The sequence below is a fragment of the Atractosteus spatula genome, chromosome 2 (assembly GCF_055471065.1).
Source record: "Atractosteus spatula isolate fAtrSpa1 chromosome 2, fAtrSpa1.hap1, whole genome shotgun sequence".
NCBI lineage: Eukaryota > Metazoa > Chordata > Actinopteri > Semionotiformes > Lepisosteidae > Atractosteus > Atractosteus spatula.
This window is the reverse complement of record NC_142707.1, coordinates 12679517-12819266: the sequence shown is the minus strand read 5'-3', so window position 1 is coordinate 12819266 and position 139750 is coordinate 12679517. Positions and strand designations below refer to the sequence as shown.

Genomic DNA, 139750 nt, shown 5'->3' with positions numbered 1-139750 from the left:
TTGTCTCCAGTCCCAGCAGCACGTAGTTATCTCCCCCAGAGCCTGCACCAAGAGGGACATGAAACAGACCCCCGCACGGCCACATCACAGCTTCCCGGAATACCCTGAATACTGCCGCAGGTCGACAGGGCAGGGGGACGTGACCTTGGACAGCTGAGAAGAAGAGCCCCTAGGGGTGGGAGACGGATTGGACTGGGGGAGACTGGGGTTTAAGAGCTCTTTGCGATCTTTCCAGGCAGTATGGGGTGCGGAATGGGGTGGGAATGGGTCGGTTTGTACCACCGGGGAAGGCCAGGAGGTTGTTCTTCTAGTCTCACCGCAGGCGGTAGCAGATTAGGGAGAAACATGTGCTCTTGCCGTCTAGGGGAAAGGTCCGTACACTTTGTGTTCAGCAAAGAAAGACTGTTGTCCCAAACCTGCCACTTCCGTCTGTACAGTAAGGCCCTACCATAGGTATCTTCTGTCTGTTTAGTCTCTCAGACAGTTTATGCCTCATTTAAAGTATTTCTGTGCAATAGCCACTGCCAGTGCAGCCCCACTGGTGGAGGAGATAGGAGGTCAGACTGTAAAGAGTGGAACTTGTCACCACCTACTGGTCCACTAACATCACTGATAGCAGCGACCTGGGTTCCCTGGAGGTGTCCTGTCCCAGTACTGACCAGGCCCAGCCTTGCCTAGCTCCCAAGAGCTGACTTGGTAACATCTTATCTGGATGTTGGCACGTCCTGTAGCACACTGTCCCCAACACGTCCAGCAGCAAACTGGTGTTTCCTGGAGGTCTCCTGTCCCGGTGCTTGCTGTGCAAGGGGTAATTCTTCAAATATCGTTGAAACTTTTTCTCTATCCTTCAAGCCCTGTTACTGTGCAGTGGCTTCTGTTAAGACTTAATCAGCGCTGACTTTGCTGTCTGTCTGCCTCCTGTCTTATTAGTTGCACCACGCTTCAGTCTGTGAGAACCGACATCTCTGTGTTTTTGAGCTACAGGCTGTGTGTTCAACTGCTGTCTGCTGGGGGTGTGTCCTGCTGGGTGGACACTCCCCAAGATGGGATGTGCCTTGGGGCACATGTCCGGGAAAAGCTCAAGCATCTTATGTGCTCAATGTTTCACAAGCTTTCGAGAGCAGCATCATTGTTTCAGCCATGTCGACGAAGCTCATTCTCTGTCTCCTTTCAGTCTGACTTTTCATGTCTGAATTTACCATATCACGCTCTCACACACTGTGTGATTGGTGTGAGAGCATGATATGGTAAATTCAGACACGAATCCTTTTTCTTTTTCTTTTCTTTTGTGTCAGGACCTGCGGGATGCACAAGGCCAAGGCATACAGGGTACTGAGGTGTTTGTGTCTGCTCCATTTCGTGCCTGGTGTTGTGTACGTGACTTCTGTGTCAAAGAAATGCAGGATCTCTGGAGATATGTAACTGAAACTACACTCACTACTACTTGCAGATTGGGATGACTGTTTGCTTCCGGAAACGGTGTTGTATTAATTTAGCAGGGATCTGTAATAGCTTTCCTGGCCTGTGTTGCTATTCCCAGGATGTCTGTTTCTCTGAGCCACTGTGCTGATGTGCCAAGGGAACACATCGTTCACTGACAGCCCTGGTCCTGAGTGAGGGACCCTTGCGGCCTGGCCTGTGGGTTTTGCTACTACAGTATCATCTGTGTTCTAGGAGAAGAGTTTGTAATTGCTATCAACCCTAAGCATTTAGAAAGAGACACTGTAGGTGTGTGGGATTCAGGGTCATTCCTAATATTATTTAACCTAATTTAACTTTCCTAATAGCTATCTTTTAAGAGCCAATTAGACAGAAATAAAGTAGCAAATTCCTAATTTGTTGGACAAGGTATTTAAGGTATTTTTGAAACCAAGGCCTGAGTGCAGAAAAAAGTATAAAAGAGCAAGCCTATCCCAGTTGGCACTGGTGGTTAAGAGTCCAGCTGGCATGAAAAACAGCAAACACAGGGGTCTCCCAGGAGCGCAGGACGAAACTGATGGGTTTGCACAGCCTTGTGATATCCTTTCACCCCCCTGATGAGTGAGCGTGTTATCTGTGCATCCTTCCCCTTGCTTCAGGCTGATGACGATTAATGGGCTTTCGCAGTAAATGGATCAGGTGCTGCTGTTATTGGATAAGGAAGCCCCACTCCGGAGAAGGAGAGCCACAGAGTATCAGGTGACGTGAGCCGCCAATAACTCTCCCATTTCTAAACCCTTGGAACAATTTCGCTTCGACCGCTGAAGCAGGAGACGTGGTCAGCAGAGCACTTTGGTGGTGAACACGCCCACACCCTATTGCTCTCAGGGGCCTCAGATGGACATTCAGCTCATTTAGTATGCTGGTGAAGATCACATGTCTCCCCTCTGCTCACGTGGCCTGCTGTTCCTGTGCAACACTGTCAACCGCTGGGCTATTCTGTAGAAAGCTGATGCAAAGGGCGCTATATCCCTTATAGACATCAATAAACGATTGATTGATTGATTGGTTGATTGATTTGTTATGTTATGTGTCCTCTGTGGCCCGATACTGACGATTGGGCAAGACTGGGAGGAACCTGCTCGGATTCTATCCCTGGGAGGCGAACTCTCTGGAGGGAAGAAGGGCTGGCAGATGCACAAGATCCTGTGTTGTAAGAAGCAGGGGTGCACGTAAAGGTGGTTAGTTTATTCAAACACACGTGTCACAACAATGATATCATGCAAAATCCTCAAAGACATCAAAAAGGTTTACCTTGCGGACTTCTTCTGAGCATACAGTGAAACACCAAGCAGAGGAAACACCAATGGATACTACAGGGAAGAGTGCGTAAAACCAAGAACAGGAGGCACGTCTTTACACCAAGAATGTAGGAGTATGGAACAACCTACTGTCAGGGGACAGTTTACACTGAGGCCCACGGACTCATTCTACCCTGTAGGTCAAGACCAGGGGGTTCGTCCTGGGAAGCCTTTGTTGCAGCTCAACTAGCAAAGCACAGGAGTTACCTGGAGCAGGACACTTGCCTGGCACTACTGAGTCTCCTGCCCCTGTGGGGCACAAACCCTAAAACCCCTGGGCAGAGCTGGCGTAGTCCTCCCAGTGCTCCTGCAAGGCTAATTCCTCTGGAGAGGCTCCAAAGGCGACCCTAACTGGCCAGATAAGGTCATATCTGAGAGGCAAGCTTTTGAAGCAACAAACTCTTTATTTAGAGCCTTATAGGGATCACAGATTTAAAGCAGAAGAGGATTTATATGGCGCTACTAAGGAGGGCTAAGCGAGCATTCGAAAAGAGAAAACAAGGAGCTTACCGATTACAGAGGTCTTCTCAAGCAGAAAAGGAAAAAAATAACAAAGCAAATTACAGTACTGTATAAAATTAAAAAGGTATTCCCTTTGCCACTCGTCTCTGATCTAACTCTACTTAAAAAAACAAGAAGTTAAAATAAAGCTGCTGCTACACTTTTCATACACTTCGGCTAGGGCACGGAAGGGGAGAGGGGAGGAACAGGGACATCCGACAGGGTTCTGTGGAAACATGGGCGCGCCAGCGAGTCTGGGGGTGTCCCAGGCAGCACAGGTTAGCGCCTGTTTGGAGCAGGAGAGATGTCAAGTTTACAGATTCCAGAGGGTTTGATCAGAGCAGTTCGGGGAGTGGGCAGAATGTGTGTGTGTGTGTGTGTGTGTGTGTGTGTGTGTGGGGGGTAACATCCTGTTCCCAAGCACATATTTCTCTGGCCTTGGGAATGCAGCAGAAAATGAAGAAGAAGAAGAAGATGTGATAAATTTTGGTAGAGTTTATATGTACAGTATATAGCAATATATATTATTATTAATCATTCATTACTCTGTAGCTACGCCAGTTCAGATTTCTAGACAGAGGACAGAGGTGGAAAGGCACATAGGAAGACAAAGACAGGCACAGATAGGAAGCTAAACAGATTTTAAAAGTTGATTTATACGTCCATTTATTTTCCAAGTATTCTAGGCGCCAGAGCCTGTCCCAGCATGCAATGGCCACAAGGAAAGGACATATCCCAGACAGGGCACCAGTCATTTACAGGATATGTAGATTTGAACAGCCTAATTGATTTAACACTGGGAGTGTTTTCAAAAGAGCAGGTGATAACGGTTTTTTTTTCTTTATTGACTTTAGGGCTGGAGCCCAGAGCCGAAACCACGCACTGCTAGACACGGGACTCTCCTACTCTACTCCACGCCATCGAACACATACTGTAGGTAAAATCGTCTCTTTAATTATTCTGAGCTTGCTGTTTATCGCATGTCAAGCAATAAATAAGCTAAATAATTACGTTAAACGCTGACTGAAGTAAGATTCCGCGGTGTTGCTCTCAGGAAAGGTCTCCCAGTGAGTTGTGCCGGTTTCCGGTGAAGTCCTGCTGTCTTCGTTGGACCCTCGAAGCTGTGCTAAACCCCCTACCGACAGTCCGAAATCCTTTTTCGGACTGTCATTTCCCTGTGCACGTCTCGGTACGCCACAGACAGCGTGCCTCCATCTCACCGGGCGTTTTCCAGGGGTCTGAGTTTGTTTCGGTAAGGACAGGACAAACTCGGGCAGAATTTTCCAGAACCAAGCGACGGACCGGACGGACTCCGCCATCGCGGGGCTTTCCTCAGCACCTGTTGTGCTATCTATCTGAAACAAAGGCCGCTACTTAGAACTGTAGAATGGTTCTGGGAAACGACCTTTGATTGAAGGAGGCGAGAGTGGAGGGTGAAAAGGCGTTTATTGTTTATGTGCGCCTGTGCGTCCGATCACCTGCACAACTGTCTGTCTGACCGACAGCCCGGAAATCCGAGCAGCCCTGGAGGTTTTTTTTTTTAATCTGGCGGTTTATTTATTGAAAATGTGTTTATTGTTTCATTTAGGCTACAGGACAGTGTTATTTACAGAGGTGAAATGTGCAGTAAGAAAAGAGCCAATGACTGCTATTGGTATTTTAAACATTTGGCCGATATCTGCAGGAGCTCTGTGAAATACAATACAGTATCTTATCCATCACATAAACCAGGAAAAATGGCACTGTATACTGTATAGAATATATTGAGATGTGTATAGTTTGTAGACAGCATGTGTCAGTATATCACACGCACCCCAGGTGGACAGTAGGTATACACCAGCTTAAATGTGAAGGAGCTTTACAATATATATTAGACATAGACCAGGAGCAGGGTGTATATATAGATTATATGTCGACAGGAGTGTAGTTTATAGATGTCAGTATACTATATAGTAGTTCAGGTGGGGAGCTGCGTCAGCATGCGTAGGCTGCAAAGGAACAAGTAAAAGGTTTATTCCATGCTGAAAAGAGAAGAAAGAAAACACAACGTTTCAGCTGTGGAGCCTTCTTCTTCACACCCGAAACGTTGCGTTTCCTTTCTTCTCCTTTCAGCATGGAATAAACCTTTAACTTGTTCCTTTGCAGTATACTATATATACACCAGGCTGCAGCACATTGTACTGTATTTGCTGGAGCTTGCAATCTGGACTGCAGTGCCAAGAAAACGTTTCTGAGCCCCAGTTTCCTTATGGGAATGACAATTTCCTGCCATGACACCAATAATGTTTATATTTAGCAGTCCAGTGTTTTCAGAGATGCAATGGTGCATGAAGTACGCAAAGATGATTAAGGTCCGCAGGCCCCTCTCGCTCTGGACGATGTCATCGTCCATCGTCCAGATGCCATCCGGAATGGGAGTGATTTTCATGGGAGAACAGCCAGGAAGACACTGCTCCCTCGAGAGCACCTGGACCCTCAGGAAGACTCCTGGGAGAATGTCCTCTGGCCAGATGAGTTAAGGGCTGAAGTTTTTGGCCACAGTGAAAACCAGACACTGCCTTCTAACAGTGGAAGCTCATCCCGACAGACAAGCACGGAGTTGGGACTATCATGACCTAGCAGGGTGGCCGAAGAAGAAGACATGTCATTGTTTGTATTGGCCAAGCCAAAGTCTGGACCTTAACCTCTTTGAAATTGTGTGGTATGACCTGGAGCAATGGCCTGAAATATCACAATATGGACCAACCACAGTGGCTTACAGCCTTTTCTCAGCACTGTATATATAGACATGAGGTGTGTAGTTTACAAACAGGGAGAGTACAGTACATTAAATATACCAGGTGGACAGATTGTACAGTTGATATATATGGTAGGTATCCAGTATATTGTTTGGCAGCTGGTGCATAGTATGTCTAATATGCTGTAGAGCTTGCATATCACATTTATGTCCCAGTCCTAATACGTGAATGGAAGCCATTGAGTAATGTCACTTAGATGTGACATTTTCAGTCCTGACTCTAGAGCCAGAGTGTTACCCGTTACAGAGGACTGGAGACGGGGATTGCGGGGAGTCATGCAGGAACCAGGAACACCTCTGCGAAAGGTAACGAGTCTGTGGGCTGGGAATCCTGGGTATTCCTCCCTCCACTGCAGCCACAGACTATCTGGAATTCCCATTCCACAGTGCTGACATCTGCCCAATGCCCCGGCATGGATAATTCCCTGTGTAAAGAGTGGAATTACACTGTTTTTTTGGGATCAGTCTTAGGAAATGTCCATGAACTTTCCACTTCCTGAATTTAGTTTGAAAAGCCACAGCCAATTTTCTTTAATTCCTTTAAAATGTGAAATATCAAAAGCAAATCCGCTCTGCGTCTGGGGAGCGGGACGTTCGAGGCTGGGGTTTCCAATCCCTGGCTGTCGGGGAGTGGAGACGGGGCTGGGAATTCTGTCGCTCATCCCGGTGCACGTTTGCGCCTGCAGAGATGTCTCGGAGTGCTATCCGGAGAAGCTGAGACTGGGGAGGAAGCGGGCGAGGCGGCCAGCGTTACGAGATTCCGGCTCACTTCCTCGGCGTCGCGCGCGCTCCTTCTCCTTGCGCCTCCGGGCGAGATCCTCCTCCAGGACCTGGGGCACACCGAGCGGAGCAGAGCCTGCGTCAGAGAGCCACTCCCTCTGCTCGCCGGCGGCTCAGAGGCTGACTGGGGCTTCTCTCTCCTTCTATTCCCTTCTTTCCTCCTCTCTCTCCTCTATTACCCCCCACACTCCCCCCTCTCTCCCTCCCCTCTACCCCATCTCTTTCTAACATCTCTCTTCTCCTGCTCCCTCCCACCCCTCTCCTCCCTCTCTCCACCCTTCACCTCCTCATTATCTTGCCCTTAGCCCTCTCCCCTCTCCCTCCATCCCCCTCTACTCCATCTCTCTCCACCCTCTGTCTCTTCTCCCTCTTCCTCCCACCCATCTCCACTCTCTCTCACCTCCTCTCCCTCCCCTCTCATCCCTCCCTTTCTTCCTCTCCTCCCTCTCTCCACCCTTCACCTCCTCATTATCTTGCCCTTAGCCCTCTCCCCTCTCCCTCCCTCCCCCTCTACTCCATCTCTCTCCACCCTCTGTCTCTTCTCCCTCTTCCTCCCACCCATCTCCACTCTGTCTAACCTCCTCTCCCTCCCTTTCTTCCTGTCCTCCGTCTCTCCACCCTTCACCTCCTCATTATCTTCCCCTTAGCTCCCTCCCTGACCCTCTACCCCATCTCGCTCCCCCTCTCCACCCTCTCTCCTTTCTCACCTCCTCTCCACCCTCAGTGAGCCCTCTCTCTCCCTCTCCCGCTCCTTCTCTCCAGCCCTTTCTCCCTCCCTCTCCTCCCTGCCGGTAGCCCTCTCCATCACCTCCTTCCTGCAGGCCAGCTTCTCTCGCCACTCGTGCAGCTCCATGGTGTGCTCCTCCTCCAGAGTCCGGATCTTCTTCTTCTCCCACTCCACCAGCACGTGCAGCTTCTCGTTCTGTCACACACAGACACACACAGGGTCGTTACCCAGCGGTCCTCTGAGCCGCATGGCTTGGGTTCTTCCAGGTTCTTCCAATACTGATCTTGTGTCAGGGTGTGGGAGAGCCACAGTCCTGCAGGAACCCTGAGCTCATCAGTTGTGTAACACCTTTGACCGCTGAATCAGATGACCTTTGCAGTTAAAACGGTTGTTAATCATTTCAAATAGAAATGGTGCTGCAGTCCAACTCAGACTCTGTGTCCTGTTCCTAATTTTTTTATGCGCCTAAGCCCATAAGTGGAGCATAAATGCGTAAATCAACTACATAATGCATGGACTTTCACATTATCCCATCCTGATGTGGTGTCCCAGACCAATCGTTCCCCAGAAATCACAGGGTGCTTGCAGGCTACAAGAAAGGTTGTGCTGGGCAGCCACTAGTTTCCCTGATGCAAGTATTTGAAATCCTTAGACGTGTCGACTAGAGGGCTCAAGGGCAAGTGCCTGGAAGTGCACTCTCAGCTGTGTTGTTACAGCCGAGACCCGGTCAGTCCAGAAGTCAACTTGCAGTGGCAGTGTGGAACAAGCTACCCAGCCATGGTGATGACCAGTACCCTGGTCTCTTTCAAGAATGCCTGGCTGAGACCCTTGGCTCAATTAACTACTAACTACCAAAGGAGCTAGGCTGAATGGCCTCCTCTCGTTTGTAACTGTTCTTACGCTCTTAGCGAGAGGTGCAGCGCCTGTCTGACGGGGTGATCGAGGGAGCCTGATTCATTCACCGGTGTAAGGAGCACCCCAGCCCTCAGAGCGTCATGATCTGGGGGTAGTGGCACCCTTTAAATCTCATTGCCCGCTCCTGCGTCTGCCTGGTCTGGGACGTCCCGTGCACGTTAATGTCTTATCGCAGTTCTTCCCAGGGATCTCTTTTCCCTGCAAGCGGGCGACCAGCGCCCTCCTCTGGGAACACCTCTCTTGCGTTCTCGCCGTGCGCGGAAACTCTTCTGGGAAGCCCGCGAGGAGGGCGGGGACGTACGGTACCTGAATGTGCTGCAGCTCGGCGATGTTGGAGTCGCACTGCTCCTGCAGCTCCTTCAGCTGTCTCTCCTGACTCTGCTGCAGGCTCAGCCGCTCCTCCTTCTGGCGGCTCTCTTCCTCCGCGAGGAACTGGGAGAGAGAGAGAGCGAGGGAGGGAGGGGGAGAGGGTTGAGGCCCGCTGCACACACCTCCACATCCACATCCAGCTTTATTGACCATCAAGATTTGTTTATGCTGCTCAGTTTGCTTTTTTTTTTGGTGACATGCAAGGTTGAAGTTACTTTACCTTTAGTTTTAACCTCTAATTTTTACCTTTACCTTTACAGGACTGCTGAGCTGCAGTGTTGCCAAGGAAAGAGTAATTCAGTTAGGAAACCTTTACAGACATTCAGGTCAAGGACTCAGTGTTATTGTTTGAGAGGCTCCCTCTCCGTTCCTCGGGCTGTGACAGGGGGTCACAGCTCTACTGAGTTTCCTCCTCCCGTAGGATTGGAAGCTGTTCTGATTCTCGCTGGTGTGGGAATTCTAGGATTGGATTTGTTATTTTAGGAAGGAATGTTTGTATAATCCCGGAGTATTTCATGCAGTGCAACGGAAAGAGCATCTCTATCTCTGTTTTTCCTTCCTGGAAGTGGGAGCACAGCCTGTCCTCTCTGGGCAGCCAGGTCTGCCTGTGTCCAGTTTCTATGGCCAGGCTGTGGTCACTGAGCCTGTCCTCTCTGGGTATCCAGGTCTGCCTGTGTCCAGTTTCTATGGCCAGGCTGTGGTCACTGAGCCTGTCCTCTCTGGGTATCCAGGTCTGCCTGTGTCCAGTTTCTATGGCCAGGCTGTGGTTACTGAGCTTGTCCTCTCTGGGTAGCCAGGTCTGTCTATGTACCCTTTAAAAAGTGCCCAATTTTTAAAAAACTGACCTGACCCATGTAGGATTCTCCCTGCTTTCCGTGCAAGCTGCAGTTTCTGCTGTACTTGTCTATTGGTTCAGAGCTCAGCATGGATTCTGACTGATTATAACTGAGTTTATAATCTGCAGATTTGCAGATTATATCAGTCAAATCAGTGTCAGGTTCACAGGAGTTCCTGGCAGAGGGAAACGACCATTCCAAATCTCTGATGTTTTTCTGTACTGTTCTTAACTTGAAATGCATGTCTTATTACTGCATTAGTTGACTCAGTCAAAAAACGTTTCATTAAGTTATATTTCAACATCTGTAACTGGCTCTCATGTCTTCAAACTAGCATGGGAATAAAGAAATTGTCCTCTGCTTGTGACAGCCCTCAGGAGATAGGAACTAGTAATAGCAGGTTCTGAACAGCTGCTTAATTAACTTCTTAAGCTGTCCAGTTGAGGTGGGGTGCACCTCCCGTGCTGACCTGCGTGAGGCGCTGTCTCATCTCCTGGCTGTTGAGCCCCTGGCTCTTGAGGCGAAGTTTGAACTGGGCCAGTCGGTTCTTGGCCTCGGGGCGCTGGGTGCGCGGTAGCCTGGCACGCTCCTGGGCAAACAGGGAACGCTGCTCCTCCAGCAGAGACTGGTGAAAACGCATGGCACGTTCCTTATCCTGGGAGCAGGGGTGGGGGAGGAAGGAGAAGAGATTGGAGGTTGACAGATGAGTACGGAGACAGAAGGGCAGTTTAAGGCCAGCAGGCACAGAATTAGAGATGGACAAACACGGGGAGATACCCAGACTTACTGATGCACACCTGGACAGGCAGGAAGACCTAGAGTATTGGCTATCAGGAAGATCCTCAGGTCCAACCCTACCTTGCTGTGCCTCTTGATGAGCTGCTGTCTCTGCAGGGAGAACTGCTCCTTCACCTGCTGCTTGAACAGGTGGTATTTCTCCTGCAGGTGGCGCTGTTCAAGCTCCCAGATCACTGCCTCCCGAGCTGGGGGGGTGTGTGAAGAGAATGATGGAAAGTGAATGGATGTAAGAAGTGTTGTGCGTTTTTTGTTAGTGTGTAGAAACACAATGAATTCTGGTTTCTAAATCTCCAATAAATGTCTGTAGAGTCATAAGGGTCAGTATTTACTCCCTAATTAACTCCTACATTGGTTTACTTGAAATCTCAGTTACTTGTTAGGATGAATGGGTGTTCATCAGGTATAGATATCAGTACAGACAGTGTATATACCGTACAGTACAGGTATGTATGCAGTGTATCGAATGTGTGAAGTGCACTGAATGCATTGATGAGTATTACAGTATGTAATATGCAGAGTGAATAGACTGTAATGTTCAGTAATGTAATACACAGTATGTATGCAGTTTTCAGAGTTTACAGTGTACGGTGTGTGTGCAGTGTGCAGAGTGTATACAGTGCACAGTTTGTGTGCAGTGTGCAGAGTGTATACAGTGCACAGTATGTATGCATTGTGCAGTTTACGGTGTACAGTATGTATGTATGCATTGTGCAGAGTTTACAGTGTACAGTGTGTGTGCAGTGTGCAGAATGTATACTGTGTACAGTATGCATTCAGTGCACAGCGTGTATGCAGTGTACAGTATGTATGTGCTGTGCAGAATTTACAGTGTGCAGTGTGCAGAGTGTATCCAGGGTGCAGTATGGATGCAGTTAACAGTACACACTGTACAGAGTGCTCAGGTGTCTCATACCTCTCTTCAGCTGCTGGGTCTTGGCTGTGGTCTCCCACTCCATGGATGCCACCTTCCTCTTGTGCTCCTGCACAGCCTTCTGCAGAGACTCATTCAGCTCCTGCTGCTGCCGCTGCAGAAATCGCTGCTCCTGAGAGACAGACAGAACGAGCCGCGTTACCGGTACTGATGGGCAGAGATGGACAAAGAGGAGGCAGACTGGTCGACACCGATGGGCAGCTACGCCCGGGGGTTGTAGAGACAGGGAGAAGGTTAGGCCAGGAGTCCTTGTGATTCGATAAACGACGTAAAACTCGTTAAAGTGGAGAAGTCCAATTAGCTGTGCGCAGAAATATCATGAGAAAGATCTGGTGGGAAGGTGACTTCACCTTCGTTAAACAGTGTCACCTGCTGTACAGTGACCGAGCACACGGTCAGGATGTGTAGTGCACTGGTGTTGGTGCTGCAGTGTTGAAAAAGGGTGAGCTCGTGCTATTGAGCGTTAGGTGGCAGAGCAGTGTGTTTTGGAGATGAGTGTAGATTACTGGCTGCGCAGAAAGCCGCCACACTGAGCGTAATCTGGTGGGGCCAGACCCTGCCGCGCAGTGAGGCCAGCGTTTCGGCAGAGTGGGCTCCTCTGCTGTATGTGCCGGGCGCTGCAGAGCTGGCAGATCGACTCCGGGGCACTGCGCCCGGCTCGCTCCTGCGAACCCGCCCAAGCGGCGCGTGTGTGTGTGTGTGGGGCGGGGGACGAGCGCGCGAGGCCGCTGGCGGACGGGACCTCGCGGGGGTCGGCCTTGAGCGCGGCGCCGCGGCGGGTCTGCTCCCGCTCCTGCTGGGCCTTGAGCCGGCGGGCCTCCTCGCGCAGCCGCACCGTGTGCTCCTCCTCCAGCCGCGCGCTGGCCTGCCGGTACTGCCGCTCCACGCGCTCCAGCTCCCCGTCGTAGTACTGCTTCTTACTCTGAGAGGGGCGGGGGCAGGGAGCAGGGGGCGGAAGGCCAGGAATGGGGGGAAGAGGGAGAATGGGGAGAGGGTGGAAGGATGATGAAGAGGGAGAGGAAAAGGTAGCAGTTTCCTGTCAATACTCTGTAGAAACCGTTTCTCTATCCACTGACATTGTTGAAAATAAAGGGGCAGCTCTGCCCTGTAGCATAAAACTTATTTAATTCAGTTTTTGTAATTGTTGACAATAACCGATCCTGCTCCCTGTTATGATCAATATCCTGTGTCCTGTGTTTGCTTTGTTACGGAGATTGCTGAATAAGCAAAATGAAAACAGTGGAAAGCCCAAGAGCTCAAGGCTGCATCAGCTTTGTTCCTTAGTGACTTACCTGTCAGGACTGTGCACACAAACAGCTCACAACTTGCCCCCATCAGAAACAGAACTGTCATCTATACCCACATTTCAACCCTGCTGATCAACCAGTAGGATGCAGACTTTACCCCCTGCTGATTTCATAAATAAATCCCACTGCTCCCACCAATTGTCAGCAGCCGTGTTAATATACAAAATATAAGGCTCTTTTCATCTTTGGTCACCCTGAGGGTATCACAGCTAGCTATCCAAACATACCCAAAAGGGGCCTGAAGACCCCAGAAAGGAGCTCATTTTCAAATATTCGGCACCCGGCATGTCCTTTTCACTGATGCTTGTTCTTCATGCACTGTCACTTTGTGTGTCTACTTCCCTGGTCCATAAAAAGAATAATCCTATGCAATTATTCCTTTTGAGACTGGAATTTATTTGGTGAAAGAGACAAGGTGTTCCTTGGCATGGGTATGTGGTGTAGGAGATTACAAAATGAAGAGGATAAGCCAAGATAAATGAGGCGGGTTAAGACAGAGCTTCAGAATAATACAAAGCAGACAAGGGCACAGGATATTAATAGTATCAAGGTAATGAAGTGTTTAATGGATTTGAAATAAATTTGGTGCTCTTTAATTGCATTGTTGGTGGTATTGTCTATACACTATGTGCAAGAGACAAAATGTTGATCAATTTTAGTGATACTTAGAGTGCACTATATGTCTTATCAAGCAGACAGCAAATGGATTGAAGCATTTACACAATATTAAAAGTCTGAATGTGCTTTTAAATTAAGCCTTTCAATACACAGCAAACTTAGCATGCTGTCAGTATACTGTTGATACACTCTAGAGCAGTGATACTCCTGGTACCAGAGAGCTGCAGCTTGCGTGGTTTGAAAAGAGTACAAAGTCCCCATTTTCTTCACTTGTAATAAGAGTTAATTGAGCATACAGTAACTGAGTCAGTAAACCAGAAGACCTGCAGCTCTTTGAGAACAGGGATGCGTATCCCCGCTGCTGGGTGAGATATAAATTCAATTGGTCTCACTGTCATCTCCTGCTCGATGTGTCGGAACATCTGCTCCCTCTGCTGCTGCAGTCGCTGCTCCAGCTGCGCCTGCTCCTTCTGCTCCTCCTTCTGCAGGACTTTGAGCGCGTGCAGCTCCTGACGCCTGCGCAGATGCAGTCACACAGTCAGTCCTGTCGTCTGCGCAGATGCAGTCACACGGTCAGGCCTCCGGGGCTCAGGCCCTACGAATCAGGTCTGTCCACTTTGCTTTAGATGGGTCGTCGTATCGTCCCGGCTCGGCCCAGCTTAGAGTGCACATGGAAGGCACCACCTTTGTATGGAATATGTTTCCATACCTATGTGAGGTGTACAAACTACACAGTGATAAGTCAGAGCTGAGTGGAGAAATGGCATGTCTCTCACTGGCATCACTGCCAGCTCTGCAGGTCCTTGGCATTTCACAAGGGTTGCTGCTTTCCTGAAAGCCCACTAAGGCCGTGCCCACCCTGCTCTAGAGCCAACCCTGCACCGTCGGCTGCTGACACAGTCCAGGTTCGACCTGAGCGACTCCTGAGCCACAGGGCTCATCCTTAACTGCTTGAGCCTCTCGGGGGCTCCCACACACCTAGCTCTCCTTCCTGTTTGTCCAGCCTCTCCGTGCCGAGCCCCTGTTTCCGGTGGGAAGGGTTTACCTGACGGACCGCATCTGCTGCTCCTTCCTGTCACTGTCGCTCACGATCTTGGAGGTGGTGACGCTCATCTCCCGGCCGTCCACGGTGAACTTCCGGGTCTTCTTCACCGTTTTCCTGGTTGTTGGCAGGTCCTGGGAGAGGGGAAAGGAAGGCGGAGGGAGGGGGAAGGAGGGGATGGTGGTTACAAGACTTTTTTTTCCCTGATGGATTCTCTCTTGGGGTGCAGTGTTTAAAGCCCCTCTCTTTCTTCTGGGCTCTCAACCGGCTTGCTCAAGGAGCAGATTTGATTCCTCACGGCAAACACAAGGGTGCGAATCCAAAGGAAAAGATGAGAAACTCAGGAAAACCCCGATGACAACTCACCCCCTCATTTGTGACAGCTGACATCACCTGGGGACAGATGGGGAAAAGGCACGATGAGACAGAAGACAAAAGAAACGTTAGCATAGTTGACAGCGTAGAAGGGTGGTTCACCTCTGCTGTGGGTGTCCCACTGTCATCATTATTGACCCATAAGCCAGAAAGCAAAAAGTAGCCATAGGAATTCTAATTCCTAACCCAACATCAACCCCTTTCAAGAGCACCTGCCTTGTAGACTAATATCTGATTCTTCCAAGGGCGTCTAAATTCTAATATCACCCCCTGCCAAGGCCATCTAACTTCTAGTGTAACATCTGCCCCTTCACAGCCCAACCGTGCCCTACATACTGAACATTTCTGGGCCAGTGTCCATGATTATACCACCTCTTTTCAGAGGAGAAACCTGTTACAAGCTGTTTCATTTTCAGAATATGTGCCATGTATATAATATCAATATCCATTTCAGGTCAGTGGTATGTACATCAGGAAGGATATACAGGATGAATTCATTAGAAACGATATGTATTACAGATGAAACCGAGAGAAACTGACCGCGTTTCAGAGGGACACTCAACACTGCAGGATGCTGTTGTCTGGACAGCCTGGGATGCCTACAGGAGTCAGGGGGCCTCACCTGGCTGGGGGGTCCGGTCTCTATCCCCTCTGGGACAGGTGCGTGGTCATCCAGTGTGGAGTGGCGCGAGCCCCCGTTTGCTTCCGAGTGGATCCCGTCCGGAGCGCCCTGATCCCTGTGGAGTCCTGGCCCCTCTGCTGACCCCACGCTCCCGTTGATGGCAGGTGGGCCGGCCTCTTTGTCTGCGCCTCCGCCGCCCCCCTCCCGCGACTCCAGCTGGTCCGCGAAGTTCACCCTCTTCGTGCGGATCCTGGGCTTGACTTCCGCGCCGGCAGGCTCCGGCAGCCCCCCCTGCACGACGCTCTCCTCTTCCTCCGTTCCCCCCTCGTGGGGTCCGGTGTCCTCTTGTCCCTCTGCAAGCTCCTTCTCCTGCCCCTCCCTCCCTCCGGCATCCCCCTCTCTTTCCAGGTCCTGCACTCCTTCCTCCCTTCCTTCTCCAGGCCTGTTCCCAGATCTGCCTTGCTCTGCTTCTGCCTGGATGTCCATCTTCGCTGCCTCTGGAAGCTCGGAGTCGCTGCTGTCCTCTGGCTCCGGGACACCTGCTCTCTGCTCCTCCGGGATGGACTCTCTTCCCTCCTCTGCTGAATCACCCCTGTCCTCCTGCTCCCCCTCTCCAAGCTCAGCCCCAGCCGTCTGCTGGCCTTCACCCACACTCTCCTCCTGCACTGGGCCGGCATCCAGCTCACACACCTCTTCGTCTCCTAGACCCTGCGGGCCCACGCCCAGCCCTGGTTTCTCTGTGACCCCGGATCTCATCCGAGCCGGGACTGGTTTCCCTACCAAGTCAAGGTAGTCCATTACTGAGGGCTGGGGCTTCTCCCTGCCCCGCGCAGAAGCCCGAGTCCTTTCTAAGGCCAGATAGGAGAGCTCAGCGAGGTTGGGTGTGCCTGGGAGCTGGGCGCGCTCAGAAGGTGCCAAGCTGTTAGGTGCAGCGTTAGCTTGAACCTCAAGGGATTCCTGGATGACTAGATCATCCACATGCCCTTGACACTGCTCTCCCCTAGGACTGTCCTGGTGCTCGGAGGCAGTCGCGGTGATGTCGTCACCAGAGTCGGGCGGCGTGGAACTGCCAGAATGCTCCTCGCAATCTGCGGGTACGTCTCCGACCTCTGTCTCCGCGGGCTTGGTGGAATCCTGTGTTTCAGTTTCACCCATCACAATGCTGAGCTCTGTTTCCCGAGGGCTGAGAATCTGAGATGCTGTCTCTAGCACCTCCTCAGAGCCCCCGGGGTCTCCAGGACCCCTGGAATCCTGGACATCCGGATCCCGCAAGTTGTCCCTGTTGCTGGACACTTCCTCTTGCAGTCCAGTGGGTCCATCTGCCCCTGGTCCTTCATCCTCTGTAGCTGAAGCACTAGAGCCCTGGTCTCCGACGTCATGATTCCCATCTGCTTTCCCATCTTCACCTGCCTCTGGGACGCTGTCAGATTCTGCGCGTTTTCCTTCTTCGGCTTCTCGGGTTGATGTTTCTGGTGGCGCGGTCGGGCCCTGGCGTCCAGGCTCGGCCTCGCATGGCTCCCCCTGCTGGAGGAGGGGAGCAGCAGCAGCTGGCGGTGCTGGAGGAGGCTGTGCCGCCGCCGGCTGGGTGTCGCTCACTGGCGGGATGTGGGGGGCCTCCGCTGCCTCTTCGCCCCAGTAGACGGACTTGCAGCGTCTCTGGCCGCTGGAAAAGAAGGAGAGAAAGGCAGCCGGGACGGACCTGCGTCTGGCCCGTTTCAGGTCTTTCATAGTCGCCTCCGGTCCTGGTTGCCCCCCTGTAGGGGGCGCTCTCCTGCGAACGGGCTGCGCTGCACTGGGATCCTCTTTAGACGCGGAGACGTCTGCGGCTTCGGGAGCCTTTTCCGTTTCCATGTTCAATCCCTCCGCTTCCTCCCCCTTCCGGGCAGAAGTGTTCCCCTTTCCCGAGCCCTCTGCCTCGGCTTCTGTTGCCGTGGAGACGCGCCGGATCTTTGCCGGACGTTCCTCCTCAGCACCCGGGGGGCCGGGCACCGACAGGGCGCGCCAGAACTCCGGGACGGCCTGCGGTGGGGGGGGTGGGGGGTGGAGATAGAGACATTAGGAGAGTGCCTAAAATATTGTATCAAAAATAGTTTCTGATAATTATCTGTCAGAGATTCCAGCTTCTTCTGGTACATCTTGCCTGAGCTCTAATAGCTAAGCTGAATCCGTTGTAGTTGGTCTGAGCCTCTTCAAACCCATTTTAAACTGCAGCTGCCTGTAAATGCCACAGGGGGGCGACTGTACCAGAGGTGAGGAGCACAGATCTCCGTAATACATACAGCACATAATTGCAGGTGATCACCAGGAGGTCAGGGGCCTCTAATCTATAATACTATATATAGATACCCGACTCAAGGGTGCAACAGCTGGGGATTCGAACCTGCAACGCTCTGGTCTAGCACTACAGTGCTCTGTGAAGCACTACAGCCACTGTGGCACTGGGTGGTGGTCTGGCTACTCTGGTATGAACTGTCTGGAGCCTGTTGCCTCCTCGTGTGAAAGTGATTGTTTTCTCTAATAACGGATCGATTCAAATGCAGGTCTCTCGGCCCACCCCACCCTGACATGTGTCCCTGCCTCCCAGGAGCCCTCCGCCCCGCCCTCTCCCTGCTCCGTACATGCTCCGCGGGGCTCTGCCTGGCGCCGCCCCCGTCCTCGATCTCCTCGTGGACCTCGGCCTTGGCCTCGGCGATCAGCTCCCGCAGCGCGCTGTGGCCCCGCCCCTCCGCCGCGAAGGGGTGCCCCAGCAGCTGCCCGGCGCTCCAGCGGGCCTCGGGGTCCTTCTGCAGGGCCTTGCCCAGGAAGTCCTTGAAACCGCCCGACCTGCAACACGAGAAGACGGGGGGGAGGGCATCACAGACTGTCGTAGCGGTCAGGGCCCTGAGTCTTGGGCCAGAGGGTTGCAGGTTCATCTTAGCGTGGCGCGAATTGAGTCCCTCTGTGAGAGGCACGTGACGGCTGGCAACTCGAAAATGCTCTCCTCCCAGTCTGGACTCTCCAGTTCCACATGGCTTTGTCCTTACAGCTCCCAGGTGGGCACTGAAGGCAAGAAGACCGCTTGTGCCTTTTCCCATCTAATCAACCTGTGGATAGCGCCACCTGGAGGACCGAGAGCACAGCTGCTCTCGTGGCACTGCAGTCTTGCAGCTGCCCCGCAGGACAGCGATTACAGCCGTGCAGCAGACTGAGGGCACCCCGGCCATCTCCAGCCCCCGGATTGTCAGGGGTCACCCAGACAGGGCTCAGAATCCCTCCAGGACTCTCACACTAACAGACGCTTTCAGCTTTCCTGTGGCTCAGTGCCTTCTAGCATTCCAGTTCAATTTTCGTGCATTACTGTCCGCCTTCGCAAGGCAATGCATTAATAGCAGAGCACTCGGGAACGCAGTGAGTGAGAGCTCTCGTGGACTGCATGGACTGTAAGTACAGCAGCAGATGGTTGATATTTACATCCCCCAAACACCGCAATAGGCCTGCTTCTCCTGGAGATCTCCCCACCGGAACATATAAATATCTGCCTTCAGCGTGAGCTTATGTGTCAGGCCCTGCATGATGCACCAGCCACAGCTATAGCGGATACAGTGTATGCAGGGCTGTGTGTTGGTTATTAACCAGCGCCAGGTGGACAAACACTTATGCTGGCTGCTGCACAATGCTCACTCAGTCAATAGCTGCTGTGGAGGTTGTGGCTGGGTTGTGTGTGTGTGAGAGTGTGTGCGCTGACGGGTTACTGTTCCACTGCTCACCAGCGGCGGGGGTGAGACAGCGAGGGCGGCTCGGACTTGGTGATCTTCAGCAGGACCCTCATGGGGTTCAGGTCGTGGTAGGGGGGCTCCATCTCGGCCGCCTCGATCAGCGTGATCCCCAGCGACCAGATGTCTGCCTTGTAGCTGTAGGGGGCGTCCTTGGAGGTCTCGCACTGGATCACTTCCGGGGCCATCCTGTTGCCACGGAGATGAAAAAGGAAAAGTGAGCCACGGATAAGGTAGGACTTTAACCTTCCCACTCCTTGAGCTTCGCATCAATTGAAAATCAACCAAATATAAAAACATACATTTATAATGCCTGGAATGAATAGTTCAAAATGAGAGGAGGCCATTGGGCTCCATCTAGCTCATTTGGTAGTTAACAGCTAACTGATCCGAGAATCTCATCCTGCTGTTTCTTAAGGAAGCCAGGGTATCAGCTTCAGTAACATGGCTGGGTGGCTTGTTCCACACTCCCACAACACTTTGTGTAAAGATGTTCCTCCCTGTTCTCGGGTATTAAAAGCATTTCCACATAGTTTCCACTTGTGATTAATTAAACTAGCCTCTCGGGTGGTGATGTGTCTCAGGAGTCCTAGCTCTCTCAAGACTCTCATCATCGCTGTCTTCTCTGTTTCATTAGGACACTTTGAATTTTTAGCTTTTTTAACGTGTTGTGTCTTCATGAGAAAAGTTGAGATTCCTTCATTGAATGATTTTTAAATTAACGTTTAGGAACAAAACAAGAAGAAAGATGTCTAGCTTCTCACAATCAGATAAGCGTCCAGTCAGCATGTATATAGCTTTTTTCAACATGGTAATGTAATTATTATATTGTGCTTTTACTGTAGTTCATATAGTATGAGTGTAATAGTACTTTTACTGTATCTTCCTTCTACTGCTGAATATTTTTTACTCTAATACTTTTCCTGTTGTCCCCATAGTAAGAAACATTACTGCGCTTGTACTATAGGCTGTTATAACTTGGCCATTGTGCTGTACTTGACTCACCAGTAGGGGGTGCCGATGAAGGTAGCTCGTTTCTGCAGAGTGCTGTTGTTTTTCGCAGACACACCAAAGTCAGCTGGAGAGGAGGGAGAGAAGAGGGCAGTATTCTGAGTCAGACAAGAGGTGTGGGAGACGTACAGAAAAAAATGTAGGGACAAAGAGGGAACAGGTAGATAGAGAGGCTCTGTATATAAATATACAGTACAGACAGAGAGAGACAGGTTCTGTATATAAATATACAGTCCAGCCAGTGAGAGATGGGCTCTGTTTATAAATGTACAGTCCAGCCAGTGAGAGATGGGCTCTGTATATAAATATACAGTCCAGAAAGACAGAGACAGGCTCTGTATATAAATATACAGGCCAGACAGAGAGAGACAGGCTCTCTATATAAATATACAGGCCAGACAGAGAGAGACAGGTTCTGTATATAAATATACAGTCCAGCCAGTGAGATACAGGCTCTGTACAGTATATAAATATACAGTCCAGACAGAGAGAGACAGGTTCTGTATATAAAAATACAACCCAGAAAGAGAGAGACAGGCTCTGTATATTAAATATACAGGCCAGACAGAGAGAGACAGGCTCTCTATAAATATACAGTCCAGACAGAGAGACAGGTTCTGTATATAAAAATACATCCCAGAAACAGAGACACAGGCTCTGTATATAATAAATTTACAGCCCAGCCAGAGAGAGACAGGCTCTGTATATAATAAATATACAGTCCAGCCAGTGAGAGATGGGCTCTGTATTTAAATGTACAGCCCAGCCAGAGAGAGTCACAGAGATGAAGTGTTGCCGAACAGTGTCCGGTCCTCCTCACCCAGCTTGACTTCACCCTCCAGTGTCAGCAGGATGTTTCCAGCCTTGAGGTCCCTGTGGATGACCTTGTTCTGGTGCAGATAGTCCAGCGCCTGCAGGGTCTGCCAGCACACCTCTCTAATCTGCGGCTCCGTCAGGCCTCTCTCCAGCTCTGCCACACACAGACAGCGGCACGCTGTTAGTCCCTGTGTGAGTCTGTCAGCGTGTCGGTCAGTTAGTGTCTCATTTACTCTGTCACTCCGTGTGTGAGTCTGTCAGTGTGTGGTTCACTCTGTCGGTCCCTGTGTGAGTCTCTCATTATGTCAGTGCGTCAGTCAGTGTGTCAGTCAGTTAGTGTGTGGTTCACTCTGTCTGTCCCTGTGTGAGTCTGTCAGTGTGTTGGTCAGTTAGTGTGTCATTTACTCTGTCACTCCATGTGTGAGTCTGTCAGTGTGTCTATCTGTGTGTCGTTTACTCTGCTAATCCCTGTGTGAGTCTCTCATTATGTCAGTGTGTCAGCCAGTGTGTCAGTCAGTTAGTGTGTGGTTCACTCTGTCGGTCCCTGTGTGATTCTGGCATTGTGTCTGTCAGTGTGTTAGCTGGTGTGTCAGTCAGTTAGTGTGTGGTTCACTCTGTCTGTCCCTGTGTGAGTCTGTCAGCGTGTCGGTCAGTTAGTGTGTCATTTACTCTGTCACTCCATGTGTGAGTCTGTCAGTGTGTGTCTCGTTCACTCTGTTAGTCCCTGTGTGAGTCTGTCAGTGTGTCAGTTAGTGTGTGGTTCACTCTGTCGGTCCCTGTGTGAGTCTGTCAGTGTGTCGGTCAGTGTGTCAGTCAGTTAGTGTGTGGTTCACTCTGTCAGTCCCTGTGTGAGTCTGTCAGTGTGTCCCTTAGTGTGTCAGCTGGTGTGTTGGTCAGTTAGGGTGTCATTCATTTGTGTATCTCTCCCTGGATCAGTCAATACAGCCAGTCAACTGGCTGGTCAGTCGGTGTGTCAGTCAGCAAGTTAGACAGTCACTGTGCCAGTGGGCCCATCGGAAGGTCTTGCAGTTATTTGCCTCAGTCATAATGTGCGTTGGTCAGGCAGTTGGCCCATCATGAAAGTCAGTAAGATGGTCAATGTATATGTCTGTCAGTCAGTGTGTTGGCCAGTCAGCTGGTGATCTGTTTGGCATCACACTCCAGCTCAATCCAGAGAATAATTACATTTACAATTCAGGTCACAGCTGGGCGGCTCTGTCAGATACACTTTGTTCAATAGGCGGTTTATTGATCCTGGACTGGGAGCAAAGCCCTCATTAGCAACACTCCAGGGAAAAACCTGTGTTTGAATGTGATGGCAGAGCTCTTCAATCAATGCCTGGCCCCACACCCTGCAGCCAGAGAGCAGTGGCTTACTCACAGTCAGCCACAGGGAGGGAGGAGAGGGTCTCTCGTCTCATCAGTGATGTCACTCACCCAACATGATGGCGTCCAGAGCCCCCCCAGGACAGAATTCAATCAGGATCTGACAGAGAGAGAGAGATGTTGGAGGCGCTTTCCCACTCTTACAGCAGATATAAGGGACACCAATGCCCGGCAGTTCAATCTAATCCAGGTTCCAGTCATTTAAAACTTGTACAGGGGAGTTGTACGAGACAGTATTAAAAAAATCCATTAAGTGGAGCCTTCCTGCTTGCTTGTTAGGAATTGCACAAGGGCCTGCTGCTGGTAAAACCTGGAATGGATTGAGGTGCCATGCACTGGGAAGGACAAGAACAGAACTGGTGAGTTTCAGACTGCTGCTGAGAAGATCACCTATTTATTGTAGGAAGAGCTGGGAAGCTAGAGAAGTTTAATGGAGTCTAAGCCCATGTTCCCAGCTTCTGTTTTTATCTATGAGTTACATTTTCCTGGCTCCAGGTTCAGAAGGAGCAGGGATGGCCCCCTGGATATCTGAAGCCCCTCCTCTGGTGCTGATGTCCTGTAGGTCATGTGTGAAGGGATTTGGGTCAGTCCCCATAAAGCCCGGGGAGTATGGTCAGGGTTTCACATTAAGGATAACGCTTTGTGAGAAATATCTGCGTCTGTTTACTTTGTGTTATATCTGGAAAATAATACAGTGGAAATATTGCATTGGAAATCCAAGAATTAGATGTAATTGTTGCTCTAACACCGAGTCACTTCTAGTTATTGTACATGTCTGTGAGCTCTAGTTCAGGCAGTGTTTAATAATTATTAAAGTACTAAAGACTCTGCTGAGAATATTTTCTCGGAAAACTGAGAGCAGCCAGACATATTGCCTTATACTAGGAAACCATTACAGCTTGGGAGGGTGTGTGTGAAGACTGATAACTCATATTAGGGTTCATGTTTGAACTGCTTCTTCTGCATACTGTACAATTTGGGCAAAATTGCATCTTAAAAGTTCAGCTTCCTGGAAGTGCACTACACTAGCTTTCCTAGTGAAGGGAGGATGTGGTGCTGACAGCACACACAGACATCAGTGTAGAGATGTTGTACAACAACAGCCGTTCCCACACAGGGGGACCCCAGGAAGAGACAGGGGCCCCCCAGGATACCCCTGGGTACCCCTGCATTAGAGGATTGTAGGATTTACTCTGTGTGAAGGATTTTCTTGTGTGGAGGCCATGCTGTAGAGACACCTGCTATTGTCACAAAGAATCTGCCAGCCTGAATAGGCATACTGTTGATTTGCATATATGGAAACTTGCAGAGAGGATCAAAAGGTGAAATCTAAATATATCAATCCTAGAATACCAGCTTCTCCAGTGCCATTCAGGCCCCTTAGAGGAGATGTTGTAAAAAAAGTATAAAAGGTGCTTGTGAACAACAGTATGTAGATTGGATAGGGAAAGAATTAGTGTGTCAGTCTGGTCTCCAGGAGGCCTCCTTGTTGTGAAATAAACTTCTTTCACATCTTCACTGAGCTAGGCTGTGACTCCTGGCATCTCTAGAGGATCTCGAAGTTGCAATGGGGAAGGATGAGCAATATCTTTCCTTTCCCACAGGCTTTGTGTGCACGGTGATTCCAGATTTAGTGCCAATCTGTACATGTGATCCAGAATTTTGGGGATCTGCAATTTCCAGTGTATGCACGGTGCGTCCGGCGGCCCGCCCCCTCCTCTTCCTCACCCAGAGCTGTCCCTCGAAGAAGAGCGCTTCGAGCAGCCCGATGATGTTGCCGTGGCGGCAGGCGGCCAGGATGTCGATCTCCACGATGTAGTCCTCCAGCTCGTCCTCGTTGCGCACGTCAATCACCTTGGCCGCGGCGGAGACCCCCGACGACCGGTTGCGTGCCTGGCAGAAAGACCAGCGGGGACGTGGCGGTGCTCAGTCCTGTTCTTGCAGAGCAGCAGGGTACCTGAGCTCTTCAGGGCTTTACTGATCTCAGGGGTGCCTAAGTGGTCTGATTGGCAGAGCTGTGCTTTGTCAGGACTGGGAGAGAAGATCACTGACCTAGAACATAGCACCTTGTCTGTTTAAAGGGTCCCCCTTGGACTATAAATGCTACAGGTGTGACAGGGGGTCTCCCTCAGTGTATTAAGCTCAGGAGACTTCAAACCCTGCTGGGCGAGCAGAACAAGCCGTGAGGAACAGCCTGCAGTGCTAACTGCACGAGCAGCGATGAGACACAGGCAGAGAGAGGGGAGGAAGTGGCAGATGGAGACGTTAGCGTGGGTCAGAGGACAGCTCTGGTGTGTGTTTGTTTAGGGCTGGAGACAGAAGGAAGGAGTAAGATGTGTGTTTCAATTTGCAAGAGCCCTGGGTGCTGTTGTTTGGGCATTTGGTTTTGATCTGGAGCGATGCTGTAAAAATTTTAAAAAGCACTTTTCAAACAGAAACCGAGACAGAGACGCACAGTAGGCAGGAAGCTGTTTGCTGCATGCGCTGCTTTGAAAGGAAGTCGCACTAAACCGCAGTCAACTCTAGCATGCCAGGCGACCTACCTGTTACCTAGGGAACACGTTCGTTATTTTTGTTTTTTGTTTTTTTAAAGAAGCTCTCTTGTTTTTCTGTGTCAGCCGCTGCTGTCAGAAGAGAGCAGGAGAACGTCACTCTCGTGGTTCCTGACCCGCTGCCAAGAAACAGATTTCCATAATAACCCGCGAACCTATTGAGTCCCTAGCCCCAGTCCTGGAGGACCCCAGTCACTGCTGAGGTCAGGAAAAGATACTAATCATGAACAGGCTGCTTGATCAGAACCTCTGCAATTCTTTTTCGCTGGAGATCTTAACTTAATTTACGAAAAACCAATGGTTAAAGTTGCCAGCAGCCATATCACCCTGCAACTCCCAGCTGAGAACCCACTGGGGCTCAGCAGGTGTGAGCCTGGTCAGTACCTGGATGGGAGACTCCTGGGAAAGCTAAGGCTGCTGCTGGAGGAGGTGTTAGTGGGGCCTGCTTACCCTGCGGTCTGTTTAGGTCCTAATGCCCCAGTCCCCAGTACAGGGACACTATACTGTAAATAGGCGCCGTCTTTCAGCTGAGATGTAAAACCAAGGTCCTGACTCTCTAAAGTCGTTAAAAGTCCCAGGGCGTTTTTTGAAAACAATAGAGGTGTTACCCTTATCTTGTCTTGTGTCTTGTCCAAATTCCTCTCTGGCCTTTACTAATCAAGGCCTCCTCATAATCCCCATCTCTGAACTGGCTTCACCACTCTGCTCTCCTCCCCACTGAGAGCTGGTGTGTGGTGAGAGTACTGGCGCATCATCCAGGCGGGGCTACACACTGGAGGTAGTGAAAGGGAGTCCCCATTGCCTGTAAATCACTTTGAGTGGAGAGTCCAGAGAGCAAACTTACCAGAAAATTGCTATATAAGGAACGAAAGACCTGCTGGTAGGTTAATTGGCTTCTGGGAAAATTGGCCTTGGAGCGTGTGTGTGCATGTCAGTGGTTGTGTCTGCTCTGCAATGGGCCGCTGTCCTGTCCAGGGTGTATCCTGCCTTGAGCCTTTAGCTTGCTGGGATAGGTTCCAGCTCCCCAGAAACTCTGATTGGATGAAGCAGTTGGATTCTTCAGATTATCAAAAACTAAACTCATAGCAGATTTTATGTCTAAGACTAGGACACTACAGACAGATTTCATAGTTGGAAATGCATTTAAAACCAAGAATACGAGGCGTTTCTTCACATAAAGGGCAGCGGGAGTATGGAACAAGCTACCCAGCCATGCTACTGAAGCAGATACAGTAGCTTCTTTCAAACAACACCCACTGCTGCTGTAACCCTGAGAAAGGTGCTTCACCTGAGCTGTTGCAATCAAACACCCAGCTGTGTAAACGAGGACAAATGCATGTTGTTTTGAATAAACACGTCAGCAAAATAAATTAGAATTCAAGGATTTTGACATGGTCGTGGTTAAATCCGATTTCCAAAGATTTGCCTGTTTGAGGTTTCCCTAAGTGCTCGTATGCTTGTCCCCTTGTTAAGAGGCGAAGCCCACAAGCGTGTCTGTGCAGATAATCTTGTGTCGGCCTGCGAGGGGCCGGCAACCTGTCCAGGGTGGACCCTGTCTTGTGCCCCCTTGTGCTCTGGCTCCGCCCTGAATTGAATAAAATAATAAGAAAATGGATGGATGAATCTCGTGTTTGTACTTCATAGCAACAGTTTGTGTAAAAAATATATATATATATCTGACTGAATTCTATTTATTTCACAGTCTTGCTTCCATTTTTGTCAATGCACCGTTAATATTAACCCCTACCTGCTTCTTCGATATCATAGCCTCAGTACGAGTGGGGGGATTAGATAGTCCAGATCCTCCTGTTTCTGGTGCCACCTGACCGTGAGTCACTGCACTTTAAAATATCAAGGGCGCCAGGTGACACTGGTCCATGTGATGGCAGGTTTATGAGTTCCGGTCATTGCCACTCTGCAGGGGTTTGATGTCTTGCATGTGATGAATATCCACTAGAGGAATGGAAATGTAGCAATGTAATTGCTACAGCTGTGCATCGGGGGCTATAATTCTTTATAGCCTGTGATATCATTACATAGCATAATCCAGTCTAAGGATGGGTGTAGGACATTGATGACTAATTGTGTATCTTAAGAACAATCTGTGCTTTGTTGCATGTGACACCTTCCATGCGTACTTGGTGTTGACAGCGTGCTTGTGATGTGCTTCTCCAGAGTTAAAGGTCAGCGAGAGGCCCTGGGCCCTGGAGGAGCTGTGTGCTGGCCTGACCGCTGTGATCACACACAGGTGCAGAGTGAGGGCTGCGGGGGGGATGGGGGGGCTGCGCCTGGCAGCTCAGAGCGGAAGAGACTGTGGCTTCTCAGACAGGAGGCCCGCGAGACTCCGTCACCGAAAACACACACACACACACGCACACACACACGCACTCCCTCGCTCTCTCGCCTGCCCTCTACGCGGGCTGAAACAGGAAATAGAATGCCATAGTGGGCTCTGGCAATGGCCCATGCGTACGCAGTGCCCTCTGCTTCTAATAACACTGCAGGGGAGAGGGTGGGCGTTTCTAAAAAAGCACCTCGAGCCCTGCCTGTGACAGCACGGAGGCACCCATGTCACGCCTGCACTGCTGGTCACAGTCAAGCCCCTGAGGTAGCTAGCTCTCTGTGTGACCCAGGGGGCCGAGCTGCAGGCTCTCTTCTTCTGACATTTATGTAAAATCCGTGAGGGCTGAAAAAGAAACGATGAAGAAAGCAAAGCCAAAACCACATCGGCCTGGCTCAGGCATCAACAGCTCAGCACATGCGTGTTAACTAGCTCACTGCTTCTGCACCAGGGCTTAACGGAGGTTCACAAGAGCACCGCGCTGTCTTGACTCTCTTAATTATTCTTGATCCCTGGGGGCTCGGGGCATCTTCCCACTCCTCAGGGTCACTGAAGGTACCAAGTTCCTGCTTACGCAACAGAGTCTGCAAGTCTGTGCCTTCTTAACTCCCAGATTTAGACAGATCTCTTTAGTATTTGAAGGCTACGTTAAAGGGTAAATCTCATCCTAACTCCAGCTCCACCTCAAAGCCTGCAGATATCACATAACTTTCAATAATCGTTTATCCAATTCAGGGTCATGGTAGCCTAGAGCCTACCCCAGGTAGCACTTGGCGCAGGACAGGATGCACCCTGGGTGGGATGCCAATCTATCACAGGGCACTCACAGACACAGAGACACACTCTCACTAGGACCCATTCCCCAGAAGACAATTAAGCGAGCAGTATGTCTTTGGACTGTGGGACTCCAAGGAAACATGCAAACTCCAAGCAGATGGCACCCCAGGAACTGAACCCGGGGCGCAGTGAAGCAGCATTGCTGGCCACTGTGCCACCCACTTACAAATATCCATCCACCCATTTTCTAACCACTTCTTCCAATTCAGGGTCCTGGATGAGCCAGAGCCTGTCACGGGAAGCAACAGGCACAAGGTGGGATACACCTTGGACAGGACGCCAGTCCGTCGCAGGGCACACATAGGCACAGACACGCACACACTCACACTTACATACTGTATACAGCGTGCCATTGTCACATTTTGACATACTTTTAGGCATGGATATTCTTATACTACAATGCATGAGGATGCAGGTTAATAGAGGAGTGATCTGGCCAATACGTTGGATCGCTTTTTGAAGACGAATTTGTCACCTTTGAGCACATCTTCTTTGGTACTGAAATTACTGCAAATTAAGCTCGGGTTCAGTATATAGTTGCTGGATAGGGTTAGAAATGCCATAAAAATGTCATCTTAGCCATGGTTATGTTTATTCAAAACTAATTTTGATTTGGTCCCTCAGAGGTAGTTCATAATGCCCATATAGAGTATTTATGTCATATTTTAGTTCTGAGATGATGCTTTGGTGGGAGTTGTGTAAGTCAGGAATAAGGATGTGTTCCTCTGCAGGCATGTTGATGGGGAGGTCTTAGATTCTGAGGTGGTTCATGTTTTTGTCTCTGTTTTCTGATGGAGTCTGTGGCTCTGCAGAGGAGGCTAGGTGTTATATGGTCTGTTAGATAGCACACAGCCTCTTCCTGTGGAACGCTTCATTCTAGTGCTATATATATTGATACCATAGGCAAGTGTTACTGTGTGGCTGTGCTTGTGAAGTTAGGCAAGACCTGTGGACAGACAGTTCAGAAAAGAGCAACAACAGTAATTCCTCATCCCACTGATACCAGACACAGACACCTCTGATGAGGTGAACATCTTTGGTCTTGAACTGAGAAAATGGCAAGCGCATTTCATTCAAGTGGCTGTACCTCAGAGAACAGCACAGCTCATTTGCTGGAGTGCAGAAACCATCTGATCTGGTCCAGTCCAAGCAGTTTCTTGGATTTGTCCCTGTTCTTAATTTGACTTTTTCAGCTAGTCACTGTTTGTTCTGCTATTTCTATGCATAAAAAAAGTTCAAGAGGACACAAATTAAAAGCTTATGCTTTGAAAAAGGAGACGCAGCTAGAGGGCTCTTAGTGTTTGAAACAAACCGGCTGGCCATATCGTCAAATCCCATTCCTGTTGAATCTTAAAGAAACGGCTGGGCGAGATAATGGGCCTCCTCTTCGTCTGTTACCATTCTCATGTTGGCTGAGCTAAAAACAGCCACAGGACATACTGTACATGTACAGTACCTGATATAAGAAAGCTTGCAAACTAGAGAAGACAATTTGGCCCAGATACCTTATTTGGGTAGTTGGTTGTTAATTCATTCTCTAGTCTGGTCCCAAGAAGGATCCTTCAGAGTCAGATTCAGATTCAACGACACATACAGTACAGTCTACCCTCAGCGATGCACAGACACTCCCTGGCACACACAGTGCATGGGTTCCCGCTGGAATTCCAGTCCCAGCAGCCCCTCTTACCTTGTACACCTTCCCGAAGGCACCATCTCCCAGTTCGCCCACCGTCTCCCAGCCCTCCTGTGGGTTGACGTCTCTCTGTACGTTCTCATAATGCCTGATTTTCTTCTTCTCCCCCCCCAGGCGGAACAACTTCATCAGGAGAGATGCCATGACCCTGCCAGTTGTCCCCTGCCTGTCTGCAGCAGTCCCCTATGCCCGGAAATCCCCCGGCTGACACCAATATCCCAGAGTGTGGACCTCCCCCACAAACAGGTAAAAACAGAAGCGGTGATTCTGTTTAGAGAACGGGTCAAGGTGGTGTCGCCTAGGTCCAAAAAGGAGAAAGTGATTTAACGAGGCGTTTGTGAAATAAACCCAAGATGATGTCTATAAGCCCAGCAGGCCAGGTAGGTCTAAAGCACAAATTAAAACACTGCTTCCGTGTGAGGAGGATCCATTCCAGTAGAGGTGCGGTAATGGTACTGGTACTGGTAATGGGAATCAGGTAACGGCTTCACACAAAGTCATCCAGCAGGGCAGTCCCAGTATCCCAGTGTCATGGCACCCACATACGAGAACAGAGTGCCTGTCCCAGCATCAGGCCCTCAGAGCCAGCGTCTGTCCGAGGATTCAGCCCGAAACCCGAAAGCGCCCTTCTCTCTGACACAGGAAGTCACCGTCACAATCTGCCACATTCTCGACCGAGGGGGAAGAAAACAGAAAATAGAGCTGTCAGGTTGAGAAAGAAAGCCACTGGTTGTAAAGCAGCTGATCGGGTCTTCTTTTCGTTTGTGTCCAAAAGCATCCAAGATATTTGCGATGGTTTCCGTGACCTTTTTTGTCGTAACCAAGGAGGAGCAGAGTCACAGCGTGGAAACGTCCCTGGGAGAGAGCTGCGCGGGGCTGGGGTGTCCTCCCGTTTCGGCTGTGTCTTAGGGAGAGCGAAGGCTCCAGGGCAGTGGGGTGAGGAGAGGTGTCGCGCGGAGACGCACGCAGCTGTCAGAGAGCGGGGTCTGTGGTCCTCCGGCTCTGCCACATCCTCCCTCTGACCTGCTGCACGCCGCCTGCGAAGGTTCAAGCGTGCTGCCGCTCAGGCAGAGGATGGGGAGTTTGAAATTGCACTCTTTCTCGTTTACTCCTCCCCCATTCACGCTCTCTCTCTCTTTTTTCTGCCTCTTTGTTCCTGTGGCCCCCGCCTGTCTCCTCCTCTGCCTTCTGCACAGGGGTAGGGGACGGCGGCATGGCTCCTTCTCTGACCCCGGCAGTGTTGAGTGTGGGGGTCTTTGCAGACTTGCTCGCGTTTAGATCTGTGCAAGTTCGTATGGGTGGATATATGCCACTCCACGTGAGTGGAGGTCTCTTGAATTTCGTGTGTCTGTGGGTATGGGCCAGTCCCTGTGTGTGTACGTATGTCTGTCTGTGAGCATGAGGCTGCCTATGTGTGTAGGTATATCTGTTTGTGTGGGTATGTGTGTGTTTCTGTGGGTATGTGTCAGTCTGTGTGTGTTTGTGGGTGCAGTATGTGTGAGTGTGTGTGTGTCTGTAAGTATGTGTCAGTGTGTGTGTGTTTCTGGGTATGTGTCAGTGTGTGTCTGTGGGTATGTGCCGGTTTGTGTGTGTCTGTGGGTACAGTATGTGTCAGTGTGTGTGTGTGTGTGTGGTATGTGCAGGTCTGTGTGTGTCTATCAGTATGAATAAGTGTGTGTGTGACTGTGGGTATGTCAGTGTGTGTGTGTCTGTGAGAGTTTGTGGCTATGTGTCAGTGTGTGTGTGTCTATGAGTATGTGTGTGTCAGTGTGTGTGTTTGAATTGTCATTCCTCAGTCGCTTGCTTGTGTGTTTTACCTCTCTAGAGGGTCACTCTGCTGTTTTATAACTGTGTTCAGCAGACAGTGTGGGGGACTGGGACCTCGTGTGCTCAGCCTGGGCTCCGCAGTGTCAGGAAGTGGCTCCTTCTCATTGCATCTCATTTCTGTCAGCAGGGGGCAGCACCAGCCTCTGAATAAGGGTGAAAATGTGTACAATATCAGCAGAGTTGGGACCCAGCTAAAACAAGGCTTTTGGCATAGAAACAGTTAAAATGGTAATTTACGGGTATACAACAGATTCCAAAAGTAAGAGGCCCAAGCAAACAGAACAATATATGAATGGCCACAGTTTTTTTACCAGGAAGACTTCTTTCCTGCTCTGTTGTTTGTGAGCGGTACAGTCTTGCTGCAAAAACATTCAGAGGGTAAAATATAAATACAAATCTAGAAATAAAAATGTGTTCATTTGATTTGCAGAATGAAATTTGTTTTCAGAAATTAAAATGGCATTTTCACTCAGGAAAATGCAGTTATCTTGGGGTTTCTTAGAGAAACTAAAGGCATACTGATGTAAGATCTCTTGGAGTTTGTATAAAAATGGTTTTAGTGTGAGTGGGCACGCAGTATTGCAATCAATAAGAATATGTTATTTTATTCTTGACGTGGCTTACAGTACATTCCATGCTGCTGTCTGCTTGCCTGCTGTAAAGCTTTAAGAACGAGGCTGGCCCGACTGGAAGGGGTGTTAGGCAGTATGTCGGTGCTGTGTGCCATGTGAACAGGCCAGGTGCCTTTTGTACCATCTGCGGATTGGAAAGGTTTGTGCCAGCAACTCGTCGTTTCAGTGCACTGGTTGCCAGCTCGTTTGGACTGGCATCCTCATCTCCGACTGGCTCCTCAGGGACTTGACAATCGGCAGGATTACACAGGTGTTATTCAGGCACTGCGGTGGATTAGACCGGGCTGAGCTGATTATATCACCCTGCAGCTCACAACTGCCAGCCCACTGAAGCTGCCCAGTACCTGGATGGGAGACCTCCTGGGAAAGCTAAGGTTGCTGCTGGAAGTGGTGTTAGTGGGGCCAGTAGGGGGCGCTCACCCTGTAGTCTGTGTGGGTCCTAATGCCTTAGTACAGTGATGGGGACATTACACTGTAAAAAGGCGCCGTCCTTCAGATGAGATATAAAACTGAGGTCCTGACTCTCTGCTGTCTTTAAAAATCCCAGGGTGTTTCTCAAAAAGAGTAGGGGTGTTACCCCGGCCTTTCCCCCTGGCCTTTACTAATCATGGCCTCCTAACAATCCCCATCTCTGAACTGGCTTCATCACTCTGTTCTCCTCCCCACTGAGAGCTGGTGTGTGGGGAGTGTTCTGGCGCACTATGGCTGCCGTCGCATCATCCAGGTGGGGCTGCACACTGGTGGTAGTGGAGGGGAGTCCCCATTACCTGTAAAGCGCTTTGAGTGGAGTGTCCAGAAAAGCGCTGTGTAAGTGTGAGCAATTATTATTATTATCCTTGCGTGACTGCAGACTCACAATTAAGTTTAATTGTCAGGCCTGACTTAATTAAACAGATTGATTTGATCCATTGATCAGACTGATCATTTAAAGGAGACCCCTGGATTTGAGCAGAATGATGAATTTCATTTATTTCTTGAGGCATACATGCATGACAGTGTTCCTCTCCAACCCTTTGTATTCACCCGAGGAGTGTGTATTTAAAGCATTAAAGCATCTCTCTCTCTTTTTCTGGGCCTGTGGTTTCAGTAGATCTCTGTCCTCAGACTCTAGTGTATTTTAAGACATGGGCAGTGATTTTCACAGTGTGGCTGGAGCACTGAGTGGTCAGGACAACACGATCTGCTGCTGATGGATTAGCTCTGTTGTAAATAGCCCCGCTGTGTAATAAATGAATAGCTGGCAGCTCCCCCACAATTCTCCAGTGTTCCTCCATAATGCTTCTATGCCACAAGGTAGAAATAGCAGTTTTCTGGGTGCTTGTTTGTATCAGGTCCTGAGTTAGAAAGCACAGGGCTAGGCTATAGTGGATACTGTGGTGTTTGGGGATGCTGATCTGACACCCCCACAGCCCAGTGTACTGATCTGACACCCCAACAGCTGAGTACACTTGTCTGACACCCTCATAGCCCAGCACACTGGTCTGACACCCCTACAGCTGGGTACACTGGTCTGACACCCCCACAGCCCAGTGTACTGATCTGACACCCCAACAGCTGAGTACACTGGTCTGACACCCCCATAACCCAGCACACTGATCTGACACCCCAACAGCTGAGTACACTGGTCTGACACCCCCACAGCTGGGTACACTGGTCTGACACCACCACAGCCCAGTGTACTGATCTGACACCCCAACAGCTGAGTACACTGGTCTGACACCCCCACAGCCCAGCGCACTGGTCTGACACCCCCACAGCTGAGTACACTGGTCTGACACCCCCACAGCTGGGTACACTGGTCTGATACCCCCACAGCCTAGTGCACTGGTCTGACACCCCCACAGCCCAGCACACTTGTATGACACCCCCACAGCCCCGCGCACTGATCTGAGGGCTCCTGCAAGCAGGAATTCATGTTGATAACATTTGACTGAGAGAAGATGGCGGAAGCAATCAGAGAAATAGCAAAGGGAGGATACTGGAGAAGGTGTACAGCTTGTGTTCTGTTTATCCAAGCACAAACTGATACAGCACCTGAGCCTTTCACAGGATTCAGCTCAGCCAGGAGGACCCAGTAACCACAGGCTAAAGTGGCGTACAGTGGGTGTTAGAAGGTTTTGAGAGAATCTACTGTAGGAATAACAACAAGTGGTGCTGTCGCCGGAGTCATCTGGAAGTCATATGGAAGGGGCGAGAGTGATTCTTAACAATAACCCAGAGCTCCTGCAGCTGCTGGACCAGTCTCTCGCTTTCTGGAAACATGGCGCCAGCTTGACAGGCTGTAGTGGCAGTGCTTGGCACGGTGGCAGGTTTGGCTCTTGGCAGCATTCTTTTTGCTGCAGCCCTTCTTGAAATACTGGATTTCAGGGTGTGACGGGCAGGTCCCACCTTGCTAAACATGGGTGGCATTGAGTGCGGCGCACAAGCAGCTGGGCTCCTGCCATTTGCGCGCCAACTGGGAACTGAATGGATTTATAGATGTTCAATAATGCACGCAGGAGGGAGGGGGGGGGGGTCTGTCTCTGCTACGTTTGCTGAAGGGGTGGGGGGGGTTACATTGTTATGGGTGGCCAGTGCAGCTCCACTCTCCTCACAGACCTGACCTGCCCCAGTGACTCCCCCCCCTTCAGCCTGTTGAAGAAGAGCCTGCCCAGCAGACAATTTAGTCATCTGAGAAATGCAGCAGGCAGTCACGTCCTGGCTCCCGGAGTCTGTCACAAATTTGTGCTTCGCAGAGCTCAGTGTGGTGGTGTTCTGGTGGGACACCTGTCTGTGCAGGCTTAGACGCCACATGGGAGAGTGCTGTGTACCATGACAATGTTATTGGTTATACTTGTAGCTGTAGTGGCCTCCATCCAATGCTGCACGCAGGGGGCATTTATAGCTTGGCTCCTGCACAGGTTGGGAATGTGGGAGACCTGTCTGAGCAGGTTTGGATACTACATGAAGGAGTAATATGCCGTTGTTACCTTGTTATTGCTAATACCTGTGGACGTGCTTGATTGTAGTATAGCTTGGCCTGTTACGTGTACACATGCCTACTGTATCTCAATATGGATATGCAGCTGGTATATAAATCCAGTTGTGCTAGTGTTCTCACACTGGTGTACTAATGCTTGTCCTTCCGGTCCAATGAAAACCTCCACCTGCCCTGCCGCTGGCGAATTCCAATCTGGAATCTGGACTAATTGCTAGGGTTTAAAAACCCATGAGCTGATGTGCATTACTCCTCCGCAGATGGGGGGATTTGCAGCAGACCGGAGCCATTGAGGGAAACGAAAGTGCCCTCGAGCTAGGCTCTGTGGCTGCAGGTCTCCCTCTCACAGGCACAGAGCCCAGACCATGTTCACAAAGTAACCACACGAACAACCATGCTTTTCTAGAAAATAGACATTTATTCCAGCAGCAATCAACTGTTAAATAAAAAAATATGTCAAAATAGAACAGTATTCATTTCAAAGACCACTTAATCAATTTCAATTTATCATTACAAAGATGATATTTACAAATCATACAGCAAATAGATACATTCTGTGCATTTTCAGACACTGTATTTATGTAGTTCGATTGTCTGTGTGCAGAAGGGCACATAGTGCATATTTTATATCCACTCCTCCTGTACAGAAATCAAAAGAAAATATGTAGTAAACATTGATTGATCCCTGTGACCCACAGGTAGAGGCAGTTTAACACCATGGTCCAGTACCACCCCAGTGGTATTAATTCATCCAGTTTAAATCCCCCAAGGTCACAAAGACCGCTTTTTGTCACTGCTTTTCAAAAAGTCAGAATCAGGTTTTCTATTGCAGAACAAAAACTCTCTTTTTCTCTCCTTCCCCTCTCTCTCTCCTTCTGACTCGGTCTGTCATTCATTCAGCTAGAGGTCAGATCTTCTCTCCATTCTCAGATGAAATTGAATGTCCTTTCAGCAGTGTGATGCTGGTGTTGAGTGACTTCCAGCAGATCAGTTTGTGGCAGCAGAAGTGTGTGAGGAGTGTGTGAATGAGTGTGTGTGTGCGCGCTCCGTGTAGCTGTGCATGCGTGTATCATACAGTCCGAGAGTATGAAAAGGCCTGTTGCTCTCTCCTTCCTGTTCACCCTGAATCTTGACTGTGCTCTGCTCCTCCCTCCCACACAGAGAGTAGGAATATTACATCAAACAACATCTCAAAAATGTATCGTATGTCATTGTGCCCAAATGTTCATCAATGCTGGCTAATTGTCATTTGTTTGGCAACACTGCAATTTATCAGTCAGTAAAGCTCTTTGAATCAGAATGTGTTAACTCCCTCTTTTTATTCCTATATTGCACTTGTAAGCGGGTGAATGTTTTGTCAGGGCTGCTGAACACTGCCTGGATAGATCTGATCAAAACCATTGATTGGCTATAGATGTGTAAGCTCTACCCTGGTCGGGTATAGTGACTTTCTACCAGTAAACGTACTCTAGGCACTGTAGTAAACATGCTATTCATCACTGTTGCACACAGTAGGTCTTGAGGAATTCAAAACAAACCGAGATGAGATAAAACGTGAGTTATAAGGAACTCTATCTACCCAGAGATAAGTGCGGAAATAGTCTCTGTTTTCTTGGTTCTGGGGAATGTGTTGGCAGGATATACAGTATAAACCGCCCAAGAATAAAATAAAGCACGTGTCATGTGTGCTTTGTTTGCGGCTGTAAACAGTTTCATTTTTGTGCACTTTGCCCAGGGGCTTGGCTCTCTTGCTCTTTGCACTGCTGTTTACAAAAAAAAGTCTCTCTCGCTCGCGCCCTCTGAGCTCGGGGGATGCTGGGAGTCTGTGGACACCTACTCTGTGTCAAGGCTCAAGGGTGGGCTTCCGCTGTCGTGAGGTAGAAATCAGAGGAGGGAGCAACCTAACAGTGCCCAGGGGCCGACACATCAACAAATTCTCCCGCTAGGTTCTCCAGAAGGCCTCTTGGGCTGCTTGTGAATATCGGTGAGCTGTCTTTCAGGGAAATGAGACAGCACTCAGAAAGCTCAGGTCTGTGCAGGTGGGTCTCTTCCACTGAAGAAAGGGGGGGTGTAGCTGTGAGCACCCCCCCCCCTCCCCCCAGAAAGCGCTCTTAGAAAGAAAGAGTTCCTACCCGCCTTCAGCTGGGTGGTGGGTTCGAGTGGCATGCTTTTCAAATGGGAGCAGGAGGTAGTTTAGAACTGTCTCTTGTTCTGCTGTCTCGGCAGCGATTGGCGGTCTCCAGCCCGCCCGTGTCAGGAGCTCTCCCTGGCTCGTGTCGCGTGGACCACACGCGTGATGGCCTGCCGGCAGAGCGGGCACTCCCCAAACTCACGCCACACCCTCTCCACGCACGTGACGCAGAGACACTGGTGGCCGCAGGACAGGACAGTCGAGGCCGCCTCGGAGAAGCAGATGATGCAGTCCTCGTCGGACGAGAAGCAGCCGGCCGGGACAGGGTCTGTAGACAACGACACAGAGAGGCGGGCTCAGGCACCTGAGTGTGGACAGCTCCTGGCACCGAGCAGCCAGGAAAACAAGACTGCCATCGCTGCTGATGGCCCAGGAATGGCACCTTTGGCTCTGCCACCCCTTTCATTGCAAGACTTTATTCCACCTAAAAATGACCAGGCCTGATTGACTGGACCGCCTATTCCCCCTCCACATTCCAGTCCAGGTTTTCCTTTCTACCCTCACCTGATTGTCATGTCTAGGGTGCTTATGAAATCAGACGGCCTTTCTGCACCAGTGTGCCATGAAAAGTGCACTGCAGTGGAGAGGGAACATGGAGAGCGACTGTGGACAGCAGAGGACTCTGGCTTCACTGAGATCGAGCAGTGTGTGCTTGTGGCAGAAAGTCTAGTGGACGGCTATGATCCTAATGTCCTCCGAGATGTCCATAACAATGAGGTCCCAATGGTGCCATTTCTATATGTGTCCCACAGTGCACAGTTTTCACGACACGATTAGGTCAGTTGCCTTCACAGGCACCCTGCACTTTAGTAGTTCTCTGAATAATTAAGGGAGAATAAAGCCCTGCAATGCACCTTCCAGTTTCGTCTGCCCGTGTCACTGGGCAGTGATAAAAATCTTTAACAGCAGGCAGCTTAGGCCTTCTGTGGGATCTGCTGACCTGCTGGTGGGGTCATTCCTGTCTGCGCGGAGTAGCTGACACAGCAGTCCAGCGGGGAGATGGGACTGGACACCTGAACAGGGCACGACGTCCGGGTGGAAAACCAGCCCTTCTGCTTCGAGCCTGGGAAGAGCAGCACACCACAGGGACATTAGTTCTACAGCTCTACAGCATCAATACAGCACTTCACTACAGCTCTAGAGCTACAGGACAACACAGTACAGCTCTACAGCTACAGTACAGTTCTAGAGCTACAGGACAACATGGTACAGTGCCACTGGACAGCTCTACAGCATCAATACAGCACTTCAGTACAGCTCTAGAGCTACAGGACAACACAGTACAGCTCTACAGCTACAGTACAGCTCTAGAGCTACAGGACAACACAGTACAGCTCTACAGCTACAGTACAGCTCTAGAGCTTCAGGACAACATAGTACAGCTCTATAGCTACAGTACAGCTCTAGAGCTACAGGACAACACAGTACAGCTCTACAGCTACAGTACAGCTCTAGAGCTTCAGGACAACATGGTACAGCTCCATAGCTACAGTACAGCTCTAGAGCTACAGGACAACACAGTACAGCTCTACAGCTACAGTACAGCTCTAGAGCTACAGGACAACACAGTACAGCTCTACAGCTACAGTACAGCTCTAGAGCTTCAGGACAACATAGTACAGCTCTATAGCTACAGTACAGCTCTAGAGCTACAGGACAACACTGTACAGCTCTACAGCTACAGTACAGCTCTAGAGCTTCAGGACAACATGGTACAGCTCCATAGCTACAGTACAGCTCTAGAGCTACAGGACAACACTGTACAGCTCTACAGCTACAGTACAGCTCTAGAGCTTCAGGACAACATGGTACAGCTCTATAGCTACAGTACAGCTCTAGAGCTACAGGACAACACTGTACAGCTCTACAGCTACAGTACAGCTCTAGAGCTTCAGGACAACACCGTACAGCTCTACAGCTACAGTACAGCTCTAGAGCTACAGGACAACATAGTACAGCTCTATAGCTACAGTACAGCTCTAGAGCTACAGGACAACACTGTACAGCTCTACAGCTACAGTACAGCTCTAGAGCTTCAGGACAACATGGTACAGCTCTACAGCTACAGTACAGCTCTAGAGCTACAGGACAACACAATACAGTGCTACTGGATAGCTCTAGAGCTACAGGATAACATGGTCTGTGCGGGTAAGGTACCCATCCTTGTACTTACCCAGCATCCACAGCGCCCGGGTCTGCCCGTACACGTCGATGAGCCCCCACAAGGGGGCGCTGATGTCAATGCCGCCCAGCAGCTTGTGCTTACGCCCGCCGTTGACCTGGAAGTGCAGCTCTCCCCACCCGGTGACCCAGAAGGCCAGCTCGTTGCCGGGGCAGGCGCATTCCTCGGGCAGCGCCTCCACCCAGAAGCCCGGGAGCTGCTGCAGGTCGGGGCAGGCGAAGGGGGGCAGGAGGTCGGGGTCCAGGCGGGAGGGGTGCCACGCGGCGACGCCCAGGCGCAGAGCGCCGTGCCAGCGGCCCTCGCCGCGCTCCACCCGCAGGCGCGCGACCTCGCCCACCCGCAGCGGCCGGCTGGTGAACACGATGGCGTCCTTGAAGGAGCTGCCCACCCTCTCCGCCAGCAGCCCCCCCGCGCGGAGCGAGATGCTGGAGCCCTTGGCATGGGGGTGGAAGGTCAGCGGCCCCAGGCAGCGCCGGCCGCAGCGGCGAAGGGACGTCCCCGCTGTGGAGAGGGAGAGAGAAGACAGGCCGTCAGGCTCACTGCCAGGCTGGGATCGCCAGCTCCCTCTCTGCCGCAGGGAGTGCTGAACTCTTGATCTGCTTGCAGAATCCCGCTTGCAGTGGGCTCTAGTGACCTGACCCGGACTCGAACCCGTGACACCTGGATCAGAGAGCTCAGCCCACACTCAGCTCAGCCAATCGGGAGCCTGTTAGGTAAGTTTCTAAAGATCATGGCTTTGTACCTCTCCCTCACTCTCACTCATCCAATCCCTCACTCCCTCTTTCTCACTCTTCCAGCCCCTCACTCTCTCTCACTCTCCAGCCCCTTACTCACTCTCTCTCACTCTCCAGCCCCTTACTCTCTCTCTCTCACTCTTCTAGCCCCTCACTCTCTCTCTCTCACTCTTCCAGCCCCTCACTCTCTCTCACTCATCCAGCCCCTTACTCTCTCTCTCACTCTTCCAGCCCCTCACTCCCTCTCTCTCACTCTTCCAGCCCCTCTCTCCTCCTGCCTGCTCACTCTTTCGATCCCTCTCTCCTGCTCCCTGGCTGCCCGCTGGGCTTGTAATCTAGAGCTGTGCCCATTGTCATTTACTGGAAACTGCACAGGAATAAAAACAAGTTTTCAATGGCCTTCTTGTATCTGTTAATCTTTTACGTCTTGTATCTTTCGCTCGCTTATCTTTCACGCTCCTCGATCTTGGCCAGGATCACAGCTTATTGAATTGCCCCAGCATGGCAATAAAGACAATAAGGTGAGTGAAAATGAAAGTGCTGGTGTGGACGCCGGCCAGGCCGAGGCCGAGACCGAAAGAGAAAGTTCCCTGCGTGTGTCCTCTTCAGCACCTGTCCAGTGAGTGCTGCGGGAAGGTGAGAAACACACGGGGGCATCGAGAGGAACTTCTTCTTAGGGACTGGCGGCCAACCCGGAGTGTCTGCAGAGGACCTTGAGGCTGTCTTTTCACTAGCCACCAGGCCACGCTTCCTCTCCCCCTCCTCCTGTCCCTCGTCTCCATTTCTTTGTTCTTCCCTGTCCCTTCTCTGTCAGGCCCTGCCACTCACACTGCCTCTCTGCACTCTTTGCACTCTATCATCGCCCAGATCTCTGTGTTGCTCTTTCAACTCTGTTTATAACAGGGCTATTGGCATTCAATACTGCAACATTAGCTGTTTTTCTTATTGCAGATTATTTTATAGCATGCTGCTCATATATCCTTATGAGCTTTGAGCTGGGGTTTCTTTCTGATCTGGCTGTGAGCTTGGGACGGTGCCCGTGGGACTCTCACTGCATGGTTGCCTTTGTCCCTTCTGTAAAGGAACCTGCATATTCAAGCTGACAAGACAGAGCTCACAGCTTCTTGGTATGAAGCAGCAAGATGTCCCAGTACAGAAGCAGTTTGCATGCGCACACATCCCTCTGCAAAATGCCATGGGCACTGTCTGCTTGCAGCCTTGAGCTGAAATGGCGTGTAGAGTATGTGCAAGCAGAATCACGAGCCATGACTGCTCCAGCTTCAAGCACACTCATGCCAGGCAGGACACAGGGGTCATGGTGGCACAGGGCACGTTTAAGATGCCCTAGCCCACTCAACCCCGCCCGGACTTGGTGATCGGATGCCGATCAGCTCTGCCCATCCTGCTCCCCGGCTCAGAGAAGTCTCTGATGATCCTGGCCAGATGTGGATCATGAAAGCAAAGTCTGGGCAGTGAGGGGGCTTTGCTGGCTGGCACACACCATGTGTTTGAAGCCATCTGTGTGCCCACTTTACTGCCCATCCAACCTGGAGCGATCTACTGGCACACAGGCCAGAGGGTTCACACATCAAGCGCAAGGCATGCTCTCAGATATACAGATCTCCCACTGCAGGGAGCTACACCACAGGTCAGCACCCACAGCACATCACCATTGGGCACGTTCTGCATATCCACACTCCTGCTCTCCCAAACCCAGGCTCCTCCAAGTTAACATTCTCGGCGTCTTGTTCATCATCTTACAGGCGGGCTTGGAAAGAGATCAAAGATCAAAGATGTACAGCACCCTCCTTCGTATCAACTCTGCAAGCACACGTATGTCTATACGTGCACCGCTGTGGTCAAGTGTCAATATACAGTACGTATGAGTGTAAAAAAGCCACAGCCACAGGCTGCGAGGAGACGGTGGCTATAAGTGTTGACTTCCTGCAGCAGGGCAGCGCTGTCGTCTCGCAGTGCCACGTGTGTCGCTTCACACAAGACACCTTTCCTCCACTGCACAGTCGCTAATCAATGACAGACTCTTGTCAGCTCTTATCTCATGAAAGACCCTGGGGAATAAGATTACTAGCGATGCAATATTCATTTTAATTCTGCTTCTTACTGACATAGGAAGGTTACAGCCCACAGGAGACCATTTGATCGATTTCGACTTTTTGGCCGTGAGTAGCTCATTAATCTGAGGATGGCACCCAACTGTTTCTTGAAATAAGACAGGGTGTCAGCATCCTTGGCATGGCTGGGTCATCTGTTGCAGACTCGCACAACCCAGGCAAACCTCTCACTCAGTCTCTCTGCCTGTCCTTTCTCCTCTCTCACTCTTTTCTTCCGCCTCTCATATCAAATCACCTCCACTGTGGCAGCAAACCGTGTCCAAAGCATCATTTACACAAGACTCCCAGGATTTGCAAGAGGCTCACAAACAGATCACAGTGACGTCTATCCAAGACTTTTTTTTCAAAGGATACATTAAATGCACGTGAACCTGGTATGCAATTTGGAAACACTGTAAAGTGCCTTGACTCACTGAGTCATAATTAATTCATGAGGAGAAGCAGGAAGTGCTACTCTCCCATTAAAGCAATGTGACCTAAAGTCATATTAAACAGGAAATTATGAATTGCTTCCTATGTAAAAGCATTGAAAATACCGATCCTTGTTGTAAACAATTACCTGCAATATGTGTCTGTGGGCATATGTGTCTAATATGTGTTAATGATGCATGTAAATAACATTGAGGCTCCAAAGCAGTCATCTAACCTAGTGTTTTGTATCAGAAACTGTGGTTAAAGGAAGTGTGGATGTTTTTGTTATGATTTGAACAACTCAGCTTCGAAAACAGTCCAATAACTGGCATTCCTCCAATAACTACAACACAATGGCTTTTAAACTTGCTCCCATTTCCTCCGTTTGTATCCCTTCCCCCCCACCATAAAAAAGTCTGAAGCAAATCAGCTCCATGCTGCTAAAATTGTAGCCTACAAAGGTGACTCCACTCTTACCACAGGCAGGAGCCCATGGGTGCTGGGAATCAAATCTACACCTCGTGCCATCGTTCCACTTCACCAGCAGAGGACAGTTTCAAAGAGCATTCGCAGATCTAATCTACTGTAGTTCAGTGATCTGCAGTATTGATTTTATTAATTAAATTACTAATGGTTTTCAGTATTTTCAGCATCCACATTCTCTTCCGGGAAAAAGACAAACCATTAAAAAGGATGAAATGACTGGGTAGTTTGAGTGTTCTGCATGTGCTCTAAGGACAGTGTGCCTCTGTCTCTCATGCTGCATTTTGCCATGAGGCTGAGAAGCCCCTCATGTACAGTACCTGTGTCATCAATTTCAAGCCTCATACTGTATGTACAGTACATATGTGAACACAATTTTTTTCATAACATAAGGAAGATGGATAATTACTGCTTTGCATAATAACTGTACTCACTGTACATACTGTACATGTATAATTTATATCTCACTGTGGCTGATTACTTTTCCCCCTGCTGGAAATCTTTACAAATACATTATAACTGAAAAAGATTGCTTCTTAGAAGTCTATTGCTTGTGCTCTCAGTACATATTAATTCATAGATAATATGCTATTAACCCTCTGACACATTAGGTACATATTGCAGCACAACAATCCTTACATTATATTAAAATAATAAATGAAATTATCGGTATGTGATGAGGTGGAATGTCTTACCACAGCTCTTCTTGAAAGTCTCCTGACCCATCTTTGTTCTGTGAAGGCCTGTGGGTCTTGTCCTGTCTCTCTGTGCCACAGTGCCGTTCAGTCAGTGAAATGTACAAGCACAAGTCTACAGTCAGGGAGGCTGGGTTGTTTATATACACACAGGCTGAGCACGTGCTGAAAAATAGTCTGGAAAAAAAAGTTTAACAGAAGGTTTGTGAACAGGGCCAGTGGGAGGAGCTCCTGGGTGGAAAAGTACCGAGAGTATACTATAAGTGTTTAGCAATGTGTGTGTTTGCCAAGGTTAACCAATCCATCAATGATCGCATTTCACTAGGAAACACTTTCACTTTCCTTCTCGGAGCACAGGCAGACACTTTGTTATTACTCGCCAGCACCTCGTGTGGGACTACACAGAAATTAATGACAGATGGATTATTATTATTTTTGTTGTTGTTGTTCATATCTGATGAAGATGCAACAGCAGGATAAGCATTAACCTTATTTTTTAAGCTGGCGTATCTGGAAACAAAACTCACCCTCTAGGCAATGTGGAGGACAATAAAAAGGCATGTGAAAAACCATAGTTAAAGGTACAGATCAATTTAGGGATATTATGCTAGATTGTACAATGATTTTGTTATATACTGTTTACACAATGTGTAAACTATAGTTAGAATATTGTGTGTATCTGTGGTCATTTCATCATAACAAAAGCCAATCTGGAACCAGTACTGGGAAGAGCATGCAGATACATTCCTTGGTTTAAAGCACTGCCCTACCCTGACAGGTGAAAAGAACTTTACCTGTTCATTCTTGCAGAAAGAAGACCAGAAGGGGGCCTGATCCAAGTATTCACAATCTTCAATGGCGAAAGGCAACAGCAAACGTCAACACAGCGGGCTTCCTCAGAATCAACAGTGCAACACCAGCTAGAGGTCATAAACACGAAGGGCAATTCGTTACACAAAGAGTGGTGGGAGTGTGGAACAAGCTACCCCGCCGTGTGGTTGGAGGTTTTTTTTGTTTCCATGTGAAACAGCTGAATGAGATTCTCAGATCAGCACAGGAGGTACTTCTTTACACATAGGGTTGTGGGAGTATAGAAACTATCCATCTTGAAAAGTGGCTGTATGGCTCAGCTCAATCACCGACTAGTTATTAAATGGGTTAGATGGGCCGAATGGTCTCCTCTCGTTTGTAATCTTTGTTATGTTATGAAATGTCTGTAGAGGAGTGATGAAGACTAGTACAGTACATTTAAATTTCTGTGTAATCGCTAATGTGTATTGCAAATGTTATTCTTGTTCTAATTCAAACATTTGTTTTGATCACACAGCTCATTAGAAGAAATTGCTTTAACATTCTCTAACTTTCCTCTGGACCTGTTTGGGGAGTGTTTTTGGTGAGAGGCGGACATGTTTGTCCTGTGCCATGCATTCTCTTACTTACTGCACGTCGTCACAACGCCCAGGTCATTCAAAAACTGGTCATGGTTTCTTAGCTCTCTATCACTTGCGAATCTGAAGAGCTGCTGAGTTTGGCTGTGGACTTGGACACCTTCTGTGTGGTGCTTGCGTGCTCTGTCCAGGTTTGTGAGGGTTTTGCTGGGAGACCCAGATTCCTCCTACATTCCACAGACACCCTGACTAGGTGAACTGGTGTCTCTGAGCTGCCCCTGTGTGTAACTGGGTATGGCTGAGTGGGCCCAGCAACAGGCCTCCCATCCAGAGTCTAGACCTGCTCTCCCTTGTGCCTTGTGCTTCTGGGACAGGAGCTGGGGTGACACCACTCTTACCAGAAGCAGCTATCAATTAGCGCCAAACAGAAAAGACACTGTGCAGAGAAGCACAAAACAGCACATTTCATATTCTTTATTCTTTATTCTTTTTCTTATAACAGCCAGCAACAATATCATCCTGCTGCTGTCAACTGGCTACCATCTGAAGCTAAGCAGGGTTGAGCCTGGTCAGTACCTGGATGGGAGATCTCCATGGTTGCTGCTGGAAGTGGTGTTAGTGGGACCGGATGGGGACACCCACCCTGCGGTCTGTGTGGGTCCTAATGTGTGAGTATTGTGGCGGGGACACTATACCGTAGTGGGCGCCGTCTTTCGGCTGAGATGTTAATCCGAGGTCCTGAGTCTCAGTAGCCATTAAAGATCCCCAGGAATTTCTGGATAAGAGTAGGGAATTATCCCCGTGTCCTTGACACAAAGGGTGGTGGGAGTGTGGAACGAGACAGCCAACTGTTGTTGAAGCTGATACCCCGGTTTCTTTCACGAATCAGCTGGATGAGGTGCTCAGATTGATTAACCGCTGGCTGCTCTGATCTGCTCAATATCAATATCAAGATCAATATCCAGCTTCACCACCCTTGACACAAGAGAAGTGCCTGTAGCATTTAGCCCTACATTACTCTGCAGTTTCTGTTTCTTAATCACTGTACAACAGGAATGGGGCTTTCAGCAGCGTGGGGAAGCTGGAAATTCCAGGCTGCTCCTGCCTCTGTGAGGGTGAGTGTACTGTCTCCCACGCCCTCTCTGGAGGATTGTATAGCATGTGTAGATTGTTTCAGCGCGTGTAGCTTCAAGCTCCAGCACACAGTGTGGGCGGGCACGTATGATCTCTTTTTGTGGTAGGGTTATTGTATGCACACTGAAAAACTGCAATATGTAAATGCACACAGAAGCTCAAATCCATTGGAGATCTTGCAATGTTTCAGACAATGGTTCAGACTGTTTGGTAGGATGCTCTGTGAGAGAGTAGTTCAGTAACCTTTCCAGAACTGAAACTGCATATAGGAAATAAAAATCTTCACGGTTTAAAAGGCACTTCAGTCATCCTGCTTTCTTTGCTATTACACACTGTCTGATCTGTTCTCCAAACCTGGAGTGTTAAATACTGGAGACCAAATCATGAGCTGTGTACAGTATGTGTACAAGTCTGTGAGTATATGTACGATTGTGTGCTCACAAGTTTGTGTTTGTATGTGTATGTACAAGTATCTGTATGTGTACAAGTGTGTGTGGGTGCACGTGTGTGTGTATATGCATGCGTATGTACTCAAGTGCAAGTACTGTACACACACAAGTGTGCATGTGTGTGTACACAAGTATGTATACAGTGCCTTGAAGAAGTATTTAGACCCTCTAAAGGTTTTCAAATGTTGCTTGAGTACTAAAGATATCTATTTTTCATTTTGAAATCATTGTTTTTATTGCAAACTCACATGCTCAAACAAAATAAGACAAAATAATTTATCAGCTGAAATCACAAAGTGTGTCTCCTCAGTGGGGCTACTGGTGCAGAACAGTTGTGTTGTGTCACCCCACTGGTGCTACTGGTGAAGAACAGCTATAGTGTGTCACCCCAGTGGGGCTACTGGTGTAGAACAGTGTTAGTATGTCACCCCAGTGTGGCTACTGGTGAAGAACAGCTATAGTGTGTCACCCCAGTGTGGCTACTGGTGTAGAACAGTGTTAGTGTGTCACCCCAGTGGGGCTACTGGTGCAGAACAGTGTTAATGTGTCACCCCAGTGGGGCTACTGGTGCAGAACAGTGTTAGTGTGTCACCCCAGTGGAGCTACTGGTGCAGAACAGTTGTGTTGTGTCTCCCCAGTGGGGCTACTGGTGGACAACAGCTATAGTGTGTCACCCCAGTGGGGCTACTGGTGCAGAACAGCTATAGTGTGTCACCCCAGTGGGGCTACTGGTGCAGAACAGTGTTAGTGTGTCTCCCCAGTGGGGCTACTGGTGGACAACAGCTATAGTGTGTCACCCCAGTGGGGCTACTGGTGCAGAACAGCTATAGTGTGTCACCCCAGTGGGGCTACTGGTGCAGAACAGTGTTAGTATGTCACCCCAGTGGGGCTACTGGTGCAGAACAGCTATAGTGTGTCACCCCAGTGGGGCTACTGGTGCAGAACAGCTATAGTATGTCTCCCCAGTGGGGCTACTGGTGCAGAACAGTTGTGTTGTGTCTCCCCAGTGCGGCTACTGGTGGATGAACTTGTACTCTATGTAAAATGCTTTGGGATCCTTTAAGGTGAAAAGAACTAGAAAAATGCAGAGCTGTATAATCGCAATTATAATTGAACTGAACTGTATGTTTTCATGTAGCACCTCTATGTGTACTGTACAGTATCTCACAGTGCTGCAGTAGTGAAGCTGTAGGTCACAACGTAGATAAAATCATGTGCTTTGATTATTAATCGAAGAGTTTATTACAGTATCTTGCACTGTTAACCGAACCTCTGCCTTTCCTGCCCCTATTGCAGAGAAAAGCCCACCGAACAGCCGAGGTCAGGCGTGGAGACCCTCGGGCTGCCAGGTCAGGAGTCGGTGGGCAGTGTGAAAGCCCCCCTCTGGAGAAGACTGTGCTGGTGGGGGGGGCTTCGCTCTGGAGAGGTTAGCCAGAGGCCAGTGGGAAACTCCCACCCGAGCTCAGAGCAAACACAGAGTTTGAACACTTTCTTTACACAGGCCAAGGACAGGGAACACGTGTGTGATGAACCCCTGTATTTATGGCCAGAGAAACTATTTCAGGGAATCAAAGAGGAAGAGGGCTCATGTGACTGCCCTCCGGTGACATGATGAACATCCTAATTGGACTGGAACATAACAATTGGAATGTCACACTGGATCTCAGTGAAATATACTGTAAACTTACGACTGTTTGGTCCTTGATGGAAAAGTACAGAGTGAACCGAGAGTTATCTACGGAAGACTGAATTGCAGACCGCTATTCATCTGAACACCGCTACGGTTTATACGTAAAGACTTCATTTAACTGTAACATAATAAGGCGCGTCGCATCAACTATCCATCTGATAGCTGTGTTTGAATGTGGAAAATGTTCTGTATTATTAAAATGTACTTCTTGCACTGCATTTTTATTATTTGCTAAATTATTTATTTACTGTACGTCTGGACGTACTTATGATTGAAAATAAAATGAACTGACCAATACGCCTGCAACATATCTACATTTAAGGATTTTATTCTTGTAAATCCTATGAATCGTAATGATTTTAACACCTATACATCTAATATCACAATTTAATGTAAAAAAACTGTAAAAGACTGAATTGTATGTGTTTTTCCTAGTTCACCCGAGACAAAGACAACTTCTGTAACTCTCTTCCGATTTGTATGCGCCGGGATGCGAGATCGCTGAGACTCGTGGTACTGAGCGGAAGCTCATTGGAAAATTCCGCCTGCAGTTTGTGATGAGGTCTGTATAGTGGTATTTGGGAGTCATGTGACGATAGGGTTAGTAGTGAGACCGCCGGCTGTACCCCGAGTCTAAACTTGCCAGAGAAACATTTATACGCGTCGAAGAAAAAGAATGCATGTTACGTCACGTACTGTAAGATCAGATCACTTTACTGACCATATACAATTGCTTGCACTAGGAATTCGTCTTTTCGCATATCCCAAACTTGCTCTCCAGGAGACACACAGACAGGGAGAGAGAAGCTTGGGGTCAGAGCGCAGGGTCAGCCATTTATACGGCGCCCCTGGAGCAGTTGGGGTTCAGGGCCTTGCTCAGGGGCCCAACGGAATAGGATTCCTCTGCCGGTTGCGGGATACAAACTTGCCACCTTCCAGCCACAGGCGCAGACCCTTAGCCACAGCAAACTGCACGCTGGAATTTCTGTACTTATCCGTCTGTCCATGTACACATCATTAGGGTGTGAAATTGTGCTGGGGAAGTGATTTTAATGCTTTAATGTGGAGCTGACCAAGGAGAAAAGCTGTTTTCATAGTGAACGCGATTACCTGCTAGATGACAGTGAATCTGCTTTGGGGAATTAGCTTTTTTATGGTTGGAAAAGGTTAATAAGATTTCTGCTATGAGGATACAATTAAACCTGTCTTACTGTAGTTTGTTGTCTGACAGTTATTGTAAGGAAACATCACAGAAAAGTCTGAAAAAATTACAAGTAGGGGCATTATTTTGAAATACTAAATTCTGTTCAGTTTTTTTTTACCAGCCAATCGGGTTGAATCAAGTCCCGCATTCAGTTTGTGGAAATTAACCCCAAGTGTTTCAGGTGTATACAAGAACTGTCTATACACGCGCTGAAGAGAGTTGCTTTTACCATCACTGGTAGTTGAGTGTAACTGCTGTGGAAATGTTGAAGTGCTTGTTCAGCTTCCTCGGTTTCTCAGAAACAGAGGAGAGAGGTAGGCCCTTTATTTTAATGGGAAAGGCGAACTCCGGCCGCTCTGCAGTTGAAGAGCCGCAGTCCTGTCGCTTGAGGGAGAAACACGGCTCTCTCGGGATCTCCAACCCTGGTCCTCTCCGCCAACACGACTAAAATAGTTCTAAATTATTTTCTGCAAAATTTCCTGCTTGAGGGATCACAATAAAATCGGGATTTAGAAGATCACACGCGAAAATATTCCGTGTTCGTGAACGCGGCTCGTTTTCATCAGATCGCCAGTCACGCAAACGGGCGTGTGTAAGAATTCAATGCAGGGGGTTAGCGACACCATTTATGAGAAAGTTGTGAATTAAGAGAACAAGATGAGGCTGGGATTTTAAAACAACGGTGGTGAAAGAAAAATGAGACCTCGCAGCAGCTGCAGGAAGAGGAGTTTCCGCCTCGCCGTTAGGAGCAACCTGTCACGAGACACACTCCACTCTAGATCCGGGTCCCCTCCGTGTCGTCATTCCCCAGCGCGCGAGCCCGTCTGGTGGAAAGTTATCGCAGTGAACAGTTTTAAAGCTCAAAATAAAAGGCTACAGGTGATTTACAGATTGCTCATCCGCACTTCTGAGTGTTGATGACACTCTTTCGGGGAATTGTCTCGTGTGTAAAGTGATTTGAAATCCGTTTCTTGGAATTCCTAACATTTCAAGTTATGTTGTTTTTTTTTACAATGTTAGCCAATTTGCCGTATGTACATTATGTACAGTTCACATTAAAGACATTTTTCAATTTGTAGTTCCCACTCAATGTTTGTTTGGTATCGTAAGCGTTTCAATTGTATGAAAACATGGAAAGTTGGATTTTTTTAAAAATTGTGAAATCAAGTTGTTGAAGCATCTCTGGAAATGTAAGGGGATTCATTTTCCCTGACGATCAATTCATCTCCCTTTTTTTGATTAATGTATTTATAACTCTAGCATAAACAAAAATAGAAGAAATAGAAATGCAATGAAAGAATAATTTCAAAGTATATACCCTTGTCCAGGGCTGGAACTAACTTCCATCTATTTACCCAGGCTGCTCTCAACACTTCACACAGCATGTCCTATATTTCACACTAGAAAAGTGGAAATAAGGAAAACACAAACACTGTTTCAAAATATTTTTCCTATCACTGTAGTGCCGTCTGCACAGAGAGACACCGCCCACATTCAGTACAATTAGAGGACAGTGCAGAAAAAGACAGAGAAGGAGAAACAATAAGAAATTCAGACATGGGATATACAGAGAACTGAGGGAGAATTATCCTGTGCTGAACTGAGGACTGTCCTGGGAATCCATCCAAGGATAAAATCTGCAGGAGGACTGTGTCATGAGCTGACCAACGCAGAGCAACAACAAAGTGCCTCTACGGCATGATGGGAATGTTTTGCTCTTGCTGCAAGGACATGCACTCTGTTGCATGACGGGAAAGTCTCCGTCCCACCTCCAGGGCAATCGCTCTGTTGCAGAAGAGATTTCTCCCACCACAAGGGCAGTTTACCAAGCTGATGGATAAATATGGGGGCAGTTGGAGAGACTCAAGATGAGGACTCAGGGGTTGGAAAATACAGTATGTCAGGAGCAGCAGAAGACCAGCTCTGATTCTCTTCTGTACAGAAAGGTGGGGGGGGGGTTAGGATGGCTTTCAGCCCCACCATCTTCATTCCAGTGCACGCTGATGTTACTTATGCAGGGACTGAAAAAGCAGTTAGCTTGGCAGGAGAGAGATCGAGAAACTGCATTACCTGGAAAAAGCCCTCAACCCCAGTGGAAGTGCATTCAAAACCGAGAACAGGAGGCTCTTCTTTACACAAAGAGTTGTGGGAGTGTGGAACAAGATGTTAATGAACAATGAACAGCTGGGTGAGATCCTTGGATCAGGTTTATACTAACCACCCAACGGGCCAGATGAGATGAACGGCCTCTTCTCCTCTTGAACCCTTCTTATGTTTTTGTGAGACGAGAAGAGGCACAGCTGCAGAGAAGAGCTGCAGTGATTTCGGGCCATGCTTTAGTTTTGTAGCCCAGATCCATCGTGACCGGGGTTGTGAAAGTCGGCACGACTTGTTTCGGACGGCTGGCTGGAGTCGGACTTGCAGGGGCAGCCCAGCTGGGAGATCTCCTCCTGCTCTGCTGCAGCAGCGCAGAGCACTGGCAGAGGAAAAGATGAGCACATACCTCGCAAAGCTCATGCATCCAACCGTGCAAGGCAAGAAAGTCTCCTCCGGAGAGAACCTTATCTGCCGCCTGCCTTGAAGTTCACTCAGTGCCAAGTCACAGACACATTTGTACCTTTCCTCAGAATCAGAAGAGTAAATTAAATGCATTTAAACCTCTGCACAGTAGGTATTTCTCTTCACAAAGGATGATGAGAGTAGGGAACAAGCTACCAAGCCTTGAACTCTTTAGATCACTTAAATACCAGTTATCAAACCCTTGTTTGTAACTGCTTTAATAATCTTATCAATCCAGTTTTTGTTTCATTTTCTTTTAGTTGTTTTTGCAACACTTCTGTGTAAGTCCTTGAGCTCGCTGCTAATACCTGACCTTTGTTGTACCTTCATTTGCTTAGGGTGTAAAGTGTGATTGGGCCTTTATTGTATATACTTACAGTAAATGGTTTATGGCTTTCTGTATGACTCAGTCCACTGCACAACGTGCCTTACTGTAAATCTGTAAAGAAAAATGCAGTTTATAACAAAAGTTCGGGAGGGATGACAGCAACCAAGCTCAATCAGCGGACTCAGCTGGCAGTAATTAGCCATTGCTCCTGACAATCCATTCCTCTACCAAACGCTATAAATACCTGATTTAGTATTTTTATTTTATTTTGTATTTACCTCTACAAAACGCTATAAAAAGCCACCTTTAAAGGCTCTATATAAAATAAAGTTTGTTATTATTACACCTGTGGGATCCCTATCTCTCTCTCTCTCTTGCATCCCACCTTCACCCCATCTCCACCTCTGCAGCTGCCCCTTGGTCACCCTGCATGGGGGTCCTGGTCTCCTGGTCCTATGGCCGAGAAGCCGGCCCCCAGCCAAGCAGGTTGAGCCACAATTTCGCTCCATGCTTTATTCTTGGGTGTTTGTCATTCCTCGTGAATTGTGGTAACTCTGTATTCAGAGAGCAGACAATAAGCTGTACAGCAAATACGGCACATGCATTTTGGTGATTTGCACATGGTGGACACTGCAGCCACACACATTTTTCACATGAAGCATGGCGTGCTCCCGGCCTCCTTGATGAGCCAGCGGAGTGTGTGTGAGGTGTGAGGGGATGAGGGAATGAGTCCCAGCGAAGGCACGATTATCCAGGTCTGATGAGCATCAACAAGCCCTGTTGCTCTCTGAAGCTGGTGTGACCCAGCCACACAGAAACTCCATTAGTGCTCCTTCCTCTCCTCCTCCTCACTTTCTCTGGGGGAAACGGGGGGGGGGGGGGGCAGCTGTTGTTTAATAATTCATGCAGCTTCAAAGTGTTTTATTGCTGAATTCTTCCTATTTCATTATCTTATCTGCTTAAGAAAGCTACATTCCCCTTCCCCTTATCTCAGGGCAATAAAGAGCTGGTGTGTGTTTCTCCTTCAGTCCTGCTGGGCACCCAGGGGAGCTGGGCTGGGAATTCCAGCATTGCAACACTAGCGTTGCTGAAACTCGTGAGGTGTCTCTCCTGCACAAGATCCTACTTGTTCAGAACAGCAAACAGAGAGAGTTCCCGTTACACCTGAATCTTGAGCGCCACAGTCTGTGTGCATTTGTTACATACAGTATAGAGTACATATAAAATATATAAAAGTCTGAACGGGCAAAATACATTTTTTGCCACACCTAAGCCTTTCACAATTAACAAGAAAATGAAAGTAATACAGTCATATCATATCCTCTCTTAGATATGTGGGCAAGAGGTTGTCATCTCCAAGAGAAGTGGTGATATTGACAATACTCTTTTAAAGAGAGAGACTTCCCGGATTTCGTATTTGAACACATTAACCCCATAACTGAAGTGTTAAAAAAATAAATAAGTATTCAATTTTCAATAGTATTTAAATTTTAATTCACAACACTTAATTGTTACCTATTTGACCAGATGGGTCTATTTATTTAATCATTGTTCCATCAAATTGAAATAGGGTGCCTCCCCTATCTCTACTCAAGGGTGTCCAGTCGTGGTGAGCTAGTCCAATTGACCCCCCTGCTGTCTCTACTCAAGGGTGTCCAGTCCTGATCTACTGGCTCAGATGACCCCCCTGCTGTCTCTACTCAAGGGTGTCCAGTCCTGGTCTACTGACTCAGATGACCCCCTGCTGTCTCTACTCAAGGGTGTCCAGTCCTGGTCTACCGGCTCAGATGACCCCCTGCTGTCTCTAGTCTCTACTCAAGGGTGTCCAGTCCTGATCTACTGGCTCAGATGATAATTCCTCTCTGAAAACATTTCCAGCTTTTCTGTGGACAGAGCAGTAAGTTCAGGATGCGAGTTGTGCTGAGCTGGAATGGTGCCGGGGTTAGAATGAACGAGTCCTCTGACATGTTCCAGGTTTAATGCATGGTCCTGGGCCGCCGCCCCTCACAGGAAGCTCTCAGCACATGGGCTGATCCCCACGGTCTAGGAATTCCCCAGCCGGAGTACTGTGAACCTTATAGCCCCAGCGCAGGCGAGCACCGTCTGGACATATGCTGAAGCTGCCCCTGTAAGCGTGTAGGGTGATCGAAAGCCCTTCCTGCAGGGGTGTGTATGTGTGTCTGGCCTCTAAGGAAACTTTGAGGCTCCATTAAAAAAATATCATGCTGGTGGAAACATCTGTAGCAATTGCAGCATTAAAATCAACATATCCTTTCATTCTGCACACAGAATGTGGCATCCCACAACATTCAACAATATGCCGCTTACAGCATTACAGCATTTAACCTGCATGCAAGTCGGTCCAGTTCAGATAAAAACTTGAAGGGAAATTTCAGACACCAGATGCAGGTGCAGGCTGCCACCTTGTGGCAAGACTCTGGTGCTACAACAGCTTGGAAATGTTTGATGATGAAGGTTCTGTTGATCACAGTGTCTCCTGGATTTCACCCAGCTGAACTCTAGGTTAATTGATGCACACCAATGATATCTAGCTGGATGTTTTCACTATTTTCAGATGCTAAAAATACGTCTTAAGATACTTAGAAAATGTAATACTATGACATTTCTAATTAATAGTAATCTGGACAAAAAGCCATCAATAATCAAATGAGCTAAATAAATTGATCAATGAAATAATTCTAGAGCTCAGTTGCAACAAAAACGGTCCTGGAGAGACAGAGGTGACTCCTGGTGTAAATCTGTGTCCAGTCCTGGTCCTGGAGGGACAGTGGTGACTCCTGGTGTAAATCTGTGTCCAGTCCTGGTCCTGGAGGGACAGTGGTGACTCCTGGTGTAAATCTGTACAGTCCTGGTCCTGGAGGGACAGTGGTGACTCCTGGTGTAAATCTGTACAGTCCTGGTCCTGGATGGACTGTGGTGACTCCTGGTGTAAATCTGTGTCCAGTCCTGGTCCTGGAGGGACAGTGGTGACTCCTGGTGTAAATCTGTACAGTCCTGGTCCTGGAGGGACAGTGGTGAGTCCTGGTGTAAATCTGTACAGTCCTGGTCCTGGAGGGACAGTGGTGAGTCCTGGTGTAAATCTGTACAGTCCTGGTCCTGGAGGGACAGTGGTGAGTCCTGGTGTAAATCTGTACAGTCCTGGTCCTGGATGGACTGTGGTGAGTCCTAGTGTAAATCTGACCCACACTGCCCCCCCCCCCAGGCCCAGCACTGTATTGCCTGCTGCAAGTGGCATTACGTTGTTTTCAAATTAATAAAAATTTGCTTACCAGTTTATTCACAGATCTGAGCTAGCTGCCACAGACAGCTCCGGGCCGGGCCACCCCCTGAACTGCACGGGCAGCGCCTCTGCCTTGCGCCAGCCGGCCTCTCAGCTGAACGCCCTGGCTCAGACGGCTCTTCCGAGAGACATGGATTCCTGCCGGCTCATGGCGCCTGCTCCCTACCACGTGTCGCAAGCAGAATGGAAAAACACCACATGGGTCAACACATGAAAGCTGATGATGAAATTCCAAGGATAAATCTGTGAGGCAAGCTATCGTTTGCCAGCTCTAGAGAGAAGCATGGCTGGATTTGCTTTTCTGGGTTCCAATTTCATGAAAACGAGGAGCCACTTGCCAGTTGCAAATTAAAAGCCCAGAATGGGATGGAAACATCTTGTTCCAGTTTCTAGTGGCTGGTGGTCTCTACCCCTGAGTTCCTGGGGAGCCCCAGTCCTTCAAGCCCAGCGCTGTCTTCAGTTCAGTCTGGGGGTCACTGATGGACACACTGCTGAAAAGACAGTGAGAAGAGCCCCTATCTCTCAGGGGAGCCCCAGTCCTTCAAGCCCAGTGCTGTCTTCAGTCTGGGGGTCACTGATGGACACACAGCTGAAAAGACTGCTGCTGTCAATACGTCTCTGGAGAGGGTTTACAGCCAACAGTGCTGAGTCCTTCCTGGGTTCCTGGGTCCAGCTCACTAAGACTCTGCCACCAAGCTTGTGACAGGCAGCACCCTTTAGAAGAATGAAAGGATTAGTGTCACAGAATGGAAATGATGGGTGTGAGGGAAGACTGTGTGGACTTGAGGTTTACATAGAATGGCCAGTGTCTCCCCGCGTTTCTCGCCCTGTTCTATGAGCTTCCTCCCATTGACGGCAGGTCCTCCTTGCAAAGACACCCATTGTTTACGCCCAGCTCAGAGGTGCCAGGTGGGGTCGCAAGGCAGCTCTGACTGGGCCACGGGCTGAGAGGGGGGCTCGGGAGCAGGGTGCGAGGACACAGCCTGGCCATCTGTCTATAACCTGTCGATCAATGAGCCCTGAGCGGCTAGCTCTGGCCACACCCCCAGACAACAAAGGGACACTTCCCACACCCCCTAGAGGGATACGAGGACGTCAACAACCACCAGGAACAAAAACACCAGGGACCTCACAGGGAGCAGCAGAGGAAGGTCTTCCTGCCCCCCATGCCTGAGGCTGGACCTGCAGACCGCTCGCAAAATCAACAGCCGATTTTCCAGAGAAATCTCAGCTGAAGGAAACCAAAGGAACATTCCGGACACTGTTGGACATTACCATACATGATTGTGTTTTTCCCACCATGTAATAGAATACATACGGCTCTCATACCGTCTGTGTTCATTCTAATCCTCTCACGTTTATCTTCCTACTTCAATCTGAGGGAGTTTTTTCCTTGCCACTGTCGCCCCAGGCTGGCTCACTGGAGGGTTCAGGCCCAGAAATCTGTAATGCTGCTTTGTGACAATGTCCATTGTAAAACGCAGCATACAAATAAAACTGGATTGAATTGAGTGGGAGTAAGAGGAGGACCTCCAAGGAGCTACACGGAGAGCTTCATCCCTTCCTTCGGCACAGTGGGAGGACGTACGCTGGTAATGCTGCCGGACTTTTCCTTTGGGACCTTGGCTTTGGAAGCTGGGGCCCATGGGAGTACGAGGCTCTTGTGGATGAGGTGTGTCATGTTGTCATGTGTTGTGTGTGGCAGGCAGGCAGTTATAGGAAGTCTTGTGTCATGGGGCTACTTCTGTGTGAAGGGTAGACTGCTCGACTGTAGTGAAATGGGTAAATATGTCATACTGGTGTCTTGAGCCAGTCTGTGGGGGCTCTGGTGGCTCTGGGAGTCCTGGCACCCTGTAATTGTGCTAGGTGGTGTAATTGGCTGCAAAAGCTAAAATGATCCTGTATTTAGGTGTCACCATCCATGACACTAGAGCACTTTTAAACAACTAGGAGAACAGCAACAGTTACCCAGGGTGCACATCCAGTACGGTGAAAACCGGTCTGGGACAAAGAGAGGCTCATGGGACATCAGAACAATGTCACGACCTGGAGCAGAGTCCAGGCAGGAAAGGCATTGAGGCCAAATGTGGGTAGATGGGGGAAGTGTGGAAGATTAGGGGGTATTTGGAACAACATGCCACACACCTTCATTGAGAAACAAGACAGGATTAGATTAAGAGTTTTGAAGAATGCTTTCACAGGTCGACTGAAAATGGATGGGCAATGGGTACATTTGTGATCATTGGAATAACGATTCCTGCTCGGATGTACTTTTTAATGCAAATTATGTTACTGTATATGCCTATTTTGTTTTCAATGTTTATTCTTATTCTTAAGATTGGCCAGCAGCCATATCACTCTGCAACTCACAACTGGCAGCCCACTGAAGCTCAGCAGGTGTGAGGTGTTAGTGGGGCTAGCGGGGGGGTGCTCACCCTGGGGTCTGTGTGGGTCCTAATGCCCCAGTACAGTGACGGGGACACTATACTGTAAACAGGCGCTGTCCTTCGGATGAGACGTAAAACCGAGGCCCTGACTCTCTGTGGTCATTAAAAATCCCAGGGCATTTCTCGAAAAGAGTAGGGGTGTAACCCCGGCGTCCTGGCCAAATTTCCCATTGGCCCTTACCAATCATGGCCTCCTAATAATCCCCATCTATGAATTGGCTTCATTACTCTGCTCTCCTCCCCACTGAGAGCTGATGTGTGGTGAGTGTACTGGCGCACTACGGCTGCCGTCGCATCATCCAGGTGGGGCTGCACACTGGTGGTGGTGGAGGGGAGTCCCCATTACCTGTAAAGCGCTTTGAGTGGAGTGTCCAGAAAACTGCTATATAAGTGTAAGCAATTATTAATTAATTATTCTTATTCTTATTTACAGTACTTTCATTCCACTTTCATTCAATTTAAACTTTCATTCTATCTTGTATCGTATCTTTCTTTCGGGTTCACTCAGATCGCTAAGTTGCTGCGACAGTGCTGGGTTGTTCCTTCCAGTTCAGAGCTTGATTTCCTCACCCTACTTCCCAGGAAAGCAGGATTTCTTGGTTTTCTTCAGGCTGGATCTCTGGAGACGTCGCACCATCATCATAATAATAGTTTTTATTCAAAAATGATTTTTTTTTTCCTTTAGCCAAACACCTGCTGTGCTGCTGCTACAAGCGAGCACCTTAAATCACTGGGATTAAGGTGAGATAGGAAGCACGTTTGCACATGAGCAACGAGGATAATACTCGTAATCATCACCTGAGGGCTAGTAACTGCGCTGCTTAATGCATTGCATACACTGCAATCTCTCCTCAAAGCTGAGATACTCAATTGGCCGTTACTTCCTTTTCTTGGTTTGTGATGTTAAACATTAAGAAGAACTCTACAGCCGAGACAATGAGGCAAACAGGAAAGTGGCTTCCTTACTGATATATTGTTTGCTATTCAACAGTCTGTTGAATTTCTCTGGTTCTTAATGCTGTCGACTGGCAGCTCATAGGCTACATCTAAAAAACAGTGATCAGAATTCCTACCACAACAAAACCCTGCTGAGTCCAAAGAAGTGCCCTCTGAGCCAGCTGGTCCTGAAGTTCCCTGCCCCTCACTGTCCCGAGCCACTCTGACAACAGCCAGCCTCACACATCTCACACAGTGAGACACGCACCCACAGGCTTAACACAAAATGCAATGCTACCGGACCCTAAAATGACATTACACACTGGCCGGCAAGCACCTCACCAGGGTGAGACAAAGCAAAGAGAAACAGACCCTGATAAAGTACAGCCTTAGTTATCACAGTCTGGCCATACAAACTGGATACAGGCAGACCTGGATACACAGAAAGGACAGGCTCAATGACCACAGCCTGGCCATAGAAACTGGACACAGGCTGACCTGGATACACAGAAAGGACAGGCTCAGTGACCACAGCCTGGCCATAGAAACTGGACACAGGCAGACCTGGATACCCAGAGAGGACAGGCTCAATGACCACAGCCTGGCCATAGAAACTGGACACAGGCAGACCTGGATACCCAGAGAGGACAGGCTCAGTGACCACAGCCTGGCCATAGAAACTGGACACAGGCAGACCTGGATACCCAGAGAGGACAGGCTCAGTGACCACAGCCTGGCCATAGAAACTGGACACAGGCAGACCTGGATACCCAGAGAGGACAGGCTCAATGACCACAGCCTGGCCATAGAAACTGGACACAGGCAGACCTGGATACCCAGAGAGGACAGGCTCAGTGACCACAGCCTGGCCATAGAAACTGGACACAGGCAGACCTGGATACCCAGAGAGGACAGGCTCAGTGACCACAGCCTGGCCATAGAAACTGGACACAGGCAGACCTGGATACCCAGAGAGGACAGGCTCAATGACCACAGCCTAGCCAAACAAACTGGACACAGGCAGACCTGGATACCCAGAGAGGACAGGCTCAGTGACCACAGCCTGGCCATACAAACTGGACACAGGCAGACCTGGACACCCAGAGAGGACAGGCTCAGTGACCACAGCCTGGCCATACAAACTGGACACAGGCAGACCTGGATACCCAGAGAGGACAGGCTCAGTGACCACAGCCTAGCCAAACAAACTGGACACAGGCAGACCTGGATACCCAGAGAGGACAGGCTCAGTGACCACAGCCTGGCCATAGAAACTGGACACAGGCTGACCTGGATACCCAGAGAGGACAGGCTGTGCTCCCACTGCCAGCAAGGAACAGCGACTGACCCTCTTAAATAACAGGTCTCATGTGGTGTCTGTAAATATCTTGCTGTTATTGGTTTTGCAATACTATGATTCATCAGTCATGCCAATAAAGCTATTGGAATCCTGAAAATACAAGAGGCCAGGCTGCTTGTAGTTCTCAGTGCTCGCCACTGGGGGGCAGGTGGTTAGTTCAGATCGGACTCCCCTCCACCACCACCAGTGTGCAGCCCCACCTGGATGATGCTCTAGTCCGCTCACCACACACCAGCTCTCAGTGGGGAAGAGAACAGAGTGATGAAGCCAGTTCAGAGATGGGGATCATTAGGAGGCCGTGATTGGTCAAGGCCAGGGGGAAATTTCTGACCCCCCCCCCACACACACACACACACAGGTGGAGCAAGCGGACGACACAAGTGACGTGTGCAGAAACTGATGCACGAGGGCAGGGAGGGGACGGACCGAGGAGAGTGAAATACAGCAGCTATTTTATTTTTTAATTAGAAGCTGTTTTCCTCCGTCGGTATACGATTGAAGTGCTAGTATACTATGTAGTCTTTACCCCGATCAAAAGAACCCTTTCCCAGCCCCCCCCGGTGGTGTTTCGCCGGGATCATAGGCGAGGTTGAGCCGTGCCCGTGTGTGAGCACCGGGCGCGCTCGGGAGGGGGGCCAGGCGTCTCCAAAGCCAGCGGCGGAATTGCGGCTCAGAAATTACCTGCCAGTAATTAATAGGCTAGTTCCCCATCCGGCACATCCTTTCAACTTCAAACACCCCATCTTAAAAAACCTGTAGACACAGTATACGGGATACGGTTAAGGTGGATAGATAGAGCTGAGGACGGAAGGCACTTCTTTACACACAGGGTGGTGGGGGTGTGGAACAAGCCGAGGTCCTGGTTTATTTCCAAACCTTCCTCTCGACAGAGAACCTCGGAACACTTCGCAAAAAAAAAAAAGATCGATCGTTTGAAAATTCATGTTCCTACATGAAGTCAGAAAACTTCGTAACCTTTTTGAGTCCGGGTTGGGTTGGTGTGGGGTTTTAACACCAGAAACTGCAGCGAATGACCTTACATTCCCGGGAGATCCCGTGTCAGGGCTAGCAGACGAACGCGCACACACTACAGGGCGGTCCCGTCCCGGTCCCGGATGGCCGGGCTGTCGCGCTAAACCAAGCGCTCCACCGGCTAAAGCCGATGATCACTGCATTAACCGGGCCAGTTCGCCGGCTTCTCCCAGCTCTTCAGGCGCTGCCACCCCACAGACACGCGTGCACGCCCTTCAGAACCAGGACTGGACTTAACTGCCTGTGGTGCGGTTGAGGAGTCAGGAGGAGGCTGCGGGTATCGCCGGACCCATTAATGAGTCAGAGCGGCAGTGACTGCGACGAAGAAGAAATAAAAGACGCTGGGCGGAAACGATTTCGCTGCGGGAGGACATAACATGTGAAAGCACCAGCGCTGTCCCTCCTCACCCAGCGGCTGAGACCGAATTTCAGGGGACGGGGCTGCGGCAGGTCTCTGGGGGGGGGGGGGTCACACACCTGCCCCGGAGTACACAGAACTGCACATTGCTCTGTTAAGAGCAACGTACGCCAACGATTTGTTAGCAAACGCACGTTAGGATGAGGTGTTCAAGTAGGCAGCATGCGTAGGCTGCGAAGGAACAGGTAGAGGTTTCTTCCGCGCTGAAAGGGGACGATGCACAACGTTTCGACTGTGGGGCCTTCTTGACCCTTCTTCAGAAGAAGCCCCCACAGCCGAAACGTCGCGTCTCTTTTCTTTTCCCTGCTGCGGAGACTGAACCTTCGCCCGTTGCGTTACGGAGAGCCGGGCTCTGCCGAGAGGCGGCTCTGTCCGCTCGTCTCCCCGAGCTCCTGGTGGCGATGTGCCGGCGGATGTCTGGCGTGGGTTGGACAGGGAGGCAGCGGACGGCGCAGGGGAGGTACGGGGTTTATCGGGCGGAAGAGGATCTGCGGGGAGATTCCGGCAATCCCTTTTAACACCCCCCCCTACCGAAATTACATCCCGTCTCCGCAGCCCCTCTCTAATCCCCCCTTAATCCCGACAAGCAGCTGCGGCACCTCCCGCCGCTCCAACGCCGCGCACCCCTGCTCGCCCTCCCCGCGGCGCCCGTGGCCCGGAGCGGTGGGGTGTCTCCCCCATGCCCGAGTGGGAGAGAACGCGTGTGAGTGTGAGAGGGAGAGAGGAGAGAGGAGAAAGCCTGTTTGATGATGGCCCGTCATCGCGTTGTCCAAGCGACAGAAAGCGCGGGGAGAGCGCTGTAGATTGCGGGAGAGAGGGCCGTCCAGGATGGTGGATAGGAGCGCAGGCCGGGGGGGATATGAGGAGTAGCGTTTCAATAACCCGAGCGCATCTATGCCTGGATCTTCCGACGCGTATGTGGTCCTGCAGTACAGGCGCTACGAGTATCTAAGAGATTCTGTTGTCTCCAGGTAACAGTGTCCGCGCCTGTAGCTAAGCGGCGTTTTTTTTGGTGCAGGGCTGGTAAAGACAGCTCCAGGCAGCGGCAGGTACAGGAGATAAACGCAGGGGAAGAGGGGCGATTAGCGAAACCGCTGCCTCCAGGTCCGGGGCTCTCCTGGCAGCTTTGAAGCCGCGGTTAATTACAATATCGCCTTTGCGCTGATTTCCCATCTGCAGGGGAGATCCAGATTAATGATTAATCCGGTCAGGAAACGAAATGGATCCGCCGGACCGGCCCGGGGGAAAGCTCATCCCAATCCGCTGCCTTTTCTCCAAAAACATTGCGCTGTATGTATGTACACAATCTCGCGGGTGTGTGGGCTGCGGGCAGGCAGCGCGGCTGCAGAGGAGGCGTGGGGAGTGGATCTTCCACAGCTCGGAGGTATAAATACGGGACAGACACCTCTGGACACAAACGGGGCTCGCCAGCCTGAGCGCACTATTTTACCGCCTGGGCACCAGCACCGAGAGAGCTCTCTCTGAGCGGAACTTGGGTGGAATAACGAACAAAAAAACCCGATAACTTCAGACTTTTTTAAGAGCGCAGTTCGAGCTGTTGTCTTGTTCCAGCTGCAGATAGAACACTATGCTGTATCGGAATATGTGCTGGCGAGGCGTTGCGGCGCTGTCGGTGCTGTGCTGCGTCGCTCGCTGCCTCATCCTTGAGTCCAACACGATCAAGTCCTCGGCCGAGCAGGGCAACCGGAACGGACAGGTGAGCAAGTGGACTTGTGCCTGAGCTCCATGAGCCCTCCTTAGCTCTCTCTGTCTCTGTCCCTCTGGTCTCTCACTCTCTGTCTCTGTTTCTCTGGTCTCTCCCTCCTTATCTCTCTCTCTGTCTCTGTCCCTCTGGTCTCTCCCTCCTTATCTCTCTCACTCTCTGTCCCTCTGGTCTCTCACTCCTCTCACTCTCTGTCTGTCCCTCTGGTCTCTCACTCCTCTCACTCTTTGTCTCTGTCCCTCTGGTCTCTCACTCCTCTCACTCTCTGTTCCTCTAGTCTCTCACTCCTCTCACTCTCTGTTTCTGTCCCTCTGGTCTCTCACTCCTCTCACTCTTTCTGTCCCTCTGGTCTCTCACTCCTCTCACTCTCTGTCCCTCTAGTCTCTCACTCCTCTCACTCTTTGTCTCTGTCCCTCTGGTCTCTCACTCCTCTCACTCTCTGTCCCTCTGGTCTCTCACTCCTTTCACTCTCTGTCTCTGTCCCTCTGGTCTCTCACTCCTCTCACTCTCTGTCCCTCTGGTCACTCACCCCTCGGGTCTCTCTCACTCCAAGTACCACAGAGGAGTGTCAGAACAGCACTTGACACTCGAAGGGTCAGAGTGTGTTTGAGTTGCTGGGCTGTGCTTTGGGCACAACTCTCCAAGCCTCAAACTAAGATGCTTCCAATATTCCAGACTGTGGTGGTGTCCCTGTAAACACAGGCAGCTTGTCACTGCTAACAGTATCTACTGTCACTGAACCCGAGGTGGACCTGCTCTTGTGTATTTTACAATGAACAGATTCTGAAATAATTGTCATTTTGATGTAATTATGTTGAACCAGGGGGTTCTCTCTGAGTGTAATCTCTAGAAAAAGTAACCCCTCTAGGCCAGTCTAAGCTACTAAGTGCCACATCTTTCAATCTCATCATTCAGCAATGCTAATATTTAAAACCATTTTTCTGTGTTTATAACATTTAGAGTTTATCCCCTCATACAACAAGCCCTCAGCCCAGCGTTTCCGGGTGGGGAAATCTGTCCCAGTGTCTGAGATTTGGAGTGTGCCGATAGGTTTGGGGTATATTTAAGCTTCCAGTCTGAGCTTTTAAGACTCTACTGCAATAAATCAGAGGGACCCCCAATTCCTCAGGTTTTGCAGTGACCTTCTGCTGATAGCTGTCAATCATGTTCAGCCCCACTATTTGAAAGGACTGAACTGGCAGAAGTCAATTGGTCGCTGAGATCCCACAGACAGCTCGTCAGCACCGGGGCTGCAAGAGGCTGCCCTGGGCTGTTTGTCATGTTTCCCAAGAGCTGTGTTCACAATGTCTCTGTCTGTCTGGCAGGCCTTGCGATGTCAAGCGGACAGCAACTGCACCCAGGGTCAGTACTGCGACCACTCTCGCCCCCTGGAGCCCGTGTGCGCCGCCTGTCGCCCGGCGCGGCGCCGCTGCCACAGCGACAGCATGTGCTGCTCAGGCATGCTGTGCATCAACGGTAAGGACTGACTCTCACTCCTTTCTCTCTGTCCCTCTGGTCTCTCACAGAACTGCTCTGAAGCATACCGCTGTAGGGCAGCACTGGGGCGCAGGCGTTAGCTTTGCCGCCCCGCAACGCTGGGGCACCCCTCAGTTCAGGGGTGCTGTCTGTGTGGAGTTTGTATGTCCTCTCATATTTGTGTGGGTTTCCTCTCTCAGTCAACGTCTGAGAAAGTGAGTGTGTGTCAATGTCTGTCTGCCCTGAGACGGACGGGGGTCCCCATGCAGGGTGTGCCCTGCCTCGTGCCCGCTGCTTGCCAGGATAGGCTCTGTCTCCTCCGCGATCCTGAATTGGACGAAACAGTTAGAAAATGGATGGATGGAATATTGTTGGAAAAGCTGCACAATGTATAGAGCTTCCCCGAAGCCTGCAGAAACAGCACACGCTTTCTCACCTGCACTGAAGGTGCACTGCCCTCACTGTACACTGCTGTACTTTTCATGATGGGATCCTCTTTCTGAAGGTATCAGGTTGCCTGTTTGAAGTTGCTGTATAATTGTCCTGTTCTTCTGCAGATGCTGCACAGAGGAGGCTAATTACAGAGTCCCCATGGGCAGATCAAACAAAATGATCTGTAATTTTGTAACTCAAGCTTGGTTGTTTATTTTTGTTAGAAGCTATTAAGCATTTATTTTCACAGTGTTTTGCTGCTCAGTAGAATTTCCGTTTCTGTCGGGCGGGTGTTGACGTATGCGTGGTGTAGGGATTGAAATGGTAAGGCGAGGAACATTTTCACTTAAGTGTCGGCGCTCTCTGACGCCCCCTTGTGCCTGTGTTCAGAGGTGTGTGGTCAGCCCGAGGAGGGGAGAGTGGCGCCCGTGACACCTGTGACAGGCAAGACCTCGCCGGTCCGTGGCAAGAGTAACCAGCGCCCTCCAGTGGACAGGCCCGGAAAGGAGGATGAGAAAGGTGAGAGAGTAATGATGAGAGAGGGGCTGGAGGAAATAGCTTGGAGGTGTGACGGTTTGGGTGTCCCACCCCCTGCTCCTGGCGTCCCACACACTTGCTGCTGGTGTCCCACCCATGCTCCTGGCTTCCCACACCCCTGCGCCTGGCGGCACAAGTTTTTAAAATGAAGCAGAGCAATACATATTATTTAAAAAGACGATTTAAACTGCAGGACAACAAATATGGATGGCACAGTGGCACAGTGGCACACCTCTGGGGCCCTGGATTCAATTCTGGACCTGGGGTGCCATCTGTGTGGAGTTTGCATGTTCTCCCCACGTCCACATGGTTTTCCTTCCACAGTCCAAAGACATGCTGGGGGGTTAATTGGCTTCTGGGAAAACTAGCCCTGGTGTGAGTGCCGTGTGATATATTGGCATCCCTTCCAGAGTGTATCCTGGGATAGGCTCAGGCTCCCTTGCAAGCCTGTATTGGATAAAGCAGTAAGAAAATGGAAGGATGGATATCAGTTAAAGGTCCAGGGATTTAAATAAAGTCTGTTCTTTTCAGCGCACAGCTTTTCTTAATCTCTGGGGACTGGGTGTAGCATCCCCCGAGGACCAGTCAGATTCCTGGCCTGCTCATCTCTTCTGGAGGGGAGCAGGCAGGAGCAGGGGTAATGGTTAGGGAAGTGCCTCTAGCGAGGTCAAGCAGTGCGGGAAGGAGACTCTAACCCTGGCGTTCCCCTTGTGCAGGGCAACAGGGCGCCCCCTGCGTGCGCTCCTCGGACTGCGACGAGGGCCTGTGCTGCGCGCGCCACCTGTGGGTGAAGATCTGCAAGCGCAGGCCGGGGGAGGGGGAGCTGTGCTCCAAGCGTGGCCGCAAGGAGAAACCGTCCAGCCGTGAGACCTACCAGCGCTGCGACTGCAACCAGGGGCTCATCTGCCGCCCCCAGACCCAGACCTCGAACGCTCAGAGGGGACAGAGCCGGCTCAACGTCTGCCAGCGCACGCAGGGCCCCACCCGGCCGAAGACTGGCCCCCAGAGGAAAGCCAGGCACTCCCGCAGGGCAGGGAGAGGGAGGGAGGGGGTGTTGGAGGAGAGGAGTGGGGAATGGGAGGGGTAGAGAGAAGGGGGGCGGAGAGAGAGGTGGGGAAGGGGAGGGGTAGGGAGAGGGGGCGGGGAGAGAGGTGGGAAAGGGGAGGGGTAGAGAGAGAGGGGACGGGGAGAGAGGGGGTGGGGGAGGAGAGACGGGGAGAAGGGGAGGGGTAGAGAGAGAGGGGCCGGCCAGAGAGTGGGTAGAGAGGGAGAGAGGTGAGCCCTTCTCCTGTCACTGCACTGAAGTTTCTGTTTCTTCTAAGGCCACCAGATAAAAGGACCCGAGGCCATTTAGAACCACTACTGACACTGTCCTGATAGAGTAGAATCAGCCAGTTAGTGCCTCTGTACAAGCCCCAGTGCCTGGAGGGGACTGCTGGGGGAAAGACTGTAAATTTGTACTGAAATTCCTTATTTTTCAATAAATATAATATGAATGAGCGTGGAGTGGGTCTCATGGTTCTGTTGATTGCAAACGGAGCGGTGTTCCTGCCTGGCCCGTTCACAAAGCTCACTGCTGAAGAACAGAATTTGCCCCCTGTTTTCTGTCAGACCTTGTAAGAGGATAAGGGTGCAGATCTCCACTGCACAGGCACTGCATCTTTTTCCATTTAAACAGTTGCTGAATTTGTCAACAAGGCTGAAGTTATTGGAGCCCAAATTTTCTTGCTTTTGCTTAAGCAAGAAGCTTTGAAAACCGTGAACTAACTAGCTGAGCTCTTCCACAGCCTCCACCTCCTCCTCCATCTGCACACTGCTGTGCTCAGGTCTCCCACAGCTCAGACACCAGCAGGACTTTCAATTCACTCAAAGCCTCCTTTGTCACTGTTTTCTTCAACAGTGAGGGGCATGAAACAACACATTAGCGGCTCCAATAACCATTAGATGTATTTTAATCCCTCTTCATATATTCTAATCACTTATTATACGACTACATCTTAGTCTGAATTAGAAAACAAACAAGCTTGATGTTTAGCAACCTTCAGGTCAAGGTCAAAAGTTGTTTTGGACTGTAAAACACAGCTCTGTCAGGACTACCTTAGCTTTAACCACAATGGCTAGAATTCCAGTAAAAGATCACAAGACGTTTGTTTCTGCACAAAGACACACAGTAAAACTGGGTGAAAAAAAAGATCTACGACTCTGGCACAGCACCTATGTGTTTTATTAGGATTCTGGTTTTCAATACATTTCCCAACAGCTCTTTCTTCTCTTTAAAGCTGTAATTACTGCTTAGGTGACGTCCGAGCCCGCATCACCTCAAAGGGATTCAAACTCGGTGTTTTGAGGTGGTGGTGATGGTCCAGTAAGTGGGGTTTTTCCCTCGGGACCAGAATTTTCAACCCATTACCCCGGTACACTGCCCCAGGGACTCTGTGCTGATGGAGGTTACATCTTTCAGATGACCTTACTGCTTAATTCCAGGGCACTGTTCACAAGAACAAGAGTGTTAAGCCCAGGAGGCTGAGTTCCACTCTGGGTCTGACCACTATGATTTCCCCAGTCTTCCCCCTGATTCAACTGATCTTCTGCGAAGTGGGGCTGGAGTTCAGTGGTGGATGAAGTAGGTCACCTATATGTGATATGGGATAAACCTCTCTGATAAATCTAAATGATGATCTAAATACAAGAGTTCGCTCTTACTGAAAGGGCATTAATTGCATGAATCCACACTGACACTGCGGACCAGGTCCATACTTAGTGTTCGGCTGGCTTTAACGACACACCTTTAAGAGGGCTATCCCAGTCAGGCTCTAGACTAGGGACGGGCAGTCATCTGCTGGCAGGTAGCCATCATGCATGTCGTCTCGCATGACCTGGATCAAAGCAGACTGGACTGCCCTGGTCCTGGAGGATCAGGGTGTCTGCAGGTTTTCACTCCAACGGTTACTAACAACCAATTAACTGCTTAGCTGGGCCCATTTATTAGCTTCTCTCAGCATCGCAGGTGCTGATGCTTTAAAGAGACCGGCCTGTTTTCACCTGCAGACACCCTGATCCTCCAGGACCAGGACAGTCCAGTCTGCTTTGATCCAGGTCATGCGAGACAACACGCATGATGGCTACCTGCCAGCTGATGACGTGGGAAACCGTCACAACACATTTCACTTTCATGATTCTTGCTTCATGATCGATTTATATACAGTGAAAACTGCTCAAATAAATTCTAAATATCGATGTTCTTGCCAGTCATGCAGATGCAACCTGGTGCCTTTTCATAGACACTGAAGTTAAATATTAAATACAAAGGACACACATGTGCTTCTGCCTCTGTCCTGTACTGGTGAATATTCTCCACTCAGGATAAACGCCGGTACAGAGCAAGGCTGAGGCCTCGTTTACATACATGAAGCAGGATCTGCGATCCAGCCCTTTAAAACTCATTTTAAAAACACAGCACCAGACGTAAAAGCCCCGGAGCGCCGAGCTGCACACCCGCGCTGAGAACAGCAGAGAGACGGAGACACACACAGCCGTGCTCCGGGCTCGGACTCTCTCTGCGTCACTCGCTGCGGTCCTTGGGCTCCCGGTATTTCCACTGGATGTAATCGAAGATGTCCTTTTCGCTCTCCACCGGGAGAGCCTCTCCAGCCATGCCTAGGGGAGGAGAGGGAGAGAATGAGGGCACATGGCCATCCACTGACAGAACATCATCTACAGTCTGAACAGGTCAGTTCTTGAAAAGGAGAAAGAAAGAAGAAAAAGCACCTATGCAGGTGTGTGCAGCACAGATGATACCTTGTGCTTTTTCCCCTTTCTTCTGATTTTGAGTGTAGTATTAACCTGACACAGCTTCCCATCTCTGATTTGATCACAGAGAACACCGATCAGCAACGATGCAGATCCTCATCTCCCTCCCTCCATAACTCACTGCAACTCTTTCCCTGCCCTTCTTTCTTTCTGGGTGTCCAGGTCTGCCTGTGTCCAGTTTCTATGGCCAGGCTGTGGTCACTGAGCCTGTCCTCTCTGGGTGTCCAGGTCTGCCTGTGTCCAGTTTCTATGGCCAGGCTGTGGTCACTGGGCCTGTCCTCTCTGGGTGTCCAGGTCTGCCTGTGTCCAGTTTCTATGGCCAGGCCGTGGTCACTGGGCCTGTCCTCTCTGGGTGTCCAGGTCTGCCTGTGTCCAGTTTGTATGGCCAGGCTGTGATCACTGTGTCAGAGATGTATTCTCTCCCTCTCCCCCTATCATCCCTCCATCTCACTCTGGGCCTGGAGGACAGTATCAGAGGAGCCTGTCTTATCGCCATGGCTGCCGCAGATCTGTCTTTAGGACCCAGCTGATAAAGGTAAGTCCAACTGAAATGTGGAGCCTTGAGTGCGAAGAGGCTGGTCTGGGGAGAGCGGGTCCCAGTCCTGGAGCCCTCACTGGAAAGGAGAGACGAACCTGTCACCCCCACGGGCCGGATGGTGTACTCGTTCAGGGTGAAGCCCATCTCCAGGGCGTGGGCCCGCATGTTCTTATTGAAGATGTCGCTGCCAGTGAAGTACAGCACCCCGCAGTAATACTGGTCCTTCGGAATGAGCCTGCAGGGAGAGACAGGAGGAGGACAAAGCAGCAGGCCCGCCGATGAGGACAATGGGAGAGAGAGATGCGAGAGGGGAAAGAGGCGATGGGAGACAGTGGGAGGTGAAGAGGAGGGAAGGAGAAAGAAAGAGAGACAGGGATGTTAGCAGCTTCAGCACAGATCCACTCTGGCAAAAGGTCGGAGACACTAAAACAGCCGCCACCCCAGCCTGGGACGGGGCGCAGGGACTCACCTGATGTCAATACGCCGGTGGGGGTAGTCCGAGCCATCCTCATCATCGTCCAGCTGACACACCCCCTGGCAAAGACGGGAAGAGTAAATTCAGCACATACACTCCTCCCTCCGGGAAACACAGTCCTGCAGTACAGCTGGACACTACAGTGTGTAGACTCCACACTCCGGGAAATACAGCTGGACACTACTACTGTGTGGACTCCACACTCCAGGAAATACAGTACAGACACTACAGTGTGTAGACTCCACACTCCAGGAAATACAGTACAGACACTACAGTGTGCAGACTCCACACTCCAGGAAATACAGTACAGACACTACAGTGTGTACACCACACTCCAGGAAATACAGTACAGACACTACAGTGTGTACACTTCTCACTCCAGGAAATACAGTACAGACACTACTGTGTGGACTCCACACTCCAGGAAATACAGTACAGACACTACAGTGTGTAGACTCAACACTCCAGGAAATACAGCTGGACACTACAGTGTGTAGACTCCACACTCCAGGAAATACAGTACAGACACTACAGTGTGTAGACTCCACACTCCAGGAAATACAGTACAGACACTACAGTGTGTAAACTCCTCACTCCAGGAAATACAGTACAGACACTACAGTGTGTACACTCCTCACTCCAGGAAATACAGCACAGACACTACAGTGTGTAGACTCCTCACTCCAGGAAATACAGTACAGACACTACAGTGTATAGACTCCACACTCCAGGAAATACAGTACAGACACTACAGTGTGTACACTCCTCACTCCAGGAAATACAGTACAGACACTACAGTGTGTAGACTCCACACTCCAGGAAATACAGTACAGACACTACAATGTGTACACCACACTCCAGGAAATACAGTACAGACACTACAGTGTGTAGACTCCACACTCCAGGAAATACAGCACAGACACTACAGTGTGTAGACTCCTCACTCCAGGAAATACAGTACAGACACTACAGTGTGTAGACTCCACACTCCAGGAAATACAGTACAGACACTACAGTGTGTAGACTCCACACTCCAGGAAATACAGTACAGACACTACAGTGTGTACACTCCTCACTCCAGGAAATACAGTACAGACACTACAGTGTGTAGACTCCACACTCCAGGAAATACAGTACAGACACTACAATGTGTACACCACACTCCAGGAAATACAGTACAGACACTACAGTGTGTAGACTCCACACTCCAGGAAATACAGCACAGACACTACAGTGTGTAGACTCCTCACTCCAGGAAATACAGTACAGACACTACAGTGTGTAGACTCCACACTCCAGGAAATACAGTACAGACACTACAGTGTGTAGACTCCACACTCCAGGAAATACAGTACAGACACTACAGTGTGTACACTCCTCACTCCAGGAAATACAGTACAGACACTACAGTGTGTAGACTCCACACTCCAGGAAATACAGTACAGACACTACAGTGTGTAGACTCCACACTCCAGGAAATACAGTACAGACACTACAGTGTGTACACTCCTCATTCCAGGAAATACAGTACAGACACTACAGTGTGTACACCACACTCCAGGAAATACAGCTGGACACTACAGTGTGTACACCACACTCCAGGAAATACAGGGATTATGGAAAAATAGTGCTGACACAACAGCATATACACTTAGTATAAAACGCAGTAGACGCTTTAGCTCTGAAGTTGCTGCAGTGTGTGCTGACAGTACAGGTTCTGGCACTGACAGGAGCCAGGATGCGGTTGCACAGGCACGCCCCAGAGCCTCACCATGAACTTGGTGTCTCCCATGGACAGGGTGTCCGTGACGAAGCCCAGAGACTCCAGGTGTTCCACTGCTGCTTGCAGGAGCTTGGGCTGGAAACACAGAGACGTCAGCAGGGCCTGATCTGCCCGGTTTGCCTGGGCTAATTCATTCAACCATCCTTATCCGCTCTTTGATTCCTTCACCTAGTAATTACTGCATCCCACCGGAGCCCCCCCGCCCCTCCTCCCCGCGCGGAGATCAAAGAGCGGAGCCCTCTTTCTCTGAAACGAAGACAGGCCTTCCGGGGAGAAAGAGGAGGCGAACGAGAGAGAGAGAAAGACACAAGCACCAGAGAACCCCTCAAAGAGCGGCTGACCCCCCTGACCTGAGCACAGCGAAGGGCTCACCTGTTTGGGAGAGGTGGAGGTGTATTCGGGGTGGGTCAGCAGGATGTCAATATCCCCACTGGATTCAGCTCCTGGGGTGTCAACACACAGAGTCAAGATACTGACACAGAGGTGATACACACACTGCCCACCAACACACACAGACACAGAGGGACAGACGGGGAGGCGGAAGGACAGAGGGACAGAGGGGGAGGCGGAGGGACAGAGGGACATTGGGGGAGGCGGAGGGACAGAGGGACATTGGGGGAGGCGGAGGGACAGAGGCAGAGGCGGAGGGACAGAGGGAGAGGCGGAGGGACAGAGGGACAGACGGGGAGGCAGAGGGACAGAGGGACAGACGGGGAGGCAGAGGGACAGAGGGACAGACGGGGAGGCAGCACGCTCACCCCTCCTGAAGCTGCCACAGATGGTGCCAATGTAGTCTGGGCTGAGCTTCTCCAGCTCCTGCAGGATCAGAGCCTGTGAAAACACACACACACCACTCTGGGCTCTGCGTCTCGCACTGCTGTACGTGCTCTGACACTTTTACACATAACTGTGGGGGTTTAAACATGCAAAACAACTCAGATACTAGCACCCTACATACTACCACAACTGTGCACATTCACCTAATGAGTGATTTTAAATAATCTGAGTGCAGACAGCAATTGCAACATCACTTTCTACTTTTATTACAATTCTGCTGTCACAGATAAATCGCTTTGGATACAAAAAACGATCACCACCACTATAACCACTCCCTCCACTATTTATATTTCTAATAGGACATGTGGCCTCAGCACTGACCTCCATCTTCAGCATCTCAGACCGAGGGATCCTCTTCTCAAAGTCCTCAAAATACCTGCAAGGCAAGGTGGGGTTCAGGAGCACTGGCGCCACCTGCTGGGGACACTGCAGCCTTACAGCAGGACTGTTGCACCGCACTGCAGAAGGTAGAGGCTGCTCTCTCTTTTCCTTGTCCCGGTGGTTTTCTCTGTCACTCAGACTCTAGTGCAGCGATTCCCGACCCTGGAGCACCTATCTCTTGTGTGCAAACCAGTTCATTATTCAGTTAAGTCTACCTGAACCTTAACAGAGCCAACTAAGTGATAGAATATTCTACTCTCAAGACGTACAAATAACCTTTAATTCCGAGAGGTATTGTGACCCTTCCTCGACTTGCTTGTTGCTCCCCTATAGTTTTCCAGTCAAGATGTGAACACACAGGTGAGAATGACGCTGTTGAACCCTCCCAGTAAAGGCCACTTGGTCCAAATCCAGCAAGTCACTGAAACTAAGCTAACGCCTAACTGTTTAAGAAATTAAACTGTTTTAAAACACCTTAAATTTGAGAGTATGATGAGCCAAACCAAGACAGTGGGGTACTCCGGGATCAGGAATGGGGAACACTGAGGGCGGGCATTTCTAAGAACTGGAGAGCTGGGGGAGGGCTCCCTCTGCTGCTCAGAATGAGTAAGTGCACGACAACATGACTGCTGCACAGCTCATCCACCACAATGTTCAGGCAAGCGAAGACAATCAAAAACTGACTTGCCTCAGACCAATCCGCTGATGGTGGTTGAGCTTGTGTTCATTTTCCCTCAGATCTGTGGGGTAAAAGAAAGCAAGATTGAAAGTTCTGGATGAGATAGACGAGGTTTCTTCCCCCAGATCTGTCCATGACAGGAGTGTTACAGCTGGATTTCTAAATGTCTGAATGAAGCTTTTGTTGACAAAAAAGGAGACGATGGGGGGAGGTGGAGTGTACGTTGAAGCTGTGGATGGACACATCGCCCCCTAATGATCTAATGACGAAGGTGTGCACTGGAAGTTCTACATGAGGAGATAGGAGTGTCATTAGTACAGGTGTGAATGAGTAGGACTGTGGTGGCTCACATACACATGGCCATGGGCAACTGTTAATGTAGACAAACTAACCGTCCAGGGTCTTAACTCCCTCGGCCACTAACTTGCGCGCCGCCGCTGGCCTGGAGAAACAGACAGAGAGCGAACAGAGAGACAAGAAACTGGAATGTTATTGGTCCTAAAAGACAAAACACACCACGGTGAGAGAGAATAAGACTAATTAGACCCTGACAAAGTTCAGGCTCAGTGACCACAGCCTGGCCATAGAAACTGGACACAGGCAGACCTGGATACCCAGAGAGGACAGGCTCAGTGACCACAGCCTGGCCATAGAAACTGGACACAGGCAGACCTGGACACCCAGAGAGGACAGGCTCAGTGTCCACACCCTGGCCATAGAAACTGGACACAGGCAGACCTGGACACCCAGAGAGGACAGGCTCAGTGACCACAGCCTGGACATAGAAACTGGACACAGGCAGACCTGGATACCCAGAGAGGACAGGCTCAGTGACCACAGCCTGACCATAGAAACTGGACACAGGCAGACCTGGATACCCAGAGAGGACAGGCCCAGTGACCACAGCCTGGCCATAGAAACTGGACACAGGCAGACCTGGATACCCAGAGAGGACAGGCCCAGTGACCACAGCCTGGCCATAGAAACTGGACACAGGCAGACCTGGATACCCAGAGAGGACAGGCTCAGTAACCACAGCCTGGACATAGAAACTGGACACAGGCAGACCTGGATACCCAGAGAGGACAGGCTCAGTGACCACAGCCTGGCCATAGAAACTGGACACAGGTAGACCTGGATACCCAGAGAGGACAGGCTCAGTGTTCACAGCCTGGCCATAGGAACTGGACACAGGCAGACCTGGATACCCAGAGAGGACAGGCTGAGTGTCCACAGCCTGGCTATAGAAACTGGACACAGGCAGACCTGGATACCCAGAGAGGACAGGCTCAGTGTCCACAGCCTGGCCATAGAAACTGGACACAGGCAGACCTGGATACCCAGAGAGGACAGGCTCAGTGACCACAGCCTGGCCATAGAAACTGGACACAGGCAGACCTGGATACCCAGAGAGGACAGGCTCAGTGACCACAGCCTGGCCATAGAAACTGGACACAGGCAGACCTGGATACCCAGAGAGGACAGGCTCAGTGTTCACAGCCTGGCCATAGAAACTGGACACAGACAGACCAGGATAGCCAGGACAGTCTCACTGACCACCTTGATTCTTATTAAGGGTGGGAGAGGTCTTAGGTTCAAATCCTGGGTGAGCCTGTTTGCTTCAGGCAGCACTGTGCAGCAGTGGTCAGGCTTCTGGACTTGCAGCTGTAAGGCTGCGTGTTCAAATATCAGATGAGACACTACTGCTGCACCCCTGAGCAACTGGAGTCTGTTCCAGTCAAACACCCAGCTGTGTAAATGGGCAAACATGTAGGTGGCTCTGGTTAACAGCACCAGCAAAATAAATTAGTAAGATTAGTAGATTTCCTAATAATCGCAACTCCTTGTCCCTCCCTGGATGTCGGAAGAGATGTGAAAGAATCTGGGGAAGAGAATGATGTAGAAAAAGGCAGACAGACCACACGTACCCTATTCCCGTCACTCTGGTGAGGAAGTTAATGGAGGTGCTGGTGTCGTCACTACGGATCTGGAAAAGGTGAGCAGGGATTAAGGAGGGAATATGACCGCGATGCTTCAACATCCCAGCCAACGTGCTCCTGTGACCATCGGGAGAGAAGGCTACCGCAGTCTCTGGTCATAAGCGTGTAGTAAGGTGGGGAGCTGGGCTGCCTTCCTCATGGGGACCAGGGGTCCAGCCCTCCGACTGCAGGATTCAGGGTCTCTGATGAGCCTGCCCTCGACAGCCATGGGGTGAACATGCAAACTCCACACATACAGCCACCAAAGGCCAGAATCCTACTCAGAAGGTGCAAGGCTTAATTTCTAGACCCAACTCCACTGGGCTAACCTTATTATTATTAGAAAAATAATGTCACAATGAGAGAAGAGCTGCACAAGTACAGGGGAGCGCTAGAGATGATCAGTGCTCATGGAAATCATCATCATCACAGTTGCACAATCGTGTTTGTGGGTTTACAAAGAGCACATCTGCATAGTCTGCCGCTGTGAGAATTACCCCTGCTGGTCCAGACAGTGCCAGAATCTTGTGGGAAGGCCTGAGCTCTCCTCAAGACACGCCTGGTGACTCCACGCTGGGTGGGTCTGTAACAAGCCACGAGAGGGGGTGCTCAGTGTGGGGGGTGAGGGGCCCCTCTCTCTCTCTCACCTTCTCCAGTTTGCGCAGCTTCCCCGTGGCCAGAAACTCATCGATCTTCTCCGCGATCTTCGTGCCCACGCCCTCCTGCCACCGAACACAAGCACACGCGCGCACACGGCGCTGTCAGTCGCTCACGAGCAAGGAGGACAGCGCAAACAGAAGGCAGGGGGTAACAGAGCCAGGGGGAAGAGAGAAGAGAGAGGCGAGGGAGAGGAGGCAAGCCGAGGCAGGCTCTCACCAGCTTCTTGGCCTCGCTGCCACTCTTGATCTTCTGGGGGTATTTGGAAATGACAGAGGCAGCTTTCCTGGGGAGGGCAGAGGGCATGATAATTAATACCCCACTGGCCAGACACACCCCAACAGACCATAAACCACCCAAACGCCCACCTGGACCTCCTATATCACACCAACTGACCCCGGACCAGCCACACAGCTTCATCTTACAGCACCCCAACAAGCCAAAAGCCACCTAACTGACCCTCCAGCTCCCCAACAGATCACAATCCACACCAACTGCTCCCCTCAGTGTGTCTCACGGAGCAGTACAGCTGCTCCCTCAGTGTGTCTCACAGAGCAGTACAGCTGCTCCCTCAGTGTGTCTCACAGAGCAGTACAGCTGCTCCCTCAGTGTGTCTCACAGAGCAGTACAGCTGCTCCCTCAGTGTGTCTCACAGAGCAGTACAGCTGCTCCCTCAGTGTGTCTCACAGAGCAGTACAGCTGCTCTCTCAGTGTGTCTCACAGAGCAGTACAGCTGCTCCCTCAGTGTGTCTCACAGAGCAGTACAGCTGCTCCCTCAGTGTGTCTCACAGAGCAGTACAGCTGCTCCCTCAGTGTGTCCCACAGAGCAGTACAGCTGCTCCCTCAGTGTGTCTCACAGAGCAGTACAGCTGCTCCTCTCATGTGACAGCTTCTCACCTGTAGGCATTGTACTTGTGGATCGCTCTGTTCACATTCCTTTCATAATTGGCCAGCTCTAGAGAGAAAGGGGGAGAGGAAAGGGAAGAAGGCAAAGTGATGGAGAAGGGAAAAATACAAATTATGATTCCAGTTTTAAAAAATATAGACAATTATGTCATGCTGATCACTGTACTTTAAAACAGATGTGCACATGCACGAATTTGTATATTTATGTTAATTTAATATCTGGAATATTCACAGTAATAGTTAATTGAGGAAATGATACTATTGTACTGACAACACAAGCTCTTCTAAGACCAAAAAGACTGACACTAAGGGATCTTTGCCGAGCTGCTTTCTGATTGGCGAACAATAATTTTCATCAGCCAATCAGGACAAGGAACTCGGCTCTTTAAAGAAAAGTGTCCGCATGACGTTTTTATCAGCTTTAAAGAGGATTTCGTGAAAACAGGGTATTTTATTTAAGCGATAACACATACAGCCGAGACCTGCGCACAGTAATCCTTCGGAACTCTAGAAAGTTATCTTAAGAGCTATTTAAACGGAGTAACTACAGCGGGAAATACGATCTCTGGCCGACAGATATGGCCCTGTCTAATTTTACCCTGATTACATTGCAATTGGATACCACTAACTTTTACCATGGAACATGACCAAATAATCACTACATTATTACGAATATTGGGTTTATTTAAATATAAACAGTACCGACAATTACCATTCTTTAATATATTTAAGATGGATTAAACTCCAATGCGACCCAGGCAAAAACAAAGCCACCCTCGATCTATCCAGCAAATACTTAAAGCTGTCATTTATCATAAAATACTACGTTACGTAGTGTACTGTACAAAAACAGTTTAAATATACTAAAAATACATTCTGGATTCAGAATGTTCACGCGTAACCTTCTTATGAGACGGACAGCATTAACACTGTGACAGCCCTCAAAATTAGAGTCAACAGTGCGCTCGACGAGCTCATACCTATGAGAAAGTCGGTGATTCCTTCATTTAGGCTTTCTTGCGGGGCCTTTCTTTTGCTCATCTTGACGAGAGAGTTAAGAAATCCTTCCCTCTCTACTAACTGGGCGGTAGTCGGTTAAAAAAAGGAAAACGGGATCTAAATTGAGGAACAACACGGCTCTGCTCACCAGCTCAGACAATGGACACATTACACAAATTGGTGCAGACGCCACGCAGCAGCGCACGATGATGACGACATGACGCAGCCCCGACGTATCCATTTTTTAAAAATGTCTTTCAAATGTATAAAGAATGTACAAAAACAAATACAACTACAGGAGCAGAAACAGACAAGAGAAAAAAACACATAAACAGAAAAAAACAATTAATTGCCACAGATAATGAGGTAAATTATTTATGTGACCAAATTATATTTTTTACATGCAGTATATCACGTTTTCCTTCCTTTAGCATTTTTCAAAATTTTATAGAATTTAAAATAGTTTCAACTCCATCTCAAAAGTACTAAAAAAGGGAGTATTTTTGGACCATTGTGATTTATGAATATGAAATTTACCCTGAATGACTAGTAAATTTATTATAAATAAATGCTCTTTTCCCCAATGTCCGTCTTACACAGTACAACACAATATCAAAATCCTTAAATCTGAAAAACACCTTTTAAATGCCCGCAAACAAAACTCTGCAAATCCATTAGAAACAACTTCATAAACATACACCTAACAAATAAATGCACCAAAGACTCCCCTTCAGCCCGACGAAAACACACACAAACCATCCCGCTCATGCTCAAAATTAGAGACGACTAATTTAACTGGATAAAACTTGTGAACAATTTTAAACAATATCTCTTTAACTTTATTTGTAATACAATATCTATCGGGAGTTGTCCAAATTGATTTCCATTTTATATTTTCAAACATTGGGGTTTACAAAGATTCCTTAATGGTTATTGTTACATTTCCTATCCTTTACTTCCACCCCATCCGAGAATAAACCAGTTGTAAAACCAGAAAGGAAGTCAATCCTAACAGAGTTTTGAATTGCTTTTAACACCTTCACTACAACTTCTGGAATAGCATCAAAAACTATTGCATATTCCTTAGGGGTAACAGGAAACTGAAATCTTTCCAGGAATTCAGGATATGTAAACAATCTACCATCTTCGTTCAACAGTTGAGCCACTAAATAAAGATTGTTGTTATACCAGATCTGTAAAAAAAAACCTTTCATTTTTATGCTTAATGTCTTTATTATTCCAATTATAATATGTATGCAGTGAAAAATTATGTTTGTATAATAAAGTCCGAGATAATAATACCCGTTTATGAAAATTAGATAACTTAACTGGGATTTTTATATCAAAGTTACATTTTAACAAAAAGTCAAGATTACCAACATTCTGAAAAATTATGTTTTGAAAAAGATTCCAAATATTATATTTATTATTAATATAATTCCTAATCCAATTTTAAATGTTATATTTGACGTATAAAAGTCTATAACATTCATGCCACCTTGATTTTTAGGTGAGGTATATTCTTCCACATAAAGTTATATACGTTTGTCAAACTTATTTGTTTCAGTGAAAGCGAAGTGTATACAGTACAAAGTTCAATTTACATCTTTCATCTTGGTCTTTACAGATTATAATACCCAGATAATTAAACACTTTCTTTACAGGTATATTAACTGTTGCATCTAAATTAGAAGCCTTAGAAGAGAAAACAGTTCACATTTGTCAATATTCAAAGACAATCCTGAGACTGATGAGAACACATTTAAAACCTCAATTGCTTTAGAGACCTCTTTACAATTGTTAAGAAAAATAGTAGTATCGTCCGCTAGTTGACAACATCTTAAATATGATGGCAAAGAGCATGGCGGAGCTGAAGGAAATGACTAGATTTAATACAGTTGGAATTGAAGGTCTTAAAAAGTCCATGGATTTTGTGTATAAAAAGATTGAGGACATAAAGAACAAAGTAAAAGTTCTTAAACGAGTAAATACTGAGCAAGAAAAGCAGATTAAAGACCATGAATTGAAAGTGAATGAAGCTTCTGTAAGACATAACCAACTATGCTTAAGCACAGACAGAACTGACATATTGGAGTGTTTGAGAAATCAAGATTTCCCGCAAATCAAACATGTATAATTTTATTAACAGACGTTAATTTGATGCAACGTACTTACAAGACTACAAATACTTACCCCAATATATAAATATAAATCTTGTACACAAGTACTTGAAAGATTATAATCTTTAGAACGTTAAAGAAAATCTCATATTTACAGTGACAGAAGAATGCAGGTTGTTGTAAACTGTATTAAGCTATGACAAGAGAAGCCTCCCTTTTCACCACACACATTGAACACAGTAAGATGACAACAGGGTGAACGTAAGATCATTCCCACGCAAACAGTATCACACAGAATCACACGCTTTGTTTCCAGTGCTGAAAATGAATTCTTATTCCACCAAACACCTTGAAAAGCCTGTGAACAGCAGGGCTCCACTGACAACATGTTAATGGAAACATACAACAGCCTTTTAATAGCATTTCAACTGTGTGGGTTCATGTACAGTATTTACTGTATATGGTTTTTATACAATAATGCACTTAAAAATACTTCCAGTAATACTTTGCTAATAAAATGGATATATACTGTACAGGATAACACGTGACTACTTGTTTTGTAAAAAAGATGAGCACATGGAAAGTGGGCATCACATCCGAACTGTGAATAATGTTTAATGTCGTGTATATTTGGAAATGATTTCAAAATAAAAACTACACATCCACAGAGACACTTACATTTGCAAAGGGGTCAAAGGCCATACCGGGAGTAAAAGTAAAAAATATTTAGAAAATAAAGTGAGACTGACCTCACTCTTTACAGCAAGAAATCTTTCAGGGTGCTAAATATGACTAGTGTTATCTGTATATTATCCATATCCAGAACATCATATAGGGTTTTAAATATGTGCTGCTTAAACTGCTGTAGTAACAGGTAGGAAAGCTTAACCGTATATCCTTCCTGCTCTTGAGGACATTTCCATTACACACACTGCCTTGATAACAGGGGTGTTGCTGGGTGAAGGAAGAGTCTCGCCAATTTCACTAGGCTTTTCGAGAGGAATTCTGGGGTTCTCATCGCCACCTGTTTGCTAGCATTTCTTAATCAAATCCACACTTTTAAACCAATTTCTGCTGATAGTTAATTTACACAGATGTGACTTGCAAATATATTATTCACCCAGTGAATGTCCTGCTCTTTCATGTTTTGTGGTGCCCCCTGGGCACAAAGACCCAGTAGAGCTGCCTGCCCAGCTTTATCCTGAGTATACCGACATCGGGGTCTCCTGGTCTCTCCTGCCCTCCCAGGATTAGGAGTCAACCCGGATGTAGACTTTGGGCCGAGAGAAGATTTTGATGGCTTCCTCCACCTCGGACAGCTTCCTGTCGAGCTCGGTGCGCCGTGTCTGCACACTGAGGGTGTCGGCACGCACCGGGAGAGACAGCAGCTCCTTCACAAGAGAGCGCTGAGCTGCAGAAGGCAGATGGGCAAGAGAGCAGGAAGGAAGTGAACAGAGCCAGAGTGGGAGAATGAAGCACACGTTTACGGAGGGAGAGAGTGAAGGGAGGAGAGAGAACGTAGAAGAGAACATTTAAAGAGCAACAGAAAAGGGACAGGTGGGAAGGAGAGGACAAGAGAGAAAACGTACATCATCGTTACAGTTCACTCTGACAGTGGTAACTACTGCAAAACCATAAGACAGAGTGCCATTTATACTGTAAGTGTGATAGTAGCTTATTGATCCAAGCATCGCGTCTAATAGCTAAATATATGTGGAGTAAGTGACTCTCCAGTCTGTCAGATGAATCTAGTCTGCTAGATTAATTCAGTTCTCATTGAGGGAGCCCTAGTGTACAGTACAGTAAAGTGAGAGGGGTTGTCTCTCTCTGAGGGAGTCCTAGTGTTCAGTACAGTAAGGTGAGAGGGGTTGTCTCACTCTGAGGGAGTCCTAGTGTACAGTACAGTGAGGTGAGAGGGGTTGTCTCTCTCTGAGGGAGTCCTAGTGTTCAGTACAGTAAAGTGAGAGGGGTTGTCTCTCTCTGAGGGAGTCCTAGTGTTCAGTACAGTAAGGTGAGAGGGGTTGTCTCACTCTGAGGGAGTCCTAGTGTACAGTACAGTGAGGTGAGAGGGGTTGTCTCTCTCTGAGGGAGTCCTAGTGTTCAGTACAGTAAAGTGAGAGGGGTTGTGTCTCTCTGAGGGAGTCCTAGTGTTCAGTACAGTAAGGTGAGAGGGGTTGTCTCACTCTGAGAGAGTCCTAGTGTACAGTACAGTGAGGTGAGAGGGGTTGTCTCTCTCTGAGGGAGTCCTAGTGTTCAGTACAGTAAAGTGAGAGGGGTTGTCTCTCTCTGAGGGAGTCCTAGTGTTCAGTACAGTAAGGTGAGAGGGGTTGTCTCACTCTGAGGGAGTCCTAGTGTACAGTACAGTGAGGTGAGAGGGGTTGTCTCTCTCTGAGGGAGTCCTAGTGTTCAGTACAGTAAAGTGAGAGGGGTTGTGTCTCTCTGAGGGAGTCCTAGTGTTCAGTACAGTAAGGTGAGAGGGGTTGTCTCACTCTGAGGGAGTCCTAGTGTACAGTACAGTGAGGTGAGAGGGGTTGTCTCACTCTGAGGGAGTCCTAGTGTTCAGTACAGTAAAGTCAGAGGGGTTGTCTCTCTCTGAGGGAGTCCTAGTGTACAGTACAGTGAGGTGAGAGGGGTTGTCTCTCTCTGAGGGAGTCCTAGTGTTCAGTACAGTAAGGTGAGAGGGGTTGTCTCACTCTGAGGGAGTCCTAGTGTACAGTACAGTGAGGTGAGAGGGGTTGTCTCACTCTGAGGGAGTCCTAGTGTTCAGTACAGTAAAGTCAGAGGGGTTGTCTCTCTCTGAGGGAGTCCTAGTGTACAGTACAGTGAGGTGAGAGGGGTTGTCTCTCTCTGAGGGAGCCCTAGTGTACAGTAGTGAGGTTTGGGAGGGATCATACTCTGTTTGAGGGAATCCAGGGTTTCCTGCCTCTCTTTCTCTGGCAGCTGTGTGTGTCCCAGGGGAACCGAGGGGTCAGGCGCATTCCTCCGCCTCTCCTCGGCCTCCCGGCGCCACTTCTCCTTCCGCTCCTGCAGACTGAAGAGGAGAGAGAAGCTGAGAAGGAATGGGAGAAGGTGTGGGGGTGGCTGCTTTACAGGAACAGTACTCGCAGGTCGGGCGTCTCGGAGACGGAGGGGTCCAGTGACTCACTACTGCGGGACGTGTCCTCGCTGGTGGCTGTCGTACTCCTCCCTCTCTTTCCTCTGCTGCTCCAGGGTTTGGTTCAGCGCCTGCAGGGAGCGGGAGCGCCGCAGGGAGGCCTGGGTCGCCGCACGCGCGTTGTGCCTCACAAAGTCCACCGTCCTGCCGCGCACCTGCATCTGAACACACACACAGACAAGCAGGAAAGCAGCTCAAACTAATCTGAAGTACTGAACAACCAGGCCATACGTTCCTAAAGGCATATAATACACATAATATAATAAATACATTCATTAACAATACCACCTACATCTAAAAACACTACAGGGGTGTACCAGCCAGATCAGAAGGTTTGATCCACTGCCTGTTCTGCTAGCTGTTTTGTACACATACCCCATGCTAGGTGCTGGAAATTGATTTACATTCTTTGTCTCTATTTGAATAGGCAGAAGCCTGGGGTTAAAATGTTCTTAATCTATGGGCCCCTGAGTGGCTCAACCATTACAAGCACCTGCTCGAGGCACAGCTGAGCCTCATCTCGCAGTCTTCTCCAGCCTAGTCTGTCATAAGCCAAGTGAGACCGGAACTCACAGATGGCTAGGTGCTGCTGGCATTTGGCTGGTAACCGCAGCTTGCAAAGAATCGGTGATCTCTGGGTCCTGCCAGAAACCTGGGGGCTGGCAGTGAGAAATTTAGTGCCCCTGCAATCACCCCTCCAGGAAAAACACTATGAAGCTCACGGTGCACCAAGAGGCCGAGACCAGTGAGTGAGCACATTCCTCTCTCATCAGAAGTGCAGAATATGCAGCTGATAATAACTGAAATTCGACATAAGTAAAATCATATACGAAATGCACGTTTGCTTTTCTGCTTCAGTTTGTCCAAGAGCCTGCAGCTCGTAAAACCAGGAGTGGATCCGACTGTGAAGCAGACCCCTGCACACAAAGGGATAGATACACTGAAAAAGAAGACACTCTACGGCCCTCCTCTCTGTTCTCCAGGCCCTGCCTCGCCCTCCCTAACCTCAGCGCCCGCGTCAAGGGTGGGGGGCCCAGGGGAGGGGCTGCGCCGTGGGGCTCCTGCACTTCCACAGCGCGAGTGAGCCTTCAGGAAGTTCTGGCACTCCGACTTCTTGGGGGGCGTCGTCTCCTGGGAAAGACAGGGATGAGGGGTTGCTGTAGGATCAGTAACATCACCAAATGTGTCCACTTCGCAGAGAGTGACAGAAGAATCCTCGCCCTGTTAAGTGGCCCGTGCAGAGCGCTGCCGTATTGAGCTGAGGAGTCCCTGGAGCAGGGAATTTCTCTCCCCAAGCTTCTGTTAACCGACAGTGCTGTTCGGCACCACCAGCCTCACCTGCAGCTGGGTCATGACCTTGGACGGCACTGCCTCGTATTTTGGGGACCTCCACAGCGCCTTGACGGGCACAGGCCGGGCGCCTTCCTTCTCGGCCTCTCGCTCCCGGCAGCGGCGCTGGATCTCGCGCAGCCGCCGCACGTTCTCCTTGCCGTGATCCCGCGGCTCCTTCTCTGAGGACACCACAGAATACACACGGGGGCTCAGGATTTAGGACTGAAAGAACGAAGCACTCCTATACCCGGCGTGAAACACTCATTGCAGTGCGACGCTGACTATCCAACTGTTTTGATCCTTCGGGAAACAGAAATGATTAAGACAGCACAATTTCAATATAAAACTGTACCAGATAATTCGTTTTCACACAGACTCTGCTATTGACTCATCCATCCATTCTTCCATTTTCTGTGGAAGCAAGATACACCCTGGGCAGGACGCCAGTCCATCGCAGGGCACACATACACAGACATGCACACACTCACACCAGGTTCAGGCAATCAACTCGCCAGCATGTCTTGGAACTGTGGGAGGAAACCAGAGCACCCAGAGGAAGCCCACATGAACCCTGGAAGAACCACTGCGCTACTGTGGCACCTGCTATTAACTCGTACTGCACAATTTGCATTAGACGCTTACTTGTTTCCATAACTCCTTCTATTACAATATATATACTCAATAACCAAAATATTGGAAAACCCCACCCGATTATACGGCATCCCATTCTGAAAAGCAAGGACAGCCTTCAGCACATATTCCTCAAAGTCAGGAAATATTTCCAGCCCAATCACATCCCGTTCTTCCAGCAAGATCATTTTTATTTGCGATGATGATTAAGATTTGTAGGGCCGGCACATCAGTTAACCTGTATCTCCAAGAGGAAGTGAGATCTGGGGATTGTTCTGGTTAGGGGGTTAGGTATCGTGATGGGAATACTTCTCCTGCTCCTCAAGCCTCACGCTGACCATTCACACGAATCGGACCTTCCAACACTTTACAAGTGTGTCTGATCTGATAAACAGGATATCAGAGGGAGGGAGTTTATTTACTGTGTTTTGGGGGATCTGAGTGCAGAGAGACCCCTTCCAGCTGCAGCAGATTTCCAACGACCCCTCGCTGACCCCTCTCGAGGATGTGCGTGGCATTGGGGCGCACTCGGGGGGGAGGAGGGGGGCGTGCGCTGTAGCAGCCAGGGTGCAGCGAAGGGTCAGGGGCTAGAGGGCCGGACAGAAAGGTCAACTTCAGGTCGTTCCCCTCTAGCCTGCCTCGTGCTGTCAAGAGAGAGCAAGAGAAACAGAGAGATTATAACCACAGTTCGCATAATTACAGGTGTAATAACCAATTACTGCATATGCCAATGTGAGTGAGCTAAGCCAAGAAAAAGAGGTTGAGGAAGAGGAGGAGGATGGAGGCACAGGAAGATGTTTAATGACTGATGAATTATGGGATGGCCGCACATGAACTAGGGAAGCACACAGACTCAGACGAATCCGATGGGAGTGGACGGTCACTCAAGTCCCCAAGACTGGACTACATAGTGTCTTACCGGAGGCCGGACGTCTGTAAAACTCAGGGAAGAGAGTGGGGTCGGGAGGAATCGGTCCAGAGATCCGTGACGGGCCTTCACACATCGTCCCACTGCTCGGGAAAGCCAGAGAAATTCCACTATCAGGGCATGGCCTGAAATCCCCAGCTACAATTCCTCCATCAATCCCGAGCTTAGGGCACAAGCAGTGCCAGGAGATCTGTCCGAGACTTGGGCCTGCAATCCTCCTTTTTGCTATCATACCGACAAAACACGAGTCCTTCTGAGCCCTGAAAGTAATGTGTTATTATTTTACACCATGCCTGATTTCCACATAATACTGTGAATCGCTAACCTTTGAAGATAAATGCACTAATTGAATTAAGTGGGGAATGCCACAAACCCTGGCTGCTGCCCTGTACAGTGGAGAGACCCCACACACTGACAATCCGACACACACATATCCTCGGGCACACATGGCCATGCTTCGACTGGCTCAGCCATACTCCCACGCTGAAGTGCCAGTGCACATATAGTGCACAGCTATAAAAAGAAAATATTCAAGTAACATAAACAAGATAACACATCAGGCATGCTGTACTAAATCAGACTAAATCTGGTGTCAAATCATACTGGCTAAAAAAATCTAAAGACGCAGAGAACATTGTAGAGACTGTTCTGGATACGTTTCATTTTTATGGCTTGATTACTGAAGCCTAAAAAAGGCTTATAAAGTAGTATTTTGGATTTCAAGCTGAGGACAGGACACACTTTACGCAAAGGGTGGTGGGAGAGTGGAACAAGCTGCCCAGCCATGTGGTTGAAACCGATACCTTCTTTCAAGAAACAGCTGGATGAGATCCTTGGATCAATCCGTCACTCACTACCAAACAGGCCACATGTGCCTAATAATAATAATAACATCACTTTATTAACCCTCTACAATTTCTTGCATTAGAAATGATCTTTTTGCATACCCCAGCTTGCTCTCCATGAGACACACAGATAGGGAGAGAGTCTGGGGTGACCTCCTGTAGTTTGTAAACTTTATGTTTTATACCTCTGGCGTATTCTAACGTTATACTTTAATTTTGACAGTAATTGTTTTTAAATGGATGTTACCATCCTTACTAATGATAAATAACCATTTTAATAGCAGTAATAGTTATAATAGGAACAGTCGTATAATTCAGTTTATACCTGTATGCGAGACTCGCAGTTTATAACTCTCTTCTGTCTTAGGCACGAACAACTACAGTATAAACTCACCCAGGTGGCCTCAGAACAGTAACAGTACAATACTGACTCCAGAATGGATATACGATACTATACGATACGATACGTGATATTTGTGATCAGTAAGAATTGCAATTGCTTTGAAAAGAGATGTGGGATTTAAAAGGTGAAATTGACATCAGTCCTGTTCCGCACACCCCCACAGACGATATTTTTTTACGTTTCTTGTGCACGAAAGTGAAACGACCGAGACACACTGCAACCGGCACGGTATCATTTGCAGATGACCAGCGAGCAACCGGACAGGAGAGCCGGTTGACTGTGGACAAGACACAGACATCGACGAATGAAATTTGAAAATGATGCGAGGCTCTGTCACTGCACATAAAGGTTATCAGCCATCATATCAGTGGTCATTCATCTATAACGTTTTAAAATACACGCCTCTCAGAAAACGCGTGACATTGTACCGAACTTGCCTTCTTAGCGGCCAGAACATGTTAACTTTTTGGCGACATAAAATTAGCAAAACAACAGGAATCAGAATCAATACAAAAGAGGAATCGCTCCCTATTTGTTTGTAAACGCTTTTTAGCCAAAAGGCGCTTTTTCGTTAATTATTTAAATCAAAATAAGCTTGAATGCATTACCGTTTCTTTATCCTTAAACTCAACAGAAAAACCGTCTTCTTCTGCAACGCAATTTGATGACATCACCCCGCTTCATCTCCCAAGCGGAGCAAGCCTCACCATGGCAACAGCACGACATTTGGTGACGTGATACGTCACGCCATTGTAGGCGTGCTTGGCATATCCTTGAGACGGAGCTTGAGGCGCTGCAGTCCAACCGGTTCTGTGTGCGCCTTCAATGTTCAATCTGCAGATCTCTTACAAGACATCTAAGTGCCGTGTCTACGGAAAGAGCTTCGAAAATGACCATTTTAAAAATGTTAGGAAATAAATTGTGAAAATACGTGAATAACAATAAAGCTATGCATGTATTATAGGCTCTTAGTGTGACTATCGTAGTGCTGTATTTCATCGTGGGTGGGTCTACTCGTTATGAAGCTCTCCGTCGCTATACTGCATATTCAGCTGTAAATGTTACTCTAACCTCGTATTGGATCCTGAAATCAACCTCACCTTGTAACACGAGGCTCTTACTCCGCTACACTCTTACTTTAGCCTCGTTTCACAACTTCACAACTTTCCGGTACCTTTGACACTAACCCTTATTATAACGCGTTTTAGATAGATACTTTATTGATCCCGTGAGGGACATCGCAGTGCAACAGCAGCTTAACACAGTCAACACAGCAACAGTGTAACGAATGATACAATACATACAATACAGTGAGAAGTGCACAAAGAAGAGTTACTCACAGTCCAGAACATACAGTACAAGACACAAAAGTTGTATTGCACAATATAAATATACTGTAAATATAAATTTATTGCACAAGTCCCTGGCATATATTGCACAAAAACGGTTGTAAACGGAAAAATAAACAGATGTAGCAGTTGCTGTTCAGTCCAAAAACAGGTCACTGTCAATGTTGCCCCTGCCCAGACGCAAAGTGGATGGGAATTGTTTTGATGTTAGTGCAACGTTTAGCGTAACATTATCAGTACTGTGCCGTAGCCCCTCGCTGTAACCTAGTTTTTCTGCAGTAGTTCGACTGTACTTTGATAGAGATCCCCTTTGTAACCTGTTTTATTCTGCAGCAGTCTGACTACTTTATACAGATCGTCATTGAAACCTATTTTTTCTGCGGTAGTTCCACTGCACTTTCACAGGGCTTTGCACAGTTCCACTGTGCATGGATCCCTGTGTCTCAGTAATAGTGTCAGAAGACACTGTGTACCCGTTGGTTGTGCTGTCCTTCACATGAGTATAACATGAAATAAGTCCTGGCTGCTTGCTCATTAAAGATGATGGGTGCTACCCCCCAGTGCGCTGGTTAAATCGTGCTATGGGTTTCAACAGACTGCTCTCCCTAAATGTCTCCCTCAATCTGATGGGAGGAAGTAATTACCCCGATCAGCCGCGTAGTGGGGCTGATGGCGGCTTCAGGCGGGCAGGCAGAGAGAGAGGGATATTAAAAGAGTATTAAAGTATTGGCTACACCTAAAAAACAGCGACCAAAATTCCTACCACCACAAAGCCCTGCTGAGCCAAGAGCTGAGCCCAAAACAGAGCCCCCTGAGCCAGCTGGTCCTGAGGCTCACTGACCTGAGCAACACCGACACTAACCAGCCTCAGGACAGCACTGCTAAAGCACCACAACCCAGACTCAACCACATCACAGCACAGATCAAACAGCAATATCTCACACACACACAAACACAACGTAAACTGGAATGCTACAGAACCCTAAACAGACAATACACACTAGCCGAATATTTGACCAAGATAAGAAACAACAAACAGAAACAGACCCTGACGAAGTACAGGCTCAGTGACCACAGCCTAGCTATAGAAACTGGGCGACACAGGCAGACCTGGCTGCCCAGAGAGGACAGGCTGTGCTCCCACTGCCAGCGGGGAGAAATAGAGACAGAGGTGCACTTCCTACTGCACTGTGACAGATACTCTGGGATTAGAGAAACATTCTTCCCGAAATTCAGAAATCTAATCCCAGAGTTCCCACACCTGCCAGAATCACAACGGGTCCCAATCCTACTGGGAGAGGGAGGAGGGAACTCAGTTGAACTGGCAGCCCAGTATGTGATCTCCTGTCACAGCCTGAGGAACAGTGAGTCTGTCTCCCAATAATGCTCCATCCGCCTACAGTATATGTCAATATTTTATAATATGTCTTTGTTGTAAATGTCTGTAGATTTTATTTTACTTTTATTTTGTTTTTTGTTCCATGTTAATTTTATTATTTTATTTGCTTTGGCAACACTGAGTGTACCCATCGGTCATGCTAACAAAGCACCTTGAATTGAATTGATATCACGAGTTTATCTGGGGAAGACAAGCTGAAGTTTATGCAGACAAGCCGCTCACTGAAGCCCAAATCATTATGGATTCCTGCATGAATCCCACCTACGGATTAAATTTCTGAAGGGATTCTGCCCTCAAACTCTTAAGACGTTTTGCCTGCCTGAGTATGTATTTGCAGGTGTGTCTGTCAGCATACTGGCCTCGTTTGTCAGACGCCTTGTCTGCTACGCTGCTCCCTGTTTTCCCGGCGTCCCTTACCCTCTCTTTCCTGGTCTCCTCTGAGCTCGAAGTGTGTGTGTGTGAGGGAGAGAGAGAGAGCCGGCGTGTGTCGCGCCTGCTCAGTCTCCGTTTCTGTGGCTGGGTTTCTCCTTCACAGTGCCCTCCTCTCTCACACAGTGATAGATCCGCTGCGCGCCGCGCCTCACACCCCGCAACTGAATAACGGTAAGACACCGGCCGGCCTTGGACCTGGCCCTGGGCCGCAGCGCCGGCAACAGGGTGGGGGAGAGTGGGACACGGGGCCGGTGAGCGCCGGCCGGGGTGCGAGCCCCGAGGAGGACGGGGCTTGGCCGCCGGGGCCTTTGTGCTCGTCTGACCGAGTCTCGCCGGCCTACGTGCTGGTTGCGTGGTGCGTCGGATTTCACTTTCAAAATCTGCCGTGGAAGTTTATGGGTCTGTCCTGACGCGTTACAGCTGCCCTTTATTAACCTCAGTGCAGGAGAAATGTGTGTTCTTTCTCTTTGTTTTTTTAAAAAAAAACAAGTCTTGAATTTTATCATTACGCTTCTTGTAGGGAGGAGGGTTGGTAACTGAATGACAGCAGTGCGTTGGGGGTCACAGAAGCTGTAGGTGATCCGATTCGTGATATCATTATAGCTACAATTATACAAGACATTGCTGTAGCTTTGCTACATATCAATCGGTTGGGGAAGCTTCTATTCCTTAGTGGTTGTTTCATTAATGAATAATACTGATATATTATTACACGTGTTTAATAAGCTGCTGCTGCTATTGATTAACCACACAGTTAATCTAAAACGAATAATACGCGGTAGTTCGATATGAGCCTAGCATGCATCTAGGGGCACTTGTTGCCTGCTAATTAAAATTCAGATATAATTCGGTGTTGAACAAATACGTACAGCATGTATTTAAGTGGGTATATGACAAATGACATATTTAATGATACGGGGTTAAAGCCTTAATTCTCTCTTATCCTGGGGGAACACTTTGAAATATAAATGCCTATAACGCTGTGTTTTTTTTGTGCTGGGAAGGGAAAGTGAAACATGAAGGGTTTCAGCAATGTGAAGCAGACACGACCCTGTATAGCTGGGACTGAGCTAACACCTACAGTACAGCATGAATGCTCGCACGTTTCCACAGAGCAGTGCTACCGTACGTCTCGCCGCTGGACACTGCCAGCGATCCTTGAGTCCACATCGGCGCAACTCCGTGACAGCGCGATTTCGTTTTACTGATCGGGGTTTCTTGTGTACGTTTTCAGAAAAAGGAAAAGAAAACGTTTCGTGTTACGGTTCATCGAAACACACAATGGAAGCTTCCACACGCGCTTGTACCCACGGAACAGTGCTCGCGCGTGGACGACGCCCGATCCGTCTTCTCGTCTAGTACGATTCCCCGGGTGTGGAAGTACGGGACACGGTTCATGTTCAGGTCGTTTAACACTGCACACCTGCTCGCACAGAGAGAGGGAAGGTGCGGTTAGGGTGCACCTTGTGTCCTACCTATTGTACACAGTAAGGCGTAACCCCCGCCAGTGGGGCGTGTCTATGAAGTTTCGCGAATACAGGACGCTTGGGGTAACGGCATACAACAGCTGACACTTAACTGATAATTCTGAGAGGGTCGTCAAGACAGATGTCACAGTACAGTCCCTCTAAACAGGGTCCCAGCTCCTATTCTCTCTGACTTTTCTAAATACAGTACGGTGTGTAAATAAGTTGTACTGTATGTCTCTGTTTTTTAATCGATATTAATAGACGTGATTATATATATTTTCCCCCTATTAATACAGTAGGTGTACATCTCTTTTCTTAGCTCCATGATGTATCAGTAAATAAGATGTAAATCACTTCTCCTGCATAGTATATCAATATACAGTATAAGGTGTACATCTTCTCTCTAACTATATCAGCTCTAGTCACTATAGCACTTCTCTCCGTTGTATATCAATATATAAGTAGTATAGCTCTTCTGTTTGTTGTATATTTATATATATAAGGTGTAGCTCTTCCCTTTACTGTATATTAATGTATGAGGAGTATAGTTCCTCTCTCTACTGTATATCAATATATAAGGAGTAGAGCTCTTCTGTCTGTAGTATATTCATATATATGGAGTATACAACAGCTCTTCTCTCTAGTTTATTCATATATATGGAGTATACAACAGGTCTTCTCTCTAGTTTATTCATATATAAGGAGTATACTGTACAACAGCTCTTCTCTCTAGTTTATTATATATAAGGAGTATACAACAGGTCTTCTCTCTAGTTTATTAATAATATGAGTATACAACAGGTCTTCTCTCTAGTTTATTATATATAAGGAGTATACAACATCTCTTCTCTCTAGTTTTTTCATATATATAGAGTATACAACAGCTCTTCTCTCTAGTTTTTTCATATATATAGAGTATACAACAGCTCTTCTCTCTAGTTTTTTCATATATATGGAGTATACAACAGCTCTTCTCTCTAGTTTATTCATATATATGGAGTATACAACAGCTCTTCTCTCTAGTTTTTTCATATATATGGAGTATACAACAGCTCTTCTCTCTAGTTTTTTCATATATATGGAGTATATCACTGTTTCTTCTCTCTACATGTGTTTTTAAGCTTGTAGTTGGGTTTTTCTACTGCTCTTGTACTTACCGTATGGATATGCAATGTCCTGCCTCTCTGAAACCTGGCTCTGAACTTGCAGTCAGTTCGGCCCTTCTGTTAGTAATCAGGAAGCGGACAGTTTCTCAAGCGGCTCGGGCCTGAACACATGGCTGTGACTGACACTGCGGGGCAGAAAGAGTTTGGTGTCGTTTGTAACTGGACGTCGTGCGTTCCTGCAGCTCAAACCTGGCGTGGCTGAAGGCACTGGGCAGGGGGAGCGAGGTGCGCTGGCTGGTGCCGTGCTGTAGGTGGCGACCTAGAGCGCAGGGAGGGGGCTGCCCCAGAGCTGCTGGTGGAGAGGGAAGTGGGCGGGGGGGCGTGACTGCGTGATGTAACCCGAACCCCAAGGTCACATGAGGCCCTGGCTCAGGTTCTCTGGGGGTTTAATTATAGCACAGTGTCACCGGCCGGGAGCTCGCGGAGCTGGCGGTGTATTTCTGGCTTTGGTCGGACTGGCCTGCGCAGCTGCAGACAGACACGGCTCCCTCCACTCACACGGCTCACGTTTCCACTCTAATGGGCTCCTGCTTTACAGCCCCGGTGGCCAAACTGCGATCTCTCACCCGGGTCGCAGACCCATTGATTCTGCATGACCCTGAGACCCTGCAGCCTGCAGCGCTGTACAGCAAATCTTACCATCCCTGCACTCTGTTATCAGTCAACAGCAGAGGGCTGTAGTGAAAGAACTGCAGGACAGCCCTGTTACCGTAGGGGACTGTAGTAAAAGTGCAGTAGGACAGTGCTGTTACAGTAGGGATTGTAGTAAAAGTACAGTAGGACAGTGCTGTTACAGTGGGGACTGTAGTAAAAGTACAGTAGGACAGTGGTGCTACAGTAGGGACTGTAGTAAAAGTACAGTAGGACAGTGCTGTTACAGTAGGGGACTGTAGTAAAAGTACAGTAGGACAGTGCTGTTACAGTAGGGACTGTAGTAAAAGTACAGTAAGACAGTGCTGTTACAGTAGGAGACTGTAGTAAAAGTACAGTAGGACAGTGCTGTTACAGTGGGGACTGTAGTAAAAGTACAGTAGGACAGTGCTGTTACAGTAGGGGACTGTAGTAAAAGTACAGTAGGACAGTCCTGTTACAGTGGGGACTGTAGTAAAAGTGCAGTAGGACAGTGCTGTTACAGTGGGGACTGTAGTAAAAGTACAGTAGGGACTATAGTAAAAGTACAGTAGGACAGTCCTGTTACAGTGGGGACTGTAGTAAAAGTACAGTAGGACAGGTATATCAAGATCACTGTCACAGGCAGGACCCGAGTGTAAAGAATTCCACTTGTTATTTCTCAGTGTGAGCTTCTCCAGTGGGTGCTGTGGAGTGTGGGCAGGAGCCAGTCCCAGGACAGCTAGTCATTGTGCTGGGGCTGTGGGTGTGTCCCGTCGCTAGGACAACTCGTGCTCTGGAACATAGGTGACAAGGTTCAGGGTTGCAGGGTCACTGTGACTGACCTGGGTCTCAGCTGGGCCTGGGCTGTGTAAGAGCTCTGTCCCATTACCGGCCATCAGACCCACCTGGACCTGGATCTGGATCCTTAACTGAGCTGATGGAAAGCGGAGTTTCAGCAGAAATGCTATGGACAATTGCACTAGATTTTTTCAGCAGATGTAGGAGTTTCAAGATGACGAACATATACACTTACCGCCCACCTGCACTTCTCGCGAATTATAGCTTCGAGAGAGCAAACTATTCTGCAAACGAGCCAGCTGGCTGGAGGGTTGCAGGTGACTGAATGCAGGACTGGGAGTGCTTGTGCTGGAAATGTAGAGGCAGGCGACATCAGAGCCTGAATGATCCCTCCCTGCCCTGGGGGACTCTGTCGCCAAGAGAGAGTCCCACAGCAAAGTCACCTTCAGACACAGCTGGTGCCCTGGCTGGCTCCCTAAAACACAGGGGATCTGCTTAGAATGACCTGCTTAGAAACTGGACACAGGCAGACCTGGATACCCAGAGAGGACAGGCCCAGTGACCACAGCCTGGCCATAGAAACTGGACACAGGCAGACCTGGACACCCAGAGAGGACAGGCCCAGTGACCACAGCCTGGCCATAGAAACTGGACACAGGCAGACCTGGATACCCAGAGAGGACAGGCTCAGTGACCACAGCCTGGCCATAGAAACTGGACACAGGCAGACCTGGATACCCAGAGAGGACAGGCTCAGTGACCACAGCCTGGCCATAGAAACTGGACACAGGCAGACCTGGACACCCAGAGAGGACAGGCCCAGTGACCACAGCCTGGCCATAGAAACTGGACACAGGCAGACCTGGACACCCAGAGAGGACAGGCTCAGTGACCACAGCCTGGCCATAGAAACTGGACACAGGCAGACCTGGATACCCAGAGAGGACAGGCCCAGTGACCACAGCCTGGCCATAGAAACTGGACACAGGCAGACCTGGACACCCAGAGAGGACAGGCCCAGTGACCACAGCCTGGCCATAGAAACTGGACGCAGGCAGACACGTGAACTCCCACACTGCCAGCAGGGAAATGTACTGTAGAAAAAAAAGATGCTCATTGTGCTGCACTGTTATAAATACTCTGGGATCAGGCATTCTTTTTCCAAAGTAACAATTAAAATCCCCAAATCCAAATGGCAGAATCAAACTGACTATCAATCCTACTGGGGGAGGGGGAGGAAACTCAACTGAGCTGCAGCCCAGCGTGTGATCTCCTGTCACAGCCTGAGGAACAGAGAATAGACCAGTTAAATTCTTAAATAATAATATTATGTCATGGCCCTGAATGTTTGTAAATGTTCACTAACAAATCTTGCTTTGTCGGTAATGGTATTTGTCGGTGGTGCGAATAAAGCTCTTTGAATTTGATTGTACACGGTCCTGATGCTGGTCCCAGCTGGTCTCAGCAGTAACAGTGCGAGTTCTGGAATCCTCAGGGGAAATTGGAATGCCTATTGTTCCAGGACCACTCTCCCATTGCCTGTTGAGGTTGTCATTACAGTTGGCAACCACGCCCCCCTGTTGTGATTGGCCAGCTGTGTGCATGAAGTGCTGTGATTGGCTGACCATGAGAATAGTGACGATGGTTTGACAGTGATCGAAGGAGAAGGGGGGATGGGTTGTGTGTGTGCTGGACTACATTGATTTACTGAGCCACTTCAGAGGCTATGATGTTGAGTGGAAGTGCGCCTGGTGTGTGCACTCAGGTATTGCAAGCAAAAAAGCATTTGTATAAAGAAATAATCTGAAAAAACACAATACCACTTTGAATGCATATGTATCTATTAACGTGATATGGTTTAAAATGCAAAAGCATTGAAGTACCAAATACGATGATTCTTGTTTCGCGTCTTGGTTTGTCCCATAGTGGTGCAGAGTTAGAAATTGACAGTCGAATGGGGTGAGTATAGGGGGACAATGGATACGTTTCAGCAGCCAGTCCCCTGTTACCCCAGTGCTGTTCTGTGTGTGGGTATGTCTAAACGTGCTGCTGACCTGACTCTTCTGCCCACAGTCACCATGGCTGTTCCTCCTGCATACGCTGACCTGGGAAAGTCTGCCAAGGACATCTTCAGCAAGGGCTATGGTGAGCATGTGAGACTGACACTCACTGACCGTGACCAGGGCTATGGACTGACTCTCACTGACCGTGACCAGGGCTATGGACTGACTCTCACTGACCGTGACCAGGGCTATGGACCCACACTCACTGACCGTGACCAGGGCTATGGACTGACTCTCACTGACCATGACCAGGGCTATGGACAGACACTCACTGACCATGACCAGGGCTACGGACTGACACTCACTGACCATGACCAGGGCTATGGACAGACACTCACTGACCGTGACCAGGGCTATGAACAGACTCTCACTGACCATGACTAGGGCTATGGACAGACACTCATTGACCGTTACCAGGGCTATGGACAGACTCTCACTGACCGTGACCAGGGCTATGGACAGACACTCACTGACCGTGACCAAGGCTATGGACTGACTCTCACTGACCGTGACCAGGGCTATGGACTGACACTCACTGACCGTGACCAGGGCTATGGACTGACTCTCACTGACCGTGACCAGGGCTATGGACAGACACTCACTGACCGTGACCAGGGCTATGGACTGACTCTCACTGACCGTGACCAGGGCTATGGACAGACACTCACTGACCGTGACCAGGGCTATGGACTGACTCTCACTGACCGTGATCAGGGCTATGGACTGACTCTCACTGACCGTGACCAGGGCTATGGACAATCACCCAGGAAGCCCTGTAGCACACAGGTGAGGGTTTAATAGCTAGTGGGTGTGGTTGTTGTCTTGATTAAATTGACAGGAAGCAGAATTACAAGTCATGGTAGATCGCTGTGTCCTTTAGTGGATTACAGTGTCATTTGCATATTTCCCATTATTCAGCTCAACCACTTTCTGTCTTTAAAAGGACGCTTTTGTGCCAGGGACTAAATAATAATGGCCCTCCATTCTCTCTCCGTCTGTCAGGCTTTGGGGTGGTGAAGCTGGACCTGAAGACCAAGTCTCAGAGCGGAGTGGTGAGTGTTTGTATCTCTCAGTCTGTCCTGTATGTGGCGCGCGGGACAAGGAGACAGGATGTGTGCCTGGAGAGGTGACCCTGGTGAGGTCAGGAGTCGGCTGGTGCGGGCGGTGGGGTCAGTCCTGGGGCTGCTTGGGTCCTGTCCTAATTCTGCCTTCTCTTTGCTCTCTCTCCCTTTCTTCCTCCCGCTGCCTGTGTGGACTGCGCTGTAGATGGTAAGAGTGTGAATGTGGGCTTCCTGCTGCGTCTGTGTTTGTGTGTGTGTGAGCTGCTCTCTCCCAGCTCCTCGGTCTGGGAGCAGCGTCTGTGCGCTGCCGCTGTGTCGTCTCCTCTCTCCCTGCCTCCCTCTCGCTAATGCAGACAGGGTCCAGGCAGCAGGTGGGTCTTAGCCCTCTCCTCCCTGTTAGTGCAGAGCTTCGACACACTACTGCGCAGCCAGGGCCTTTCACAGTGATCTTTGGCCCCTGTTCGCACCCTGTTCACACTTGTGTGAGGCTGACCTGTCCTAGGAGATTCATTCCAGTGTGAACACACTTGACATCTCGTCCTCGACAGAGACAAGTGTGACAGAGGGCCCTCTCTTAACTCCAGATTCTCTCTCTTTATCTCCCCCTCTCTTTGACTCTCACTCTTTCCTTCTCCTTTCCAAATATTCCCGCCCTGCTATCCCTCTCTCTGGCCCAGGAATTTTCCACCACTGGCTCCACCAACACGGACACAGGGAAGGCGTCTGGGAATCTGGAGACCAAGTACAAGATGAAGGACCTGGGTCTGAGCTTCAGCCAGAAGTGGAACACGGACAACACCCTCGCCACCGAGATCATGCTGGAGGACCAGGTGGAGTGAGGGGCAGGCGGCCTCTCCTTTAAGAGTCATGCCCACACACACACAACTCCGCTACACGACTACACATCTCCGAACACCAAGGCAGGAGATGCTGAGGGAGACCACAGTGACTTCCCCTTCAAAACAGACACAGGCCAGGATGTATCTGGGAAACAGTGGCCCCCCTTTTACATCCATACTCCTGTAAAAGAAGAGGCTGCTCTTCAAGAGTGAGACCAGCCATACAGAGTATACTGTGGCCAAAACTGACTGCCCTTTCACACTGACACACAGGCACACGTACATGGGCGACTCTTACAGACCAGCCTGAGTGGAGCCAGAACGGCCTCCCCTTTAATGCTGGATAGGGACCAGAACAGTCTGTCCTTTAGCTTTCACAGAGAGAGAAATAGAAACAGTGCGAGACAGAATTTGCATCTCAAACAGGTGAGGATTCATCACTGGAAGACCAGTGACAGCCCTTCCCATAGCTGTAGAAGCCAGGAGCTCTCCTGCAGGAAGGCCGCAGGACATTAAGTCCTGTGACTCTCACACGCATTCGGAAAGCATCAGGCCCCAGAAACATGCTCTTCGGACGACCGGAAGGACAGATTCCTGGACGAGGCCCCAGCTGGCTGTGCTCGTGAGTCCAGGGCTGTAGAAAGAGAACTGATGTGTCTGTGTTTGTCTCCTCCGCAGCTGGCCAAGGGGTTGAAGTTGACCTTTGACACCTCCTTTGTCCCGAACACAGGGTAAGTGTCGTCCCGTCCCGCGTACCTGTGAGCTCGTCACAGCCTGCGGCCGGCGCACGTCACCCGCATCTCTCTGTGTCACAGCAAAAAGAGCGGCAAGCTGAAGACGGCCTACAAGCGGGACTACGTCAACCTGGGCTGTGACGTCGACTTCGACTTCGCCGGGCCCACGGTCCACGGCGCGGCGGTGATCGGGTACGAGGGCTGGCTGGCCGGGTACCAGATGGCTTTCGACACCGCCAAGTCCAAGCTGGTGCAGAACAACTTCGCCCTGGGGTACCGCGCCGGGGACTTCCAGCTGCACACCAACGTGTGAGTACGGGCTCCACAGCGGGGTGGTCCGGTCCAGGTGGTATTGGAGCGAAGTGTGTGGTACTGGTAACCGTCACCGCCCTCTTACACCCCTCTCTCTCTCTAACTCTCAGGAATGACGGTACGGAGTTCGGAGGCTCCATCTACCAGAAAGTGAACGACGAGCTGGAGACGGCCGTGACGCTGGCCTGGACGGCGGGCAGCAATAACACGCGCTTTGGCATCGCGGCCAAATACAAGCTGGACAAGGACTGCTCTCTGTCTGTGAGTACAGTACTGACGGACAGTGGACTGAGGGACTGGTACTCAGTGTGCTGTCACGTGGCATTGATCCCTGCACAGAACTGACCTGTAGGACACTGCACCAATACTCACTGTACAGTGTAACACCGCACTGATACTCACTGTACAGTGTAACACTGCACTAGTACTCACTGTACAGTACAACACCGCACTGATACTCACTGTACAGTGTAACACTGCACTAGTACTCACTGTACAGTACAACACCGCACTGATACTCACTGTACAGTGTAACACTGCACTAGTACTCACTGTACAGTACAACACCGCACTGATACTCACTGTACAGTGTAACACCGCACTGATACTCACTGTACAGTCTAATACCGCACTGATACTCACTGTACAGTACAACACTGCAGTAGTACTCACTGTACGGTCTAATACCTCACTGATACTCACTGTACAGTACAACACTGCAGTAGTACTCACTGTACGGTCTAATACCTCACTGATACTCACTGTACAGTACAACACCGCAGTAGTACTCACTGTACAGTCTTAATACCGCACTGATACTCACTGTACAGTACAACACTGCAGTAGTACTCACTGTACAGTGTAACACAACACTAATACTGTACATACAGTGCAACACCACACTGATACTCACTGTACTCTGTCACATAGCTCTCATATATGGAGTATTGCGTAACACTACACTGATGCTCGTTGTATTTTAGCATTGCATTGAATGTCACTGTACTCAATGCTCTGCTCAGTGTACAGTATAACACTATAGCTATTCACTGTATTATGTAACACGGCATGGATACTGCACTATCTAATAATAGAAAGTCACTGTACTGTGTTAGAAGGTGCTCATACTCAATGTACACTACACTAATACTGTACTTTAACAGGGTGTACTGTACTTCACTGCACTGCCCTGTAATGTGGCATGAAAGAATGAACAGCATATCACCGCCTAGTACTGTAATGTCTCCTGTATTCTAATGTACTGTTTTGCCTAGCACAGTCCTGTACTGTAACAATGTATTGTACTGCATAGTTCAGTCTTGTCCTGAAGTGTGTATTCTGTAGTGCTGTGCTAAAGTGATCAACAGCCTTGTTTCTCACTGAGGAACTGTGATGGTACCTGGTAACACTTGTCCGCCCGTCCTGACGGAGTCCTGTCTCCCTGCAGGCCAAAGTGAACAATGCCAGTCTGATCGGAGTGGGGTACACACAGAGCCTGCGGCCAGGTAACAGCTCTCCCGCACCCATCTCTCCCTCTCCTGCCCCTGTGATTTCTTCTCTTTCACAGAGGGGAGGGGTGTGTGTGTAAATGGGCTTCACAGCTCCCATCCTCATGTGCTTGTGTCGTCTTCTGTGGGTACAAAGCCCTGGTGGGCTGGGCACTTTACCCAGAACGCCCCAGCAAACCAGCAAACCCAGCTGGAGAAACTAGAGCCCCGAGTTATACTGGAAAATAAATTGTAAGCTCCATAAGTTGCTTTGGACAATAAAATGAACTGAGCAATGAAGGTAACTAAGAATTGCAACTAATTCCCAAACGTATAAAAAAAGTCAGTCCTTTTTGTACCAGGTACACCTGACGTTTGAGCAGATGTAATGCAGGTAAATTTGTGAAGCTGAATAAAGTCAGTCATCAATAAGGTTGATTATATCCAGGGCAGAACTGTCACATGCTCATCTCACAAGAACACCACTGTTCCACCAACAGCTGCAGTGTTGTCATGTCAAGATGGAACCTCAGGTCATCACACTTGGACCTCCCCGTTGATCTTGGGGTGTCCTGACCCAGAGCCTATATTTGTTGGACCGTGTTTAGCCATAACATCTTACCAGGGTGGAAACTGCTGGCCCAGATGGGGAATAACAGTGTGTAGATTTTAGTCCAGCCACCAACACAGCGATGACACAGAGGCGTGGTCCTCTCAATAAGCTGGAAACAGAGTGTGTAGGTTCCTCTCTGCATTTTTCTTACTTGATGTCCACCAGGCTGGACATTTGACAGGGCAGATCGCTTCATCACCTGTGTCCAATCAGCACTTTTGCTAACAAGGTCATTTTAGTGCTGATGCAAGAGTCCTGTCGTGTAGTGGTCATTCAGTCATTGGGAATCAGTTCATCAAAATGACAGCAAAAAAACAAAAATCAATATCCAAAATCCATCGTTTGTTTTTCCAAAATCTCGCATGCATAAATGAGAGTGGTAGGTTTTGTCCGCTGCTCAGCGTAGTAATAACAAGTATCTCGGCTCACTGCTGCAGCCTCTGCACTGAAGGCCACTTGAACAGAAAAACCTGCCGCATTCCCATGTGCTCACGTGTTGGAAAACATTCTTCACGTCTGAATTAATCTCCCCTTTTCTTCCTTCCTCTCCTTCCCTCGCTGTACTGCGGTCCTCTCCTCTTCAGGAGTGAAGCTCACTCTCTCCGCGCTCATCGATGGCAAGAACTTCAACGCTGGGGGCCACAAGGTCGGCCTGGGGTTCGAGCTCGAGGCGTAGAGAAGGGAACGGAGGGGACGAGACGGAGACGGATGGAGAGAAGGCTGGGACCCACCCCCCCCCCCACACTCCCCAGTGCCCCCACCCCTCCTCCTGGAAATCAAGGACCCCCTTGCACTACCCTGAACACACACACTCCCTGTGCACGGCGCCAGCACACAGAGCTTTGCCCTTAATGGCCCGACTCACTGGCGGCACTCCGGCCTTAGAATCTGTGTCCTCCCCAGCTGTGTGTTGGCATTATCAATGAATTTGATTAGCACTGTCTCCTGACCCCCTGACCCCCAACCCCAACACACCCCACCCGGTGCTCTCGGCTCTCAGGGAGAGACGGTGTAAGGGCCAGCCCGGAGCAGTGTGTTTACATCCCTACTGGGCTCAGAGACAGCGATGTCACAGTGGCACCCGAGGGCACTGGGCACTGCGGAGGGCTCCTGTTGTTCACACAGCCGCGCCAGCTCTCCGGCCCCGCTCTTTCTCCAAAACATCATCATCATTGCGTCCTGGAAGGTCCCTCTGCATGCCGCCACACACCTCACTGTGTCGCTTCAGTACCGGGCCTGGCTGTTCTGACCCGCAACGTACCGTTTGGAATGGCTGTGTTGTGTTGGGAACTCCGAACCTCAAGTAACAAAATTAAAAAAATAAAAATAAAAATGCAGAAAAAAAATCACTTCTGGAGTTGAGACTGTTTTTCTCTGAATAATGGGAGGAAGTGAGAAATACTGTCCCCTTTCTACCGCTTCCAGGGTAGGAGGTGGTACAGGAAGCCCATTCTGTCACTCTGACCCCTTCACCTCCCCCGACCCCTTCTCTCTTCCCACTCAAAGAAATTTATGATCAAACACAACAAAACGCGCCATTGGCTGATTGATTTGCATAGGTTGTATTAAAATAAATATTTTCAATAGAATACAAAAAAAAATCACTACTTAGAAAAACGCATTCTTCAAAGAGAGGTGCTCACACTTTAGAGCAGTAGGCACAGAAAACAGCAGTGGCCCCAGTCTCTCTGTCCTGGGTGTACAATTCTGTGCACACACTTGGATTGAGAGCTCAGACCACATATCAATGTTTAAGACCCCCATATTGAGAAAAAAAGGCCAATGTGCATCATAAAAGCATCTGAAACCTGACAAATGTGAGGACATTCTCCAAAATACTGTAGCTAACTGCACCAAGGATCTCATCCAGCTTTTGAAAGCCAGGGTAACATCCTCAACAATGTGGCTTGTTCCAGATACCCACAACCCTTTGTGTAAAGAAGTGCTACCCTATTCTATATAATAAATGCCCTTCCTTGTAGTTTCCCATGTCCTCTGGTTGGTGTTTCCCTGTTGATGCTGAAGAAGCCCTCTGGGGTGACTTCATCAGGCCTGTTGATTAAGACCGTAAAGACTGTTCTTGTATCAGGTCCCTTTGTGATCTTCACCGTCCTGGAACTGTTCGTGAACTGGGCTCACTGCCGCCACCCGTGTCCTGCGCTCAGGGAGAGTGAGGACACGCCCATGTTGCCTTACAGGAGAGTGAGCAGTGATTGGAGGACCGGTGCGTCTCTCCTCGGCGATGCTGCATGGTCATTGGATCCTATCTAGTCACATGACCTGCTGCTAGGTGGGGACAGGGTGACAATATCCCCACACATCTCTGGACCACCCTATCCTGGTGGAGTCTGCCTGGGGGTCCCAGCCCCAGCCTGGGGCAGGATGAGAAGCTCTTAGCGAGCACCTTGACTGAGTCAGTTGAGAACATCCCTCAGAGAGCATCAAACTTCTCTACTACCACAGTTTCAATTCCACACCTGAATGGCTTTCATATTACACAGAATCATGTTTTGCTATTGCTTATCAACAATTATAATACATATAGATAATGTTATATCATTAAGAATCAAATATACAACAACCAATACTCCACGTAATCAAGGTTGTGCTGCAGTACTGACATCTGGCCACAGGAGGGAAGCAGAATTTCATGTCAGTTCCTTCCAGGTAGTAGCGTCTCCACCATGAACAAGCCCTCCTCCCGTGACAGTAGAGTGGATATTTACAGGTACAGTGTCTTGTCTCTGCCTCTGGTTGTCTCGCTGCCTTCGACTCAGCGTCAGGAAAGGTCATTAGATTCGCTGAGCCAGCACCACTCCCTGAGAGTCTGCACAGGGGGTAAAACAGATCGGAGTGTGGGTTCACAGAAAGCGAGATGTGTGACAGAAACAAGGTGGAAGAGGAGAGGACATAAGACACAGAACAGAGAGGCAGTGGAAGATCAGAGAAAGTCAGAGTGTCAGTGTCTCAGTCAGCGTTGTCAGTCTGTGTCTCAGTCCTGTCAGTCTGTGTCTCAGTCCTGTCTGTCAGTTGTTAATCTGTCTGTCTGTCTGTGTGTGTCAGTCCTGTCAGTCTGTCTGTGTGTGTCAGTCCTGTCAGTCTGTCTGTGTGTGTGTCAGTCCTGTCAGTCTGTCAGTGTGTGTGTCAGTCCTGTCAGTCTGTCAGTGTGTGTGTCAGTCCTGTCTGCGTGTGTGTCAGTCCTGTCAGTCTGTCTGTGTGCGTGTCAGTCCTGTCAGTCTGTCTGTGTGTGTGTGTCAGTCCAGTCAGTCTTTCAGTCTGTCAGTGTGTGTCAGTCCAGTCAGTCTTTCAGTCTGTCAGTGTGTGTGTCAGTCCTGTCAGTCTGTCAGTGTGTGTGTCAGTCCTGTCTGCGTGTGTGTCAGTCCTGTCTGCGTGTGTGTCAGTCCTGTCAGTCCTGTCAGTGTGTGTCAGTCCAGTCAGTCAGTCCTGTCACTGTGTGTCAGTCCAGTCAGTCAGTCAGTCAGTCAGTCAGTCAGTCTGTGTGTGTGTGTGTGTGTGTGTGTGTGTGTGTGTGTGTGTCAGTCCAGTCAGTCTGTCTGTCTGTCTGTGTGTGTGTGTCAGTCCAGTCAGTCAGTCTGTCTGTCTGTGTGTGTGTGTCAGTCCAGTCTGTCTGTCTGTCTGTCTGTCTGTCTGTGTGTGTGTGTGTGTGTGTCAGTCCAGTCTGTCTGTCTGTCTGTCTGTCTGTCTGTCTGTCTGTCTGTCTGTGTGTGTGTGTGTGTGTGTGTGTGTGTGTCAGTCCAGTCTGTCTGTCTGTCTGTCCAGTCAGTCTGTCCAGTCAGTCTGTCTGTCTGTCCAGTCAGTCTGTCTGTCTGTCTGTGTGTGTCAGTCCAGTCAGTCCAGTCAGTCTGTCTGTCTGTCTGTCTGTCTGTCTGTCTGTCTGTCTGTCTGTCTGTCTGTCTGTCTGTCTGTCTGTCTGTCCAGTCTGTCTGTCTGTCTGTCTGTCCAGTCTAGTCTGTCTGTCTGTCCGGTCTGTCTGTGTCAGTCCAGTCAGTCTGTCTGTCTGTCTGTCTGTCTGTCTGTCCGGTCTGTCTGGTCTGTCTGTGTCAGTCCAGTCAGTCCAGTCTGTCTGTCTGTCTGTGTCAGTCCAGTCAGTCAGTCTGTCTGTCTGTCTGTGTCAGTCCAGTCAGTCAGTCTGTCTGTCTGTCTGTGTCAGTCCAGTCAGTCAGTCTGTCTGTCTGTCTGTGTCAGTCCAGTCAGTCAGTCTGTCTGTCTGTCTGTGTCAGTCCAGTCAGTCAGTCTGTCTGTCTGTCTGTGTCAGTCCAGTCAGTCAGTCTGTCTGTCTGTGTGTGTCAGTCCAGTCAGTCTGTCTGTCTGTGTGTGTCAGTCCAGTCAGTCTGTCTGTCTGTCTGTCTGTGTGTGTCAGTCCAGTCAGTCTGTCTGTCTGTCTGTCTGTCTGTCTGTCTGTGTCAGTCCAGTCAGTCCAGTCTGTCTGTCTGTCTGTGTCAGTCCAGTCAGTCAGTCTGTCTGTCTGTCTGTGTCAGTCCAGTCAGTCAGTCTGTCTGTCTGTGTGTGTCAGTCCAGTCAGTCTGTCTGTCTGTGTGTGTCAGTCCAGTCAGTCTGTCTGTCTGTCTGTCTGTGTGTGTCAGTCCAGTCAGTCTGTCTGTCTGTCTGTCTGTGTGTGTCAGTCCAGTCAGTCTGTCTGTCTGTCTGTCTGTCTGTCTGTCTGTGTCAGTCCAGTCAGTCTGTCTGTCTGTCTGTGTCAGTCCAGTCAGTCTGTCTGTCTGTCTGTGTCAGTCCAGTCAGTCTGTCTGTCTGTCTGTCTGTCTCAGTCCAGTCAGTCTGTCTGTCTGTCTGTCTGTCTGTCTGTCTGTCTGTCTGTCTGTCTGTCTGTCTGTCTGTCTGTCTGTCTGTCTGTCTGTCGTCAGTCCAGTCAGTCTGTCTGTCTGTGTCAGTCCAGTCAGTCTGTCTGTCTGTGTCAGTCCAGTCAGTCTGTCTGTCAGTCCAGTCTGTCAGTCCAGTCTGTCAGTCTGTCTGTCTGTCTGTCTGTCTGTGTGTGTGTGTGTGTGTGTCAGTCCAGTCTGTCTGTCTGTCTGTCTGTCTGTCTGTCTGTCTGTCTGTCTGTCTGTCTGTGTGTGTGTGTGTGTGTGTGTGTCAGTACTGTCAGTCTGTAAGTCCTATCAGTCCTGTCAGTGTATGTGACAGTACTGTCCGTCTGTCTCTGTATGTGTCAGCCCGTCAGAGTCTCAGCCCGGTCAGTTTGTACCTGCATGTCCTGTTCCTGCTCTTCAATGGTCTCTTGCACTAGACCCTGCAGGCGGTTCTCGAAGGTCCTGCTCTCCTCAATCACCAACAGGGACTCCTCACTGAGAAACATGACATTTCAAACTCTGTCACCACACAGTGTCACACAGCACACACACACTGTCACCATACAGTGTCACACAGCACACACACACTGTCACCACAGTACAAGCTGGTGTAGACTGTACATAAAGCACAAAGCCAACAGCAGACAGTCTGTCCCATAGGTACTCAGCACGAAGACGTACTGGGAAGAAACGCGCTCTGCTCTCACCAGCTCAAAGTGGGGTCCAGGCTGGCCCTCTGTGGGGGGCGAGCGAGCAGCGAGCGGGGGGCAGGAAGTGGAGGCGTGGGGGTGCCCACACGACAACTGGGAGCCCCCACCTCAGGACTGCCACTCACAGGACTGCGCACCTTGCTCTGAGGAAGAGGAGGGACGGGTGGGGGTAACACAGGAGTGACAAAGCAGGAGGGAGGCAGAGAGAGTGAACGCAGATTTACTTGACAGGGCTGTGCAAAATGACCACTATGCACTGTAGAGAGATTCACAGGACAGTACAGTAAAATGCAATACATCACAGTATAGGAATGTACAGCTGTACAGAAGGTGAAAAGTAAAGCACAGTTCTGTATACTGCTGTAGACTATAGTGCCTATAGCTCAGGACAGTTTAGTGTAACTCAGAGTAGTACAGTATAGCATAACTGACTACGATACAGTACAGTGTAGCACAGCTCCAAAGAGTAGTGTAAAGTACAGTATAGTACAGTTTACTATAGCTTCAAACAGTCCAGTATAGTATAGCTCGCAACAGTACAGTAAAGCACATCTATAACTCATGATGGTACAGTATAGTAAAATATACAGTAGCTCAGTACAGTACAGTTCAGAACAGTGTGGTACAGGCAGTATAGTGGAGGACAGAGCAGTGCAGTACGGTATAAGACTCACACAGGCGACCTTCAGCAGGTTCCACAGCTCCTTCTGCCGCCGTTCCTGCAGACTCATAACAGTGCGCTCACTCTCCGCCATCCTGAGCACCACGCCCTCAACACGCGGCAGCAGCTCCATGACCCGCGCACGACACACTACTGTCTTACTGCAGCACACAGAGAGAGAGACACACAACTGTCTTACTGCAGCACAGAGAGAGACACACACACTACTGTCTTACTGCAGCACACAGTGAGAGAGACACACACTACTGTCTTACTGCAGCACAGTGAGAGAGACACACACTACTGTCTTACTGAGGCACAGAGAGAGACACACACTACTGTCTTACTGCAGCACAGAGAGAGACACACACACTACTGTCTTACTGAGGCACAGAGAGAGACACACACTACTGTCTTACTGCAGCACAGAGAGAGACACACACACTACTGTCTTACTGCAGCACAGAGAGAGACACACACACTACTGTCTTACTGAGGCACAGAGAGAGAGACACACACTACTGTCTTACTGCAGCACAGAGAGAGACACACACTACTGTCTTACTGCAGCACAGAGAGAGAGACACACACTACTGTCTTACTGCAGCACAGAGAGAGAGACACACACTACTGTCTTACTGCAGCACAGAGAGAGAGACACACACTACTGTCTTACTGCAGCACAGAGAGAGAGAGAGACACACGGCACACTGACCTCAGGTGCGTGTAGAAGTCACGGAGCTTCTTCTCGTAGAACTGCACAGCCTGAACCACCAGCCGCACAATATCCTGACAGTCACCACTGCTGCGCTGGTCTGAGAGCAGGGGATAGCAGGGAGAGAGAATGGGACAGGGTCACTGTCAATTCTCACTGTCAGACACAGAGACAGGTGAGAGAGAATGAGACAGGGTCACTCTCTCAGACACAGAGACAGGGGAGAGAGAATGGGACAGGGTCACTCTCTCAGACAGACAGGGGAGAGAGAATGAGACAGGGTCACTCTCTCAGACTCAGAGACAGGGGAGAGAGAATGAGACAGGGTCACTCTCTCAGACTCAGAGACAGGGGAGAGAATGGGACAGGGTCACTCTCTCAGACAGACAGGGGAGAGAGAATGAGACAGGGTCACTCTCTCAGACACAGAGACAGGGGAGAGAGAATGAGACAGGGTCACTCTCTCAGACTCAGAGACAGGGGAGAGAGAATGAGACAGGGTCACTCTCACAGACTCAGAGACAGGGGAGAGAGAATGAGACAGGGTCACTCTCTCAGACACAGAGACAGGGGAGAGAGAATGGGACAGGGTCACTCTCTCAGACTCAGAGACAGGGGAGAGAGAATGAGACAGGGTCACTCTCACAGACTCAGAGACAGGGGAGAGAGAATGAGACAGGGTCACTCTCTCAGACTCAGAGACAGGGGAGAGAGAATGGGACAGGGTCACTCTCAGACTCAGAGACAGGGGAGAGAGAATGGGACAGGGTCTCTCTCTCAGACTCAGAGACAGGGGAGAGAGAATGGGACAGGGTCACTCTCTCAGACTCAGAGACAGGGGAGAGAGAATGGGACAGGGTCACTCTCTCAGACTCAGAGACAGGGGAGAGAGAATGAGACAGGGTCACTCTCACAGACTCAGAGACAGGGGAGAGAGAATGAGACAGGGTCACTCTCTCAGACTCAGAGACAGGGGAGAGAGAATGGGACAGGGTCACTCTCAAACGCACAGAGACAGGGGAGAGAGAATGGGACAGGGTCACTCTCTCAGACTCAGAGACAGGGGAGAGAGAATGAGACAGGGTCACTCTCTCAGACATAGAGACAGGTGAGAGAGAATGAGACAGGGTCACTCTCTCAGACACAGAGACAGGTGAGAGAGAATGAGACAGGGTCACTCTCTCAGACTCAGAGACAGGGGAGAGAATGGGACAGGGTCACTCTCTCAGACACAGAGACAGGGGAGAGAGAATGAGACAGGGTCACTCTCTCAGACTCAGAGACAGGGGAGAGAGAATGAGACAGGGTCACTCTCACAGACTCAGAGACAGGGGAGAGAGAATGAGACAGGGTCACTCTCAGACACAGAGACAGGGGAGAGAGAATGGGACAGGGTCACTCTCACAGACTCAGAGACAGGGGAGAGAGAATGGGACAGGGTCACTCTCTCAGACTCAGAGACAGGGGAGAGAGAATGGGACAGGGTCACTCTCTCAGACACAGAGACAGGGGAGAGAATGGGACAGGGTCACTCTCTCAGACTCAGAGACAGGGGAGAGAATGGGACAGGGTCACTCTCTCAGACACAGAGACAGGGGAGAGAGAATGAGACAGGGTCACTCTCTCAGACTCAGAGACAGGGGAGAGAGAATGAGACAGGGTCACTCTCACAGACTCAGAGACAGGGGAGAGAGAATGAGACAGGGTCACTCTCAGACACAGAGACAGGGGAGAGAGAATGGGACAGGGTCACTCTCACAGACTCAGAGACAGGGGAGAGAGAATGGGACAGGGTCACTCTCTCAGACTCAGAGACAGGGGAGAGAGAATGGGACAGGGTCACTCTCTCAGACACAGAGACAGGGGAGAGAATGGGACAGGGTCACTCTCTCAGACTCAGAGACAGGGGAGAGAGAATGGGACTGGGTCAGTCTCTCAGACACAGAGACAGGGGAGAGAGAATGAGACAGGGTCACTCTTACAGACTCAGAGACAGGGGAGAGAGAATGGGACCGGGTCACTCTTTCAGACACAGAGACAATTCTTTAATTCTTGTGTCTCACCTCTGGGCTTCTCCCTGAGCTTGCGGTACAGTTCCATGGCCTTCCCTTCCCTTCATGAGGCGGAGCGCAGGAAGTGAAGGGGGGGGGGGGGGGAGAGAGGATGAGAGGAGGAAATGAAATCTAAAAAATCTAAAAGACCCTGTGATGTGGTGTGGCTGCTGATGGCCCCCTGCATGTCTTCCACCTTGAATTATTCACATTCAAATCCAAGGAGCTGTACTAGCAGGATTTATGAAATACAGTGCTGCCGAAGCAGATACAATTAACACAACATTTACAACAAAATCATATTAACAGAAACATACAACAGAAACGGTGCTGCCTGCAATGTGTTCAAAGAGGACTGGCTCAAGGCTCGGGGGAGTGGGTGGGAGAACTCTACCAACACCCCCTCATTCTCCCCTGTTTGCACTTGCAGGGTTTCTAGGTGCCTGCCCAGATGTGACACACAGAGCTGTTCATTCAAAGTTACAAAGCTTATATGTGTCAACATTAAATTCTAAAACGTTGCATAGAGCTCCTTCTGTGCACCCTTCTCTGATACCCCTCACTGTCTCTGTTTCTCTGCTCTTCCTATCTGCCTCACTTTCTCTCCACCTCTTTCTCTCAGTGACGTCTTTGCGAGAGCCACTCTCCTCCCTATGTTTCCCCCACAACTGCCTCTTACTCACAGAGTGTCTAGAGCCTCCACATATCTCCAAGGCTGTCTCTGTAGGTCCACAATGTCGGTCTGCAGTGACATCATCTGCTCGTCGAGTTGCTGGACTTCCTCTGCCTGTGAGGCACAGAGAGAGAGACTCAGTATGCTATATACTGTAAGTGTCAGTCAATACTACTAACCTTGGTGTGGGCAATCTTAGGATACTTACAGTAGGATGCTTTTAATTCTCAAAACACATCAGCTCCAAATTGCAATCTTAAGGTTTCAATTTAATTTGATCACCATTCTCATCTTTTTTTGTCTGTGTTCTTTTGTGTAGCTTTGATTGTTTGATCTTTTAGGGACTAAGTAAAATTATCACCCAGCAGGGCATGAAAGAGTGCATCTGGTGACTGTCCTGGTAACCTGCCTCATTCTAAAGCCTTCAAGCCCAACAGCTGTGAAACTCGAGGATGGAGCAGGTGAAAGAGCAGCACTGGTGTGTCAACTCGAATTCTCGCGGTGCCCAGCCTGGCGACCCCCCTGTTTGGATACTGCTGTGCAAGACGCACGCTCGCCGGACGTCCACATCGCCCGGTTAAGCATGTAAAACATGCAGGTAAGTAGTTTAAAACATGCTGACCTGCCCGCAGCTCAGCGCTGTCTGCTCCATCACCTTCCAGGCCAGCATCATCTTCTCTGAGGCTGCAGGGGGAGAGATTGAAATTAGTCACGTTTCTCCAGACCCCAGACCCAGATCCCAACAGGGCGGGGCAGGGCACCACTGTGAGGGCTGCGGGTGCAGAACGGGCACCAGGAGGACAGGGCTTTCTAGACTTTCCGGTGAACAGAGGCTCTTGTGGTCTGCCGGGCGCCTGCAGGCTCGCAGCGACAAGGCAGGGAAGTGCTGCAGCTGCAGCCTAACTCTCCCACAAGGCCTTAAAAGACTCAGGTGGGCGGGCCGGGGGCGCTCATTCTCCCCATGCAGCACAGGAGCTGAGCCCAGATGTGGAGGGTACATGACAAAAAACCTCCCTGTCCTCTGCGCTGTCCCTGCTCCCCTGTCCTCCTCTCCCACTCCCTCCCTCCCTCGCCCCCCCCCCCCCCGCACTCTCCGCACCGATCCCGCTGCCCCGCTGCTCCTGGTACTTGTCGATGTCGATGTGCAGGCTGGTCTTGAAGAACTCCAGCTTGGCGCGCAGCCGCTGGTGCATCGAGATCATCTCGTTCTTCTGCTTGGACAGCGTGCCGTTGTGGCGCAGCAGGCTCATGCTGGGGGGAGGGGGTCAGAGGTCAGGGCAGGCGAGGGGAAAGAGAGAGGAAGCAAAGGGAGCGCATGATTTAGGCACGTGCTTAAAGGGGAACTGCAACACTATTTTTACATGTCGGGGTTAGAAAGAATCACTCAAGGACCTGATGAATCACTCAGTCACATCAAAGAACTGATGAGGGATGAAAGACTGATGAGATTGATGAGTGCATGTCTCACCACAATAAAAGCAAAAGGATCACAGTAACTTGTAAAACCTCCAATTTACATTACAAACCAGACGACAAACCAGATGTTCCGCAATTCAGAACGAGGCAACAAGGCTTCCGGTGATGTGAAGCGGCCCTGTGACATTGTAAACAAGCAGGCTTGTGAATCCATCTCTTTTAATCCAACAGAAATATAGCACTCAACTTCGAGACGGCTTTGCCGACAAATACTACTTAATTGTTAACTGTGCATGCAGATTACTTTGGAACATTTCTGCGTTGAAATGTCGGCTGCACGACCTGTACTTATTTGCTCATGCGTCGCATTAGTGAGTACAGTGACTAGTGAGCAGGAAGGGCTGCTTCACGTCACAGCTCCAGGGAACTCTCACTCTTGCTCATGGTGAGGCCGGGGGTTTGCAACAGCCTGGCGACTTACAGTACTTCCACAAAATTCACAATTTCATGCTTAATTCGGAATTCGTTAAAGTTTTCTACAATGTCAATGAATTTATTTTGTTGCAGAGAATTAATAACGTCTGAGAAATTGGGACTGCGGTTCCCCTTTCACATACAGCATGCCTGGTTAATGCAGGTGTTTAATATGCAGTACACACGTTTAATACACACTGCACAAGTTTAATATGTGGTGTACGTTTCATATGGTGAACATGATTCATATACAGCACACCTTTGTCATAGGTAGTAGAAGTGTTAAATATGCAGTATCCGTGTTCAAAATGTCCAGCATGTATTTACAGTACATGTGTAATATATGGTGCATGTGTTTAATTCATGGTACGTGCACACCTGTAATTCTCTAGAGACATGCCATTAAAGCCTTTCTATCTAAAGCTGACAGAGAAAGGGAGATAGGAGTGTGTATAGCGCCTTACAGAGCAGCCTTCTGCCCCTGCTGCAGTCGCTGCCAGTCCTCCTTCAGCATGCGGATGCAGTGCCAGGCCTGGCCCCAGGTGCGCCGCAGGGGGCTGTATGCCAGCACCCGCTTCGGGTCCTTCTCTGAGGACAGACACAGGGGAGTCAGGCAGAGAGACAGGACTGACAGACACACAGGCATAGATACGCACAGCAAACACACAGGTCAGACAGGAGGCACAGACACACAGACCACCTAAACATGCAGAAAGGGTTCAGACGTACACTAGATAGACAAACAGGGTAAGGCAGAAAGAAAGAGAGGGACAAGCACAGGTAGGGCATGCAGAGACACCTTGACGCACAGAGAGAGGGAGGGAGGAAGAGGGAGGGAAAGAAAGACACAAAGACAGTCAGAAAAAGCATACAGGAAGGAAGGCTAGAGAGCTAATCTATAACTCCTCTATCATCAGGTGACTCTTAAGGAAGCTCAGTCAAGCTATTCAGGAGTGAAGAAGCTTGGGCTAGCTCACATCAGCTCCCCTGTCGCCAGAGCAACCCTGCAGAGCAGCTCAGCGGAGCTCTGATCAGCTCTCGCGCGCTCACAGCGCGCTCAGCGGTGGTACTCACGGACGAAGGCGATGTTGTCAGGCAGCGGCCGGGGAGTGAACTGGGGCTCGTAGCTGCCGCGGCTCCGGTCGAACAGGAAGACCAGCGGCGTGTCTGTGCGCCGCCCGTCAATCAGCTGGCCGGGACACACAGGGGTTAGACTATGATGACCGGCCATCACTGGCTTGCATCGCCAACACTGCTGCGGTGATCTAGTGCAGTGGCCATTAGTTCAGTCAAGTCTCTCTGTTTCACTGCATTTGAGCTTTCCTTTAATTTCACGGCCTCTGTATTATGAATAACGTATTTCTTGGCACATTCATTTTGCAGATTTTTAATCAACAGAAAATATCTTACTTGTAAAATGTTCTTACGCCTGTAATCTGTCTGTCCTAGAAATACCCCAGTAGAAACCCTTCTCCCTCCCTTCCCCATCTGTCATGCTCTGTACCCCTCTAAGGGTTTTACAATTGCCCTTAAACCACAGACACGCAGGGCAGACAACATTACGTCCACTTTAAATTTAAGACATGCACTTGTACTAGTCTGACTACTGTTTTCTGAATGCCCCCACAGAGAAATAAGAGTAGTGAAATAAGTGAGTGAGGTTCGTTTAAGCTTTGTCAGTTCAAGCTAATTGTCCCAAATAGTTCATTAACACCGAATAACTGTTCCAATGGTCTGCTTGTTGGTAAGAATACTAACACATGTCCAGAGTTTCCAGCATATGGTTTGTAAGCACCCATATTCATCTCCACAGAAATATAATGCTTAATCAAAAAAATCATTTCTTTCACATCAGGGGAAATCTTGTCTTTCTAACAATGAAGGCATGTCAACACTCAGCTCCGCTCCCTACCTTTCTCTCTCTGTGTGTCTTGCTGCCACGCCCTCTTTCCCACTGCCCCACCCTCTGTACCTCACTGCCCCACCCACTATATCTTGCTGACCTATCCTCATTCTCTCACTACTTGCCCTCTCGCACGGCCCCGCCCCCTGTCTCTCTTCCCTGCCCTGTTTTGCTCTTACTCTGTAATCCACAGCACACTGCGTCGCCTCTTTCTGGGGGTCCAGCGTCATCCCCGCCTCCAGCAGCAGCTCCTGATTGGCCACCTCGATCTTGGTGTCAATGGCGATTCGCTCCTGCAGGGAGGCCACGCCCTCGTCGCTCTGCACCGGATAGGTCAAGATCTCGGCAGTCACCATGTTCAGCACATGGACCAGCTGGAGAGAGAGAAAGATGGACAGAGAGAAGACTGTGTATTTATTACCCAACGCACTCATCTCCTTCATAACAGTTTTGTCAACACCAAAGTAACCTTTTCATACCTCCAGAGAGAAGCAGAGACAGGGAGAAGGAAGGGGAGAGATAGGGAAGATAATGCCTTAGGCCCTATCACTGCCTCTGTAACTGAGTGCCTCTGGCCCTCAGTGTCTCAGTGCCTCTGGCCCTCAGTGTCTCAGTGCCTCTGTAACTGAGTGCCTCTGACCCTCGCTGTCTCACTGCCTCTGTAACTGAGTGCCTCTGACCCTCGCTGTCTCACTGCCTCTGTAATTGGGTGCCTCTGACCCTCACTGTCTCACTGCCTCTGTAACTGAGTGCCTCTGGCCCTCAGTGTCTCAGTGCCTCTGACCCTCGCTGCCTCACTGCCTCTGTCACTGAGTGCCTCTGACCCTCGCTATCTCACTGCCTCTGTCACTGAGTGCCTCTGGCCCTCAGTGTCTCAGTGCCTCTGACCCTCGCTGTCTCACTGCCTCTGTAACTGAGTGCCTCTGGCCCTCAGTGTCTCAATGCCTCTGACCCTCGCTGTCTCACTGCCTCTGTCACGGAGTGCCTCTGACCCTCAGTGTCTCAGTGCCTCTGGCCCCCAGTGTCCCAGTGCCTCTGTGACTGAGTGGCGCAGTGCCTTTGTCTGTCTGTGCCCCTGGCCCTCACTGTCTCCGGGCCCCACACTGTCTCAGAGCTCCTGGCCCTCAGTACTTCTCTGACCTTGAGGTCCAGGATGTCGTCCAGTGCCCTGAAGCAGCCGTGGGGTCCGTACTGGGGGTCGCTGCCTCGCTCGCGGGGGTTCCACTTCAACATCAGCTGCAGCCAGCGCTCCAGCTTCTCGGACAGCAGCCTGGACACAGGAAACGCGGCACTCAGCAGCCAAAAAAAACCTCAACTCCATAATATAACAGTGCTTTCTTTCATTGCAAGTTGCTCACAAAACAAAACGCACGATCACATGCGACACTGTAGATATCAACAGAGCAGGCAAAGCGCAGTAGTCTCCACAACTACAAGACGAGACTACTCCAATGTAGTCTGTACACCTAGACTAGGAGCCAGGAACAGCCACAGCAGGGTGCTCTGCTGCCCCCTGGTGCCCAGTGCGAGGCTCACCGGTTGAGATTGTTAGGCTGGGGCAGGTGCTTGGAGAACTTCACCTCTCCGGACAGGTCCTCGTACACCACGATGTCATCCTCGTGCTTCTGCTTCAGCTTGGTGTGCCTGGGAGAGAAGAGGACAGAAGGGGACCAATGGAGAGAGAAAGGGGGGATGAGGAAAGAAAGGAGGAGAAAGAGAGGGAAGGGGACAAGGGACAATGGTGGGCGTAGAGAACGAGGAAGAGGAACAGGAAGATCAAGGAGCAGTGGGGTCGAGTGGGAGAGGGAGGAAAGGAAAGAGGGGAGCACGGGCAGAGAGGCACCAGGAAAGCGGGGCATGGGAGTGCCAGGGTGTGCCCGAAGACAGCAGAGAGAGAGAGAGACAAGGGAAAAAAGAGTAGTGACTCCCCGTGCTCCGGGATCAACGCTGACGACAAAGGAAAAATCTGCGCCTGTCTGATATCTCCCACTCCTTCCCTCCCCCAGAGCAGAGACCAAAAAGGCAAGAAAACATTGTAATCAGAACCGGGCCTCACCCTCACACTGGGCACCCTGCATGACTGGGGAACGCCAGGAGCCACCCAGGCTTTTCTGGGAACAGACCGCATGGAGAACGAGGCTGTGGTCACTGCGAGATTGGCACCCTGCCTCCTCCGTGCTGGAGCGCCTCCATTAAAAACGAACCCAGCTCCCCTTCTCGTTATCAAACCACGCACTCGGCACAGAACCAACCCTGAAGCCCCCCTTGACCGTTCTCTCCCATGGCTTTCCAGAGCAGGGCCAGAGTGACGCTGCACAGACTCAGCTGATGGCCATCGGAGGGCACTTGGCGTCACTCAGGGCTGCACTGACCTCTGCTCCAGATGAGCTGACTCTCTATTTGTTTAACACGATGCCCGGGCGCTTTCCTGGGACATCTCTGTGATCGCTCTTTCGTAGTCTCCGAAATGACGCACCATTTCCTAAATCCTCCAAGAGGCTCAGGCTTTCGTATAAGCCTTAGTTTTCCATTCCTCTGAGTGCTCCATGCCTCAGAAACAGCTATTTCTGAGTAGATCAGGAAAATAAACAGAAAATGCAATAACAACCTTCCCGGAGCCTCTTTTCTTTGTCGTTCTTGTACCTGGTGATCAGAACCCATAGATCCATACGAAGTGTCTCTTGCCTTCAGCTACTGCAGTGCTTCAATACAGGCAGGTCTGCAGGCCAGGCGGCACTCATACAACACAGTGGGGTTTGCAGGGTATTGTTAATGTGGCTCTAGGATTTGTTAGGCACGATTTTCAAATTGTGAAGAGCGCCGCCGCTGCTGTTTATACTGTAAAGCAATCTTTTCATTAAAACCCCCCATTCTTGGAAGAAGGGTCCTTCCAGTTTGCCCACAGACAGGGGCATGAAAGCCCAATATTCCGGCAGTGTCCTCTTCCGTCACGGAGCAGTCGGCAGTTTTCTGTTCCTGTCACATGCTGAAGACGCATTCCGACACTTCAGACGAGATTTCGCCCCAGTGCAGACCTGCTCCGGGCACTGAAATGCACCTCCTGCCCACGCTGGGACTGTTTCGCACACTATTCCCCTCTGCCGTTCGGATACGTGCAACGCGCATCCCAGCATTCCAATAGGCAAAACTTTGGAAATCCAAGATTTCCAGAGTACGAAGGCACAGGCTGTAACCATTAGTCTACAGATGGATTTTTCCTGATTCTTTATCAGGCTGCTATTCCAGGGGCCGATGTGGAGGGTGTACCCAGGAATATCTAGGAAGGTGGAGGTGTGTGTGTGTGTGTGAGGGGTCTTTACCAGGGCACAGGCTGCCAGGTGGGCAGGAAAGGGCGGAACCCGGTGATGCACTCGAACACCAGCGTGCCGAAGCTCCAGTAATCCACCGTCACCGTGTACTTCTGCTGCTCCAGCAGCTCCGGGGCCTGGGATCCAGGGTGGAGAGACACGGAAAGGGAGGAAGACAGAAGGCATGAGAGATGGGGCAAAATTATTATATGTTTTTCATCGGGAAGGCTGAATCACGGTTATACATAGAAAACACATGAGGTAATCTAGAGAATACGGCTCAAATTTCCTTTTCTTATCTGTCGCAAATGAATCACTTCCCCAGGCCCTAGCCCAGGTGGGAAGGAAAAACTGCACAAGCCCGCCGCCCGCCCGACCGCCCCCCGGTGTGGTCTCACCAGGTATTGCAACGTGCCCACGAAGGACGTGCACAGGCTGCTCTGGTCCAGCTCCTTGGCGTAGCCCAGGTCAATGATCTTGTGGATCAGCTGAGAGACGCAGAGAGGGACCGTGAGGGAGGAAATACAAGCACACTACACTCTATAGGGCTTTAAAAGATGATTAGAGAAAGAGAGTGTGTTGGTGGCTGAGATGAGATTTAGCCAGTCAGGAGTGAGGAGTGTAACTGTAGTGTGTGAGTGTGCCAGTGGTGTGTGGAGCTACATGCTTGCAGTGTCTTGGGGAGGCATGTGTGTGCGTGTGCGCAGTGTCTTTTGGAGGCGTGTGTGTCCGCGCGCGCAGTGTCTTGGGGAGGCGTGTGTGTGTGTGTGCGCGCAGTGTCTTGGGGAGGCGTGTGTGTGAGCGCACGCGCAGTGTCTTGGGGAAGCGTGTGTGCGTGTGTGTGCGCGCAGTGTCTTGGGGAGGTGTGTGTGCGCGCGCGCGCAGTGTCTTGGGGAGGCGTGTGTGTGCGCGTGCGCGCAGTGTCTTGGGGAGGCGTGTGTGTGCGCGCGCGCAGTGTCCTGGGGAGGCGTGTGTGTGTGTGTGTGCGCGCAGTGTCCTGGGGAGGCGTGTGTGTGTGTGTGCGTGCGCGCAGTGTCTTGGGGAGGCGTGTGTGTGTGTGTGTGCGCGCAGTGTCTTGGGGAGGCGTGTGTGTGCGTGCGCGCAGTGTCTTGGGGAGGCGTGTGTGTGCGTGCGCGCAGTGTCTTGGGGAGGCGTGTGTGTGCACGCGCGCGCAGTGTCTTGGGGAGGCGTGTGTGTGCGCGTGCGCGCAGTGTCCTGGGGAGGCGTGTGTGTGTGTGTGCCCGCAGTGTCTTGGGGAGGCGTGTGTGTGCGTGCGCGCAGTGTCTTGGGGAGGCGTGTGTGTGCGTGCGCGCAGTGTCTTGGGGAGGCGTGTGTGTGCGCGCGCGCAGTGTCTTGGGGAGGCGTGTGTGTGCGCGCGCGCAGTGTCTTGGGGAGGCGTGTGTGTGTGTGCGCGCAGTGTCTTGGGGAGGCGTGTGTGCGCGCAGTGTCTTGGGGAGGCGTGTTTGAGTGTGCGCGCAGTGTCTTGGGGAGGTGTGTGTGTGCAGTGTACAGTGTCTTGGGGAGGTGTGTGTGTGTGCAGTGTACAGTGTCTTGGGGAGGCATGTGTGTGTGCGCGTGGCGTCTTGGGGAGGCGTGTGTGTGCAGTGTACGGTGTCTTGGGGAGGCATGTGCACAGTGTGTCAAGGATGCACCAAGGCCTCACTCTCTTCTCCCCCTGCTGCAGGACGATATTCTCAGGTTTGAGGTCACGATGGATGATCCGGTTCTTGTGGAGATAGCGCAGTGCAGAGGCTGGAAGGAAGGAAGCAATTAAAACAACATTACACAGTTATAACTCAGACTTAACTGTATCTATTAGTGTGTGTGAGCCAGAGTACATATCGGTGTGCATCACTGAGCGAAGTATGTATGCGATTATGTGCGGCAAAACACAGAGCAGAAAAAGGAGCAGACACCAACACAACAGCATCTGGTGCAGGGCCCGACTCAGACACTCATGGAGATGCCTAACATTCATGTGGAAATGTTTAGGAAAACTGGAGGAACGGTTTTCCCCCACATTTTCTAAACCAGACTGGACTGCAGCAGTGGTTCCTGGTCAGTGCTAGTGAAATGGACAGGAAACAGCAGCTGAGCGGCAGTGAGTGGGAAACATCAAGGGCTCTGGCACACAAGAACGGTGGTGGAGAGTCATGACTCTGGTTAATGTCACATGGTGATGTCAGCACCAGGGCGTGTCTGTAGGAGCAGGGAGAGCCCTGGTACGGGGTCCCACACCCTACACCAGAGGAAGAGACGCACACTCATTTCCACATCCCTGCGCTCACTCCCCCTGCGAGAGCGCACTGACTGGGATTTCCACAACAGGCGTCCTACGGCAGGACAGGCCGGGCTGCTTCTGTTTACATGGTCAGGGTTCAGGCTCTCTGCCAGTTTTCCCAATTCTAAAAGACCCGGCGGGTTTTGTGTGCCAGTGTCTGCGCCGGCGGGGGGGAGGCTGTGCGAGTTACGCGTGGGGCTGTGCCCGCTCACGCACAGATGTCGGACAACAGGATCAGGACGGAGCCCTCTTGCATGCCGCAGCAGTTCTCCAGGGTGTTCAGGTACTGCACAGGGAAGATGGAGAAGGGAGGGTGAGCTTCACAGCCAAAGCATTTAATCATCTTCAGCAAAAGTTTCCTCTCTCCACTGTGAACATGACCTCCTCTCTGTCCCCTCTTTGCTCTTTACTCTTCCCCCCTGACCTGGAGGTTCACTAAGGTTGTCTCGGGGATCCCTGACCTTGTTCCACCCTCCCCAGCCCTGACCTCTGACCTCTGACCTTGCGGAGGTCGCCTCCTTGGCAGTATTCCATGGCCAGCAGGGGCAGATCATTGGTGGCCAGTCTCTGTAATCCCTCTGGCACCTCCCTCGCTGCCACCACGTTCTCATGGTTCAGCCTGAGAGCAAGAGAGACCGAACAGATTAACACCGAGAGGCACAAGGTATGGGGGGGAGAGAGAGGGAGAGCTGGCAGGAAGACAGAAGAGGGAGAAGACAGAAGTCCAGGGTAGGGTACAGAGAGAGAGAGAGAGAGAGAGATTCTTCCCTAAATTCAGAAATCTAGTCCCAGAGTTCCCACACCTGCCAGAATCACAACGGGTCCCAGTCCTACTGGGAGAGGGAGGAGGGAACTCAGTTGAACTGGCAGCCCAGTATGTGATCTCCTGTCACAGCCTGAGGAACAGTGAGTCTGTCTCCCAATAATGCTCCATCCGCCTACAGTATATGTCAATATTCTATAATATGTCTTTGTTGTAAATGTCTGTAATAGGTCTGTAGATTTTATTTTACTTTTATTTTGTGTTTTGTTCCATGTTAATTTTATTATTTTATTTGCTTTGGCAACACTGATTGTACCCATCGGTCATGCTAATAAAGCACATTGAATTGAATTGAATTGAAATTGAGAGAGAGGGCAGGAAGAGAGGAGAAGAGAGGGGTACAGTGTACAAGAAGAGAGAGGGATAGGGCAGGAGACAGAGATCTGGCAGGAAGAAAGGAGGAGAGAGGGGTACAGTGTACAGGGAGGGCAGGAGAGAGAGAGCTGGCCAGAAGAGAGGAGGAGAGAGGGGTACAGTGTACAGGAAGAGAGAGGGAGAGGGCAGGAGACAGAGATCTGGCAGGAAGAAAGGAGGAGAGAGGGGTACAGTGTACAGAGAGAGGGCAGGAGAGATAGAGATGGCCAGAAGAGAGGAGGAGAGAGGGGTACAGTGTACAGAAAGGGAGAGGGAGAGGGCAGGAGATCTGGCTGGAAGAGAGGAGGAGAGAGGGGTACCGGGAGAGAGAGAGGTTGCACATGGAAAACGGGAGGAAAGTAGCGAATAGTTTGCAGAGACAAGGAAGAAGAGGAATGAATGCTTGAGTGCAGTAGAAGAGGAGAGAGGACCCAATTAGAGAGGATGGGAGGGAGAGTGACTGCAATCAAGGAGAGGAAGTAGAGAAGGAGGCGAGAGAGGCAGGCTAGAGAGACAGATTGTAAAGAATGACACTAGACAGAGGGACACTGAGCAGGAAGAGAGACAGGTTAAAAGAGAGTGACTCTGAACAGAGGGAGAGGGAGCAGAGGAAGGCAAATTAGAGTCAACGAGTTTAGAGAGAGGGAGAGGCAGATTGGACAGAGTGACTCTAGACGGAGAGAAACAGTAAACAGAGGGTAGTTTTAGTGTTGGTGTCCAGGCGACTACAGAGTTACACCCCTGGGCCAGACAGATACACCACAGGCCCTCTCGCTGCGCTCTGCCTCTCTCCCCACATATCAACACAATAATGGAAAGTGCTTTTAATAGTCATGGATGGAACAAAACAAACTGACCGTTTTACAGATTCTCTCATGAAAATCCAGTTCAACAACAATACACAGAAAAGATCCAGATGATAAAAATGTATCCATCAAAAATGAAATGGAATACTAACAACGCTGGAGACTGAGAACAGAAACGACAAAGACAATGATAATAAGAGCTGTGAAGTGGTTTTGAAAAGCTTATTGACTCATACCCAAAGGGCCAGTGAGTCCCCTGTGAGGTCAGAGCTGTGGTAAATCAGCCCATGACCCCTTGCTCCACCCCAGTGGCTCTGTAAGAGGGTACCACCTGCGGCCGTGGGGCAGTTACCCCTCCCCTCAGCTCACATAACCCAGAAGAAACCAGGAAGAGCTCGGGTCCGACCGGCCCCTGGGGCCTTGGGAAGGGCTCGAATCCTGACCCTAAGCTGTCCCGTCCCTGGGTAGGGGGACAAGTAAGCGAGATGGCTTATCTGTGCTTCCTGAAGGTTTGTTCACCGAGTCCAGCGACATAACGCACGCAGAAAACAGCAAGTTCCTTCTTCCGAGAGCAGCGCACTGTATCTGGCTGGGAACATCCTGTGAGTACAGTCGCAGCCCATTCTGCCTGGCACCACCCCCGCCAGCCCAACCAGTCTCACAACGCCATGCTCACGCAAGCACCCACAAAATACACAAAGCTCCAGCACGGCCTTGAGGTGGGCCCAACGCCACGACAGGCAGCGAAAAACAAGCTCACTATCATTACCCAGACACGTCATTCCCTTCCGACTTCAAATACATACTTCCAATTCCACGCTTCTCCTCGCAAAAGGGCAACGACCTGAGCTGTTCTTCTTAAAAGCCATACACAGGGTGGTGAGGTCCTCGCTGAAAATCACTGGGACCGAGCTAGCCTCCATCGACCGGATATATCTCGACCGCTGCCACAGCCGGGGCTCGAGCTATACTTCGGGACCCAGTTCACCCTGGCCACGATCTGTTTTCACCCCTGGGTTCTGGCAGGAGGTATCGCGGTATCAGAACACTGACGAATAGATTCAAAAACAGTTTCTTCCCCCAAGCAGTCCAGATCTTAAACAGCTCAAATTAACACCTGCACACATTAGCACCTGCACTTTAAGGGACTGCACTGTTTGCACTCGGTCCTGTCCTGGCTGTATTATAATGTCTATTGTCTGAATTTATTGTCCATGTCTGTTTGTCATTTGTGCATTTTTATTTCTTCCTCTAATGTTACTGGGCACAGCCGAACGAGTAAGCATTCCAATACACTTCTTGTATATGGCAAATAAAGAAAACTTGAATCTTAAGGTGTGATTTCAGGACATTTTGTCCGCTAAAGTATCTACCAATCTGATCATCTCCTCACTCAAAGACAGGCCATTGAGAACCCCAGGTATTTAAGATGCCTTACATAGAGAAATTATTAGAGAATGCTGTTGTTCATCAATTACACAAGTTAACAGCAACTTGTAAGTGTAGTGGATTACTTTTGAAAGTAATCTGGCAGTGAATGGGCACAGGGCACAACAGGACAGGGACAGCAGCATCTTCCAAAGGTCCTACCATTTCAGCTGGCACTGTGTGTTCATTTTCTTTTGTTTCTGTTTCAGCTGACATTGACAATAAAGTTGATGTTTTGCTCCGTTGCAAATAACACTCACAGTATCTTGTGTACTGTAAGGCTACGATGAAAATACATAAGGTAATACAATATAAATTAAATCATAATAAAGCTAATTAAGAGAGGAAAAGAAATAAGAAGAGGTTCTGATACGACTAATAGGTGACTTTCTAAGCGGGTCAGAATTGGCTGGAGTGTCAGACAGGTCTGAAGGTGTGCAGAAAGGACACAACTTCTCTTTGGCAGATGTGAAGCATGTGGCTGCGTGATTGGAGTTTGGTCTTATCAGGGATTTCGGCAATTCACACACGAGCTACACGAAGTGTGAATCAGCACATGCAAAATGATCACACGCTGTTTACTGTTCAGAAAAACCTTCACTGGAAACAATCTGGGAGATAATTATAGTTGTTTTAATCTGGCAAAATAAAACGCAAGGGTATAAAGACCACAGCTATTTTTAGCTGGTGGCGCGGTATTTATAGGGCCATGTTCTATCAGAACCAGGAGGCAGAGAGCCCGCTGCCACCTCCCTGCTCAACTGTTTGTCCCGAGCTGGCATCCTGCGGTGTCGTGGGGCTGGGGTTGGTGTTCCGTGTGAATTTTCAAAAAAGCATTTTTAATGTTTCTATTTAACAGGGTTTCCTGGTGACACAGACAACTGTCTGAACCACAGGCACCCTCCCCGGCCCACGTCTGATCCCACAAAACCAAACCACAGTGCGCACTGATCACTAACACACTCACACTGACACAAACACTGACACATGCCACCCCGCTCACACTCAAGGCACACTGCCGCACTACACTGGAACTGTAACACACTGAAATGCACTTTCAATATAGCACACTGCGCTACACTGTCAATATAGCACATTGCGCTACACTGTAACTGTAACAGACTGAGCTGCACTGTAACTGTATCGCACTGAGCTGCACTGTAACTGTAACGCACTGAGCTGCACTGTCAATATACTGTAGCACACTACGCTACACTGTAACTGTAACACACTGCGCTACACTGTAACTGTAACAGACTGAGCTGCACTGTAACTGTAACACACTGAGCTGCACTGTCAATATAGCACACTACGCTACACTGTAACTGTAACACACTGAGCTGCACTGTAACTGTAACGCACTGAGCTGCACTGTCAATATAGCACACTGCGCTACACTGTAACTGTAACAGACTGAGCTGCACTGTCAATATAGCACACTACGCTACACTGTAACTGTAACACACTGAGCTGCACTGTAACTGTAACACACTGAGCTGCACTGTAACTGTAACACACTGAGCTGCACTGTCAATATAGCACACTGCGCTACACTGTGCCACATTGTAACTGTAACACCCTGAGTTACACTGTAACTACTGTACAGCATGCTGCACTACATTGCAACTATAGCATACTCTGTTATACTGTATAGAGCAGTACTACACTGTTACATACTATAAGATACTGCACTATACTACATATCAACTATAAGATACTGCAATATAGGTAATGCACTAGAACATACTGCACCTATAATACTATGCTACACTGTACAGAGCTGGACTATACTGTAACATACTACAGGATACTCCTTTATTTTATGTAATGTAATATACTGAAACTCACCATCAGATACTACACTATACTGTAAAGTGTTGCACTATACTTTACCATATCATATACACTGTCCTAGCAGTGTTCTGCACTGAGCTGCACCACACTGTAGCATAGCTACGGTAATCCTTCACGCTGGGGGGGGGGCGTGATCTCTCACCTCTTCATGATCTGGATCTCCAGGCACCAGCGCTCCCGGTTCCTGGCGCTCAGCTCCTGCCGGCATTGCTTGATGGCAATCTGCTCTTCCGTTTCCTGCAGTCGGACAGGGGGACAAAAACCACACAGCAGCACCGTCACAAAAGAGGGCAACAGGCACGGCCAGTTCGAACAAGAAACTGACGCGGTCCACAGGACAGGAGAGGCATTACTGGGGGACAAGCTAAGCCTTGGAAGCTCTGTCTGACTGCATCTACGCTTTGTTTGCGATTACAAGTCTTCATCTTTGCACATGTGCCCCAGACAGTCAGCGAGAGTGTAGCAGGATGTGGGCTGAGGCCGGTTCCCGTTTCCTGCGCACGCTGATGCTCGGAGACTCGGCCACAGCTGTCCCACACCAGTCCGGAAGACAGACAGAGGCCAGCCGGTCCCTGAGCCATGACACACAAGCCCCAGGCCTCCTCCCTGAGCCCGGCACGCCCAGGTCCCCATCACTCACTGCGGTCTCACCTCCCTAACGCGGACACCTCACCTCCAAGCGCATCAGCTATCCCAATAGCCCCCTTTGAAGGGTCCTGAAAAAATGTAGCTCCATAGCAGCCAGCTCAGCAGCTGTTTCCTTTATACTTCACATAAACGCATTCGGCAGACTTCCGATGAACAGATCTCTTACATCTCTAGTTAGGAGGTTCACTCTACCAGGCCGCTATGTCCACCTTTCACACCGAGTCTGTTTCCAAAGGGTAATTTAACCCCAGTGAGTCTGTGCTCAGAGGGCAACTTAACCCCAGTGAGTCTGTGCTCAGAGGGCAACTTAACCCCAGTGAGTCTGTGCGCAGAGGGCAATATAACCCCAGTGAGTCTGTGCGCAGAGGGTATTTAACCCCAGTGAGTCTGTGCGCAGAGAGTATTTAACCCCAGTGAGTCTGTGTGCAGAGGGTAATTTAACCCCAGCTTAGCTCATTTTGGCTGCTGCAAGACATTCGTGTGTCCAACAAGTGTGCCGGGAAGCTTCACCTGAACAGCTGGTCCTGGTTTGATCAGGGAGGGAGAAGTCAGAAGCTGGATGAAACTGCAAGTTTTAAACCAAATACATTCTAGTTCTGTAACAGCTGTAACATGCTTGGAGGTAAACTGGCTGTTTTCAGTTTTCTGGAGTGAGAAAAAAATCAAAGCAGAATGGTGGGACTTTAGCTTGTGTAAACTGAACTTCGATCTCCATAGAGGTGCTGTAGTGGTTCAGCTCTGCAGCCTCACACAGCTCCAGGGTTCCGGGTGTAATCACAGCCCTAAACACCTGTCTGTGTGGAGTCTGCATGTTCTTTCTTTGTCGGCATGGGTAATCAGCCAGGTGCTCCAGTTTCAGTCGGACGGTACCCATGTGTCCTCAGTTCCAATTCCTACAACCTGTGTTTTTCCCGGGACAGGATCTGGAATGATACAATGCTCACCAGGAAAAGCAGTCTTCTGATGCTGGGTGGATGGTTGAAGGGATCTTCAGAAACGAGCTAGGTGTCAAAGGGCAAAGTGCAATGTATGACCCCAGGATGACTTATTGACTGGATTGCTTCTGTGAAGCTTCGGCATGTCTGCTTGCGAGAGACGTTCTCACAGCTGTGTGGGGCAGGAAGTGGACGGGGGGAGTCTAATTGTTGTGACACAACGCCCGCAGGGCTCTCTAGTGCAGCCCTCAGCTGGCAGCTGGATGCAACATTCACACACTTCCCCCTGTATCATTTCCTGTCATTGAAATTTCAGAAATCAGGTTTGAACTTTTGATTTTTTTGCTGAATTCCTGCTACTCTTAGGCATCGCTGCAAACAGCAATCATAGCAGAATCAGAGGCAATGAACCAAACAGGAAACAGAACAGGATACGAAAACCATCAAAAAATTAATTACAGCAACAGGAAAATGTAAACGAAGCCCAGGGCTTGTTTAGAGAGAAAAGTGAGCCTGCAGCTCTTATTTACACTGTCCAAATACTGGCAGGAGCAGAGTGTACTGATAATATCAGATGTGTCTGATGCTACTTTAAGAAAAGAAGCTTGTGTGTATCAGCCCATTTCTATACATCTGATCTTTTTTCACAAATCCTACCAAAGAGTGTGCCAAAAACTACAACAGAGAGAGAGGACAGTCCTGTCCATACCACAAACCAGTCACTTCACACAGGTGCAAGAACACGTGTGGACCAGCAACAGCTCTGTCAAGGTCTGACATCGGACACATCTTATATTATCAGTACACTGATACTGCTCCTGCCAGTATTTGGACATTGTGCTTCGTCAATGACAGAAGCAGAGGGGCTCTTTGGGAAGGTTCCCTTACACCACTTACAGGTCAGGTCTGGGCAGCAGCGTGATGGACAAGGCTGTCAGTGGACTGGACCCCTCCTCCACAGTCAGACACCAACTCCCCTCCCCACCCACAGCCAGATCACACTGTACATCAAGAGACACGCTGACGGTATGATAGCCAGCTGTATGACCTCAACTAGTGGAACAGATGGGCAACAGACAACCTAGCCAAATCCCAGAAGACTCTGACCGAGCAAGAAATTCAGAAAAAACATCTAAAAACACACTGCATACACCCAATAAAACAGGCATCAATTAGGCTTTACAAGATTGAAATCATTTATCTGAGAAATCATCCTTGAACTTAAAAAATGCACTCGAAAAACAAAAACAAAAAAAGAATGGATTGACACAGACTGCAAAAACACCAGAAAAGCACAGCAAGTACTACCAAATTAAAAACCCCGATAACCACACAACAGATTTGGACATCAGATACAGTGAGATGGAAACAAACACATCCTGTAAGGGAGAAAAATGGAACGTTGACAACTTACAGAAACTGAGCAGTCAATAAACTGAGACAGAAACATAAATACAGATGATACAGAGAGCAGAGAGTAACAGAGCTGACAGGACCATGGAGCTGAGACAGAAACATAAATACAGATGATACAGAGAGCAGAGAGTAACAGAGCTGACAGGACCATGGAGCTGAGACAGAAACATAAATACAGGTGATACAGAGAGCAGAGAGTAACAGAGCTGACAGGACCATGAAGCTGAGACAGAGCTGAAAAACAAATACAGATGAATATGCGGAGCAGAGAGTAACGGAGCTGTCCTAGAGAGCCGAGAAAGATGCACAGCAGCAGAACATGACGAAGACAGCTGGCACAGACCTTGCGGACATGGCTGCAAGGTGGACAGAAACGAGACCAGGGCTCGCACTGGCAGAGAACCGGCAGGATCGCAGGGATCACAAGCAGACAGAGGTGACCGAGTCGCAGGGCCGACGCCGTACCTTGTTCTGCCAGCGGGTGACGTTGCCAAAGCCACCAGTGCCAAGTCGCTCCTTCAGCTCCCAGGGGCCACAGCTCTGGAGCTGCTGGGAGGGCGGGCGGCTCATCGTCTCAGGGGCGGGGAGGCACACTGTACTCACACAAAGCAAACCGCCGAGGCTGCTGGGAAGGAAAGAGCGGCAGTTAAAATTTGACTTTGGTGCGGCACGACGATTCCGCTTTTAACAAACGTCAATCCTGTCCCGGTGATATTTTTGCCTTGCATTATTTATATCCTCAGCTGACCATCGCATAAAAACAATCTTTACAATTATGAAAATGAGCAAAAAAAGCAAATTGATCCGTCTCACGGCTCACACTTCTCCGGACCCTCTCTCTCTCCTGCTCAGCAACCCCTCTTCCTCTCTTTCTGTCTTCTCCTTCCTCTCTGGCTCATTCACACTCTCCCATTCCTCCCCAGGAGTCCAGCTGCAAAAAACCACCAGCACGCAGAATGACCTGGGGCCCCTGTATGGGTCCTGCAATTGTTCTGGGGGTGGTGAACGATAACTTTGCAGCTTTTGTAACAACAACACTGCCTTTTTTTGCCAAGAGAACAATCTGCGTTTCCCCTCTGTTGGAGCACTGCCCCTCACTCTCTGCCACAGGTCCTGGCCCCGCGCTAGCCAGTACGTAAGGAAGGGCACAAACCAGAGGAGGCTGCTATACTCCTTTCTTCTGGTTATTACAAACGGGACACATTCCAGAAATGAGAAACTAAGTGGGGAATCATTTAGAACTTCAAATAAGTGGCATAATACATCTACTCCTGCAGTGCTTATGTACAGTAGATTAGATCTGCTGGCCGGCATTGCTCATTCATAGCGCATCATTTCAGATGGCATTTCCTGACAACAACCACGAGTGTTATGGGCTTTTCAGCTCACATTGGGCTGATTTCTTCAAACACAATTCCTACACAGGTCAGATCAGAGCAGCAGGGATGATTTTGTGTTTTTTGCGAAAGGGGTCCACTAACCCAGAAAAATCCCCTCTAGTTGAACAGACGTAATAAAGGGGTGGTTGGTAGCCTATTTGCTCGGACAGTGGGATGCATCCTGCTTCTATGATCTCGGTTTCTGTCATCATAGCATGCTCACAGAGACCTTGCTCACAGCACTGCTGCTACTTGAAATCCTCCAGATTTGTTTAAACTGATGCCAGTCAGAAACGTGGTGCTCTGCCTGTAAATACAGTATCTTTCAATACATCTCCGAGTGTGTGTGTGCACTGCAGTGTGCCTGTGTGTACAGCATCTTTTAGCACATCTCTGAGTGTGTGCACCACAGTGTGACTGTGAGTACAGCATCTTTTAGCACATCTCTGAGTGTGTGTGCCTGCAGTGTGACTGTGAGTACAGCATCTTTTAGCACATCTCTGAGTGTGTGTGCCTGCAGTGTGACTGTGAGTACAGCATCTTTTAGCACATCTCTGAGTGTGTGTGTCTGCAGTGTGACTGTGAGTACAGCATCATTTTTCAGTGTGTGTACAGTATGTTTGAGCACATCTCTGAGTGTATCTTTTAGCACATCTCTGAGTGTGTGTGCACTGCAGTGTGCCTGTGTGTACAATATTTTCTGTACACAGTGCGTGACTGTAATGGAAACAGGATATAGGTCTGTGCACAGAGCCCCAGAGAGAGGGAGGAGGTTCCCAACCCTACCCAGCACCTCTGACACCCTTCACTGACTGATTCCTTTCTGCGCTGAGCATGGCCTTCAGCTAAATATGCCCATTTGTCATCATTTATACACACATCAGTTTTCATAAACATACTGGTAAAAGCCGAGTTTGCATGAGCAGGAAGCAGCATAGATGAGTGCTAATTTTCATACTGGCAGTAAGATCACTATCAGTCTGAATCAGGAACCATCAATCCACAGTTTCAATCCAATTTATTCAACCCCACCCTTGTTAGACTGACTGTGCCAACTATCAATTAAATAATCACGTGATATCAATAATGATGGCTGGAGTAAAATTCTGCAACTGGAGATCACCCCGTGCCTGTTTTAGGCTGCTGTCTTTTACAGGTAGACCAATGGAAGTCGAAAAACAGCAGGCAAGTGTCATAATGTCTGAAGGAAGGGAAAATGCTATATCAAAGATACTGAGTGAGTATGTGCTGCAAGGTTTCTGCAGCACTAAATATTTGAGCAGCTGCAACACCAGCAGTTATGAAGTAGGACGGCCCAAATATTTGCCCTTCACAAATGAAAATAAAGCTGGTGTCATCTGGCCTGGCTGGAGTAATGTACACAGAGTTTTTTTTTCTTCATACTGCGTGTGAATGGGAATGATAACGATGACGACTGCTGCTGCTGCTGCTGCTGCTGCTGCTGACACACAGCATGAAGTGTCCTTTCTGTGGGGAAGGAGTCCAAGACGCTCTCCCCTGTTCCTCTGTGGTCAGTGGGTATTTCCGTGGATACATCTGACAGCGTGCCTGCGCCCACGCCAGCGAACCCGCCTGATTAATAAACTAGCGTGTGAGTCAGAAGGCAACGTTACGGCGAGTCCTGCAGCCGATCTGTTTTGGCCAAGGTCTGGCGCACTACGAGTACGAACTCTGTGCACGGCAGGCGACGTCACGCGACGTCACAGGGCGCTGCCACAGAGGGAAGGCACAACACTCACAATAACATGATACCCCGATACTGCAGAGACAGCAAGAGTGACTCAAACACATCCAGACAGCCTGGTGTTCTGCCAAACAGCTGGGCCCAGTAGCACTGCAGGGTTCTGCCAAATAGCGTTTCTTGTGAAAAATGGCTTGGAAATACTAATGAAAGGGAAATCGCACATTTTCCCTCAAGTCAGGCTGGGTGGAATGTTTTCTCCTCCATCGCCCAGGACAAGCTGTGATCCTGATCTTCTCTGGCCATATTTGCACAAGGAATTAAGATCAGAACGCTGCTTGGGGAATTCTTCAAAGCCTTGTTTGAAAGGATCTGAAAACAGACCTGATTTTTCTGGTGCCGAAGAGCTTGATTTAGGGAGAAGAGACAGAGCACTGTAAAAGAGGAGGCTCTGGCTGAGGAGAGGTCAGACCTGGTGCTGAGGAGGACACACGGTCTTCCTGGCTCAGTTTTCACTCTAGCCCTTGATCAGTTAATCGATTCAATTGCTACACATACTTTAGTTCCTCTCTGTGCATCTGCTCTCTTCTACTTCCATTCACAATGCTGTGAGCCCCCAGTCAGGATTTTACATCTATATTTATATTCATATGTATGATACGATTTTCTGTGTACTGTTCTGTTCTAGTTTGTTCTTGTGTGTCCGGACTGTGAGTAACTCTTGTATTGTATTGTATGTATTGTACTATTATTATATAATTCGTTACACTGTGGCTGTGTTGTGTGTGTTAAGCTGCTGTTGCACTGCAATTTCCCTCACGGGATCAATAAAGTATCTATCTATCTAGTCCCTAGTGGGGTCCCCCCCACCATGCACACGGAGGACAGACAGACAGGTGAACCCTGGACCAGTCGATAACCAGCGAAGCCCAGGGCTGTCGGGACTGCAGGCCCGTGTGATGGACCTGGAGAGGGTCACAGGTGAGACCTGTGTTCAAACTGGACACAGGTGTGCGCCTTCACTGGAAGAGCTGCTGAAAACACAGGGGACGTGACGCCCACAGCTCCTGCACGCAGGCAGCAGGTAAACGAGCCAGCCAGCCATGCTGCAGAAGCTGACAGGGGGGGCTGGGATGACAGGCCTGTGCCGACCCAGACGTGCAGAGATGGGGCCACATGGTCCTCCACCTGCCTGCGAGCATTTCTGATGTGCTGTAAAGCAGCAGCTAGTGCAGGTATTTACCCTGAGTGATTCTGAACATGCTTCCTCCAGTACCAGGTGGAAAACCGCAGGGCCTCTCAGATACACCGTTTTAGTCTCAAGTGAGTGCCAGTTAATGCTTCACTGTTGTGTAGGGTGGCTCAGTAGCACAGTGGTTAGCATTGCTGCCTCACTGCACTGGGACTCTGGGTTCAACTCTGGACCTGGGCTGCTACCTTTGTAGAGTCCGTATGTTCTCCCTGTGTGCGCGTGGGTTTCCTTCCTGTGTCCAACCACAGTCCAAAGCCATACGGGTACGTTAACTGGCTTCTGGAAAAACTGGCCTTTTTGTGAGCGTGTGTATGTTATGTGGGTGTGTGCATGCATGGTTGTGTCTATGTGTGCCTTGCAATGGACCGTCCAGAGTGTATCCTGCCTCACACCCAATGCTTCCTGGGATAGGCTCTGGACTACCATTACCCTGAACCGGATAAGCTTTACAAAGTGATCATGTGACATTATACATATTACAGCTCCTGCACCAGTACGTATGGCAGCTGAATCTCTCACTGAGGAGAGCACTGATCAGGCTACACAAGGGGGTCAAATTCCCACCATTCCCAGCTCACCAACTATGAGCCAGCATGGCAGCTCTTGACTAACTCCCTCATTGACAAAAATCCTCTCCGCCCAGACCCTCACAGCGTCTCCTCCAAACAGCAGTGAATGGTGATGAACCAAAAGGCGGTCAAGAGCACAGGAGGTTACAAATGAGAACTAGGAGGAGGCCTCATCTAGCGCCTTCGGTAGCTAGTTAAATGATCTGGAGATCTCATCCAGCTGTAGAGTTCTTGGTAGAAGCCGGGATATAGACTTCAATCACACAGCTGATACCATGTTCCCCACCCCCACCACCCTTTGTCTAAAGTAGTGCCTCCTGTCCTGACTGGAGGATCTCCTCCAGCTGCCGCGAAAGAAGCCAGGACAGCGGCTTCAACCACACGGCTGGGTAACTTGTTCCACACTCCCACATCTCTTTGGGCAAAAAGGTGCCTCTTGTTCTCGGTCTGAAACACAGGTTCAAGCTGTTTTTTTCCCTTATATCCAATAGTTCATCTTTTACTTTCCAATCAGAAGAAGAGATCCAGAAGGAATCTGTTTGCTCATCCCCGGCCTGATTCCAGAGTAGCAATATCTATTCTCTAATGTAGTGACCATAACTGCACACAATATTCTAAATAGGGTCTTACTAGTGTATTCCACAGCTGTAACATAAGATCCCTTCATTTAAATTCTATGCTTGTAAATTATATATCCTGGCATTTTGCTGCCCCACACTGACTAGAGAGGTGTTTCTGTTGGCACATTATTTACATGAGTCTATTTTATCAGTAGTCTCCTCTAACTCAGCGATTGCCGTTTTGCATTTAAAGAGTGTTTTTTTCCACCTGCACAATCCTGCATCTGTCTCCATTAAACATTCCCGCCAAGTGTTTGCCCAGTTTTGAAATGTATCTAAATCTTTTCATTTTCCATTTGCAGTTTCTTCAGTGATTGACAATCATCCTAATTTAGTAGCATCTGCAATGTTGACTAGTTGACGACCCACATCAGAGTCACTGATCAATACAGTATTAGGAAGAGCCGTGGTCCCAGTACAGATCCTTGTGCTAGTTCACCATTTACATCACCTCGTATCTGTACTCACATTCCCTTTCCCTGCAGAATTAAGGGCAGGCAGGACTTCTAGGGGACTGTGTCGCCATAGTGGGTTAAAAACCAAATGAGCTCTGGTTCTGCTGTTCTGACCTCTCTAACGACGATCTCACATCCGTCTCATGGCGACCTGGGAAAAGGGTCACTCAACGGATTGGATGCGCTCATTCGGAACACGGGCGAAGAGTGTCCACAACAGCAGGCTCTGTGGCCGCTAGGGACTACAGTCCTGGACACTATGGCGCTGACGCTAGGAGCACTCACAGTGCTCACACTGCAGGAAACAGTGTGTCACACAGTCAGTGCAAGAGAGATGATATACTGTAAATATATACACCCACTGGCAGTGAGGTCACGTTCAGACTAGGAGAGAAATACTGTAAGATTCTCACATATTTATTATTATTTTTAGAGTACTGGTGCTACCTGCTCCGAGCAGGTGAGACAGAAAAAGGCCCCACAGGGAGTGGAACAGTTCTGTATCGGCTGTCGATATCTGCCTCCACCAGGGAGAGGGAATGTGCTTCAGGCGATATCAAGCTCTTACCTGCGTCGATAACGGAGACGTGTTTCTGTCAAGGTGTTAAAATCGACGCCGCAAACACGCCAGTCTCAGTGGATATTTTCTCATAGACAAATCCCTGAATAAATGACCAACAGGCATGATCGTAAAAATCTCTCCGTAAAAAAAGATCTTTATATTTCTTTTTGCCAGCTGTGGCTGAACTCCACGTATAAAATGTATATTTTTTTTCAGTGGTCTACGAGTAACTGAATAAGGGTAAGGTCAGAGATATAAAAATATGTATGCAAGCTTACAAACTTAAAATCTGTTTAAAAGAAGAGAAGTTGTTTGCAAACTTTCTCCGTTTGTCAGACTCACTTCCTGAAAAGGCAGCTTCCTGGCAGTCACGTGGTTGGTGAGGTCGCTGGCGCGTGATGACGTCACTAGGAAGACTGTCACCGCGTTTCCAGTAGCTGCTTTAGTGTATCGGGACCGAGCTGCTCTTGACGCATTGTAATACTTTTTTTCTTCATGTAGAAACTAGGTCGACACTTTTATGTGTTTTATGTTTTAAGAGGGGAATTGCGGTGTAGCGTGACAGTCGGTTCTCAGCCTCTTGAAGTCACGCGAGGTGCTCCGAAGGAGCTCTTGACACCACAGATATTGTTCGTCTTCTTGGTTTTGTTTCAAAGCACTCGTTCACATTTACAGCGAGGCCATACAGAAGAGTGTGCCTGCGCTGTCGATCTCTCACGCTTCCACCCTAGTCAACAAACTCCCCCGTTTCTTCAGTATGTGAGCGTACTGTACCTGTTCCTCCAGACACAAGCTCGGCTGGTGTGTTGCCCTCTGCGCTGTGTCAAGTGCGATGTGTTGCATGACTAAGACTGAACGGTTATTCTGGAATTCACCTCTCCCAGCACCTCAGCGCGCTCCAACTGCGACTTTCCGTTTCGCCTAGAGTCACCATATTTCACAAATCCGAACAAGGACACACAGGAGGCGGAGGGGGGGGGTGTAGGTAATATTTATAGAAGTGTATCCGGGGTTACCTGATTGGGATATTCACTCAAGAGGACGGGGGTGTAGGGGCTGGGGGGAGGGGTATTGGTGATGTCTCCAGTAGATATTTGTACGAGAACCGTTTTAAAAGAATGTGGGGAAAAAGATTAAAGGAATAACTTTTAAGACATTTGAAAATTCCACCAGGGTGGGGTTTTAAGGGGCAAAAAAGGAGGACATGTCTGGGAGAATCCGAATGGATGGTCCCCTGGATTTTGCCCTGACACCTTCTGTCTACTGGCGGTGGTGCCATAGAGTGCCGGTCTGCGGCTTTGGATTCTCTGCCGGGACGCCCCGTCAGTAGTCTGGGATAACACCAAGAAGAAGAAGATCAGGAAGGAATAGAGAGGGTGAGGAGCCAGCTGCCAGTAAACCCCACAGCTCTACCCTGGCTGTACCCTTGTGTAATCTGACATGTTTGTGCTTTGCTTAGCGGTAAGTCCAATAAGATTAATAATAACAGTGGCAGCAATTGGGGTGCAGTCTTGCTGTCCTGGTCTTTGCTGCTGCTTGCTGATCCTAGCCTAGGGTGACTGTCTGAGGGGAGTCTACATGTTCTCGCTGTGCACCCTTGGGACTTCGCCGGGTGCACTGGTTTCCTCCCAACTCCCAGCGATGTGCTGGCTGAGCCCCTCTCTGCAATGTCAGGTTGTTGCTTTATCCTTGGCCCAGCAATGAACTGGAGAGCCGCCCCACACTCTCGGTCCCTCCTCTCCTCCCGAGCTGCTGACCCCCAGCTGGGTCAGTCACAGGAAGGGCTGACCGTCCCGCAACAGCAAATGACCTGGTCTCCGTCGAGGCAGTCCAGGAGACAAGTGTGACATTCGAGAGAACCAGCAGTGGTGCGTTCTCTCACAATCCGAAGAAACAACAGTTCAGACAAGGACAAGGGTGGCTGAGAATGGCCGCACAGCACCAGAACGTGGTGCCAGAAAAGATCAGCTACTGCCTTAGAATTCAGTTCTGTTTGCTGCAGCCCAGTATGTGATTTCCTGTCACGACCTGAGGTTTTTATTAACCTGAGATGATGAAGATGAATTATCTATTAATGTCATATATACATTAGTCCGGAGAAGCTCAGAGAAGGGCCGGGAGAGAGAGTGGGTGAGGCCAGTGGGAACTGTGCCCTGTCTCTTCTCCACACTGGGGGGGTTGTGAAATTCGAGGAGCTGGGGGGGGGGGCAGACAGGCAGAAAGGAGGAGCAGGTGTAATCGGTTCCAGGAAGTGAGATGTGTGTGCGCAGTGTGGGGGCGGCAGACAGCACAGGTCCACATTACAGTCAGAGACAGGCCGTGCGCTGGTGCTGCTCGGCAGGCTGTGTGGCCCAGTGTGTGGCGGGACAAGTGCTGCGTTCCGATTAGCTCAGAAGATTTGGTTCTGACAGTTTAGTGACAGGGGCTCAGCACAAGATTCCCGGGATCCACAGCTGTTTCCCTCACACATACGGACGGGGGAGCTGGAGAGGAGACTGAATTCTCACACCTGTGACTCCTCTAACTGACCCCAGTCTGACCTCCCATGATCCCATGTCTCTGGGCCGGCATTACCTATTATCAGACATGTGTGCCTGTTGCACCTCAAGCATGTTATGAACAACAGGGTGAAGCAAACCACGATGAAGTACAAGCTCAGTGACCACAGCCAGGCC

At 49.5% G+C, this 139750-nt stretch overlaps 7 protein-coding genes across 12 annotated transcripts; 2 read left to right on the top strand and 5 right to left on the bottom strand.

Annotated features, from left to right (window-relative positions):
- Positions 1-4708: 4708 nt before the first annotated feature.
- LOC148839293 (STE20-like serine/threonine-protein kinase) lies at positions 4709-30782 on the bottom strand. The gene is made up of 18 exons (XM_088932715.1): positions 29781-30782; positions 24092-24256; positions 22415-22463; positions 20982-21131; positions 20156-20228; positions 19145-19339; positions 18017-18221; positions 15399-17417; positions 14768-14794; positions 14405-14535; positions 13752-13875; positions 12177-12356; positions 11417-11546; positions 10564-10688; positions 10175-10360; positions 8807-8932; positions 7667-7780; positions 4709-6908 (listed from the first exon to the last, which is right to left on the bottom strand). Exons 1-18 carry the CDS (start codon positions 29928-29930, stop codon positions 6780-6782), a joined length of 4278 nt encoding a protein of 1425 aa, XP_088788841.1. The 5' UTR covers positions 29931-30782; the 3' UTR covers positions 4709-6779.
- A 4838-nt stretch (positions 30783-35620) lies between these two features.
- Positions 35621-44167, bottom strand: LOC148839292 (E3 ubiquitin-protein ligase NEURL3). The gene is made up of 4 exons (XM_088906960.1): positions 44051-44167; positions 39587-40096; positions 38354-38476; positions 35621-37681 (listed from the first exon to the last, which is right to left on the bottom strand). The coding sequence occupies exons 1-4, from the start codon at positions 44079-44081 to the stop codon at positions 37476-37478; spliced, it is 870 nt and encodes a 289-aa protein (XP_088763086.1). The 5' UTR covers positions 44082-44167; the 3' UTR covers positions 35621-37475.
- A 19717-nt stretch (positions 44168-63884) lies between these two features.
- LOC148839291 (dickkopf-related protein 4-like) lies at positions 63885-67551 on the top strand. The gene is made up of 4 exons (XM_088927411.1): positions 63885-64013; positions 65345-65495; positions 66318-66446; positions 67181-67551. Exons 1-4 carry the CDS (start codon positions 63885-63887, stop codon positions 67549-67551), a joined length of 780 nt encoding a protein of 259 aa, XP_088783537.1.
- A 1116-nt stretch (positions 67552-68667) lies between these two features.
- Positions 68668-79706, bottom strand: polb (polymerase (DNA directed), beta). 2 transcript variants are annotated; one of them, XM_088932696.1, is made up of 14 exons: positions 79490-79706; positions 78501-78558; positions 77823-77889; positions 77594-77668; positions 76896-76954; positions 75360-75409; positions 74977-75028; positions 74229-74283; positions 73829-73901; positions 73443-73513; positions 73059-73145; positions 71282-71346; positions 70908-71047; positions 68668-70121 (listed from the first exon to the last, which is right to left on the bottom strand). In XM_088932696.1, exons 1-14 carry the CDS (start codon positions 79548-79550, stop codon positions 70027-70029), a joined length of 1008 nt encoding a protein of 335 aa, XP_088788822.1. In that variant the 5' UTR covers positions 79551-79706; the 3' UTR covers positions 68668-70026. The 2 variants fall into 2 exon arrangements, with proteins under 2 accessions (XP_088788822.1, XP_088788831.1); XM_088932705.1 differs by lacking the exon at positions 76896-76954 and having other exon boundaries at positions 79490-79694.
- A 1015-nt stretch (positions 79707-80721) lies between these two features.
- On the bottom strand, positions 80722-93450 carry enkd1 (enkurin domain containing 1). 2 transcript variants are annotated; one of them, XM_088932673.1, is made up of 8 exons: positions 93412-93450; positions 87664-87755; positions 87167-87388; positions 86121-86293; positions 85788-85913; positions 84774-84943; positions 84523-84659; positions 80722-83039 (listed from the first exon to the last, which is right to left on the bottom strand). In XM_088932673.1, the coding sequence occupies exons 2-8, from the start codon at positions 87746-87748 to the stop codon at positions 82879-82881; spliced, it is 1074 nt and encodes a 357-aa protein (XP_088788799.1). In that variant the 5' UTR covers positions 87749-87755; positions 93412-93450; the 3' UTR covers positions 80722-82878. The 2 variants fall into 2 exon arrangements, with proteins under 2 accessions (XP_088788799.1, XP_088788791.1); XM_088932665.1 differs by lacking the exon at positions 93412-93450 and adding an exon at positions 89529-89620.
- vdac3 (voltage-dependent anion channel 3) lies at positions 92137-104600 on the top strand. Its single transcript, XM_088932686.1, has 9 exons — positions 92137-92271; positions 98219-98290; positions 99211-99260; positions 99947-100099; positions 100787-100839; positions 100924-101151; positions 101265-101415; positions 102602-102659; positions 103839-104600. Exons 2-9 carry the CDS (start codon positions 98224-98226, stop codon positions 103928-103930), a joined length of 852 nt encoding a protein of 283 aa, XP_088788812.1. The 5' UTR covers positions 92137-92271; positions 98219-98223; the 3' UTR covers positions 103931-104600.
- A 200-nt stretch (positions 104601-104800) lies between these two features.
- On the bottom strand, positions 104801-137909 carry ikbkb (inhibitor of nuclear factor kappa B kinase subunit beta). Of its 4 annotated transcripts, none has more exons than XM_088932653.1 (22): positions 137850-137909; positions 131002-131158; positions 127680-127774; positions 122774-122891; positions 122489-122558; positions 121655-121743; positions 120390-120479; positions 120004-120128; positions 118220-118327; positions 117824-117953; positions 116863-117057; positions 115855-115969; positions 115245-115368; positions 113990-114141; positions 113513-113574; positions 112901-113004; positions 112230-112279; positions 110167-110266; positions 109465-109612; positions 108788-108933; positions 108476-108575; positions 104801-106081 (listed from the first exon to the last, which is right to left on the bottom strand). In XM_088932653.1, exons 2-22 carry the CDS (start codon positions 131104-131106, stop codon positions 106034-106036), a joined length of 2274 nt encoding a protein of 757 aa, XP_088788779.1. In that variant the 5' UTR covers positions 131107-131158; positions 137850-137909; the 3' UTR covers positions 104801-106033. The 4 variants fall into 4 exon arrangements, with proteins under 4 accessions (XP_088788779.1, XP_088788771.1, XP_088788756.1 ...); XM_088932645.1 differs by having other exon boundaries at positions 131002-131161; positions 137850-137888; XM_088932630.1 differs by lacking the exon at positions 137850-137909 and adding an exon at positions 137082-137428 and having other exon boundaries at positions 131002-131161.
- Positions 137910-139750: the final 1841 nt, after the last annotated feature.

Bases quoted from the DNA above. Each gene is read 5' to 3' on its own strand.
- LOC148839293 (XM_088932715.1), bottom strand. From the start codon at position 29,930: ATGGCATCTCTCCTGATGAAGTTGTTCCGCCTGGGGGGGGAGAAGAAG. The intron at 12,357-13,751 runs GTGAGACCAATT...CGCCCCTCTCAG, and splicing joins ACATCGAGCAGGAGATGACA to AGTAAGAAGCAGTACTACGA. The intron at 11,547-12,176 runs GTCCCGTCCGCC...TCTGTCTCTCAG, and splicing joins TCAAGGCCGACCCCCGCGAG to GAGCAGCGATTTCTGCAGCG.
- polb (XM_088932696.1), bottom strand. From the start codon at position 79,550: ATGAGCAAAAGAAAGGCCCCGCAAGAAAGCCTAAATGAAGGAATCACC. The intron at 77,890-78,500 runs GTGAGAAGCTGT...TGCCCTCCCCAG, and splicing joins CACAAGTACAATGCCTACAG to GAAAGCTGCCTCTGTCATTT. The intron at 76,955-77,593 runs GTGAGAGAGAGA...CACCTTTTCCAG, and splicing joins AGCTGCGCAAACTGGAGAAG to ATCCGTAGTGACGACACCAG.
- LOC148839292 (XM_088906960.1), bottom strand. From the start codon at position 44,081: ATGGGTCAGGAGACTTTCAAGAAGAGCTGTG. The intron at 38,477-39,586 runs GTAAGTACAAGG...TGCTCTTCCCAG, and splicing joins CCGGGCGCTGTGGATGCTGG to GCTCGAAGCAGAAGGGCTGG. The intron at 37,682-38,353 runs GTCAGCAGATCC...CGTTGTCTACAG, and splicing joins AGGAATGACCCCACCAGCAG to ACCCTGTCCCGGCCGGCTGC.
- LOC148839291 (XM_088927411.1), top strand. From the start codon at position 63,885: ATGCTGTATCGGAATATGTGCTGGCGAGGCGTTGCGGCGCTGTCGGTG. The intron at 64,014-65,344 runs GTGAGCAAGTGG...TCTGTCTGGCAG, and splicing joins AGGGCAACCGGAACGGACAG to GCCTTGCGATGTCAAGCGGA. The intron at 66,447-67,180 runs GTGAGAGAGTAA...CCCCTTGTGCAG, and splicing joins CGGAAAGGAGGATGAGAAAG to GGCAACAGGGCGCCCCCTGC.
- vdac3 (XM_088932686.1), top strand. From the start codon at position 98,224: ATGGCTGTTCCTCCTGCATACGCTGACCTGGGAAAGTCTGCCAAGGAC. The intron at 101,416-102,601 runs GTGAGTACAGTA...GTCTCCCTGCAG, and splicing joins ACAAGGACTGCTCTCTGTCT to GCCAAAGTGAACAATGCCAG. The intron at 102,660-103,838 runs GTAACAGCTCTC...TCTCCTCTTCAG, and splicing joins CACACAGAGCCTGCGGCCAG to GAGTGAAGCTCACTCTCTCC.
- ikbkb (XM_088932653.1), bottom strand. From the start codon at position 131,106: ATGAGCCGCCCGCCCTCCCAGCAGCTCCAGAGCTGTGGCCCCTGGGAG. The intron at 114,142-115,244 runs GTAAGGCGCTAT...CCCTCCCCCCAG, and splicing joins CAGGGGCAGAAGGCTGCTCT to CATGAGCCTGCTGCGCCACA. The intron at 108,576-108,787 runs GTGAGAGCAGAG...CATGTTTCTCAG, and splicing joins CTGGACCCCACTTTGAGCTG to TGAGGAGTCCCTGTTGGTGA.
- enkd1 (XM_088932673.1), bottom strand. From the start codon at position 87,748: ATGTGTGAAGGCCCGTCACGGATCTCTGGACCGATTCCTCCCGACCCC. The intron at 85,914-86,120 runs GTGAGGCTGGTG...TGTCTTTCCCAG, and splicing joins AGGTCATGACCCAGCTGCAG to GAGACGACGCCCCCCAAGAA. The intron at 84,944-85,787 runs GTTAGGGAGGGC...GTGTGTGTTCAG, and splicing joins CCCTTGACGCGGGCGCTGAG to ATGCAGGTGCGCGGCAGGAC.